The sequence below is a fragment of the Prunus mume genome, linkage group LG8, assembly GCF_029339155.1.
Source record: "Prunus mume cultivar Tortuosa linkage group LG8, ASM2933915v1, whole genome shotgun sequence".
In the NCBI taxonomy this organism is placed as follows: Eukaryota; Viridiplantae; Streptophyta; class Magnoliopsida; order Rosales; family Rosaceae; genus Prunus; species Prunus mume.
This window is the reverse complement of record NC_142705.1, coordinates 7864740-7979304: the sequence shown is the minus strand read 5'-3', so window position 1 is coordinate 7979304 and position 114565 is coordinate 7864740. Positions and strand designations below refer to the sequence as shown.

Genomic DNA, 114565 nt, shown 5'->3' with positions numbered 1-114565 from the left:
GTTGCTTTATTTTCAATTCACACCTTTTAGCTATTGCTTTTGCTTTGCTTCTTCCTTTTGGTTTGAGAAAGTTGTCGAGAGGAATTTCTTATTCTTTTGCAATCATCGCTAGGCCTATCTCAATCACTGTATAATTAATGAGTCCCACCAGAATGCTGGTTGCATTATATGGATGCAGTTCATGTGACCCATTAGTTGGGGAAGGGAACAAATTAAATAGGTCATGCATAATGTAATCTTCCAAAAGTTGGATTCAAATCGAAGGCAATAATTAGGCAAGTGTATTTCTTAAGACTGCATGGGCCAATTAAATGGCACCTCAACCTAAAAAATAATGTGAAAAATAAGATGAAGTTAGGTCCGACTCACATACATATGAATGCGATAGAAGTTTATATTTGCGATGAGTTCAATACTTAATTATTATTAGTCTTATGGTATTTGTCCTCCCGATATTAGAAGAAACTTCTTCCAATTCATCAACCTAAGTTCTCTGAATTCATTTGCGACGAGTTTCAAAATTTAATCAAAGGCCACTATTGAAGAGTATAGCATCTTGCTATTATTAATTAGAAGTAGATAGATGATTGATTATGGGACGTAAAAGTGACGATTTTTTATAGTATAAAACAGGAAAAAGAATATAGGATGGAGAGAACATATTGAATCGAACGGAGATAAAGAATTGACAATTTGTGGAAAAAGGAGGTCCTTTCTTTATATTTTTTTACCATCCTTTGAACGACTCGAACTTCATATGAAAAGTTCATCTATTTAAATCATTATTGTTTTGTGGACAGGCATCGGGGGATCGATTCGTTCATCATCACTTTCTCAAATTGCATGGGAAATGCTTATTTGAGTAGTATATTTAAATGGTGGCCATCATGCGGATCTGCTTGTATTTTAAACCCTCCAAGGATGTTTACAGCTATAGATTATTAATTTATAGATAGTAATTGAGTCATTAGCAATTATATTACAAGTCACTTGTGATGAGGAAGGGGAAGAAACATTAAAATATGTAAGGCCAAGTCACTACACCATTTTTTATATATAGATTAACTATAAACATTGACTAAAAAGTAATTAATTAACTATAAAGAAAATCATATCCTTGGCATTTTACTCACATACCCTATCTAATCATATGTATTTGATTGGGATCATGAAGTGACTAGGTTATGGCATGGAGGCCAGCGTCTATAACTATCATGCTTACTCTAATTCCTTATTTTTTTTTTTTTTTACAGATTCGTAAACTAAACGTAGAAATATCACAAGAGATTTGCAACATTTGTGTTTATTGTTTGCAAAAGCCCTTTGTGCGGCTATGTTATAGACACATGTGTGAATTGAAATTGTGGACACTTTTCCATAGAAATGAAGAGAGAGAGAGAGAGAGAAAAAAAAATAAAAATCGTGTCAATATCATGAGACTAATACTTTGCTCCTCGCTACCCCCTTCTTATTCCTCTTTGCCATCTACTTTACGACAAAACTCACAAATAGTGAACCATACTTGTTGATGCTTGCACCACCCAATCAGAGTGCACCAAAATTCTTGGGGCCATCCTTCCTCAAGGGTGTTTATTTTGGATTTGGAGGACGCCCTTTTGGTTTTGTTTTTTTTGTTTTTTTGTTTTTTTATTTTTTGTTTTTGAAAAGATCTTATATTCAAAGCACAAGAAATCCTAAACAAGAGGCCCACGCCCATACATAGGACGCACTTTTGTATGTCTCCTTTTTCTTCTCGATCGCACCGAAGGCATCAGGATAATGTGGGCAATCAGATTTTATTTCTTGGGAAGAAGAAAAGAATGGGTCATTGAAGAATTGGTGGTATAGGCCACTAACTACCCTTGATGTCTAAGTCAGATTCAACCTCAAATGAGGGTTGAAAAGTATTGTACTTAAATTTAGAGGTGTTCCGACCAAAAAAATAAGTTTAGAGGTGTTGGCAAGTCCTTACTTAGTTAAGATTTTAGTTATTTACCCATTTATCTAGTCCTATTATAATTGAGATTTATTTCCTATTGTAATTTATATTTATTTTATATTGTAATTTGGATTTATTTCCTATTTTATTTAGGGTTGTACTTATTTATAAATACCTCAATATTGAAGAAGAATAAAAATATGAGCATATATGAGGGGTGCAAGTGAAGTTACTTTTTTTAAGTGAAAAGTACTCTCTTTTTAGAGCATTTCCAGCAAGGGGCCCAAGGGGAGGGCTAGGGGGGGCAAGCCCAAAATGGTGTTTCCAGCAACAAAATTTTGTCAGGGCAAAGAGTGGGACCCAACAAACTGGGCTAACCCAGTATTTATTTGCTATTGTAATTTGGATTTATTTCCTATTTTATTTAGGGTTGTACTTCTTTATAAATACCTCAATATTGGAGAAGAATAAAAATAGGGAGTTTCACTAAAACACCCAAAATGGGGGCTGAAATTATAAAAAAACCCAACACCTAAAACACTTTATAAACACACAAAAAACCTATCATTACACAAACTCAAAACCCATTTATAAACACACCCAAAAAATATATAATTGTTGATTTTGGGTGTGTTTCTATGTTTAAATAGTGTTTGGGTTTTTTTATAAATACATGTCTAGAATTGGGTTTATTTATAAATTTGTAATAAAAATATGAGCATATATAGTGAAGTTACTTTCTTTAGGTGAAAAGTAATCCTTTTTTAAAGCATTTCCAGCAAGAGGCCCAAGGGGAAGGCTAAGGGGGTCAAGCCCAAAATGGTGTTTCTAGCAACAAAATTTTGTCAGGGCAAGGAGTGGGACCCAACGTTAAAAAAATTTTGCACGCCCGCTACAGTGCCCCAACGGCTCTCTTCCACGTGGCTGGCTCTGGGCTCTCGGATCCCCTTTTTCCAACAATCCAACAGTAGCCAATTTTTTCCCATTAAAAAAAATTATGGATTTTTTTTCTCTATACCTTATTTCCATTTTCAACATTTAAGTAAATATCTTTGCCTTTTTACTTTCATTTATTTTTATATTACTCCATTTACTTAAGTTTACAATGTAAATAAGGAAGTACCCCATATTTGGATTCAAATAAAAATACTAAAAAATCAAATTCCCACCAAATCAAAATATGAAAAATCGATTTTAGTACAAAATACGATTTAGGAAATGATGGCTCATTAAGTCAATATATACTTCATATTAAAATCCCATAAAATCAAGTTTTCTTATTTGATGTGTAAGGAATAAAAGCTGCCAAAAATTATCTTGAGAAAATGATTATTCCGAAAAATCATTTTTCATACTTGGTCAATATTACACCTCCGCTAAAAAAATTCTGGGTCCGCCAATGTCTATAAATACCAACCAATACTCACTTTTAACACCAGATCCTCACACTTTTTTTTTCTATAAATACCAACCAATACAACTAATAAAATAAAATCTTATCCGAAAATATTATTCGATATGAATAGTATTGACATGTATGAACCCAAAAATCTTATCCGAAAATATTATCCAAATTAATTGTTTAAGTAAAAAAAGTTGTGAAAAAAAACAAAAAAATGAATAGTATTTTTCATGGCAAGCCTAAACTGCTGGAAACACACTTTCTGGGGGGCTAGGGCAGCCATTATTCACGTGAATAGTAGCTGCCCTAGGACTCCCATTGTCATGGTAAGGGGCTAACTGGTGGAAATGCTCTTATATGGGGAGTGAAGGCCCTTACTTTCGTCGTTTTTCGATGTGGGATTGTTGGGCCTTTGATGCCGTGTCAACTTGAGATTGAGTGGTTGTTGAGGTTGTGGCATATGTTACCTCTTGGGATCACCATGTGCCCTGGGGTGCATATTCGCGGACCTTGCCCCTAATGCATGGGCCCTTTTAAAGGCGATGTGCATGGGTCCATTCGTGGGTGGGGTCTTGGCGTTCGATCGTTATGTGGGCCTAGGCAGCCTTCTTCAAGGAGGTTGGCTTCAATTGCCTCGATAGGATCCAATCACTTCTTTAAGTGATCAGGGCCTGATTTTAATTTGGATCTTCGGCAATAGGCTCTAGTGACACTTTTGGTACAACAATATTAAATCGCCTTTATTTTTGTATGATTGTAGACGCAAAACTAATTGCACCTATAGAATCAAACTTGCCACCATAAAGACCAATTTTAATTATAAATTTCTTACTCAATTACATTAAACTTAGGTCACTCTAGAAAAGACTAACAACTAAGACGACCCTACAAATTATGAATTCGCATTTCACATAATTGTTTACTTGTTGATCCTTGCTGTGACATCACTACAAAATGTCACCAAATAATGGTGATTGTTGCCACTTATTTTTGTAGAGCATGTGAATACCTTGGTCCTAACGAACCACTTCAATTAAGTATTTATTTTTATTTTTTTTAATTCTACGGGGCCAACACATCAATTATAAAGTTACGCAACCACAATAGGATTAATCACAACCATGTATCGAGCTCATTACAAATATATATCATCATTGTACTCATGTGAGTCGAATATGAGATATCCTTCACCAAATTTAGGATAATTATCAGACTAAGGGTATGTTTGGTTTAAGGGTTAGAAGTTTAGGAATGAGTATGGAATTGCGTTCCTAAGTTTGATAAGTGCACTAATGAAATATCTAACTCATGGATATGAACTTTCATGCAAGGGAGAAGTGAACACCCTTGGCTCTCCTTGGGAATTTTTCTCCCCCTATATGGAAAAGCATTTCATGCACTTTTTTGGACTAAATTACCCATATTATAATTTTTAAATATCGCCTTTTATTAATAATTTTAAATAAAAAGAAGGGTGTTGTTGGAAAACTCAACAATTTTCCATTCATAACCAAAGATGGAAATGAGATAAAGTTGTATTTTCTGATCCTCATTTCCCAACTTTCACAAATATGGAAATGGGCATGTGTCATTCTCATCTCCTTGGATTAGATACGAGAGTTTCATTCCTAAGAATAATTTTTTTTTGGGTGAGATTAAGAAGTTCATTTCGTGAACCAAACAGACCTTAGGGGCTAGTTATTTATTTATTTTTCATATTAATGTTATGAACTTTTTCAAAACCAACGGATTTTGAGTCCCCTACTTCACTATAAGAAATTTAATTACTAAAGTTTCTTTTCATCATTTCTGGTAATGTATCACCAATCTGATGCTAGTCGAACTTAGGACGTGTTCAGCTTTGGATGTTACACAAAGCCAACATGCTAGCAAACAACTAGTTTTTTTTGTACTTTTTTGGTGTTTATGGAATTGGTTGCATATTTCTAATCTCGGTTATAGATTGCATTCATTAGATGTGTTATTAGATTTAGTATGTAACATACATGAAATTCAATGGTCGAGATTAGAAATATGTAACTAATTCTTAACATAAAATACTTATTAAAGAATCCTCATAGTTTATTATAAGAAACATTGTATTTCAATTAAACGCATTGACAAGGTGATCTTGAATATTTCATGCTTATAATACTTCAAACCTAAAACTAAATTATACAACTTATTTGGGTGACATGAAGTGTGTGGGAATTGTGTGCTCCAATAATGTCATGAAGAAAGAGTATTACATAAGAGAAATATCTTTCGTTTAAAAGTTGATATGTATGATTTACTATCTAAAATTAGTTAGTAGTCTGCGTAAGATTATGTTTGAGGAACCACCATATATTATAATTTTGTAATTCTTCCTGATTGCTTAATAAAATGTTGTCTTTCATAAAAATAAAGAAAAAAGGTTTGGTTTGACATAACTCTTTGACATCATATAAACACCTTAATTATTTAATTTTTAATTGTTTTTGGCCTAAAACAAAGACCTTAATTTGGACTTATGTTAAAAAGTACAGTAAAACCACCGACTGAAGTTGAAAACAAGAAAAACCCTTCTCTCTCTCTCTCTCTCTCTCTCTCTCTCTCTCTCTCTCTCTCAGTGAAAAAAACATGGGCGCTTGTGCTTCCACTCCGACGCGGACAAGAAATGGAAGCAGAGGAGGACCGGCAGGATCAGATTTGATCAGACGGGCGACAAGCAGCATAGTGATCCACGTGGACGGTCGGATGCAGGAGTTGAAGCTACCAACGCAAGCCAAGCACATAACGTCGCAGAATCCCAATCATTTCCTTTGCAACTCCGAGACCATGTCTGTCGGGACGTGCGTGCCCCACGTGCCTGAAGAGGAGGAGCTCCAACCGGGCCAAATTTACTTCCTGTTGCCACTCTCTGAAGCCCAGAAGCCGCTCTCTCTCCCGGACCTCTGCGCTCTGGCAATCAAGGCCGCCTCCGCATTAGGCAAAGATGGTGCTCGCCTAACTCCCAAGCTCAATATTCATTGAACTTGGTTTTCTTTTTTCTTTTTGGTATGATATTTTTTTTGGTGTTTTTTTTTAATCAAAATCAAATTGAGTGATATATAGTCAAACACATTTAAATGTTAGCAATGTGAAGCTTGAGATCGATTTTTTTTTAATTATTTTAAATTTAAAAAAGTGATATTCTAATTATTCTAATATACGAGTAGATGATACAATTCGAATAAAAAAAGAGATGGACACATTGCCATAGCTAACTACAATAAACGCATTTGAATGTTAACGATGTGAAAATTGATCGGCCTAAGAGGACGAACACACCTTCGTGGCTAACTTGTTTAACCCACATTGCTAGCTTGAACCTTTTTTTTATCTTTGGTTGTCAAAATGATTAGGACTGAGGTAGGTTTTATTTGGTGTGGGTAAATGGTAACGCTTTGACCAAAAAAACATGGTACGGCTTTGACCCAAAAGAAATGGTAGGCTTTGACCAACATGTAGGCCGAAGCCCCAGTTCAACAATCATTCGAGCCTAGTTCTTTGATGAAGCCCAATACCTATTAGGCCAGTCGCAATTTACGCATACTAAAAGCGTCACAGGGTGCGTGCAAAAAGGTTGTCTTCTAGTTCATATTGCCAAGCTATGTATGCACGTGACTAGCCTCTGGGGCTGACCTCAATGGTCCTAGGCCAGAGGTCCTTATCAAAGATAAAAGTCAACGAGGTCACGTGCACTGTTGTGGGAAATTTTAGTACGTTGTTTTGGTCAATCAAGGAGGCACAACGCCACGCTGGCTCTTATTTACCTACAATTGAATCGAAACCATCGACCAACTCCGCCGCTGGAATTCTGGGATGATGAACGAACGACACACAACAATATTTTATGACTTTAGCTAAAAAGGAAATGCTCAATTATATTTCAAACCATTAGATTTGTTAAATATATTTCAATACACTATTCGGTACGGAATACTCTCAATAAAAACATTGACGACGATTGTTTTATTACAATTTTAATCGATTAACAACTTAAGCTACAAGTTTTAAAGTGACTATAATTAAGTATAACATTACATTTTCTATCGATAAATTCAGAGAAAATGTCACGTGTTACTAACGTGTAAGCTTGATATAAATCGTTTGTTCCGACAACTTAAAAGAAAAAAGATATAAATCGTCTGATCGGTCCCTGACAACTTAAGTTTCTGAAATTACTGGCAGTCTAACAAGGTAGGAGAGTTTTCTTTATAAGTGGTCTACAGTTAGCTCTCGTTCCCCACTTCTTTGATGGTTTGCAGACCCACAGGTGAGAGAGTGTATAAATACAATGATTAACTACTAATTACCAGCACATCAATTATCACTCATGTATGATATGACTTCACATAGAGTCAAACTTGCTGCTTTTAACATTACTCACACAAGAAGGGCAAACCAGTAACTTCACTTCATTCCTTTTACTGACACAGAGGCCTCTATAAATAATTGGACACGATTTAACCAGATCAAGATCAAAATGGCCCATGCCTTGCTTCTTGTGCTAGCAGTGGCTCTAGCCACCGTCAGCTCAGCCCATGTTGCAGCCGCTCAGCTCAGCCCAGCCACCCCTCCTCTCTCAAATGCAGCCACAGAATACCTCAAAGCTCACAACCAAGCCAGAGCTGCAGTCGGCGTTGAGCCTCTCAAGTGGAGTGAGTCTCTGGCCAATGCCACAAGCAGACTTGTGAGGTACCAAAGAGACAACAAAGCCTGCAACTTTGCTAACCTCACCAGTGGCAAGTATGGAGGCAATCAGCTGTGGGCAAGTGGCCAGTCAGTCACACCAACCATGGTTGTGGACACGTGGCTCAAGGAGAAGGACTTCTACAACCACACTGACAACTCTTGTGTACCAAATCATAGTTGTGGTGTGTATACCCAGGTAGTGTGGAGGAAGTCTGTGGAGTTGGGCTGTGCACAGGCCACCTGTGTGAAGGATCAGAGCAGTTTGAGCATTTGTTTTTATAACCCTCCTGGGAATGTTATTGGGGAAAGCCCCTACTAGAGAAGTTTTCAAGTTTGGGATCTATGATCTTGAGGGGTTAATTAATAATGTGTTGTTGCACTTGGGTGTTGTTTATATGCAAATTAGGCAAAAGTATTGTCTGAGAGGCTCTTTTGCTGCTAAATAACAGTATGCTTAGTCGATATTCTAAACTTCTCTAATTTACAAGGATTAGAAATCGAACTCGGTTACAAGAAGGCGAGCACACTATCTTGATCAACTGAACTAGCCCGTGTCTATCTATGCTTATGGCTCAGATCTCTTTTTCTTGTGTTGTGATTTGTTTTGTTTTCTTGGTTACAGATTACAGCTGCACTGGTTCATTCAATATCAATAAATCATGGGTTTGTGATTTATGTAATTATATTTTAAGAAAAATAAGTTGGGAGATCCAAGATATAAATGATGCAGAACCCAAATTGGAATAGGCTGATTCTTGTGATCCAAAAATGGGTAAGCTATGCTGTACTTAACATAAGAATTAACGATCCACCGACACAGAAAAATTGTGAATGAACACGTGAGTCTCACACTGACACACGCATGAAATGCGAGTAAAGATGTAATGTTTTTGCCAAATGTTATCTATGTTAATTAATCTATTTTAACATTAATAATGATGGTTCAAGGGAAAACATTACAGCAATTGCAGATATATTTACAACGCTAAATGCGCCATTTCAATTCGTTCACAGAAAGATTACAGCAATTGCAGACTTTGCAGAGCCTGATACAGACAGTGCAGATACAAAATACTGCAGGTTACACAATTCTATTCTCCAGCCCTCACTTTTTTTTTCCCCCTTTTGCCTCTTTTTCTGGTTCATATTCTACTTTGTACAGAAGATATGCATGAAAATTGAAATCCTTCTAACAATAAAAAGCCTAGGAACAATGTATATTACTGTATGTATCACCCCATACAAACGTTTCACTTCACCAGTTCTTTAGAAATTAGATACCGAAAAGTGAAATTGTGGGGAATCCACTCAATGCTCTTACGAGATTTCACAAGCTGGCATTTCTTGACGCTCTTCCTCAAAGATTCAGGCACTGATTGTTGGATCATCTCCAAAACACCAACCGGACACAAACCTGCACTCTTCGCAAATGCCTCAACAATCTTGGGCAGAAGAATTTTGTGGTCCTTGCGCACGCCAAAGGTAGCTCGAATGTACTCATCTTTTGCAGCTTCCAGTTCCTGAAATACTCTCTTGGGTGTGTATACACGAACCTGAGAAAGATCACGGAAAGGTTCACACAATTTCTCTCATTTAAAAACATAAAAGCTAAGACAAAGCATATCAAGGAATTGTTGATTTTTCTATCCTTTTTTCCAAGGGATAAATTCGTTTTGGTTATTTTCTCAGTATTAACCAGATAGAAGGGTGACTGCTAAAAGCTAAAACGTACTTCTGCCTTCCATTGTGGCAGTGGGATGCAATGCAACTAGGAGTTCAATACAGGATAGAATACATTCAAATATGCTGGGATATTCCAAAAGCAGTATAGATTTATGAGTAATGTTAGAAATACACACAAAAAAAGGGGTAATGAAGTACCGCAGGATCAGAATGGCTTCCTGAACAAAGTGCAAAGTGAAGAAGGGGTTCTGGATGGTCGATGGCATATGCTTGCCGTTCATCCCCAGTCTTGAATTTGTTCCTTGGAGTAAGCAACAAGCGAAGCCACTGCAAACACAGATAACCTTTATAAGTTTGAATCACAAGAGATGTTAAGTTAGATAAACTCTTGGGAAATTAGAATAAAGCGTTTTTTAGAGTTTCAGAGTGTGTATAAATATGTGTCCTAGGATCCACCTGTCCTGGGCGAGACATTCGGCATTCAAGGATAGAGCTCTGCATTGTGTCTGCACTGATTGTGTGGCCCCCGATGTTATATGCAGCCTGGAAGTAAAAGAAACCAAGTAAACAAATACCCTTACTAAACTTTTCCTTTAAGTAATGCCCGTGAGAGACTATTCTTACCTTTAAAAGTAAAAACACCCTCTTTACATTGTTTTGTGGAATCCCATAAGCCAAATATGCCTATCAGAAACAGATTATTCATTAGAATCCAGTAGAAACCAACCAAAGATGACCACAATGTGAAATAGGTATACCACAGGTAGTGAACATTACATGCATCACCAACGTATTGTGTACATTAATCCAGAAGGCTAATTTCTCATCATTTTTCAACTTTCTTGGGTCTACTTCCTCTAGACGACAGATAAGTGACCTGTAACAAGATAACTCTGTAAGCATAACTTTAATTGCAAGAAAACATAAAATTTAATTCAAATTGTTGACATAAAGGCTCACCTAAAATGTTGTAGCAAGTGCTCTATATCGCCTAATTTTTTACTATCTCTATAAATCCATGGCACTTCAACCATTGTGCTGTATGGCCCGCTAAACTCTTTAAGTCCTTCAACATGAAAAGGATTATCCAATCGTACATCAAAAGATGAATTATTCCTGAACGTTGGACTCCACATTTCACTCTGATCTCGTGGAGAAAATGCACTTGTTGATGACAAAGATGAATTGGGGGATGAAAGGCCATTATTTGTCAAGGGTGGTTCTGCAAGCTTGCAATATATAGTGGACATGCACTTGATCATGTCCTCCGAAAGCCTATTAGGTGTTTCTGGAATATGATCAGCAATGCGTGTACCAAGATGCTCTGCCAGACTAATTACATTTGATGAAGTATTCTGAGCATACTGGTAAAACAATTGAAAGACACAATCAGATAAGGCCGTCAAATTGCCATGCATAGCATGAAAAAATGGTTAAACCAGGGTGTGCCATGATCTGTGGATGAGCATCTTTAGGGGAACAAACTTTTATCAGAAAACGGTAAAAACAATGCACATAAATTACCTCCATCATGGATAACGGTTGCGAATGACATGAACGCAAAGCTTTCGACAAACACTCTTCTGGAGGAGAAGTTCTAGATAAGAATGCAGAACGTTGCGAAAGTGAGGAGTGGCAACGGTGAACACCAGAATCGAATAGATTTTCTTCTCCTCCAATTCCATTAGTTCCCTTCCATGAATTTTCAAGTGACTGACCACCAGATTGAACTGCTAAATTTTCCCTCTTCGATGGCATTTCAGGTTCAGAAACTTCCAGGTACCTGCTTCTTGGGGTTGTTAGAGTTGGTTTTAGTTGTTCATCCTTCTTAGATGGGGAAACAGAGGACAATTGTCCATCAAATGCTTTCCGATACAAAGAGAGAAGGTATTGTTCTAAATGAACAACTTCCAATTCCAATACTGCAATCTCCTTAATCAATTCTGTGGCTGGCTGGAGTCATATAAAAGCAGTGTCAAAATGTAAGTAACAAAAATTACAGAAACAAATAGTGGTGAAACAGTCTGCAAAAGCAAATCAACACCAATGTCAAGCTCAGCACCAGATTTGCATTACAATTCTATGGCCAAGGCATTCAAAAAACAATTTTTATTAGGGAAGAAATTGAGCGCTGAAGTTAGTCACTGCTCGCAAATACAATAGATAAAAGCAAACATCTACTGTATACTCTGGTGGTATCAAACTAAGGCTACTTAAGACACTAAATTTAGGAAAAATGTGTAGGAACAATCGTAAATACCTCCACAACAAGTGCGATTATTTAGAACTTAAACGTAGAAATATATGTTTTAATAGGGTATAATACAGTGCATGCAATAGAAACTGATATAGAAATATAGCATGTACATTTTTTATAGCGATGCAAGTAGCCTGTTGAATATTTCCTATACATTAAAGAAAGAAAATTTGAATATGAAGACAGAAAGGAGCTACCTGAGGCATAGCAATTTCATTTGTGTTGTGAAGGATAGAAGATCTATAACCCAATGCTTTTTCTAAAGCATGGCGGACATTGAATTGATCTTGTAATCTTTTCTCAAGCTGTAGAATCTGTGTTCAAAACAGTAATAAGAAAAGATAAAGCTGGAGCTTGCTTGCACAAAATGGGTTGGGTTTAAACATCCAAAATCTCTTGAACCTATATATAAAGATATATAAGTTTGGAATACCTCTTGCTTTAAAGAGCTGTGCACTTCCACAGTAGGAGATTGTTTCTTCTTGGTTGTAGCGCGGCCCTTGAATTGCCCCATATCCTGGTTTTAGATCCAATCCCCAAGTCAGTATGTAAAATTACTTTTCGACACTAAAGTTCTGAGTTCAGTGTGTGAATCATCAACATAATCATCAGTCTTGTATCCAACTTGGCTTAACAGAGCTTAATTCCTACCTATGGCAATGGGTATTATAAATCAAAGACATAAGTACTAACTGAAATGTCCTAAAACTTTATTTTAACTTTATAACACATGTATAATTAAGATTAAAAATCTAGAAAAGAAAAGAAAAATAGAGGGGCCAAAATGTTAACGTTCAGGCTGGCACTATGCTTAAGATCTTAAATTAAGACTTATTATAAGATAATGATTATGGAATAAAATTGGTGAAAGGGCAAAATGGAGTAGTTATCTTACCAGCTTTACTCGGTCTGATGCTTCATACAAACTATACAAATCATCTTCCTCCACTCCTCTCTTCTCTGGAAAGCTGGCAATGCATAAGCGTGAACAAAAATACTTAATAGATATTGATTGAAGAAGATGACATTTGACGTCTTTCATTCCATATCTAGGACACTTCAAACATGATTTGTCGTCCATTTACAAGCCAAATCTCAAGGCGTTCTTTTCAAATAAGAAGAAGAAGAACTTTGACATTCAATATCCCTTACTTCTCATATTACAAACTTTAACAGGAAAACGAAGTTGGCAAAGATTTATATGAAAGAATAAATAAACCTTTGGCAGAGAAGAGAAAAAAATTGAATGAAAAAAAGGGAAAATCAAGAGTCTGAATCAATTAATACAAAAAGAATGGAAAGGATAATATCTTAAGTCCCTCATTCCATCAATTCCCCCATATCTTATCACGGTTTTCACTTTCAATACCCTCTATTTCTCATTGAATACAAAGAATCCAGCGGACAAAAAGCTAGGAGAAGAGAAAAACTTCATGGATAACACCTGAATTCAAGGGTCTCAATAAATCAAAGAACTCTCTCAAGTAATACCCCTCTCTTTGGCTAAAAACAATTCAAGCTTCCCTCCATGAAACTAGCAAAGTGGAAACAGGCCAAAATGGAGGTTAGTAGACATTGTCAGTGTTGTTACTTGAGGAAAAAAGTGTATAGCTGGGAATGCTCAGGTTCCCATTTGTCCCATAACTCATCTCAGAAGTTTTTCCAGTTCAATAATCACAAGTATAAATACCAAAATCTGGCAGAAATGTGAGAACACTGATTTGCTAACTAAAAAAAGAATTTTAATGAGCTGTCAACAAAAAACGAAGTAATTAGAAAGCTACCTTTTTGAACGCTTGTGTTTTGGGTTCACTCTCAATCCCAGCATTTTACCGTCACCGCTCATCCCAAACCCCATCTCTGCAAACAACGGTAAATTTCAGTGAGGCAAAAACATCTCCAAGAAACAAGAAAACCAAACAGAGAAAGCAGAGGAAAAATAGTTACCATTACACTCCAGAAAAGCCAGCAAGAACCCTGATGGAGTATTTGATAGATGAAAAAAAGAAAAGACCCAGCAGACGAACAGGGACCAAATAGTTCTCAAAGGCCTTTAATTAGACTCCAAAGCTTTAACTTTCCCACTAGCATTTCAGCAAGCAAGAGCTTCCAGGAAGTAGCCACAAAGTGATCACTTGCTTGCTGCTAACAGAGTCTGAAAGTGGCAGAGCTGAAACGGTTCACAAAAAACGACTCAAAAAAGACGACCCTTTTGACCGGTGAGCTTCTCTTTCAAGATACTGAGTGTTAAAATGTTTAGCTTTTGCAAATGGAGGAGCTTTGGCTTTTCGTTAAAAGAAGTAAAACCAGCTCGTGGGCTTTAATGGAAGTAGAAAAGAGGTAGACCCTGAATGTCAAAGGGTCCAAAAGTGGACAATTTTTCTTTCACTCAACCAGAGGAGTGAGACGACGATAAATAGTGGCTCCGAGTCTGGGTCTATGTATAGCGTGCGTGAATAAAGATCATATTTTTAATGTCATAAAAATAACAAACACGAAATTTCCACATTCTCTTCTCTTGTTGTGAAGCAAGTGGGAGTTGGTGACCGCCCCTCCACCCTTGTCCCATACTGTTTGCTCTGCTCTACACATAGGTCTAAGTCTAAGACTAGTATGATATCTAGGGCTGGCTACATATGGAGCATTGCATGCCATTGCTATATATTTACAAATAAAAAAAAATTGATTAATGACAATGCCATTGCTACAAATAGGAGTTTGCAACTAAAATTACATTTCTTGGATAAGAAAAGAGATTACTCGATTTATTTTTTATAATTCGTGAGTAGATTAAATGGTTAAAAGTATTTTAATTCACAATAGATTTCGTATATTAACTTTATAAACAAATCCTCCATGCTATGTAAGAAATTGTGGCGTTGCATAAGTGCATACAACAAACCATACTTCCAATATTGTTAATGTCACATCAAATTGTTTCCTTTTTTACATTCTTTTCCAAAAATCAATTTCACATTGACTTTGTGCATCTAAAACTTGTGTATGCAAGATGGAATATAGCATTACTCTTCGTGAATGGTGATCTGTCAATTCATTACATGGCAACAAGATGATTTATGAGTTCAACCCAAGAGTTGAAGCAAAGTCAGTGGTATGTTGTTTTAGGATGAAGTAGTTCTAAGTCCACATAATTGGAATTGTAGAAATACATAATTTGGGATAATGCTTGTGGATTGAAATTTATCTGAGCCAAGACAGTTGTGAGCAAAAACCAAAAATGGGTTTTGTCCAATAATGACTTGGTCACAAATGTTTTGGTTTTAGAAGAAAAGCAAAGCTTCCCCATCAAAAGGGATGAAAGGTGAGGGATAAAGGAGACATAGGATGCTTGAAAGCAAGAGGATTTGAGAGCTTTCTCTTTGTCTAAATCTCTTTTGAGAAAACAATTGATGCCCAAACTGTCCTTCAGTGTCAAGGGGACTAACGTTTGTCATAGAATCCACCGAATAAAATATGTTTTATATTATATGGGGCTTGACCTTTTCCAATTCCAATGGTCCAATACAAAAGAAAAAAGATGAATGGCAGCGTGGTAAGGTGGCCAGTCTCTCTCTTTTTGTCGTGATATTCACCTAATTGGGGAAAAGAAAAGGAAAAGGCTTCGTTTTTCACTGCAATGAGGTCTTTTTTCGGTCTGAGACTCTCTGAGCAATGAGACAGACGTTTCTTTTCAACGGTAGAAACCTTTTTTAACTGAATTATTTACTGGGTACCTTTTATATTGAGATTGCAGAAACCAGAAGCCTAGTGTAACTTGCTTCCAAAAATAGCCTATTTCAAATATACAAACATGGATTCCGGCAATGCAATGTAGTTGGACTCTCATGTACATTCGAATGAATTATCCTTTTCACGAAGGTAAATCTTAGTACAACTTCAAAGAATAGCCTAGTATATTATGAGACTGAAAATAAGGGCTTAGTCCAAAACCCAAGATATAAGGTAAGAAGGAAAATAAAAAGTTAGGAGCATTTTCAAGAGTTTTGCTTCTATTTATCGTCTATGTGCACATGATGCATCCTTGCATCAATCAATGGTTAGTAGTCACTTTCATGTCTAATTAAATAGTAGCCACAAGCGTGTAGATGACCGAAATTTGTCTCCATCAATATAAATTTTTTAGCACACAAGAAACAACCCCTATCAGTAGGCTCATCAGTTGAAATGAAAACGAGTTATATACAGTGTGCTATGCCTTATTAGGCTTGGTTTATTTAGCATCAGAAATCCTTTTCAATATTATCGCGTAGGGATTCTTCATCTGGGGTTGAGGGTAGAGACAGAAAATATGGTTCCTTTTGGATCCATCTGACATTTTAAGCTCCATTTACTAGGGGTTGAAGCTTTAGGTTCCAATAAATAAACAAATGAAACTTCTATTTTATCTTATTATCAAAATGTTTATACAAGTCAGATGGATGGTTTCACAAAGCCAAAATTATTAGAAAACCAAGAAGAAAAAAAATATATATTATGTATTCAATTGCAGAATAGGAGAATCTTCAAAATTTTCAAATCAAAACTGACAGACATGCTTCATGGAAATTTGGATTTATAAGTTGCATTAATGATATTCTTTAGTCGTGGACCACAAGAAACGACATCCTTGCTACAAGGATCAAAGAGAGTAGGACATAGAGTCCCATGCTACTGAGATCTCTCTCAGAAAGTTGTTAGTTTTCCAAAGAATCCAAACACAAGATTAGGTTAAGACAAGGTTTTGCCATTGATTTTAAATCAATAAAACGTCTGTCATATAGCTTAAAATCAAATTTTAAGAACTTGGGGGACATAAACAACACTAGCTGCAAGCCTGCAACATACACATATCAAGATGCAGAGCAAGAGATGTGCAGCATGAGTGGTAAAAGAAGACAAATTAGAAGTGGATGTAAAATGCATTTGAAATTCAAAAGAAGCTCATAAAATTGGATGGAAACTGCAGCTTCTGAAGCAGGGTGGCTTTGTTTTTTGCTGGTTTCACTATATTTTCCTATTCTTTATATGAAAACGTTAAATAAAATCTAGAACATGTTCTGTTATCAAAACTTCATCATTTTGTTTGTGACCAAACAGATGTTCTCTCACTACTGATTCAAATTTCAATGACCTTGAGCAATTTCTTGACTAATGGGCAAGTTCTGTTTTCATTCAACAATCATTCAACAATCAGTCAATGCCCCACTTTGTGGGGTCTACACTACATATTTACATATAAAGAAGGAACAATGCAATGATTCACATGGGAAAACTATTTGAAATATGGCTTGATTTTTATGCTTGGTCCTTGAAACTGAAGGGAAATAGGTAATCATAAATAAGACTTAACAGAGGTTTTTTTGTGTGTAGAGAAATATGAGGTACCCAAATGTACAGAGCTAAAGATGAAGCAGAATCTGTGCTTCTTGATCTGAGGCTGCTGCTCATGCATCATCTATCACTGAGTGGGGACTGGTCAGTGAGTTGCCTCGAGTTGGCAAAAACTAGATCCACATAAAAAATTGTCCTTCAGCAAATTAGCTTAGATATGAGGGGAGAGAAAGAGACCATTTTGTGTAAAAATGGGGAAGAATTTTTTCTTTTCCTTTTTTTCCTTCTTGTTTTTAGTTTTTGGGTTGAATAAACTCTGTTTTGGGTTGGGGAAGGTGAAGAATCCCACAAGTGGGACAGAAAAGGAGAACTTTCCAAAGACATTTGGACAAGTGAGTCAATGCCAATCATAACCAGCAAAAGGCATCTCTCTTTCTCTCCCTCCTAGTTTTGCCCCTCAACCCCATCTCTCTCTCTCTCTCTCTCTCTCTCTCTGTTAAGGTGGTGGATGGTCCAACACCAAAAGGGTTCGCCTACTTGATCTTAATGCAAATCATTTATGCTTAGAAAAACCCATATCCAATTATACTTTTCAATTTTAACAACATAAAAAATGCTTATAAAAAAAACAATTATATCTTAAAAAAGTTTTGGTCATGAGAACTTTTAAGGTGCCGCTAATAACATAACTACTATTATCTACCACTGGGGTCCAATACCAGCACCACCTTCTGCAACCTCTACATAGCATGGGAGAAAATACATCGATTTCTAATATTTTTGGGCCTCAAAATTTTTGGTTGTGCTAAGTTTTCTACCCAAATGGGCTGGTCCATGCATCATTGATGGGGTCTTCTGTTCCGATAGCCCATAGCTCCATTCACTGGGCTTTTGGTTACAAAAGCTTTTTTTACAACTGTTTTTTTTTCAGCCGTTCTTAGTGTGCCTTTGCAATCAGAAGTCTTATTTAAGGAGAAGGTGACAACAGATGAGGATTTTAGAAAGATTTGATTGACAAGTGAGAATTTTACATGAAATCACAGGCAAGAACAAGACTAGAAAGAAAAATAGAAAAACAGAAAAACAAAAAAAAGGGCATAAACCCAGTGCACCAGCTGGTAATTTTATAAATGCTCTCCAACACGCAGATGAGCAATCGCTTTTAAGGCACATACATGCATTTGCCTCGAACACATTCGCCGCTATTGAAGTCATACCATATGCCATTCTGCACATTTCATGGCAATGGCCTCTCGTTTCGCAACCTTGCTTGGAGACCGGACAAGGAGTTATCACCTCACACTACTTGTGCTTATTGCTCTTATTTGGCTTAGCAGCATGATGACTCTTATGTTTAGTTAGATGCCTTATGCTTAGTCACACGATTCTTCTGCTTTGTTTTATTACCCTCAATTGCCATCGGTCAATCTTTACTAATATACGTCATTCATAAATCAATCGAAAGAATTCTAGTATGCATAGGAATGAACGTTTTCTTGTCAAATTTATGTTGTCACACTGTGATTCTGAACTCTCAACATTGAAGAAATAATCACATTAATTATGGTCATTCGTACTTTAATATGTTTTTAAAAGAACATTTTGCGTGCATACATACGAGCTATATGGTTCATGATTATGCATGCACAAGGCATCATTTTTTGCCACTTTCATTCAGGCGCCACACATCCACATGCTTTTGTATCTTTATTAGGTCTAAGGTCTAAGGGGTAAGGTTGAAAGGTCAAATTAGCATGGGGCAATGGAAGAATACCGGTAATCACCAGAAGGAGAATGAGGAGGAGGGCAAGTGAAAATAAATGCATGGAGCGTGCCATCTTTGATCTTATTACGTATATGGTTGTGTGTGAAGGAAGAGATGGAGCTTTTTGGGATGCAAATGGGTATAATCTTGCAAGGATTTTATGAAGAGTTTGCGGAAGGGATTAAATTAAGAGCTAGGATCCATTGAAAGGATTGGTGGCTATTTAGCTAATGAACGTGTGGCATCACAATTAAGGGGAGAGAGAGTGGCTTTTTTTATATATTTTTCTTTTTTATGAAAAGAGAGTGGCTATTTTAGCTTAATAAACTTGCAATGCTTTTCGACCAAAAAAAAAAACTTTAAACGAGCGCTTCAATCAAGATTTAAAGTATTAAGAACTCAAACAGGGCCTTAGTGATTCGTATTGCCAGTCTCTTGCGCAAAAGCGATCACCCTCTCCATTCACTCAAAGCGATTCAAGCAGCAGAAACTAATCTCTGATGTCGGTAGGTTGAAGCTTGCATTTCATTACCCACATTTGCGTTTAGGGTTTTACATATACAAATGAATTGATTTCTGTTTGAAATGGCTGTACAGATCTTCGAGTACAATGGGAGTGCCTGACCGCAATGGTGGGCAAGAACTGCTACGCCATTGCAAGCGATCGAAGGCTCGGTGTTCAGCTTCAGACAATCGCCACCGGTTTCCAGAGAATTCGTAGAGTTCACGATAAGCTCTTTATCGGCCTCTCTGGTCTCGCCACCGATGCTTAGACCCTGTATGTATATGCCCCTCTCACTTTGTTTAATAGAAAGACATTAACTTTATTTAGTTCTGTGAAATTGGCTTTGTGGGTTGATGATGAAGGTTTCAGAGGCTTTTGTTTCGGCACAAACTGTACCAGCTTCGTGAAGACAGGGACATAAAGCCTGAGACTTTTGCGTCTCTGCTATTCTTTATGAGAAAAGGTTTGAAATTTTCTTGAGCAATTTGATAATGAGGTGCTATTGAATATGTTAGCTTAATCTGAATGTTGAGGTGTGTACAATCATGCCTTTTTGTGATTTAGGTTTGGTCCAAACTTCTGTGTTCTGTCTGTTAGCCTGTAATTGCTGGATTGGGAGATGAAGATAAGCCATTCTTCTGCACTATGGATTCAACTGGAGCCAAGTAGGTTTGTTTTTTCTTTTCCCTTTCTTTTCCGACTTTTTCGCTTTTTTAGAGCTGCTGGGATGGGATCCTAAGGACTTCAAACAAATTTCTTCAACCTTCCTAAGTAGAATACATATGCGTGCTTACTCGTATTTTGATTATATATGTTTATGTGCATCTATCATTTCATATTGGTATTATTTGTCTTCTGTGTATGCAGGGAACCAGCCAAAGATTTTGTTGTTGCTGGCACTGCATCAGAGTCCCTTTCTGGTGCTTGTGAGGCAATGTTCAAGCCTGAGATGGTTTGTTGCTTTGCTCTTTCCACTGGGCAGTCAAGATTTGTTATTTGATGTGCTTACATTTTTTCGTTTTCATTTTAATACACTTTAGATGTTATGGAAAATCAAATAATTAACATTCGAGAACTTGAATCCATGCTGTCACTGGCCATGACTTTTTAAGTCCTTGTTATTATCACACTACTAATAGTAGCAGAGTAAGGGTCCACAGAATAGAAGTCAAGAAAAAACAAGCTGAGGGATCTCCTAAGTTTTAACTTCTTGGTCCTATATTGTCAGCAGCCAAGTGCTACTTGAACTAAACATATATGGAGATAAACAATGGCTTCCTTGCCAGATGTGCTTGAATAATAATTCGCAGGATTTTTTTTCTCTTAACTCATGGTAGAATTTATTACGCGCTAATTAGTTAGACGTAATTGGGTTGGTGATTGCTGCTATTACTTCTAATTCTAAATTTGGTACTCCTGTTTATTTTCTTACTATTTGCAGGAACTGTAATAACAGTATATTTTCTAATTATTTCACCAGGGAACCCGAGGAATTCTTTGAGATTGTTTCTCAAACATTGCTATCATCAGATGATCGAGATTGTCTGAGTGGGTGGGGAGGCCATGTCTATGTTGTGTAAGCTACTTTTTTCTTCTAAGCAATATAACTAACTGTGTTATAACTTATCCATAAAAATAGGTAATGTACAGTGGAGGTGTTCCTCTTGGATGCATCATAAGATTTTAATTTTCTTCTCTTTTTGTTTTTGTTTTTTTTTCGTTTTCACATTCATACTTAGAATTAGGCAGGGCCTAATATTCTAATTTCATTGCTTCCATCGTCTAAGCTGCCAAAGATAGCAACTAGGCTATCTTCATAATATTTCACCCTCATTTTATGCTGGAGGTTATTACCACCATTTAAAATGTGCATTCACATTGCTGCAGAAACACCAACTGAAGTGAAGAAGAGGATCTTGCAGGGCAGAATGGATTGACCTAGCTTCCGGCATTTACGGACTCCTTCTAAATTTCATTCAGGCTGCTGCATTTTCTCCTCTCATGTATATTTATGCAGCTTTGACTTGAATGGGCAGCCATAAGCCTTCTTGGTGACCAAAGGCCCCCTTGTTATGTGGTGGCTAAAGTTTAGTGTAATTTAATCAAGAAGACACAGCGTTGGATAATCTGATTCATACTACACAATTTTGTTTTTTGTTATGAAAAAGACATAACAACCCAAATTTATTTGTTTATGTTTTAAGCTTTGCGTCAGCTCAGCTAGTCTTTCTTTCTTCCTCTAGCTGTTGTGCAGCACTACTTGATGAATTATGCCCTGTTAACTCAAAAAAAGCAAGAACCAGCTTTAGAATAAAGCCATAAAGGGTTCCAAAAAGAATATATAAAAAAAAGCATCGCACAAAAACGAAAAAATATAGTGAAGAAACAACAACCACAACAAGGAGTCAGATGAGGCTTCAGAACTTGTCCTGCTGCAACCAGCTATTTGCAGAAGTTTAAAAGCAAAAACAAGAAATTGAAGAAGAAAGTTCGTACCTGCACTCATATCTATCTTCCACACCAAACAGAGCCGCTGTAGATTGTACCTTCTTTGTAGTGTAGTTAGAGGTCATGTGGGAAGCCGACACAGTTCAATCAATAACAAGTGAACTGCCCGCTTGACTTAACTGAAAACACACACAAAAATTATGATATTAATAATAACATCTGTTTGGATGAAATTATTGTATTGGTATTGGAAATTGAAATACACTTGCCCGCTGTTTGGATGAAGAAAATGATGGAATTTAAATCTCCATCATTTAAATTCATGAGAATTAATAACTTCAATATTTGAATTTATGTATGTTGAATTTTGTAAATGACATAAATTACAATAAAAATGAATTCCTACTCAATTGAAATTACAAAATGACGACTCTTTTGGCGAAAATTAAACTCGAGAATCTAGATCCCATATTTCCATGATTTTTCTCATGCGTCATTTAATAAGTTTCATATTTAAGTTGCCAAACAATGGAAATATCAATTTCTTCTCTTCAATTTCCGACTTTTAGCTAAATCCCAAGTTATTTTCTTCCATCGAAATGGAGGTTTGTAAAATTTATTAAGGTATAGCCTCAATAATTAGATCTTAATTAATTGTAGACGACACGTGTTATAACTTTCATGGACTTTGTGTAACACTACTCGGTGTTGAAGTACACTTTATTGAATAAAATTTAGGTATGAACAAGATTTCAATATTTAGTTTGTTTATGTATGATCTCGTAATGAAGTGGGGTTATCGTGTTGTTAATAATTAACATATTCTCAAATAATAAAAACAATCGATAGTTCATGTGAGCTTTTCTAGTAGTATTTCCCTTTCCAATATTAAAAACATGTTTAAATTTAAATATCCATTACTAAAAAAATAGCGAGTTAGTTAGATCATGCGTTGGCATCACTACATGAATATATGCGTTTTCTCAGATTAAAAGGAAACATAGAATATAAATGCTAATTAGCATCCCTTCTGTCATATGCACGATCCTTGTATAAATCGTGGTTAATTGTACACAACCCAAATTTTCGATTTCCTTCCCTAAAAAAGAGAGACGCACATCGTGTAAACCCGAAAAGGCCCACACACACACACACACACACACCAATATTTCAGGACAAATGAGAGGTCAAAGGGAGAGGAAGACTAAAAAAAAAGGTGGCATTTTAAATAATAAAAAAAGAAGAAAATTCATGAATCCAAATAGACCCACTTGAAATTCTTGATTTTAATCAACGATTGAAGGGTCGAGCAAAGAAAAACACACCGGAATTCGCATCCATCACCTTCACCCATCCAATCTTGGAAACAAAATAAAAACAGAAAATAAAATAAAAAAGGAAGATAAAAACAGAGAGAAAAAAAGAAAAAGATCTGCAAAATTCGAAAACCCAGTCAGATAAGATTGGCAGAGGGACCTCAAAAACCAAGAGGAAATAGTAATAAATAAATTTGTTTTTGGGTTATCTGTGAAGAGAGTAAAAGGAGCAAGCGTGCCACGTTACGAAAAACAGCCCATAGAAGCGCGCTTACCAGACCCCAAAAACCCCGAGTCTCTCTAAAATACCAAATTTTTTTTCTTTTTTTATTTGTTTTTCCTTTTTTAATTCATAAAAGCTCACATATACACACAAAAACTTAGAACAAGGGAAGCCCCAAAACCAAAACTTCCCCCAAACCCACAACCCAGTAGTCTCAGTCGGTCTTCTTTTCCAACCATAATCAAAAGAAAACCAGACCACTTCTTTGTAATTGTACCCCACACCACACGTCTTTGTTTCTCTAATCTCCTTTTCATCTCTCCATAATTCCCTACCATTAAACTACCCATCTATCTATCTTTTGTATTTTCTTTCTTTTTTTCGGTTTTTTAGGCCACGGGGACCTGCACATCTATTATCACTATAGCCAAGATTTGCCAGATTGAGAGAGATAGATAGGTTGTAGCTACCAAAATACCCAAACCCATTATTAAAAAAAAGGGCACAACACCAAAAGGTTCCCACTTGAAAACCCATCACACACATAACCCACAAATTTTTTTCACCCAATCTCACAACCCAATTGGGAAAAGGTGATCTTCGAGCAAAACTCCCCCTTCTTTAAAGGTAAGGTACATTACTCTGCCACTCCTCGCATGTATCTAATCTCTTATCTTCTCTAGTCTCTCTGTAATTTTGGCTGAGGCATGCCATGCCCATCTATGTATGTCACATTTTTTTTTCTTTGTTTCTTTCTTTTCTCTTGCTGTCAATTTTTGCTGACTTATTCTAGCTCACCACCCCAACCCAAGCCAGCCCAAACCCTCTTCTTCTACAATATTTTGACACCACCTTTTTAAACACAAACATGGTAGAAAAATAAAGGCACGAACTTGAACCTTCTTCTTCGTCGAATGTACTTTTTAATTGGTTCTTTTTTTTTTGTTTTTTCTTTAAAGAGCATGTATATGTTATGTTTGGTACATCATTTTTGTTTCATTTTTGATCTGTACCCACTTGTGCATGTTCCCGATCCGTACATGGGGCTGTCTGTTGCGGATTTATCTAGGGTTTTTCATCATAATGTTACCAATTAATGGTAAAGTCTATGGCTTTAACCAATTTTAAGTACTGGGTTTAGTGAATTAGGGTTTGTTCTTGAGATATGGGTCAATTTCACATGCTGAGCTCGTTGGTTGTAATTAAAGTGTGATGCAGCTTCTTTCTGATTGTATTAGGCAAGTTTATGGGCAGTGTTTTGCAGTTTGATTTTGGGTGAGATTATTTTGGAGAAACTCTGGTACTATAGATGTACAGAGATGTAAGGAACCGGGGTTCATTGGTTGTTGATTTTACGTCACATAGTTTTCTATGCAGATTGTTGTGTATTACCGCTTCTGAATTGAGGAGCACCATTATAATACCTTTTAGTTATATTATATCGGTTACCAATTTTTAGTACCTCTTGCTCTGTTTTGATGTGTAAATTTCTAGAAGTAAAAGGTTTTATGTATATTTAATGCAAAGATTGAATCTTTTTCTTGCAAACTTCATTTTAATTATAATAAATGGAATCTGAACGCAGTTTTCTTTTTGTTTCCCTAGAATATACTTCTGCTGGAAAATATATTTTTTAGACAACTGGAGCTTTTTGGATGTGTAATTCTGTTACGATTGTAGAATCATATATTTATTGTGAAAATTTCCTTTCTTTATCTTTTAATCTTAAAGAAGAAGAATATAATACTATGCCATTTTACTAGATATAACAATTAAGTAAATTTTTTTTTTTTTTTTGTGGAAATTAAGAACATGGGATAAGATAGAAAGAAATGCAAAAAAGAAAAAAAAAAGAGTTTGCTAGTTTCTGGAGATTGTTTGCTAGTTGAATGAATTATTATCAAATAAAAAATGAATGCAGGATATGACATCAAACTTAGTTTCCTAATGGAATGTCATGTCAAGATACAGTTAAGTTCAGTTCATTGATTCAACTTTGTTCGGTCTTCTATGCATGGATTGATATATCTGAAAGTTCATGTAATTTCTTTTTAAAACTATAACCGTGAGCCTAAATGGATTAAGCTAGACAGTTGTCTAATATGTGGTTCAAATTGATTGTGAGCTATGTTTTTTCGCAGTTTTGCCTAATATGCGGTTCAAATTGATATGTGGTTCTTTTGCAGTTATAGCATTTGTCATCTAGATGGAAAGCCTAATTTTCGTTATTCTGCCCCTCTACCTCATGCCTCTGCTTAATTTTTTGGTTGATCTCGGTTACATGATTGCTGTCTTTCTTTAAATGCTATCCTGATATGTAACTATTCATTATGTTATATGTGGTTAGTCCAAGTGAGGCCATTGTAGTTTCTCAGCATTGTCTTAGAGGTTTTTCCTCTGATCATATTTGTAGACTTACATATACACATGTATGCACGCATATGCTCATTATGGCTGATGCAGCGTTTTATTTTTCATCAGTTCATAAGAAGTATATTTAAGGTTTTTTGTTTTGAGAGTTGGTATGTTATAGAATACATTCACTTGACTCTTCATCAACTGGACCTTTGTTTGAACAGAGAGGTGGGTGGGCAAATAATCAGTGATAACATATGCATCAGATGGCACCACTATTTTTAGTGTAAGATCATGGAAGTGCTCCCTTGCTCCAGCGTTCAGTGTGTTGGACAATCTGATTGCCCTCAACATAGTTCAGCAACCACTTCTGTCTATGATGGAGAATCCAACTGCCTTGAACATGAGAAGCAAGTGCATGTGCCAGATGGCAGAGTAGATGACTTATTACCAAATGTGGAAGGGCCTCAACTAGTAAGACAAGGTCAAGTTCAAGAGGCAGTTGATGAATTGCATACTTCAGAAGGATGTCAAAATGGAGCTTCATGTCTTGATAGTCAAGCGGAGGGCCAAAAGTCATCCAGTATATCACATGATTTTGACGATGATGACGTCAATGAACAGAATTACTGCACAGAACCTTGCCTAACCTCTGACAATGGTCATCTGATTGTAGATAGCAGGGAAAGTGAATTGCCAAACAACAGAAGGGAAGGAGAGTCGTATCTTTCAGAATCTACATGGCTAGAAAGTGATGAATCTGTGGCATTGTGGGTCAAGGTAACTTGTATTTCTTTCACGTTCAAATCTTTACTTTGTTATCACAACCTAAACCTTTTCTTATGCAATTTCTAGTGTCTGTTGCATATCAATTTGGTTAGCCTCATTGTCTTTACCCATAAGTTTACAGGTTCTAGGATGCCCCCAACTGGCTGTTTGTGCTTTTCCTTCTTTTCCCCCTTAATGTTCAAATATAACATTATTGCAGGCCCACATCCTATCACTTTAGCTTTTGGTTTAGATACTTAAATGTGGTAAAGCGGAAGGTCCTGGGTTCAACTCTTCTTAACTGCGATCTTCCGGTGTTGTGCTCTCTAGAATGTTGGGAATAAAAATTAATTGTTGGCCTTCATCCTAACAATTTGAGCAACTGGGTTGGGAGACTTAAATAAATTAAATTTCTTTTTAGGTTGTATGCATGTATACAAATTGAGGATTTATAGATCCTGATACCCCTTCCCCAATTTTCTTTAACCAAAATAAAAAGAATGAAACTGGTGGAATAAATTAACATCTGCTGATTTTATTTTATTTTGGTGCTTCTCTGTTTTTCCAAGTATAGTGGAGAGGGAAGTGGCAGACAGGAATTCGATGTGCGCGAGCTGACTGCCCCTTATCAACTTTGAGAGCAAAACCAACTCATGACAGGAAAAAATATTTTGTGATATTTTTTCCGCACACAAGGAATTATTCTTGGGCAGACACGCTACTTGTTCGTCCGATCAATGAATTTCCACATCCTATTGCATATAAAACACATAAAGTTGGACTAAAATTGGTAAAAGATTTGACTGTAGCACGTCGGTTTATTATGCAAAAGTTAGCTGTTGGAATGCTGAATGTTGTTGACCAATTTCATACTGAGGTACGTGATTTGATATGAGATTCTCATACTCTCTCTCAAGCTTTCTTTTTCTCTAATTGGAGCGCACAATTTACTGTCTTTAGTATCCTCTTCTGCTTGAATGTCATTTTATTAGAGATATGTCAAACTTGTGTAGGCTTTGATAGAGACTGCTCGTGATGTGGCCGTCTGGAAGGAGTTTGCAATGGAGGCTTCTCGCTGTAATGGCTATTCTGATCTTGGAAATATGCTTCGGAAGCTGCAAAGTGTAAACTGCTATATCTCTTTATTCTTGAATTGTCACAATAGGGACGGAAACTGTTTCTTTTCTTAATTTAAATATGAACCAAGGCATTGTCATTATTTAGTGTTTTGCGTAGATTGTAGAATTGTTGTGTTCTTCCCATGTTAGACAAGCATGATTTCAACCAATCTAATTATATTAAACTAAAACTTGGAACTCCTTTTTTTCCCTAATATTTTGTTCCGAAATAAATAAGTAATTTCCTTTACATTTTTCTTTTCTTCTGATTAGTTATTAAGTAATGCCATTGTTGTTTCCTTTGCAGATGATATCACAGAGCTACATAAATTCTGACTGGCAAGAAAAGTCATATCACCTTTGGGTGCAACAGTGTCAGAATGCGTCTAGCGCTGCAACTGTTGAAGTACTGAAGGAGGTACATGTTAAAATTTGGATGCTCGTTTATAAGCTATGTTCACTGGTTGTGCTGTGGTATAATAAGTTGTCATGCATCAGATAGCCATAGTTTCATGAAAGAACGGGTTATATGTGGTTCTTTAAACCTTATATAAATGCCATATTGTTTCCTTGCATGCTGTATGTTGGTATAGAGTATTTATAACGTGGTAGTAATTCTTTTCCTTTAAACCAGTAGGATTCATTGTAATGGAGTTGAAGCTGCTTCATTCTTCTTGCTTTAGTTATTTTTCGTTAGTTATTTTTCTTTTGAAATAATTTTTAGTCATTTGCTTGAACTTTCGGTTGATTTAATTTCTGGTTTAGGAATTGGTTGAGTCTATTCTCTGGAATGAAGTTCAGTCTCTCCAGAATGCACCATTGCAGCCTACATTGGGTTCTGAGTGGAAAACTTGGAAGCATGAAGTTATGAAATGGTTTTCAACCTCTCATCCCATATCCAATGGTGTAGACTTTCAACAGCAGAGTAGTGACGGTCCCTTGGCCACAAGTCTCCAAACTGGCAGGAAAAGGCCCAAGCTTGAAGTTCGTCGTGCAGAGGCACATGCTTCCCAGGTGGAATCCAGGGGTTCAGATGAGGCTATAGCTATTGAAATTGATTCTGAATTCTTTAATAATCGAGACACTGCAAATGCTTCTACATTAGCATCAGAGCCCTACAAAGAAGAAGATATGAAAGATATAGCTGCACAGACAGACACACCTAGTGATGTTGCTCATAAATGGGATGAAGTCGTAGTTGAAGCTGGAAATTCTGAGTTCAACCGAACCAAAGATGTGGAATTTACACCAGTCAATGAAGTAGCTGCTGTAAAATCTTCTGATCCTGGAAGTAAAAATCGACAGTGCATTGCTTATATTGAATCCAAGGGAAGGCAATGCGTGAGGTGGGCAAATGATGGTGATGTTTACTGTTGTGTGCATTTGTCCTCTCGTTTCATGGGCAACTCTACGAAAGCAGAAGGGTCTCACTCTAGTGATACACCAATGTGTGAAGGAACAACTGTCCTTGGAACTAGATGTAAGCATCGATCTTTATATGGCTCCTCATTTTGTAAGAAGCATAGACCAAAAGATGATATGAAAACCATCTTAAGTTTTCCAGAGAATACACTTAAGAGAAAGTATGAGGAAACCATTCCAAGTTTAGAGACCATAAACTGCAGAGAGATAGTATTGGTCGGAGATGTTGAGAGTCCTCTACAAGTGGATCCTGTCTCAGTCATGGCTGGTGATGCCTCCTATGAAAGAAAGAGCTTATTTGAAAAGTCTGAGTCTCCTGCCAAAGCTTGTAATAGCTCAGGAGAGCTGCGTTGCATAGGCTCTTGTTTGCATGATAACAGCAACCCTTGTCTGGAAAGTCCGAAGAGGCATTCATTATATTGTGAAAAGCACCTCCCAAGTTGGCTCAAACGTGCAAGAAATGGTAAGAGTAGGATAATATCAAAAGAAGTGTTTATAGATCTTTTGAAGGATTGTCACTCACAGGAGCAAAAGTTTCAGTTGCATCAAGCATGTGAGCTCTTTTACAAGCTTTTTAAAAGTATACTGTCTTTAAGAAATCCTGTTCCTAAGGATGTTCAATTTCAGTGGGCCCTATCTGAAGCTTCTAAAAATTTTGGTGTTGGGGAAATATTCACAAAGTTGGTTTGCAGTGAGAAGGAGAGACTCAGAAGAATTTGGGGATTCAATACTGATGAAGATACAGGTGCTTTGTCCTCTGTCATGGAAGAACAAGCTCTGTTGCCATGGGCTGTGGATGACAACCATGACAGTGAAAAAGCCATTAAGTGCAAAGTTTGTTCTCAAGAGTATGTGGACGACCAAGCACTTGGAACTCACTGGATGGACAATCATAAAAAGGAAGCACAATGGCTGTTTAGAGGTTATGCATGTGCCATCTGCCTGGATTCTTTTACTAATAAGAAAGTATTGGAAGCTCATGTTCAGGAGAGACACCGCGTACAATTTGTTGAACAATGCATGCTTCTCCAGTGTATTCCTTGTAGAAGCCATTTTGGGAACACAGAGCAGTTATGGTTGCATGTGCTTGCGGTTCATACTGATGATTTCAGGCTCTCTGAAGCTTCTCAACCTATTCTGTCTGCTGGTGATGATTCTCCAAGGAAGCTTGAGTTGTGCAATTCAGCTTCTGTGGAGAATAACTCTGAGAATTTAAGTGGTTCCCGAAAGTTTGTTTGCAGGTTTTGTGGGTTGAAGTTTGATTTACTTCCCGATCTTGGTCGTCACCATCAAGCTGCTCACATGGGGCCAAGTTTAGTCAGTTCTCGGCCTTCAAAGAGGGGGATACGGTATTATGCTTATAGGTTAAAATCTGGGAGACTTAGCCGTCCTAGATTAAAAAAAAGTTTGGCAGCAGCATCATATAGGATCAGGAATAGAGCAAATGCTACTATGAAGAAGCGAATTCAAGCTTCGAAGGCACTTGGTGCAGGTGGAATAAATATACAGCGTCATGCAACTGAGGGAGCAAGTCTTTGTAGATTAGCGGAATCACATTGTTCAGCAGTAGCCAGAATTTTGTTTTCTGAGATGCAGAAAACAAAACGCAGGCCCAGCAACCTAGACATTTTATCTGTTGCTCGCTCTGCTTGCTGCAAGATCAGTCTTAAGGCCTTTCTGGAGGGAAAATATGGAGTATTGCCAGAACATTTGTATCTGAAGGCAGCCAAGCTTTGCAGTGAGCATAATATTCAGGTAGGTTGGCATCAAGATGGCTTTATTTGCCCTAAAGGATGCAATGCTTTCAAGGAATGCTTGCTGTCTCCCTTGATGCCTCTTCCAATTGGTATTGTTGGGCACAAATTTCCAGCTTCATCAGATCCTCTTGACGATAAGTGGGAGATGGATGAAAGCCACTATATTATTGATGCCCATCACTTGAGCCAAATTTCCTTCCAGAAGGCTCTTGTCTTGTGTAATGATGTAAGCTTTGGACAGGAATTGGTTCCGGTGGTCTGTGTAGCAGATGAAGGTCACTTGGATTCTTATAATGCTCTTGCACATAGTTCTAATGACCAAAATGCTGGGCATTCCATGCCTTGGGAGAGCTTTACCTATATCATGAAGCCATTGGTTCATCAATCCCTTGGACTTGATACAGAGGTATCTTTCTTTTGGCTATTTCAATGTTTGGTCTAATATCATCTTATCACTGACCTTGATATCAGTATTGCATGTATGACACATGTTTAATATGCATCACTCTCGCTTGACTACCATAAATTGTAAAGAAGGTGCAAATTGTGGTTTCCTACCTCATAGATATTGGAATTTTATTTTACTTTTATTCTATTCCTTTAGCTGTTTTATCTCCATATTTCTTTGTCTCTTCTCTCTCTCTCTCTCTCTCTCTCTCTCTCTCTCTCACACACACACACACACACACATGCATGCACACACCCACTAACACACACAGACATTATCATGATACATTAATCATGACCCTAAAAGGGTTTAAATGAATGGATTCAACACATTATTGATTTTGCATATTCTTCCTCCGTTTTTTAGTTTACTTTTAATATTGTTTTTTTTTCCTCTTCCTTTTCATTGCAGAGTGTGCAATTGGGGTGTGTATGCCCACATTCAACATGCTGTCCAGAAACGTGTGATCATGTGTACCTTTTTGATAATGACTATGATGATGCAAAAGACATCTTTGGGAAACCCATGCGTGGCAGGTTCCCATATGATGGGAAAGGTCGAATTATCTTGGAGGTAATGCTAATCAAAATCTAACATTAATCACCAATCCCATCTCTCTTATTTTGGTATTTTCTCTTGAAGTTGTCTTTGATCACAAATGACGGTGGTATGCTCTTCACTGTTGGAAGTCTTGAACTTTTATTTCATTTTGTAGATGGTTAATGGTTTGTTTTCTGGATTGATACTGTCATTTCTACTCTGTCAAGCAATATATGTCCTGTTGTTGATCCTGTCACAGACAGGCATATAGAAATGCATTACTTTGATCTGACTGTATAGATCATTTTATTCTCTCTCTCTCTCTCTCTCTCTCTCTCTCTCTCTATATATATATATATATATACACACACACACACACACATATACAGAGAGCTTCCATTGTGGGATCCCTCAATTAAGCTTATTTGAGGGATACCCCTTTTAGGGTAAACTCCGGATTGTATTTCACTAATCCAAACCGTCTATTTTGTAGATACTCATTGAAAGATCATCTCTACAAAAAATCACTTGAATCCGATATCATTTGACCATTCAATTGAGTTATTAAAATTTTAGTACTTTCTTGAAGCACCGGGTTCATTGATTTTGTAAGACACAATTGGATGTCGAAATGGTTTCCGATTTGTTTAATTTTTTGTAAGGATGATCTATGAATGAAGACCTAAAAAATAGATGGTTTGGATCATTGGAAAAAAAATTGTAGGGTATCTTAAAGGGCGTCCCTCAAATAAAATTATTTGAGGGATCCCTCAATAGAAGGGGACTGGGGAGATGGTGGCATTGAGCTGTCCCACAAAGAGATGCAAGTCTTTATCTAAGAAGCAAGAAGGGCTCCATTAATATGCTTGAATTGCACATAATTTTCTTTCTCCTGTTTCTCGTTGGTAAGGACCATAAGGTTGATTTGTTGCTTTATTTCTCATGAAACTCTGCAGGAAGGGTACCTCGTTTATGAATGCAATCAGATGTGCAGCTGTAATAGAACCTGTCCTAATAGGGTTTTGCAGAATGGAGTAAGAGTGAAATTGGAAGTCTTCAAAACAGAGAAAAAGGTAGTTCTTTTTTCCCTACAGATAGAAATGATAGATAAAAGGCAAATTTTAATATTTGATTGTTTTCAAGAGTTGTATTGACTTTACTACAAAATTGCAGGGGTGGGCAGTCAGGGCAGGTGAAGCAATCCTGCGTGGCACATTTGTTTGTGAGTACATTGGTGAAGTTCTGGATGAGCATGAGGCAAATGATAGGCGCAACAGGTTTCAGTTTTGCTATGATCGATGCAGGTTGTTCTGACTTTATTTGAGTTTTCATGCTATATTTTAAATTGCCCCTTACGAATTATCAGGTATGGAAAAGACGGTTGCGGCTATTTATATGAAGTTGATGCTCATATTAATGATATGAGCAGATTGGTAGAAGGACAAGTCAATTATGTAATTGACTCCACTAACTACGGAAATGTTTCAAGATTCATCAATCATAGGTAATGTAAGACTTAGTGATTTATTTATTTTAAATCCTTTCCCGTGAAGGAGGTCTTTTAAGTTACTTTGCAATTTATGCAATTTTGTAATACAATGAATCTAATAGCAGGCTGAGTTCTATCCCAATTACTACCAATTCTTTAAGTTGTTCATACTACTTTAGTAAAAGAAATCCCATAGAAGAAAGCGTTAGCAAAACAACTTTCTGTTCCTTAATTCGGGAGACCAAGCTCAACTAGACTCGGCCCAAGCTCAATTTGGGTCCTGAGTTCAGGTTCAAATAGACTCAACCCAAGCTCAAATTTCCACTTGGGTTTGAGTTGAGCCTGTTTAGGGTTGAACGTCAATCTTTATAGGAACTTGAGAGACCCATGAGGTCGGGGAGCTTTCCTCCCTCCTCTCTATGATCAAGAATACCCCTCTCACATTCTAGACCTGAGTTCTGACGGCAGAATTTAGCCACTTGCGTCCTCAGGTGTTCCTGTATTTCTTTGTTTGTTGTGAGTTTCTGCTTATTGGGTGACACAGGTTCTGTGAAGATTCTGTGTCTTAGCATTGTTTTTTGTGGGGTGATTTGGATGTGAAGGAACGGCGTAAACTCTCAGGGTAAGGTTGGGGAGTTTGGCTGGGCTATGGGATAGAGTTGGGTCTGGGCTTCAGTTTCTTCTACATACAGTGATTGCCGTTTCTTTCTTTTAAACTTGGATTGCAAAGTTCTGGGGTTAAAGAACGAGGCCCACCTTGCATCTCATATGCTTTTACTTTGAGACTGTACCTTCTGTTTATTTGCCCCAATGTGCTTGTTCTGGAAACATTATATTCCCTTGACAGAACAGTGGAAAACTTTCTGTCTGGCCAAGTGGTGGATGAAACTTTGTTGACTTGATTCTGATTTCTGTGCTGTTTTTATTTATTAGGCTTGTTTGAGTATCTTGTGATCTACTCCTGAAATATGTTATTCTTTTGTAGCTGCTCGCCTAATCTTGTTAATCACCAAGTTCTTGTGGAAAGCATGGATAGTCAGCGTGCACATATTGGTCTCTATGCAAATCGAGATGTAAGCACTTTCTCTTTTCTTCTCCTTGCTTGATCTTCTTTGTGCATGAGACATGAGATGTGGGGTTGAAAATTAAGTTCCTAAGATAATTTACCCTGTTGAAATGATTAGAAAGTTTTTACATGGTTTGTTGCTTAGTTATCCTTACTAGTGATCCACTCATTGGCCAAGACATATTGGAAGTTCATCCTTCCCTGTTTTTTGATATATTTGTGGCACTTGATCTACAATTGACGATGGCACTCTGCAACTAAGTATGGTGTGCTTACAGTGAACAATGCTATTCTTGATATCTCATTCTACCATATATGAGCAGATAGCTTTGGGGGAAGAACTAACATATGACTATCGGTATAAACTGCTTCCTGGAGAAGGATATCCATGCCATTGTGGAGCTTCCACATGCCGGGGCCGGCTTTATTAAACCTTGAATGAACACTGTACTCTTGCTCGCACTTCAATAATGGGAAGGCAGATTGTCAAGTGAAAATAATCTCTGCATTGGTCAATGGTGAGTTCTCGGTAAGATCCAACTGTTTGATTACATAATGAGGATCTTGGATCTTGCTGGAAAGCCAAGTCATGAAGTGGCACAAGGGTTTGTTCAGCTCTGAATCCGCTGCAAGACTGTATGTTTTGTTCCTCAGGTAGATTGTACCTATGCCTTTTTAGTGTTTTTCGAAGAATCGAGGATGACAAGTTTCAAATTTGTTGATCCTGTAGCCGCTCGGGATTAGCAAACTGTAGATGGTTTTTTTGCTGGTAGTAGTTCTTAGGCCGTGTAGTGTGATGGAATGCTTAAATAGCCAATCTTATATGTCTTCTTATTTTTTGGAAGTATGGTTTTTCGTTGTTCAAGGATCCCAGCATTGTCCATTATACTTGCTCCCAATGTGCTGATATAAGAATATGAGCTGATAAAATTTTAAATTTTGAAAGTAATTCCTTTAGAATGATTAGAAAATTATATATAATTACAGCAGCGACTTTTCTCTTGTAAGCATGGCTAATCCAATTTCCAATGAAGAAAACACAGATAATGTGCCAAACTGTGCTTTTAGGCTTAGATTTGATACAAGGATTAGCAACCTCTCTTTAAACAGTGCCTTCGAATACAACAAACAGATAAAATCATGGCATACTTGTTCTTTTGTACAATGCCGGATAAGATCACAATCAAAGATTCCATTTTGTTTCAGGCTTCATGCGTTATTCTGTTGTATCAGATTCAGAACTTCAGTTCTCCTTTTTGGACCACAAAGAAGACAAAGGGAAGCCCATAACTGAACCCAACCAAGATTGCCATTCCTGTTAAATTACAATTTTCGCCGGTCATTATCTTATCATTAAAAACAAGGGAGTTTCATTAAAACACCCAAAATGAGGGTTGAAATTATAAAAAAACCCAAGCACTATTTAAACATATAAACACACCCAAAACTCATCATTACACACACTCAAAACCCATTTATAAACACACCCAAAAAGTTGACTTTGGGGTTGATTTTGGGTGTGTTTCTATGTTTAAATAGTACTTGGGTTTTTTTATACATACATGTCTAGAATTGGGTTTATTTATAAATTTGTATAAAAACAATTAATAGTCACATTTTAAACTCAAAGTCAAAGACAACTCTTTTTATTTCTCTTTTAATATAAATGAGAGTCTAAACTACGAGAATATGAGGTTTTTTAGGCACACACTATCAAGGTGTCATGAGATTCGAACGTGAGACCACTTATTTGTAAGTCAATGCTCTTTTTCACTAGGCTAGAATCTTGTTCGCAAAGCACAACACTTTAAGTAGAATGAACAATTTGATGGAAATTCCTAATAATAAAGAGAAAAATGAAGCAGGTAAAGTTGGCTCACCATATTCAACAAATCTTGGAAATTTGCTCTGCTGTTTATGTGGGGGAGCTTCTAATGAAGATGCTGTCAACTGCAAAATCATGGAGATTATAACCAACCCACTTCCTATTTTCTCCCTAATAACTCTCTCACTTAAATCCAGGGACCAGAACCCAGACACACCATCCACCAAGGTGCTTTCAGCTATGACCCTGATAAACAAAAATATCCCAAGCCATAGTGTCCCCTCGGCAACATGCTTAATTGCTTTGGATGAAATAGCCCAATTCACCAGATTAACAACACAAGCACCACCATAGAGAGAGAACCAGAAGTACCAATCTAAAAAAAGAACGAAAGAAAGAAAGAAATTGAGAAATAAAGTTTGCTTGGAATTTTATAAACAGTGCAATAAGAAAAGGGCAGCAAGATTACAGTACCAGGGTCATTTAACTGCACAGATGCAGAGTAAGCAAACAGTGATGCCATGAGTAGAGAACACAAAGTGTTCAGCTTGGTGGGTGTAGCCATTTTTCCTTTTTCTTCTTCAGTTTTTGTGTTCTTTCAGATCTTCAAAGGAAGATAATTACTTGCTGGTTTTCAGACATAGCTAGGATCATTGAACTAATAACAGTCAACGCCTTCAATAAGTTCATATTTCCTCCTCTCAATATTTTAAATGTTATTCATCTAATTTTACTCCTGCAGTTATGATTCATGTGATCATTTGTTAATTTATTGATTGTCAAAATGGTTTTAACTATTCATTATGAAATAATTTTCTGGTCCAGTTTCTAAGATATAATTGTAATTCTGTTATCATTATCATTATAATCATCATCAGCATATAAACTTATTAGGTATTATTAGGTGAGACTCTCACCTCCTTCTCCTAAACACAGCTTACTTGCTAGCTTGATCAATTTAGTCAATTTACAGTAAGACTGATCAAACCTACCACATGAGAAGCAATTCCATGGTGGGCCCAGCTTACAGCAAAGCCATCTTCCATGGAATTTCTTTTTGGTACAACTGTATGATGAAAACGTGCTCTCTTTCTTTCCATTCTAGCTGCCATCATTTCTGATCTCCATTATTGCATGTTACAAGTCACAACAGTTGACACACTCTCATAGCCTTTTCCTTTTCATCAAGCACAAAACCTAAAAGAAATAAAAGGGTCAAAATTAAGTCAAAAGATTTTCAATACTATGCAGATATTCCTTGCCAATTCTTTCTTATGTGAAATTTTGCCACTTGATCTATATCCCCTCTCTTTGTCAAAAGCAAAGAACAAAAGCAAATTAGGTACATTCTTATGGAACATAAAGAAAAAAGGGTACATTCCCATGGGGCACATTTGAATTATGGTCCTTCATTAATATCCATAAATGCATACAATATCAATGGGTTTTTGTTCAAGAATAAAAGTTGGGTTTTGTTTACAAAAGGCAAATCAAACCATAGATTTGGTAAGAGGTTATAATTGTAAGTATGCAACTTATGCATACATTAATATATGGTCCTGTTATGTGATGGCAACGTGGACTATTGAATTTGACTTCAGAATTTGATTTTGTAAGCAACCTATATTATATATTATAAGTTTGTGAAAAAAAAATATATATATATATATATATACACTTCTAGACGTTATTATTATGCGGACACATGTATTTTTAATTATCCATTCATGCTTTCTTTCATATTTACAATCGTATCTATACGGTAATTACTAGTTACGTTCGGACATCTGATAAGAGAAGAAATGTATATATTATACGCTCAAGCTCTTATACAATTGTGTGAATTATTGCCATGTATCAATAAACCTTGTGTATTTGTGTTGGAATTCTCTTTCTGGAATTAATATTTGCCAAACTTGGGTTTCCGAGGTTTCACAAATCCATTTTTGATTAATACATGCAAAGGTCATGTGGGGCAGTTCAATCTCCATCAACTCAAAACCCCATTGTGATACACAATCTCTTTTTATTGATTTTATTCTTTCTTCCTTTTTTCTTTATCTTTTTTTTTTGTGTGGAAAAATGTGTAATATATTTGCATATCATTTTCAATAAATGTTGAGCTATAAGTTTTAATTAAAATACTTTTCAAATCTATGAATTTTGTTGTTGTTTTGTTATCTTTAAGATCAACAGACCTTGTGATGCTTGAGAAAATATAATTGGAAGATTGGACGCATCCATCATTTTCATTCCCGCCAAACTTTATCCACCACCGCTACCTGTAACACTCAGCCATCCAATTACGCAAAAATGTCTTTCTTTCACCTCTTGTCCCTAAACTCAATTTCGCGACATAGCAAGACCCACTTCAGAGGATAGCGATGCTCCTGACAAGACATAAGACTAATGTTTGGATTACCACTTGTTAAAAGCTTTAATATGTTCAACAGAAAAATTCGTCTTAGTGTAAGAATAAATGTTCTTAATCACGTGAATTAATCAAAACAAGACTTGAGGTATAATGGTATCGATTAAATAAACATATAAATTCTTTATTTAAACATATACAAAATAAAAAACAATAACTTTTATTAAAGTTACCTAAGAATCTTTTACAAAATAGTCTGAACTACTGTCAGATTGTCAATACACATTCAATCATTTAACAAAACAGACTAGAAATTGCTATATTTCTTCTGTATCTATCTTTTTTAAAGCCTAGAAAATCTAGCAACGTTCCAACAACGCCAGCACAAGGAACATAATAAAGAACACAGAAAAAGTTCCAGCCAAAGAAAGAGAACAGAGAAAAAGAACCGAAAAAATAATAGAAAACTGAGGAGAGACAAGTGTAAGGCGTGCCTGCTCGAGTCTGTTTGATACTGAGAAAGTGTTTTCCAGATAGAGTAGAGAGAGAATATTTTGCAGAGGCAAAAGACATGTAAATTCTGAAGCTAACATACAGATAATCATCATCAAAAGCATAGGACCATTTTTTTTTTCTCGATCAAGTAGCATAGGAGCATAGGTAGACAGAAACTGGTGAAGTAGAAAAACACAACCCATGAGCCATGAGCAATCAATCTCTGTAGTTTTCCACTTTTTCTTCTTTTTCTTTTTGTTTTTCTTTCTATTTTTTACCTTCTTTTTGGGTCATGTGGGCTTTCTTTGCTTTACTAATTAAAGGGTCACTAGCACTAATGATTCTTCCCTGCAAGTCTCTGTTCACTGGTTCCCTTGATGCCTGACACCGAGAGCTCACATTCAATCATTTTAGGGGCACTCGTGGGCTTAAAAAATAAGAGATTGGAGATAAATATTCAGAGGCCTCTCGGATTACCCAGTTCTTGGTGAGTCTTTTTGCTGTTTTGTGTTTTAAGGTTCATGCAATTGGGCACAAAAAGGACCCAACTATTTTTTGTTAATTTGCGGCTTCTGTGGGTTTTTGTCTTGGAGTTGATCTATGATTTCTATGCTTTTGAACGCCCTTTGTGCCTATACAAATATAAGTTGTTCAGTTCAGTCTCTTTAAGACTCTGTTATTTACCTTTCTGCAATTCTTCTTACAAAGATTACATCTTTTCCTATTTTCAGTGAAATTACTAGCTGGGTTGGTGCTTTGAGTATCACATTCCTTCAATTTTCACTAAATTGAAAGTCTTGTTGTGAAGTAAGTGAATTCTCAGTTTAGGGTTCTTAGGATCAACCTCAAAATCACGCCTTTGCGCCTTTCATGCTTATGAGTTTATATTGTTATCAGACTCTTTTGAAGCGGTAAAGAGTTTTGGTTCCAAAGATTTGTATTGGGATCCACAGCAATGCGCTAACTGCAATTTCTGTAAATTCTTGTGAAATATGGCTGAAATTAGACTTACAAGGGTAGAACAAGGCCAAACCAAGATTAGAAATGTCCCAATTGCCGTGACACCAGAAGGTTTCTGGTGTTGCCCTTCTCCTGTTGTGTTTCAAAAGACCCTCAAAGCTCAAAATTCCCTACACAAACCCAAGCCCTCATCACCCCCACCACCACCACCCAAGACAACAGCTCAGAGGAAACAAACACCACTTAGTGAAAAAAAGCTAGCCTTTACCCCATCAAGATCAGGGAGTATTAATGATGGTCAACGAGCTTTTGGTCCTGAGGCGCCTGATGCACCCACGGTGAGTGCATCTCTGGTTCCCGAGAGAGTCCCGAGGCCCAAAGTTGAAAATTTGCCAAGGAAAGTTGCAATTGAGTTTGGTGAACCTGGAACTAGTGATATGAAGGTGGTTCTACTTGGAAAGCAAGGATTTTGTGTTAAGTTGAGCGTTCACAAGAATGTTCTAGTGGAGCATAGCAACTTTTTTGCCGACAAGCTTTCTGAACAACAATCTGGTTCATCCTGTCTTGAAATCGAAGAATGTGATGATGTTGAAATATATGTTGAAACCGTTGGATTGATGTATTGCAAAGACATGAGGCAACGGCTGATGAAACAGAGTGTCTCTCGTGTACTCCGTATTCTGAAGGTAATCAGCATAACTGTGTAATGTATGAGTTATCTCATATCTCTGCGGATTGCAATTATGCTGTTTTTGTTGTGGGTTATGCTTTAATGCCAAAACTATGAATCATTTAATTTAGTCTTTCTTCAACTGCTGTTTCAGTATTATGATATATTTTGCATTTGTTATACTTTTCATGCTTTTATGAGTATTAGAGTAGTTCAGACATTACACTTTTAGAGCCTCTAGCCTTTGAATGGAATGGCCAAATCCCTCCTGTTTTGGACGTACATTTGTTACAAATTCTTGTGTTGGTTAGGTTGTTCATTGCATAGCATGTACGCGACTGACTTGTAGTTGATATAAGCTACAATAGTGTAGCTTATTGTTTAACGATTGTAGAAGACTTTCTCTCATGTTATTGTGCTTCCACATTATCTGATTCATTTATTTATAGTGATGCACTTTTCTGTGTTATTATTTATTATTATTATTATTTTGGTTCAATTTGGCATGCTAGTAGCTCTTCTCTTTATGAAAATATCCTTATGACTCACAAATAGACTGAAAAAAAGTAGGAAAGAATATGGAGATACACTTATTAGATTTTAAGGTTTGGAACATCTTTACTACTTTCCCTTTTTTCATTAATCTCATTGATAGGGGTTGAACTCCTCAATGTTTAGGAGTGTGCATTATGCTCAATTTCAAGTCATTTTAGCCGATGGCCAGTATCAATATGCAGTGTATTTTAAGTTTTTTTCTCTTATGCTGATGTAGATTGATCCTGACCATCAGATTTAATTGAATGGTTATGATGACTTGAAATCCGGTTTGAATGCAGATAAGTAGAATCCCATAGATATAGTCATTGAATAGGCTTTCTATTTCTTGTCAGCCTACCTGTATTTTCTTTTTCTTCTTGGGCCCTGTTATACTTCTATAGTTCATAAATTGATCTTAGATATATCAAACCTTAACCTGAATCTGGGTGGCACCTTTTTTCAGATTGCAGAACTTCTTGCCTTCAACTCGTGCATGCAGTCATGTTTAGAATATTTGGAAGCAGTCCCATGGGTTGGGGATGAAGAAGAAGAAAAAGTAGTCTCCTCAGTCTTGCGACTCCAGAGTGAGGGTATTGGGGTCACTCCAGTATTGAAACGAGTCTCCTCTGACATTTCTAAACCCCCTAAGGACACACTTTCCCACATAATTGAACTTGTTCTCGCAAGCAATGAGGAGAGAGGCAGGCGTGAAATGAAATCCGTTGTGCTGAAGCTCCTTAAGGAGAACAACAGTGCCTCAAGCTCTACAGGTTCAGCTGATGTCTGCCATGAAACACTGTATAACTCATGCAGAAACTGTTTGAACTTGCTTTTGTCCCTGTTCAAGCAGGCTACAGAACCAGTGTGTGCTGATAAACCGGTAGACAACAAAGAACCTGTGGTGAAGCAAATAGCTTTGGCTTCTGATAACCTCTCATGGTTGCTTGAGATTTTGGCTGACAAACAAGCAGCAGACGAATTTGGAGTAATGTGGGCTAGCCAGCAAGAATTGGCATCCTTGCATACAAAGCTGCCTATTGTGTCTCGTTACCATGTTAGCTGTATTACGGCAAGGCTGTTTGTTGGCATTGGTAGAGGGGAGCTGCTGCCATCTAAGGATACCCGCCAACTGTTGTTACAAACCTGGTTACAGCCATTGATCAATGACTACAATTGGCTGCAACATGGGTGCCGGTCATTTGACCGGAAGGTTGTGGAAGAAGGAATTGGTAGGACAATCCTCACTCTGCCTCTAGAGGACCAGCAAAGTATTTTGCTGTCTTGGTTGGGCAGTTTTCTGAAGGCTGGTGATAGCTGCCCAAATCTTCAGAGGGCCTTTGAAGTTTGGTGGCGGAGAACTTTCGTTAGACCCTATGTGGAAGGGCAAGGCAGTTCACTTCAGTCAGATAGCTCAATGACATCATAGTAGATCTTAAGAGTAAAGAGTTACAATAACCAGTGAGAGTAATGTTTGTATCTAAATTTAGCGTTGTGTTCCATAGTATGTGGGAGAACATAGGCTTGAAAGATTTCTCATTTTCTTAAGGCTAACGTGACAGATTTCTGTGAAGTCAAAAGAGTACTGGTGAACTTCTGAGAAATTTCTCTGCTTTTAAGTGATGTAAGAAACTGCTTTTGTATTTTGATGATGTCTTGTGGGTTGGTTGTTTCTTGTGGAAATTCTTGAAAAGGAGAGTTGATTGAACTTGTTGCCTCATGTGAGCCTACTAGCTTCAGAGTGGATCAGCCAAAAGCTCTTTGCCCCTCATCATGATCATATAACATAATGTTCACCAAAGGCTTTAGTTTATCTATAATTTTAAAATCTGGTGAATTATATTTAGTACATCGTATGATCGACTCACCTTTTCTACATTTCAGCTTTTATGTCATTAATTTTATTTGAATTTAATTTTATGATAGTTTCTTAATTCTTGGATATTTATTTGTTTTGTAAAAAATTGGTAAATGCAACATGCTCTTTATTTCACATGACATGGATTGGATTGAATCTCAAACTCTACAAATCCAACGAAATTCTACAGTGAGGGTGTCATATATGGACTCTTCATGTGGCTAATATGAAGGTAGAACGACTCCTACAATCCAATCAGCACTGAGTTTTGCTAAAATTAAATGGTTTCAAATCGATGAACATTATACTATTACTTTCAATTCAACCAAGATTTGTAACACCTCAACTTGTTCCAAGATGTTGTATGGAACTTATAAGTGGGCTTGGGTATAGGCCTGGTTGAGAAGCCTAGTTAGTCCCAAATATCAGCCCATGCCAATGATTGCCCCATTTTTCACCAATAGGCAAGAGTCCACTAACTTAATCTGACTTGCATGAGCAGTTCTTGTGTGTCTGCCGTACACAGCCGAACAAAATCAGGGGGTTTCGTTACTTTGTCTGTGTAATCGTATGGGTGACATGATCCGGCAGTCGGATCCAAGAATTTCTCTTACATAAAATGAGCAAAGTTCCATATTTAGATTGCATTAAATTGCTAAATTATAAATTTATGATAGGTGATGGATGGCCATTAGAAGTTAGAATTACTTTTTGGCTTGATGTAACGCAAATAGTTCTTACATGCATGTGTCAAGCTTTAATGCATAGGTTTATGGTTTAGATATTGTTTCTTGTCATTATGGTTCGGGTGCACATGCAGTTACAGGATGTGCACGTTCTGTTTGCCCTTGAGGGTTGTGAATAGCTCTCACTCGGCCCCCCCTAATTGTGTAATTGATCATGCCCCTACATCACGCGTGCTACTATGATAGTCCTTTGGCTAGCAAACTTGGTCACAATATAGTGCTAAAATGTTTTAGGTTTTTCCTTTTTCACATTCAAGAGAAAGCAAGAACTGAACTTTTTTCATGGATGTGAAGTTCGTGGTCTCATCACTAAAGCTATAAACCGGACATGTTTTGTATTTTCTTTAGTGGTAGTTGTTGTGCAATGAATTTCAATTGCCCCCAGAATTGATTCTTGCATCTAATGCAATAAATTTCAACTAGAGTTCCAATAGAACTTGGGGGCTCCAGTGCTTGTTTTGCAAGTGATCATGAAATTGCATGAAGCATCAAACGTAGTTTACATCAGTTACTATAAATTTATGGAATCAACTTATTACAGACTTAAATTCATCCTCATCTACGTATGACTAGCATACAATTGGTTGGTACTAAAGTGGAAAAGACAGCGCCTCAACTTTCACTACAAGGCTGAGAATGGAAAAAAAACAAAAAAGGTTTCTGAACAAAATTAATTATAAGCGCTTTTTTTTTTTAAATGAAAAAAAAGTTTAGGGGGAGGGGAGGCTATCCCGGATCCTGGCCTAGAGGTTGTGCATTTACCTGCATTTCATTAAATCCAAACCATTCTAATAATCAAATGTCTTAAAACATGACGCGTCATTAAACTTGAAGGTGTTTGTCTTTTTTACAAAGCTCATGCGTTAAACCGGTAACATTAGTTTTTGAGCGTTGTCCTTCAGTGTTGAAACCGTGATCGATGAGGAGCAAATACGTACCATCAACGAATAACCATTCACAATTATCCAGATGCTTGTTTCTTTGGTTTTAGTGAAGCCACTGATGGTGTTAAGTCATTGATTCCAAAACATTAGGTTGTCATAAGCCAAGGTAGAGCAGACAAACCTAATATAATCAAAACAAGCTTGATTATACGACATTTGTCAAATTGGTATATGTAATATCCATATATAAGTGGTTATGATTCTATGAACAAAATACAATGATAATCGAATCTCTGCATATAGGAGGGTGCGAACCACAACCATTAAAAATTGAAGGCCCCATATAGCAAGGCAGTTACCCAAAACCATTCAAAATTGAAGATCCCATATCAGGGCAGTACAGAAGCACAAAATTTCAGGGGGCAAGAGAGAAAGAAACATGCTCAAACTGGCATTAACGTGCATGAGTTTTGGGAAAAAGACAATAACACCAAGTTAATGACATGTCATGTTTTAAGATGATAGATTATTAGAATGGTTTGGATATAATAAAATGCGGGTAAATACATCATCTCTAAATGTAGAGGTTTGGGATCTATGGTACCCCATCCCATGAATAGGGCATAACAAGGCCTCTTTGAGGATTTACAAATGGGGTCTTGTAAGCGCTTTTTCAAATGAAGGTAACAATGTGAAGATTTTGAATCATAGTATGATTTTGAACAGTAGTTATTACATTTGTGGATAGGTATTTAACTTTTCTCATTAGCATGGATGTGGTTTTATCTAGTGTGACAAAAGGAAAAACAAAAAACAAAAAACTCAATTTTAAGTTTAAGCTAAACTTGTTGATTAGAGCCAAGTCCTCAATTAACAGCTTGGAGAAATTATTGCTAGCTAAACGTTCACACTGAAAAATTACTCGAATTCAAACGAGTTCTTTTGCCATCTGGATTCAAGCTGGAAGAAGAAATTAGATTCGTTTCCTTATCTTCTAGTTGTAACCACATAAGAAAAAGGCCATTATTGCACCATAACAATGGCATGCAGTGGTCCAAAACACTGGTGGATCAGGATTGAATGTTCTCCTGTGATTTTCGTATCATCTGTACAGGACCGTGTGGTGGAGATGAGGGCCTTCCAGGCCACCATATCATTCACATTTAAAACCAACACCCATCCACAACCATAATGTCTGTAGCCATGAAAGTTGCAGCCCTCCTCCTGCTTAATATCATAAATGGTTTATCACATTAAATCAAAAGCTCACTCAAGCTACCAAATATTTTCCGTCCCATAAAAAAAAAATGCTACCAAATATTTTTCATGGTCTTTCCATATATACCATCCCATGTGGGCTGGGTAGCATAAAATTTCAAGTCGCCATCATTAAATCTTTACCAAAATTAGTTTGATTCATAATAACGTTCTCTTAGCAGATTTATGTTGTTAGCCGATTAAAATCTCATGTATAGTCCAAATTTACAGTCTCACAACCTAAACATACAACGCAAATCAAACTTAATCATGTGTCCCATTTCTCTATTTCCCAATGAGGGGCACTGATCACATCCTAGTTTTTGGTTGGTGGCATTAATATCCAAAGGGGGGAGGGGGGCAGCTCTCTATATGCTAGAGGGTTAGGTCCACCCATTGATGTCCTGCAAACTGCAGTATTTGCAGCTGTACTCATATGTGGAAGCGAAAATGGGGCCTTTAATTAATTGAGAAAAGAAGAAAAAAAATTAAGAGCCTGTATAGAAGTTTCGTCTGTTTGTTTCACATTCAAATTGTAATTTATGTGGCCAAACAAGACAAAGAAACAATTCTGAAGTTGATGCAAACCCTATTAATTAATGAGTGCTAGTATAGTTGAAGTGGTAGGCCTTTAAGCTTATCCCTCTCTCTCTCTCTCTCTCTCTGCTGTCGGTCCAGGTGTTCATGAACAATGTCACAGACTCACAGGCGACGAGGACCCCTACCAGAAAGCAACCTTTATGTTTATGCTCATGAGTCATGCATGCATTCAACGAAGTAAAAATAAAAATAAAAAACTTTTAAATTTTATGAATAGACTTTCATCCAGAATATTCATCAGACTTTTTCATAGTTCTATTATTAATTAAGACCCGATTCCTAAGTTTAGATTTCAGACCTCTCATAGGATTAAGTCACCCTTCAGGTACTAGAATCACTGCTTGAGGCTTAATGTGTAGGTATACATACAAGACACAGTTCATATATAAATATATATATATATATAGTGATGTGGTTGATTTAGAGAACTAATAATCTTGCTAGTAAATTAAGGTGAAGAGGTGATCTTATTTGTTGCGAAGGTGGAATTTACAGTGAGATAGCGACTGATGTTAACATTTCTCTTCCTAATTACTTCTACTAAGACATCGACACTGATGAGTTCCTTAATATGAGGTTTTTCCCCTCTGTTGTCATATCATATAATGATAAGGAGGCATCATGTATATAAATTTCATTCTTGTTGTGAAGCTTTCTCACGTAAAGTCATATAATTACCTTCACTGGATTAGACACTTGATCGTTGCAGTACAACAACTTAGGAAATCCAACTGAAGGACGTATTGTTTTCAGTTTTGTTTTCTCAAAGAAAAAGCAACACATTAGGTGGAAAGTACTTGTTGCTTTGCAAAATCTTGTTTGGGACTTAAGCAACCATTTTCTGGTGCTTGTTATAAGGTAAATAACGCAACCTACCAATCTATCACATCTACGAGCACCTTTTGGAGACAAAAATATTGACAAGCTGCTGCAATATAAGACAATGTTGCACTATCCGCCACCAAAGAAGACAATTTGCTAGCTTTGTAAGCTAGGTTGTGGGTTGCAAACTAATTTCCTACTCTAAACCATTCTTCATAAACAAAACCAAAGCATCATTGAACACTTACCATATTCTACATATCTTAGGATGACCATATTAGGTTTTGAAAATCTTCTGAACCAACAAACAAATCGAGCACTTTGTACGCCATATACAACATTGATTTTCAATGTTTAGTTGACAGATTATCTTGTTGCTCTGCATGTATTAATTCATGTGTGTGTTATAAAAATGTTTACTTCCATTGCTATTCTACTTACGGAACATATTGTTTGGTAAAAGATGGTTCGGTATCATATGGTAGAGTGTCGATACATGGTCGTGAATATGTCGATACTCCAATTGATATTGTAACATCGACAATGATGATCCTATAAAATCTATCTTGCTAAAACATGATTAAGATAATGACAATTAAGATAGACAATGATGATCCTATAAAATCTATCTCAAATACGTTGTAATGTCGACGTTTACAAACAAGATTACACAATCCTTCATCGACCAAACTCGTAGCCAATCTACTCTGAAAATTGAAATTCAACACCTCCCACCATTATATTGCATGACAATATGTTCAGAAACTTAATGTTCACTTTCTTTCCAATCATATAGACCAATTCAAGCGTCAATAATATCTCTATGTCCATGCTGAGAAGGGGAACTAGCTAGATAAAGGAAAAGCACAAGTAATATTCTAGGCAAGAAATCCCTCTAAAAGGGAAATCAATCAAGGAAAGCGTCCTCAAGTACTTCAACTTCACACCTTGTCAAGGTGACAATATATATTGCCATGCATGTACAGTTTCTACCATGTGATTTAATAACAGCATTTCTATTTTTAGCTAAGCATAACATGTATAAATCAATCATAAATATATAGTTTTCCCTCTTTCAATACTCAATCATGGATTCATGGTGTGTGTGTGTGTGAGAGAGAGAGAGAGAGAGAGAGAGAGAGAGAGAGAGAGTAGGGCTTTCTCATTAATATTGTTTAAAATAATAACATATAGGATCACATATAATAAGTCTCCCTCATTACCCAATTAAGATGAATATAAGTGCAAAACAGTCTCCCCCTCCTCTCTCAAAACATGAATTTCATGATATATTATTCTAGTAAATGCCTCCGATTAAGGTATAAGACCTAATTAAAGCACATAGAATTTGAAAATACAAAAATTCCAACAACAAAAAAAAAGAACCATCTACTATACAATTACAACAGAACCCCCCATACAACTAGCTAACGTAATGCTACTTTTGTCTCACCATGTATCTTTCTTCATAGAATGGAAGGAGATATATATATATATAAGTAACGAAAAGAAAAAAGGATAAAGAAACTAATTTAAAATGTTTTTTTTTTTGTTTTTGTTTTTTGTAATAACTACTATAGAAGTTTGATTAATTAATTAATTAAGAGGCTAATTAACAGCCCCCGAAGTCTCTAATAGAGAAAGAAGAAGGATTCTTCTCGGGCATATTGTTTCCACCACCAGCATGGCGAAGCCCTAGAGTGAGTGACACGTCACCAGCTGCCGTGGTGGTCCCAAAGCTTATAAGCGTAGTAGAAGACCCAATATTACTACTACTTTGATGATCATGAGCTGCAATATGTGCATTACCCGAGGTGGTCCCGTAATCCGCTGCCACCATGCTGCCTCGGCGACGTGTGTCCTCGGAAGCCAGCCTATCATTTGCAGTGGTGGATGTGGTGGCGAAACATTGCGATGCAGGCAGCGCCACCGCGCTTGCGGTGGTGGTGGCCATCATGGGCTGTTGCAAGTGGTGCTGCAGCTGCTGCTGCTGCCTATTGATTGTGATGAGTGAAGGGTCGTTTTCGGAGGCATTGATTTCGGATCTTTTGCCTGTTGGCGAATTTGTTGTCGTTGGTGTTGTTGTTGACGTCGTTGTCGTTGTTGTTGTGGCAGCTGTCGTTGTAGGCGTTGGAGTTTGTGCATTGAGGCCACTACTATTTTGGTTTTGGTTGTTACGTTCTCTCTGATCTTGATGATGATGATCAGCTGCTGCTGCTGCTGCACCCCCAACTTCTTCATTGGTTTCTTGCTGGTACATCTCTTCCACCATGGGTTTCCACAATCGAACCCTAGCATTAATGAACCAATTTGAGACCTGCAGCATTCAAAATCAAAATCAAAAAAATCACATAGGGATATCAATGTCATAAATGCAATTGATCTCTCAATTTCAGAACAATTATAACATGGTCTACCCAAGTCAGTAAATATAATAATATTATATATATGCATTTTCGTAATAATTGTCAACATATAATTTTTGTCCAACAGTTTGACAAGAGAACATTGTCCATAAAATTTTATTGCACATAAAATATATAATAGAAGGGAGGTAAATAATTAATTTTTGACTTCTCATGCAAACAATGAAATGTATGCTGACAAAACAAAAATCAATGCAAACGACACGATAGTAACATAACTCAAAGGTTATACGTTTAATGACATAAGTTGGAAGACCATGTAAAGACATTTTGACAAGGATGATAATAATTAATTAATAATATGAATAGCTTTTGATATGACTTCAAGTACGGAAAATTTATGATGTCTTCAACTCATGGCTCTTATTCACTGTATGGTGAGGTAGGAAGGAAGGTGTCATTTGATAAGAGAGAGAGAGAGAGAGAGAGAGAGAGAGCAAAGCTGCAAACTATCATGTCTCATCTGATATGTACTTGGCATGGCACAGGTCTTTTATTTTGTGTGTGGGGTTGCTATTCACTGTTATCAGAATTTATGTCAAGGAGTTAAAGAATCCAAAGTAAAAGAAGAAAAAAAGGAGCAGAGAAAACACATTGTCTTTCTTCAGCAGAAAAGTTTATAAACCCAGAGAAATAAAATCCAAGCCCATGTAAGTTCTTCTGAACCTACTGCTGGTCCCTTCCCTCCCATCTAGCCTTTCTACCCGTAACTTCTTTCTTCTTCATTAACACAACAGAACAGTCTATATGTACATATAGCCTTTTAAATTAATGCACATATGCATATAGCCAAAAACATGTAATATAATGAATGAGAGAGAGAGAGAGAGAGAGAGAGAGAGAGAGAGAGACAATCTATGCATGCAACCTAATTACCTGATTTCTCGATAGACCAGTCTGTCGTGCCAACAGATGCTTATCAGCATCGCTTGGGTACCTGAGAAAGAGACCAGAAGAGAAAATGACATCAGAGTCCTCGCCTGAACCGTATAAAGACATACGTCTAAGCTTTCTGTACCCCTAAGCCTACATAGGTTCGAGAAACTTTCTCCTTTTGCTCTCTGCATGAGCGTGAGAATCAAAGAGAAGATATAAATAATATCAATCCCGATCGATCACTACCTATCAGAGCTGCCAGACTAGGACTGTACAAATCTCTCTCTCTCTCTCTCTCTCTCGGCTTGATACAAGAAAATGTGTTTTCAAAGAGAGAGGGAGAAAAGAGATATCATGCTTTAATTAATTAATGCATTCTTTTTCCACAGCTATTGGCTGACCACACAACATCCCAAGAACACTGCATATTACGAACCCTTTTAAGCAGTAATCATAAGGGACTAGTGTATACAGTATACGTCAAGTAAGTAATAAAGTGCATGGCTACTTAGCTATCATGCATGAGAGACTAACATTATTTAGACTTATAAATCACAAAGTTATGCTTTCTTGCTACACTTATATTGTCGCATAGAGTTTTATGTTGTGCCTCAGACAGTCTAGAAAGAGAACATTTCGTATATACGTAAAGAAACTTTCCTAATTAGTAAGTTAAAAGTCATTTTCATAATTATATACTGATGAAAGGACATGAAGCTAAAAGAGAGTAGTAAGAGGCAACGCACGGGTGAAGAAAATGCTCAAAAAGCCAGGCCCTCAAGATGTTGACAGAGCGTTCGGGCAAGCCTCGTTGGGGCCTCCAAGCTTCTTGTTCCATCATGCCCATTTGATGAAATGCTCTTTGCTGCCTTAGGCTTTGCTCTAGCATCTTCAACCTTGGAGTTTCTCCTTTTGTTATTCCTGAGGTCCCCGCACCATCTTTTTCTCCCAGTAGCTCACAGCTGTGCTTCAACTGTGCCGTTATCGCATCCTTTAGGCACCGGAAATGCCGCGACATGGCCTTCTGAGCTAGGGCTGTGTACGGCACCGCCGCCCCGAAACCCATCACCAGATCGAATGCGTTCACCACCATTTGCATTTGCTCACAGTAGTGGTTGTACCTACGGTCCACCTGCAACCATGCACATATATTAAATGCAATGTTTAAGTTTAGCTCCACATGTTTAAATCTAGTGTTACTATAGCTAGTCACGTTCTCTTAATAATAAAAAATTTAGTGGCAAAGTAACGTTAATGTGATGATTAAATTGTGTATGGCGTGTGACATAATCTGAGGATTAATTTTAATGGTTAATTAATTACTCTTCCTCCTCTCGACTAACAAAAAAGAGTTGTGACTAAAGAAGGCAACATGTTGATAACTAAAGCAACCTTAGAAGCAGATAAGAAGTCCAGATCATGTTGGATTAGAGAAGGTAGTTACAAGTAACAAAAGAAAACGATCAGATTCAGAAGGTGACTAAAACAAGAAAGGTTGAGTAAGAGAAAATTAAAACATAAGAAATATGAGTGCTACAGTCGTATGACTCGTAAGGTAGGAGAAAGAAAAACCAGTACGGAGAGAGAGAGAGAGAGTCTTCTTCTTTCAGAATATTAAAAGCCTCGAAAAAACTTGAGAAGGGTTGTGTTGATATTAAAAGGGAACAGAATAAATGCATAAATCAAAGGGGTGTGGTACAGTGTAATGATTGTTAATGGCATCTCTATTTATACATATATATATATATGTGTATATATATATTCTAACCCAATACAGCCAAAAGCTTGTGTGCATAAACAAAAAAACAAAAAGAGGGAGAGAAAATGGAAAGGAAAAAAAGAAAACAGGCCACAGGTCAACTAGGATATAATATCAATGGCTTCCCTGAACATAATATGTGAAGCTAATTATAAAAATGTATGATTGAATGATTGATTGATTGCTGTGGTCATACTCGGCCCGATTGCTTATTTTTGGGCACATAGTGGTAGCTTTTTCACGTTTTTCCCGACCTTAAACATGAAAACCAAAATGCACTATAAGCTTAACACTCCACCACCACCACCATTCGATCGCAACCCAATCAATGAAATAAAATATCATTTTTAATAAATTAGTGTTTAAATCAAAGGATAGCTAGCTACCAGCTCGATCCTATATGAAACGGAAAACCCTATTACACCAGCCGGCTCTTTCCCTGTTTTACCTTCCTATGTTTTAAAATTTTGGAAAATAAAAAAAATTAAATATCATTGTGAGTGGCCGGAATTTTCTGTGTTTGTCCCGGTGACTTGGGAGATAAAAATAATGGGGTCTTTAATAAAGAAGCAAAAGAACATAGGCCTTTGACCCTTGAAGGAGAGAGAGAGAGAGAGAGAGAGAGAGAGAGAGAGAGATTACATGCCTCATCAAGCATGGACAATAGTTTGACCTTCCTTCTTTGGTGTTCAATCCTATCAGCGGCTGACAAAGGAGGCACATCCTTTGATGAAGATGAAGAGGCACCACCACCACCACCACTGCCAGCTGGATTGGAACTAGGGTTTGTGGAGTTATGCCTACCACCAGTCCCACCAAACTTGTTCTTCTTGAGCTGACCCCTCCCTACACTGCAAAACTCTTCCAACAGTTCTTGGGCTGCCTTCACATACTTGGAATTCCTCAACACATTCACAACTCCAAATGATGAGGCTGATCCTGATGATGACCCAAACCCAACATGTCCTCCCACAACCCCTCCTTGCTGCAAACTGTGCAATGCCTGCTGTTGCTGCTGCTGGCTTTGATGATGTTGATGATGATGATGATGAGCTCCTAAATTCTTGTACTGATTGGTTGAGCCTTGATGATCTCCTTGACTGTTGTAATATAGTAACCCACCTGCACTATCTGATCCCATCCTGAATTCCTCAGCTTTGGCTGCCTCCAAGTGCTGCAATGAAGTTGATAGAGATAATGAAAGGCCTTGGCCTTCCACAACCCCTCCAATTTCACCGGCACCGCCGGTGGGATTGCCTCCATCATGTCCATGATGACTCTCAGGAACCCATGTGAATTGACCAAAAGGCCCCTCCTCCTCCAGATGGAGTAGCAAAGCCTTGGAGTGAGTTGGTAGTGGATGATGGGTTTGGAAGCAACATGTGGAGGGTGGAAGAAGTTGTGTGAGCTGGAGGAGAAGGCGATCTTGGTTGTGATGGGTTCATAAGAAAAAGCTGCATGGCTGCCGCTGAGTCCGCATTAATTGTTGAAATCTGATGCTGCTGTTGATGATGATGCTGAATACTGTCGCGGCTATTGTGATTTTTTGAATCTCCCAATGCTCCCAATCCACCCCCCACCACTCTGCTTCCGTACCACTCGGCCGCACCAGACACAGGCTCCTGCTGCTGCCGAGCCATCCGATAGGCCTGAGCCATCGGATGCTCCAGCAGTTCGGAGGCCCCAGCAGGGCCGCCACCTGGAGGGTAATTGAACATCTCGGACAACATGCCCGCGGTTTCATACACCGGAAGGCCTCCGGATTCTTCTTCGTCTAGGCCAACCAATGGTGGAGGGGGCGGGGTTTCGAAGCCTTGCACCCTCAGCTTTTCTCTCCGGATCTGTTGCGCCAAGTGGTGTTGCTGCTGCTGTTGCTGCTCTTGGTGGGTAGTCATAGCCGATCTCTCAAAGCCATTGGAGAAGGTGAAGATGCCTTGGTGGTGATAGTCTTGGGACATAGAATTAGGAGAATTGGAGTAGCTTTCTGAATCAATAATTGAGTGGTGGTGATGACCTTTTGATGATGAGCTTGAGAAGATTGATGGTGGTGTTGGAAGAAGTGGCGGTACGGTTGCTATGCCCATATCATCAAGCTGCTCTTGATCTTCTTCCTCATCATATCTCTCCTTCACCTTGTGTTGCCTTTGAACCCGCTTCCTTCTCTTCCACACCAATTACTGTTCAATTCAGCATGGATCGATCAGAGACAAGCAAAAAACAAACAATACCCATCATGGAGAGTACCTTGAGTACTCTCATCCATCAAGCTGATTAGTTATAGCAATAAGAGAAGAATTAATAAAAACAAAATAGAGAGAGAAAGAGAGAGAGAGAATGATGAAATGGGTAGCTAGCTATAGTCTAGTATACTAGGACTCTCTGTTGGTGGTGTGCTTTTTTAATTTTTGTTTTCTCTTTTCATCTATACTTTTATCATTTTCAGCTTTGTTCATCATCATCATCTACTATATATATATATATATATATATTAATATAAATATATATATATATACCTCTTGGAGTTGCAGAGTATGAAAGGATGTAAAGCTCTCAGACATCGTTTTCCCTCTTCTGTGGTATTGAAAGCTTCTTGAATTCCTTTCTTTCTCTCTCTCTTTCTCTCACTCACTCTGTGTTGTCCCTCTTTCTGTCGTCTCTGTCTTTCTCTTTCTCTCCTTTTCTTTCTCTTTTTTTGCTCTTTGCAGTGAGTGTTTTTGCAATCACCTTCACCCTTCTGCAAACGAAACAAGTTTACTAATATAAAATGAAAATGGTGGCTTCTTTTGGGTTTTTGGGCACTCACTAATATCTCTCTCAAACCAAACAAACAAACGCAGCAGCTATAAGCTTTCAAGAGAGAGAAAGAAAAAGAAAGAGAGAGAGAGAGAAAGAGAAGCGGTCGCTTTTGCCATTCTTCTTCTCTGATTAAGCTCCTCTTTTCCACACCATTATTTATTATTATTTTTTATATTTTTAATTAAATGCTTCTATTCGCCAAAACTTTTTAAATTTTAAAAATGAATATTATTACATATCAAACAAATTTGGAAAAAGGGAAGGAGCTTAATTTATTAAACTTTTGCTCCAAATGACCCCAATGCCCTCACCTAGAGTGCAAAGATTGAGGGTATTTTCGTCCATTAAAAAGGATAAAGTCATGCGTGTATGGCATGCGTGTGAAGTGAAGGTGCATTTTAAAGTGTAGTTGTCCCGGTTAGTCTTGACTTGAGTGTTAGTGAATTTACCAAAATGCCCTTTTTGAACGTCGGCTACTATGGTCATTTGATGGGGAGTTCTTTTGGAAACCAACGCAAACTGCGGAATAAAATAAAGATAAGGTGAGTACAAAGTCATCTCAATGATCCAAACTACCACCATCCTCTGATATGTCCAAATGACCATGATACCCATGCCAATCATTATGTTGCGTAGGCAAAAAAGGTTGAGTTGGTAGGAGCATTTTGGTCATTTGGGAGATAGCCCAATGCATATTAATAATCCAACCATAGTAAGATAGGCGAAGAGATAGATGGGACACAAGAAGCCCAAGAGGAAGAACGATTTATTAAATAGCGAAAGCGTACACGCAAAGGGTGGCTCGCACGTGCCAAAGGTTGGGCTCAAGGGAAGTTGGGTAATTTGGGTCTGAAAATCACACTTAACTGCTTTGTGGGATTGGCAATGTCAAGATGGCAAATTCCATTCACTCTTTCTGCTTTATCCTTTTCATGTCTCGTATATGTTATGTTGTTAGACTGTTAATCTACAAGATACCGAAGTTACTGTTTCTAAAAACGTCCATTCATACCCTAGATCAATACACCATGCAAACTCCATTCACTCTTTCTTCCTTTTCCCTCACCTAAAAGAATTTGTCGAGCAATTTTTTTATTTTTAAATTTGCAGGTTCAAGAAACGAACGACCCCATAGAATAGAATATTTGATGGTTGTCGTATGCGGTGTCCTTGTTTAGGCATGTATTCAATGACATAAAATAAAACTGTTTGATGGAGAGAGATGTCTTAGGGTCATTTTGAAGATGTTTGCATGTTGTTGCTGCTGCAAATAGCAACTTAGCAAAGCATGCGCTTTGAATTTGGCATGTGAGGATGCTTTTCGTCTGATGTTGCCATCCAAAAACGTGTGTATTTTCGATCGGCTAATAGTTTTTTTTTCCTTTCTTTCTTTCACTGACCAAATCCTTATTATTTAAATACCAAATACCAAATCCAATATCTTTGTTTCCTTTAACCTGGGAGTTCTGTTCCCAATGCTTTCCCATGCATCTGATTAATCACTTCATGCTAAAGGTGATAAGTACACTTGTGCCCCAGAGGCCCAAAAGCTAATGACACAGCTTCCTAATTTTTCTTATTCTTTTTCAATATAGGTAATTAAATTTTTATTTCCAAAAATGAAATTCAAGCAGTTTGACATATTATACTGATCAAATTGACTATCTAGATTAATTACTTATAATTATATATTTAGATGGATGGTTTGATATCACAACTTGAATCGTCTAGTTAGAGAATATTTTCCTATTACTTATGCTTTCACAATTAAAAAAAATTACAATAAGAATAAATGTAATAGTGTATATATTGTAGCATGCACATATAGCACCACAGGTATCATTTTATCAATATACTTTTGAAAGTGTTTCTTCAAGTATTTAATTGGGGAACTTTAGAATTTGGTAATAAGGTATTGGAATCAAATCAACTAGTTCTTCTAGTTTATTCTTAATTTTGAGGGTATTTGATTACGGATTTAACCATAGAATTCCTAAAAATTTTAATTTCACATGTGTTAAGTAAACGCAAGAGAAATAAGGAATTAATTGAAATCATTCTGACACCCATATATTAGTAAACACATGAGAATAATGAATTGGAACACTACCAAAAAAAAAAAAAGTGACAACAATCACCATTATTTGGTGACATTTGGTGACTAATGCTTAGTCACCAAAAATGTCCTTTTTGGGTGGCTTACCTTTTTTCTTTTTTTTTGTAGTGGAATAATTCTGATACCCATTACTAATAAGTAAACGTGTTATAAAAAGTGTTTTATGATCCATAAACACTTTCCGGGCAAACACTGCAAAAAGCTCTTTTTATTGTTATAAATCGTAACCTCCTTTTAGAAACAGTCCTAAACATGCCTCATATGCTCCGTATAAGTCCTCTCACGTAAATACAAAGACATTATCCTCTAATGCCAGGAATTGAAGTAAGAAGTACATCCTACCTTCTTCATTCATTGTGCTTTTACTTCATTTTGGAAAAAAAAAAAAAAAAGAAGAAGAAGAAGAAGAAGAACATAGATTTTGAATATCAATGTTGTTTATACATGTACTACAACAATATATAATTTATGTGAGAGTAAGAGTAATCCTCCAAAATTAATATTTTATCATTCCTTATCATTTTCACTAAAAATTACTTCAATCCGATATCATTTGACCACTCAATTAAATTATTGAAATTTTAGTATTTTCTTGAAGCACCATGTTCATTGATTTTGAATGATACAATTAGATGTCTAAATGGTTTCCGATTTGTCCAATTTTTTTTGTAAGGATTATCTACGAATGAAAACCAAAAAAATAGATGGTTTGGATCGTTGGAAAAAAATTCGTAGGGTACCCTAAAGCGTATCCCTCAAATAAAATTATTTTAGGGATCCCTCAATAGAAGGGTACTAAAATTATTTCCCTAATTTTTCTTTTCTTGTAAAAGCTCATGAATATCCAATCAAGTACGAGCATCCACTGACTTTATATAGTACCGTGAAGTTTTTATATGGCCTCAAATACTAGCAAGAATTCACTGGTGATGACCCAAATTGTGGGATTGTATCATTAATTATAAATAAATTGGGAGAGTTTTCACCTCTCCTTGTGAGAGTTTTATTTGAATTGGTATGACTTTGTTTTTCCAAGTTTTATTTAGTTTTTATTATTCTGAGTTTGCTCTCCCAGTTGGGATGCCTATCCTAGAGTTTCTTCGATCATGCGTGATCGTTAGTGGAGGAGCCCTACATTGTCTTAATTTTGATGTTAAATCACTCTGTTATTGTAATGGCCCTTTGTGGCTAGTTTGCATTAGCCATTTATGACTAGTGGCTTTTTTGGCTGAATTATGAATGAAATTCCAAAATTTCTCGAAGACAAGTTAGTCCCAAATTGATTTTAGTTTTTAATTAATCTTCCCTTCCTCTATTTTGTTGCTTATTCCTTCAAATGCAAGTTGCTTGTGTTGGAAATTCTAACATTGTTCTCTGAATTTCTTAATTACTACAAAATTTAGACTGCTTATAATTTACACCATTTAGAAAAAGATTACTTTCCCAACTGCAAACCGGATTGATAATTGACAGCCCAACCAGGACCAGCTTCTTCTCCCATCTGTCTTCTTTCGGGGTGATGTCACGTGAATCCATCTCCTTCCTCTAGCTCATGCTCACACGCTTGATTTAACATTAATAAAAAAAAAGACACCCCAACAAGTCATTCATCAAGCTGGTCACGTGCCAAAGTCGGCTATGCACGTGTACTTTCATATTTACTCGTACATGTTTAATGTTTGTTTGCCAATTGCACCACTTCTGTCCTCTCTTTGCTTTGTTCTCTTAAAGTTCACGTTCATGTGGTAAAGGGTAAGAGGAAGACGGGTTTGGTTTTGGCTCTGGCTTTGTTTTTGGATTTTGTTCTTGCTTTACAAGAAAACCAATATCAGTGAAAAAACATCTAGGCCATCCAACTATACCATTGAATCCGGAAAGAGTTTGTTGAAAATTGAAAAGAAAAAGGAAGAATGCCATGTTCGAATGGCAAGACTCTTGTGATCAACATAAGCAAGCGGATCCGTTACTACAATTAATTAGGGCAACTAATTAGTGACAAATATCGTGTATATACGGAAAAAAAAATGTGTTTGTTTGGTTTTGCAGCAAGACTTCGATTTTATTTTAAGCAACATAGTGTCAATTAAAGATTCTAGGTCGCCCAACAACCATTCGAAATCGAAAATTATTTAGTGATTAACAAGCGTATCTTTCTCTTACCTCCTTTACTTGGTTTGATTTCTAGCTTTTGTTTGTGGCTGGATGGGCACCCTTCCTTTTCCTTGTGTGATTTGGGCCCTTGTTCTATGTTTTCTTTGATCTTTCTGTAAAGTAATGCACTGATAGATTCAGTTTCGATAAATAAATAAAAAACACAACAAGTGTATATATAAGGGAATAAAAAAGTTATAAAACTAGGGCATCCGCTACCGAATTAGCTAGCTATAAGAAATGCTACTACAATTTATCTTGGCAATTAATCATCCTCTGCAAGAGAATTGTAAATGTAATTTGGATTTGACTTTAGTATGGTTTCGATTTTATTTCAAGCAACTACCTAACAACCTATACTCCCGTTTTCCACAACAAGCACTCACTAACATGACAACATCAGGCACCTAAGAAGATTTTCATGATGGAGAAAAGCCAGCATCAATTGATGGATCTCCTCCAGCTACACTCTACCAGCTCCTCCAATTAAACCTTGGAACTACTAAATAGTACGGGGCCAAAAATTAGGTGATGTGTGCCTCCTCACTCACTTCAAGCACCTCCCCACAAGTTCATCATGCAAGCATCTCTAGCTAGCTCATTTTGCACATTTATTTTTGATGTTCATGAAAAGATTGATAGGTTCTTCACTTACACAAGTTGATCATCTATGCTCACATCTCTAGCTAGCTCGTTTTTGCCGCATTCTTAATTCTCTGCGACATTTCAATGTATGATTTAGGCAAGGTGTTGTAAACACCTAGTAGTGTTCATTCAGATTTTTTTTTTTCGGTCGAGAATTTGGATTTGTTTCATAACAACATTAACTTACTTCTATTGTGCACCATGATAATAAGTTAAAATTCTTTTTTGATACAAGTGATATTTTATTTAATTAATTAATTCTTTTTTGAACATCACTACCTTATAATTAGGTGACACCGTTTTGATATATCATCTTGCAAATCACATGTATAACGAGGGTACAAATTGAATTACTCGGCCATATGATTAGGTAGTTTCAAGTTAATTAATTAAATTACTCACCAACAAGTCCCAGCCTTTCCTAATCCTACTACATTTTGCCCTAATAGGATATTAGACATAATCCAATCCATGTTGTTTTTAGACCAACAAACATTTAACTAGAATTATAAATTCCTATCCAAATACATAATCTAACCCACCAAACCGGTTGCCGCAATGGAATTAAAAAGGTGTGATGAAGAGGTAGTGCTTTGCAAAATGTTGTTGGTATATATATATATATATCACTGTAAGGGTAGGGCAAATCAATTGGTTCACCATTACTGCGCGTGTACGTGTTTCTGAGCACACAATAGCATATATATATATATGAATTATTATGTTAAAAATACATTGTAGCACTTATTACACATAAACCATCCTCATCATAATACCGACGGTGCGTGCTAATATGTGTACATGTTTTATTGCTAATTCCAAACTTATCAATCAAAGATAGCAACAATCTATATGAATATATGTTAAAATTAGTTTTCGAAATTAATTGTTTCTCCTCATTGTGTGTACCCGTTCGCAGCAACCGGAAAGTGTCACTATTTTCTGGAAAAAGTTATCATCCGTCGTCACCTTTTTACATATATCATTGCAAATTGCAAATTCAGATTGCGACATGGCAGCCTACTACTAGTAGATGTTTCAGATCTGATATCATAAATAAATACTGCTACAACTAATTTTCAGGCTAATCTTATGGATAATAATGGCTACCATATATAGATAATAGATCCAAATCCTCTACAGATGAAAGTACTGTTCATCTTGTACTTGTATGATTAAGTATGATATGATGGCATTTCGGCTAACAAAATGTGTTTGGTCCACATCTTTCAGCATTTTGTGTCGCACCAATTTATTTCCCGACCTAACTTGTGAGCTTTTAAGGATTGAGTACTAGTTTCAATTGAGAGAGCTAAAATGCTAATCGGAAAGTTAATATGACGGCAACCGAACATTTGGGTCTACCCCATTATGTTATGTCGTCTATTTATTTAATCACAGTTAAATGATGATCATGTGGTGGAGTAGACATAATGGGTAGTAAACGTCATATTAACATACTAATCAATTAATGTTTGAGTACTTGTGACATAATTCTAGGTATCGCCCACTTCATGTAGCCCTAAGGTTTGATGTATGTGAGATATTGCACTTGAAACTGCAATTCCAAAGACCAAAATGAATATAAAATAGCTTGTTGCTTGCATATAAGAGGTAATAAATACATTTGTGTGCCCCCCTATATTATTAGAATTTAATTTTCTGAGTCTATATATAGTGAGTATTATTATTTACGCTGTGGCCCGGCAACTTTTTACAAAACCATCCCAATCACAGCACAGACAGCGTATGTTAATATGTCTACTGCTTTAATAGCTCAGTTTCGAAACTTAACAATCAAAGATAGCAACTCCACTGCCAAAAGCTTTCTCTCTCGTTGGCTCATTTTGCAGCAACTCAAAAATGTCACTATTTTTTTGGAAAAATATATTAATTATCATGTATGGATCACTTTTTAATGTTATTATAAAAGGCACATATTAGTGGCTAATAGCTAACAACCACAGTTATTTATGTCCGTTGTGTTATTAGACAATAGGGGTCCATTTTTGAATGGAGGGATTCCAAATCTAGGAATTTTGATGATATCATGAGGTTAAATTGGTTGTTTAAACTATTATAATCATGTATACTAAGATTTGAGTTAGAGGGAAAATGAAGAAAAGAAACGGATTTCAAAACCGTTCTACATGCACTAACATCTAGTTTCAAATCTTAGCATACATAGATTGTAGTCGTCTAATCTTCTAGTTTTACCTTGTAATGTCATCTAAATCCTTAGAATTGAAATCCCTCCATCCAAATATGGGAATTTATAAAAAATAACCTAAATTTATTCCCCACTTTCAAAAATGTCAGTTTTTATAAAATGTTTCAAATATAGCTAAAAATTCACCTAAATAGACACAAATGCCCTTAAAAATTAAAACTCACATAAACTTAAAAAGAAATATCATGCTAATGGAAAAATAAAAGGCCCGAGAATCAACATCTACAAAGAGATCCCGTGTTGTCAAGGTCCACAATCTCTCTAGGAGGGTCTATACTTTAGCTTGAACTATAGCTTTGTTGATAAAACAAGTTGTTCACCTTCCTTCTCAGGTGACGTTATTTCTCTTGAAAATGGCTAACTATTGAATCTATGTGCAAAGACGTCGAGATAGGATAAATGAAAAGATATGTTATCAAAGTATTGAATCTATGTGCAAAGACTTCAGGAATACACCCACTGTCTTTGTGAGAGTTTACATTGTTGTGTTTATCGCAGCAACCAGAGAGAAAATATCCATAAATAGGACTAAGAAACTTAAAAACTTATATTAGAGACACTAGTATTCAATAATTATGTTTTGAATATTCAACTCATTGAAAAACTCTTTCTTTCGCACATAAAGGTCATATAATCAAATTTGTACAAAACATCGTCATTGCATGAAATGAGGAGTGTCTCTATGGGAGTTGATTAGGAACTTAATAATCATACCAATGGGCAACACGTCTGTGTAGCCTCAATACTACCTAATTCAATTTACAATGATCCAGGCATACCCAAATTGGAAATATTTTATTCATCCAAATCGAAAAAGAAATACAATTAATAAGTTCTTTATCTTCAAATCCAATCCAACAAACAAAATTAATAAGTTGAATAAACTATTTCAAGTGGCCAATAGAAAACCATGGAATTAAAAGAAAGATGAAAGGAGAGAGAGAAAGAAAAGCAAACCTGATATTACAGATCGGTAAGTTGAATTATGGAGTGTTTGAATTGCTTCAAACCAAGGCTACAGACGTGGGTGCTCAACAGTAGTTCAACCAAAGGCTACAAACGTGCATACGAATCCAAATTTTGTGTGTAGTTTTGCTTTTTAGGTTTATGTTGGTTTTAATTTTTAAGGGTATTTGTGTCTATTTATATGAGTTTTTAGCTATATTTGAAAGATTTTATAAAAACTGACATTTTTGAAAGTGTAGGGATAAATTTTGGCTATTTTTTTATAAATTCTCTCCAAATATAGGCTAATAGTACTTTTAACCACCTCATATGATAGAACTAATATAAGTGATTATTAATGTTTTTTTCTTGTACTGAGTATATGATGTCACACATGGAGACGGGACCCAAAACATCACAATAAATTTTGATAAAAATAAAATATTACTGACTTTGATAAGTTTCCAGGAAATATTTGAATCAAGAAGCATTTTTACCAATAATTTCATTTGTGGGGTAACAAAGTCTATGATGCCAAAGAGAAAAACTGTACCTGTTGGGCAAGAAAAGTGTAAATTACTGTTGCAGGCACCGAGAGGAGAATAAGAGTTACAGGAGGAAAAGGAAAGATGGTAAAGAAAGTAGTGCTGAGGTGATTGATGTACGAGGAAGCGTCAACGCCAATTTCTAACTGTCTCTTTTGCCCAATGGACTCAGTATATAAAAAGACTATTAGCTAGAGAGAGAGATTGGAAAAGGAAATATTATTGATCCAAAGCAAAATACAATACTAACCTCAACCCTCAACTCTCCTTTATTTTTTCCTCTAGCTGGAGAGATAGAAAGAGATGGACACTAAAAATAAAAGGAAGTGTATGATAGCAAATAACGATTGACTATTCATAATTGATGGTCCCTCGATTCTCTTTGTCCCTTTTGATGGCAATCAAATTATTCCTTTCTTTTTTTAGGATGCTTTCCCCCTTTTTCTTTCTTTCTTTTGAACGCACTTGCAACTACAAAAGGGCTAGTTTTGAGGCTGACCACAGGGCTCTCGAGGTTATGTGATTAATCACTTTTAATCCTTGCACCATCACTTTGCAGCCATCTTTGTACTTAGATTATTGGACTTTTAACGGGCTAGAATTTTAATATATATATCTAATATTCTGTTAGCGCACTTCCATGTTATATGGGTACTTTTTGAGATGTGCGATATATGAATATATGCACATCTTTATCTTTTTACCGGTTTTTAAGAGTAAACTTAAGTTCTACTAATAAATTTAACGGTGTAATATCAGAACAGGTGTATCATAATCATAAGTCGCATTCGTGTCTTTAAATGAAGGGGGGAAGCTGAATGTTGGATCGAGTGTCTTCAACTCGCGTTCTCCACTTAGTAATAATTTATTAAGGTCTAGGATGAGGCTCCATATGTGACATCTACCTCTTTAAAATATAAAAATTGAAGTTACTAATGAATTGACAATCCATTTATTTCAAACTAACTGCACTTTGACATACATGGATGGTCATTTCACGTGTAACTTAGATTTAGAGGTGTAGGGTAAAATTGGTAACCTTAGCTCTCACATTTCATATCTTTTTTCTTCTTTTTCTTGGTAGGAAGTTAATTAGGGATACAATATTGGTACTTTTCATTACGTGATGTCAACTAGGACCAAGTTGCAGGTACATATGAGTGATGCAAATTGATTATTGATGCCTGTCCAACTTAAACAATCAATACCATATAAAACTGCTACATTCTTTTAGAATTAGATGCCACGCCACTCTTTCTTTAAATGAACCAAACAGCCAGCAAATTAAAAATAAAAATATATTTCCATGACTATAATTGAATTGAAAAGGTCACAAGCTAGCTCTAGCCAGGCAGCTAGGACACTGGTACACTGCTATATCATCTGGTTCAGATTTCTACAGTTGTCTTATATATATATATATATATAGGTAGGACAATGACATACTGAAATCACCCTGCAATCTGCATCCAAGGAAATGGTGGCCTCGCTTTCTGGAACCTTCATTAATCATGCTGTAATTAAACAGATATACATAGGCTGTTTGAAGGTTGAAAACAGTGGATTTATTAGCAAATTCAAGAAATCAGCCATTGAAAACAGTGAAAACGTTGGATTTTTATATTTTACCAGAAGCTACAGAAGTCTGTGATGATAGAGCTCCAGGCTATTGTGATTTATAATGGACCCTACGTACAAATCGTGTCACAGCTTTGTTCATATTCTGGTTTCTCACATACATCACTGACACTGAGACCGAAAACACGTAGCCCTTTATTGCAGCATACTGTGATTTATATTTGACACTGTAAAATGTCCAGCATATCTACTGATATTTGATCCATAATTGGATAGGGATATTTGCCAACCCTATTATTATGAGAACCGAGGAAACTTACATATAACGAGAGTGTATAACATCTGCTTATATTATGATCTGAAAAAATTATTTGGTGCCACAATTAGGCAGCGGGGTGCTAGAAATCTCCATGAAACGTGTGATGTGAAATAGTTCATGGACTGAGCCACGACAAAAGTTGGATGAAGGCCACACAGACAGAAGCTTAAGCAAGTTGACGTACACCACTCAAAGATACCAATCGTATCCAAATGAAGATGACAGATATGTGTGAAACGGGCTATTCTCAACTAATCACAGACTATCATGTAAAAAATTATTACACATGACATGCCGTGTTTCACATAAGTATAGGAACTTCATGCCATCTTGAGGCATCTATGTTGACAACCAAAAACCTACTAATTTTTGCATTTATTATAGTCTAATCAAATTCGAGTTGTACCCGAGCTGCTTGTTTGTTCATTTTCAATCAAAAACTAAATTTTTTGAAATTGGAGTTTTAAAAAAGGGGGCAACCCTTACCTAATGATGTTATGCCCCAACCAACATTTTCCTTAATTCCTTAAACCCTTGGACATTTTTGCTTAAAAATTAAGCCTCGTGACCCACTCACTCCACCAAACCACGGCATTACTATTTTTAATGTTTCTGTTGTTTCTCCCATTGGCCCAATAAGTTGAATCAATTAACATTAAAACGTATATTAAGATTAGATTAGTGTCGAAAGCTGTCTATTTCAGGGTGTCATTCATGTCAGACGTAAGTTTTTGAAGATTTGGGGTTGTTTTAGAGAAAGAAACAAGCAAATAGTGTAAATTTAGAGAGAGAAAAAGATGAGCAACATAAGAAATGCTATTAAATTGTTGATCATCACCTTTTTATAGTCCTAAAATTTTCCAAGCTATTAAATATTATTGATGAATGGATATGATTGTAGACTGAGTAAAACAATTGAATTAAAACCTTAATTGAAGGATGAACAGATGGGGACACATTTTGAGCACTCTTATTTTTCTACTTTCCTAGTCACTAGAGATAGGAAACCTATAATATATAGTCCATAATAAAATATATGCTTCACTCCTTTTTGGCAAAGGCAAGAGGCTCCAATTGAATGAAACAAAGGTGAGCTTGGATGTCACCATATTCTAGATCCTCTCTCTCTCTCTCTCTCTCTCTCTCTCTCTATATATATATATATATATATATCCCACGGCATTATAATGTACATGTTTGTATAAGAAATTCATCTTCTTATAGTTTAGACTATCACTTGAAATATTTGTGTTCATTTTAATAGGCCCTATATAGTGGGAAAAAGCGATGAGATAGCTCATTAATTCTGGAGTGTTGACTAGAGATAATAGATGAAACTAAGCAAGATTAGCAAAAGCTAATCAAACAATTAGTATATGGGGTATTTCAGAATCTTGATGGGTTGGTGGTTGTTTTTTGTGTTCTTCTTGGGACTTGAGAAGAAAACAGCAAAAGTCCTTCTCAAGTGGGTCACTTCACAAAGGGACCAACATTCTCATGGTATGTTGCTCAAATTAGCCTCCCTCCACCCTTTTCAAGATCATAGTAATTTTACTATCTCCCTAGCTTTTTTTAATCGTCTTTACTTTTCTGTTCCATTCATTCCTTCACTCACAATGTCACATGCATGTGATTGAAATTTCAAAGACAAAACATAAAGATGATGAAAATAGAGATTTAAAATAAAAAGGGAAAAGGAAAAGACAGAAAAGTAATAAAATTTATGGGTGGCAAGGCAACAGCCTTGGGCTTGGATGAGGGCTTTTGGGCGTCATGGCTTTGCTTGGCCCCATTTAGAAAACGACCTGAAATTATTGAGAGAGAGAGAGAGCAGCGACAGTCCACACTGTAGACAGACCGTAGCAAATCACATTTTTAAAAGCATATATTATTATAGTGATCTGAAAATATTTATAAATAAATAAATAATGAAAATGCCTGCCCTTTGCCGCATGATTTTTGAAAGGCCATATATATGGGTATGTGTACATGTATCTCTAAAGGTGGTCCTCTTAATAATGTGCGTACCCATGGGTGGACAAAGGGGTCCACGTGGCAAGGCAGGCAAGGGGTGGCCGAGGCCACGTGGGAGCAGTGGTCCAAGGAGTTTGAAATATGACACGTGGTGCAAAAAGATAGGTGGCTGTAAGGGGGGATAGAGCATGGATGTGAGAGAGTGTGTTATTTAAAATATTTTTTAAAAATCAAAAAAATTTATATTTTTTATTTTTATTTTTATGTGTAAACGTGGGTAGAAACTGGAGATGGGGCGTGGACTTGCCGGGTCAGTCTTGCTTTGGTTCAAGGCTAAATAGAGACTACAAATACTTTTCTTTTTTTTTCTTTTTTTTCATTTTTTGGATGGACATCAGGACAGAAATTGACCAATTTGGGGATGGGAGATATGTGCACATTTCTCAATCATGCAATCAGAAATATAATCTCCAGCTATTTTGTAAGTTTTGGTCCTAGTTCTGATGTGAAACTTTTGGACGAGGGGAATTACACATTAACAACTTCAATTCACCGAAATTAATCGAAATTAAAGTTCTAACAAAGGGATTTCAATTTTACTTTTGTGGGTTCGTTCGTCATGTTGACTTTTTTTTAATCACAAAAGAGAAGGAATTAAACAAACGCATAAATATCACTAAACCAATAGCTAATTGATTTGTGTTAAGTTTGGGTGTCATATTTTTTATCTGTTTTATTATTCTTGACAAAAGAAGGCATTGGGCTTTTTTGGTTAAGTTCATTTTGTCTCATATCTGATGGCCTTTGTCTTGAGTCAAGAATCCAACCCAACAAAAGATATGTACGGCCGTTTCCTTGAACTAGAACACATTTGAAAGACCAATTAGGGTTAGGGTTTAGGTAAATTGGGCCCTTCAACACAAATGACATAACAAGCCCATGTCTGCCAGAGTCTTGCTACTTCTTAATCAGAGAGTTAACTCAATTTTAATGGAAAAAAAACATTACATTTGAGAATAACAGTGTAAAAAGCATTACGTATACAAATGACAATCTCATTTTCTATTGAACTTAAACCACTCTTTTTTTTCTTTTTTCTCTTGAAAACAACAACGGTAACCACTCTTTTATCTTCGAAAACGACGACGTTTTTTCAATTTTCTTGTTGAAAGGGTAGCTTCCGATGAATATCCGTCTTGAAGAACGGTAGTCAAAATCATGACGAGGGGTAGACAAGTGAGAAGGCAAAGATGCAGAATGAGCGATCTTCCTCTCCCTATTAATATCCACCACACTTAAACTTCTAAAAAGTGCTTTGTCTGCTTCAGGGCACGGGTAGATTTTCCCAAAGCTTATATTTGCAGGGTTGATTTGGGCAGCGTCTATGCACCTGGTACTTTTACTGCGACTAAAGCTCTTCTTGAAGCTCATTCTAGCTGCTGCTACTTCCATATTCTCTTCTTTCAACTCTCCCATTGTGATTTGTGCAAGCAAATATTTTCTGCGCCTTTTTTGTTTTGAGTTGCTTTGAGTTCGCTATCCTTTATATAGATAGATGTGGTTGCCTAATTTGAGTAGGAAACGACTAGGAATTCCATTCACTTTAGGATTTAGGTTATTAAACGGCAACCCAACTTTCCTTTTCCTACAAGGAATTGAAGTAAAATGAAAAAGAATGTAACAAAACATTCAAATTTTCGGGTCAACGTTATATGGGAACTTTTCAAAAGAACCAAATATACCATACAAGCCTTACAAAACTTAAAAATTACAGCGCTATCATAATAATTGTTTTCTAAAAATCATAACGCAAGTTTAATAATGATGTTTCACATATCATTCAAACTAAACAAATAATACAGCTTGTCTTTTGGGGTTTTTTTCTTCAATTTATATGTTTTAATGTTTTTATATAAAATCAATGCATGGAATTTCTCGCTTGAACACTCATGTACCATTTAATTTCTGAACTTGTAAAAAAGCGAGAAGTATATAAGTCGTTTCCAATGGATTGATTGAACTTTCAATATGGATGGCACAATAGATTAGGGCTTGATAATTCAATTCAAGGGTTTTGGAATTGAATCTTTTGGGCTAGGCCCAACAGCCAATACTCTCCAATTCGAACACCCATAATTGACAACATATATTTTCGTCTTTGTTTTAGTTTCCATTGTTTGAAAAGAAGAAATGAGCTAATTTTCCAACTTTTCTTTTTTTCACTTACACTCTCTTTTATTTTTTTTATAAATACTTTTTATATCAATTTTGTTCTTTTTTATTCTTTCTCTTTCCTATTCTACTCTTACAATACATTAATATCTTTTTACTTCACTTTTATATTTAATTTTCCAACTTACACTCCATTTTTAATCTAGTAAGAAACTAACATTGTATATTTGTCTAGGCAAAATTACATGGTCCAACTGCAAAAACTCACGCCCCATGAATAGATCTTGCAGTCATAGGTTTTTTTTTTTTTTTTTTATAAATACTTTTTATATCAAACTACACATTTTTACATTTTCTTTTTCAAGGTTCTTCTCCCTCTTCTTCCTCTCTTCTCCGTCATAACCATTCACAAAACATATATTGAATGAAAAAAATTTGATGAACTTGTGGACATGAATTGAGTTCTCAGAATTTCATAAAATGAAATTGACTTTTAGACTATGAGTTTCAAATGCACATTAATGAAGTTCTCTTTGTTTCATATAAGATCATTTTATAGCTTCATTTTGTTTGGGTATCGTCTTAGAAAGTACAAACAACCAGGGATTCAAGAGAAAGAAAAAATTAAAAAAAATGGAAAAGAATTCTTCTCAGATAAATAATTCGGCATTCCAAGTCTATGGGGGAATCCAAAAGTCTGGGTCATGTTTACTCTCATTGATAGAATAAGAAAGAGAAAGAACAAAAAATAATAATAATTAAAAAGTATTAAAAAGTAAAAGAAAGTGTAAATGTATAAAATGGGAATGGGAAAGTCAGCTCCCAAAGAAGAAAGAATAAATAATAATCTTCCTATGAGAATGGAGTGTGAATTTGAGGGTAGTGAAGATGGTGATGCTGACAATGACATTAGTGGTACAGACGGGAATAATATGGGAGTGACACTAGTAGTGACAACACATGACGATGATGACAATAGTTGTGGGGCAATGCTTGCCTCCTTTTTGAAAATAGATATTTATTTTTCTTGTAAATTAAGAGTTGATATATATAAAAAAATAATTTATTATAAACATTACAAGAAAAATTTATACACACTTGTCAAACTTTGTTCAATAAGAAAGTAGTCATACTTTCAAGGAAGGATGCAAGTATTTTCTATAGTTAGAATCCTAGTTAGTAAAATACGAAACGGGAAAAGTAAGAATAAAATACTTACGTGTTTTATTTGGCAAAATTTTAACAAGATACAACTAAAAAGTTCGGCAACTATCTAATATTTTCAATATATTTTATTTTATTAGTAGTAAATAATATGTGAAAAATACAGATATAATATGTGAATTTTGTTTGTATTATTCAAAATTTTGTAAAAAACACGTGTATTAAACATGAAAAATATGTACGTGCGTATATTGTATGTTTGCTTTTTTTAAAAACGTATATTTTACCGAGTCTTTAATTCGTGTATGGAAAATAAAAATATTATTAAAAAATATGTACATATGTGTACATAATATGAGTATTAATTAAACGAAAAAATGCTAACTAGGGTTATGATAATGAGAGTCATCATACATCCTTAACATAATAGTACAAGACAAATTTACATGTCATATTGCTTTATCACTTATCACGGGGTGTGTGGAAGTTTCTCTTTAATACTATGATGATTACAATATTCAATAGATGATGGTAAGCGTTTTCAACTTATTGAACACTATAACAAACTTTTGTTCATGAAATTTAAACTCATGACCTACTTTAAGATAAATACCATTAAAACTAGCTAGGAGTTGCATAATATTTGATGGGTATTGGTTGATCTTAACCAGTGTTAGGTGATATTGAGCAGAAAGACAAGTGAGAGAGAGAGAGAGAGAGAGAGAGAGAGAGAGAGAGCACAAAGAAAATAAACGGAAGTAGGTGAAAAAGAAATATGGTGGATTTTTATATTCAAGGCTATCCTACAGCCTACAGCAGTAGAATTAAAAACGGATCAGAAAACGCCACACATACTTTGTTTCTTTGTAATAGTTGGGAAATATTAAAGATCAATGGTGCTTCTAGCAAGCAACAAAGTTCGGTAAATTGGCGCTGAGATGAATAGTGATTCTTGTGGGCCATGTCATCACTTGGCATTAGGTTAATTAATCAGTCATATTTGGCTCCTCCAGTCTGGTACACCTACTAGAGAGAGAGCTTAAAAACTCAAATCTAATATGGATCCACAACTTTTTCTTCTCGTGCTTCTAATCGACTAACTTCTCAAAAAATTATATCATATATATTTTTATACAAGCGATATTAGAGAATGCGGAATTCAAACACAGAACATCAAGTACAAAAATAAACCCCTTACAAAATTATGTTATATTTTTAACTCAAGTGCAGGTAGTTCCATATTGAACTTCAATATTATTTGTTTTAAAATTAACTTCTTGTTTTGGTACCCTTACCTTTTCTTTATTAGTCACAACCACTATGTCTAAGCTTCTAGGCTTCTAAAGATTAAATTTTCAATCAGCCAGCCTACAATTAACCCTGGACAACATCAATCAGTTTCTTATGCATAGTTTGAAATGTGTGTTATTTTATTGTAAATTGTTAATCAATCCTAATCAATCCATGAATGGCGTACTAATTAACACTCATGGCTCTAAAAGTGGAGAAGACATGTTATTTACTTGCATGCCATGTTCTTCTGTCACTGTGCATGGTCTTCCTTAATCTGAGCTCCATTGCATGGAGGTCATGGCTTATCATCACCAGAGTATTAAAATATTTAAATCCCTTGTCAGTGCAGATGCCAAGACAGCTACGAAATTATATTTGACACATCAGGATCTAAAACTTACTAAAAACAGAAAAGTAATATTGTAACCTGATTATTGTAGCTGGTAAATGTTTTTATACCAGAATTTGGAAAAAAAAAATGTTTTAATACCAGAATTGCTAGTTGATTATTGACGTCGAAAATCATGGAACAATCGAGATTAGTTGGGTGAGCCCACAAGAATGACATGTGATGAAAGAAAATTGGATTTATTTGGTTACTCACAGCACAGGGACTGAAAATTCCATCACAATTTTCCGTCATAAAGTGGTGCATGTATGAAAACTTAAATTATAAGCTATAAAATAAAAAACTGTTTTGCTTCAGACACATACAACCACCAAATTATATATATAATTTTTTAAAAATTAAAATTAATCATGCAACATGGTGAAGCCATGAAACAAGGGGGGAAAAAAATCTTTAAAGATGTCAAGGCATTGAAATGGAAAGTGATCTAATTCTAGAAAGTAAGCATCATGAACAATAAATGAAAACAAAATTGCAAGTAACTGCCAATAAATTTCATTCATTTTAAAAGGGTATTTGATTATCAATCAAAGTTTGGTAAAAGGTCTTTGAATTAATGAATGAAATTTCTATATGAAAATTGGGAGGGCAGATGAGATGAGCATGTGGCAAAAAGCCAGTTGGAGTTTAAGAGCTTAAGAAGCAATAGCAATGGCTCTGGGGCTCACTTGGGTAAGCCATAAGATTGAGAGAGTACAATATTTTCATTTCACTTTCACAATCCACTGGGTCACTAGGAGGACCAAATGGAGGATCAAACATCACCCTCGACTCTTTGTCAACCAGAAAGGTTTATGGGGTTTTTGACATTTAGTGGAGTGTGGTGGAAAATTGGTAGTGGACCCACATGGGAGAAAGAAAAGCACAAAGCTTTGAGCTTCAATTCAATTTTCTTCTATACAAAACCTTCACAATTGGGTCTGGGTACCGATTCCTTCTATCTTCAGAATCTGTCTTTTTTGGTGGGCTTTAAGGAAAGGTAGAGATTAAAGTACCCTCTGATCAAAGCCCCCCAAAAGCTTCAGCCTTCAACTGTTTCCAATTTTCTATTTACCCTTTTGAAAATTGGACCTGAGTTTTGAGTAGGATTCAAGTACCCTTCCCATCACACTTGGTCTCTTTTTTTCTCTTTTATCTTTTTACTAAAATGGTTATATGACTCTGTTCAAAGAAAGGTTGAGTGATTTGCAGGGCTGAAAGCTATTGAAGGGTATGGTGGGGAATATCATTTTGGGTCCTCTTAGTCTCCTATGGTGTCTATGCGTCTTGGGAATTGGGAACTTTATCTGATCGGGGATTCATCATATTCTACTGTCTTTGCAGATTCTTAATCTGTTTCAGGTAGAGTTTCTGAGGCTTTATTATATTGCTGTTGTTACCTCTCTCTTTCTTCATTTTACTTTCAACATCTTATTGATAAACCATCAAGTTGGAATGCTCCACCTGTTTTAATTTTTTTTCTTTATTTTTGCTGTGGGTGGTCGGAGTGTGTTCTGATATAAATATGTGGCCTGATGATATTGAATTATTGGTTGCTGCATGATATTGGGTTTTGGGAAAGGAAGCTCTTTGGGGATATTTGCATCTGGGGTGGGTGATACAGAGTTTTCTTTATTTCTAGCTGTTAATTTTTTCAGTCAATATAGGTAAATAAAGTTGTTCACATTGGATTGAGTTTATTGGAATAGGGTAAATTAATTTGTTTCAAGTCTGTTGAATGGTTATGTGGTTTCTCCTCTATGCTGTAATGAACTTTCTGAGAATGTATGACAGCATGCTACAATTTCTCTCTCCTTCTTTCCTGTTTTAACACCTTCTCTTGGTTACTATTTCATGTTTGTCTATTTTTGGTTCACACGGCATGTCCATTGAACTGCTGCCCTTCTCAGGAAGTTGTTCCCAGATTTGAAGTTATGATTTCTCTTTGCCTAAAGGAAAGAATTTTGGGTGCAGGAACAGTTTGCCAGCTCACTGGCAGTTTAACATTTCTTGTTATGGGTTGGCTGACTAAGATTCTCAAAGGTTCTAGCTATAAAGGGCACTCTCATCGGAAATATGGGCATGATAGAACGTGGGACGAACCTCGTGATTCAGTGGTAATTACTCTTTTGACTTTTACAAAATTCCTTCTATTCCTCCTGCACATTGAATGACATGGTGGACTAGTTTTATGCTCGCTAGATTGATATCTACCCATCACAAAGTTAATTTATATAAATAGCCGTGATAGTTCAAAGCCTGAAGGTTTGTGCATGCTGATCTTGCTAGCATTTTTTGTTTTATTCTAGTATGCTAACTCTATGTTATTCGGAACATGGAATGCAGGAAGAGGATGTAGATATTGCTATTGCATTGTCCCTTTCAGAACTAGATCAAAAAGGAAAAAGTGTAATCGGTAAGTTTCACCAATGTGCAAAGACTAATTGGTATTTGCATATGTTGGTAAGTTTCACCGATGTGCATAAACTTGCTGAATAACTTGGAATTGCCCCTGTTTTCATGTATTAATAGCTAGCTACTAGTGCTAAACATGAGATATTGTGCAAAATGCTTTAGGTGTGCAAATGCTTCTTGAAAACCGTAATGAACTCTGACAAATTTCCATTAAGCATAGAGTGTAAGTTGTGTATAACTCCACTAAAGGGGCACAATCATAATTTTTTGGGTGTTGTCTTGGGTTTGATTTATAAGTCACATATTATCCATTTGCCTATATATTTTTCAGAAGATGAATCTGAATCGGAGGATGATGAACAATCTGCTAAATTTGAATCAGACAGTGATGAACAACCTACCAAAGTTCAGTCAGACGATGATGAGAAACCTGCCAAAGTTCAGTCAGACGATGATGAAAAACCTTCCAAATTTCAATATGAGGAAGATGAACAAAGTGCTGAAGTTCAATTGGAGGAAGATGAACAACTTGCAAAGGCTCTTCAAGAAAGTTTGAACATGGGTTCTCCACCTCGAGATGATAATGGCAGTATATTTCAACCTTTTCCATTCTTCATGCCAGCTGGGTACAGGTGAATGCTGTCACTTTGCTATCTCTTGAATCTAGTCGAGTAAACTAACAACTGCAACATGCCAATTCCTATTATCTGTAAGTTCTTAATAAGTTTGGAAATGATTAGACGTTGTTCAATAGTGAACGATACGGTTCTAAAGAAAAAGAACAAGTGAATTTTGGATTTCCTATTGGGAGCTAGCCTAGCTCTGTAGCTCACATGCTTAATTAGATATATTAAGCCATCTGATGACTTTTCAACCTATTTAGTGTGAATCAAAACAAAGTGTACAAAATGGTAACTTATGTGAGCATCAGAAAAATAAGTTGATATATATTCATCTTTGCTATACACGTCTCTTCAGTAACCAGAGTGCATAAGAATTTTTTTGGAGTTTTATTATAATTATTACAAATTGGACAGTTACATAAAACAAAGCCTCTTGAGAGTTGACTCTTGCATTTCGTGTAATCCTGTAGCTGTATTTCACAGATGCCAATTAAACCTTATGAGTTTTACTGAAAAATTGTTGTTTGTAGTAGGATATGTGCTGGCTGCAAGTTGGAGATTGGCCATGGGCGATATTTGAGTTGCATGGGTACTGTTTGGCATCCAGAATGTTTTCGTTGCCGTGCATGCAATCTTCCAATTACTGATTATGAGGTGAAAATCCAGTCTTGTCCAGTAAGATTTTTCTTTGGAATTGCCTGACAAAGTACTTGAATGCACAGCTGAGTTGCCTTTTAAAAAAAAATTATGGGAACAATACCATGAGTGTTATGTAAATATCATCTAATTTTTGGATCTCCTATCTGTGACAGTATTCTATGTCTGGGAATCACCCTTACCACAAATCCTGCTATAAGGAGCAGCATCACCCAAGATGTGATGTTTGTAAGAATTTTGTAAGTGTCTCTTCTTATTGAGTTCTTTAATGCTATAAGCATTTCCATTTTGGTAATTAAAATACTTGTATTTAGTTGATGATGTTACCAGAGACGTTACCAGAAGGGGAACTTAGTGATCAATGTGCAGGCTAATAGGACATCCAGGAGCGGTTAATGAGTGTAGGAGTCCAGTTTAATGGCGCCGTTAGGAAATGATCATATAATGCTGGCTGATTATAAAACTGCTCAGAGTTAGCAGGCTCCTGTCTGATAAGCTATAATTATTTGTGGATCTGTATTATGGAATATAAAAAAAAACTGTTCAAGGGTGCTTTGTTTTCTGTTTCTTCTATCATTTTTCTTTTGGTGTGAAAGTTTCAAATCAGTTCATCGTTTCGTTTCGTGAATGCCCTTGTTGATGGTTCTTTCTACTGGCTGGACTGGTTTAAGGCAACACATATGCATTTGTTGAACAATTTATCTTTTTGATAAATATTTGTTGAACAATTTTGTATTAGTTTTCTCTATGTTTCTGGTTCTTTTTCTTTTCCTTCACAAATATCATCATCAAGGTTTCTTACAGACAGTCTACAATTTATGTTAGAAAGAGTGAGGCCTGCCTTTTTAAAATTATTCCTCTGTGCATCATACACATCATTGAGTCTTCTCTTTTGTTCTTTTTGTACAGATCCCAACAAATTCAAATGGTCTTATTGAGTATAGGGCACATCCTTTCTGGCTACAAAAGTACTGCCCCTCTCATGAACGTGATAGGACTCCTCGGTGTTGTAGCTGTGAAAGAATGGAGGTGAGTTCATGAAAACATAACCCCTCCACTTTGTAAGAAGACAACAAATCCTGAAGAAATGGAAAAGGATATAAGATTTACGTCAACCACTGACTGCATCACATTTTTGTAGCTTTTCCAAGAAACATCTGCAGTTCCAAATTTTCATTTTCTGTTGGTTGATGATTTACCTCCTAACCTTGCAGCCAAGGGACGCAAGATATTTGTTACTTGATGATGGTCGGAAGCTATGTCTGGAGTGTCTAGACTCAGCAATTATGGATACACACGAATGCCAACCCCTTTATCTTGAAATACAAGATTTTTACGAAGGTTTAAACATGAAAGTGAAGCAGCAAGTTCCAATGCTCTTGGTTGAGAGACAAGCTCTAAATGAGGCCATGGAGGGAGAAAAGAATGTAATGCTGATGATTTAACATTACAAGCTCTGAAAAACAATGTGTTTTTTCATTTCTTCAATCTAAAGTTGATTTGATCTTTTCCTTTAATGTGGGCAGGGTCATCATCACATGCCAGAGACTAGAGGACTCTGCTTGTCAGAAGAACAGACTGTTACCACTGTAAGAATTTGTTCCCGTCAAATTTTAGCTGTAGAAGTGTCCTCTATATTTATGAAGCTATCAGTTCGTTGGATAAGAATTGATTGTATATCTCTTACTATGTCACAGATTTTACGGAGGCCAAAGATCGGAGCTGGCTACCGGATGATAGACATGGTAACTGAGCCTCATAGGCTGATTCGCCGCTGTGAAGTAACAGCAATTCTCGTATTGTATGGCCTTCCTAGGTAATATTTCGCTGGCTCCCTCTTTGGCCATGGTTATAGATTATGCTTCTAATTGTATGTGACTGAAAATTTGTATAAACACAGGTTGCTGACAGGGTCAATTCTGGCTCATGAGATGATGCATGCATGGCTAAGGCTTAACGGTGTGTGCCTTTCCTGCTTTTATTAACATTTCCTTTTGGTCCCTTGGGTTTACTGATAGAATGTTTTGGCAGGCTATCCGAACCTGAGCCCGGAGGTTGAAGAAGGTATCTGCCAAGTGTTGGCCCATATGTGGCTGGACGCTGAGATGTATTCTACATCCGGTAGTGATGTTGCCTCATCATCTACATCTTCCTCCTCTTCATCCTCTTCTAGTTCAGCGTCATCTAAGAAGGGTAAACGGTCTGACTTTGAGAAGAAGCTTGGTGATTTTTTCAAACACCAAATTGAGTCGGATTCATCAACAGCATATGGAGAAGGATTTAGGATAGGAAATAAAGCAGTGCTCAAGTATGGTCTAAGGAGGACCCTTGATCATATTCGAATGACTGGAATCTTTCCGGTTTGACTTGTAGAGTGATACAAAGAGTTCTTACCATATAAATCCGTACCTTGGCCTTGCGGTATTGATTTTATAGGACAGAAAATCCATATACGTCATAAGGGAGAGAGAGGGAGAGGGAGAGAGAGAGAGAGAGAGAGAGCAATGGAAATGCTCACTTCTATGTGAGTTGTTGTCATCTCCAAACAGTTTGGAAAACATATTAAATCACATTATAGTTATTTCAAGCTGTTCAGAAGAAATTGTAACAAAAAGACCTATCAGCTAATAGATTATACTTTTTGTTTGTAGAAACTTAAGGGGAATTTTTCCACACCGGACCAAAAAAAGAAAGGAGAATTTTTCCGTGGTCCCTAATAAAATCCTAGCCAGGTCTTCTGTAATACTGAGTTTTACAAACTTTGATAGTCTAAATCTAAACTATAAGGGGGAGGAGAATTTTCATACACACATTACTAATGTGTTATGAGGCTTCAAACCCAATACCATTGGTGAGTGAATCAATGCCTTTTTCTATTAGACTCTGTTGGTACAGACCAATACATTAGCTTGTTGGGCTTGAATAAATTTCTTTTTATTAATTTGTTGTTGAATAGCTTGTTTCGCAATTTCCGTTGCCAAAGTAGTCCATCAATAATATTGGAAGATCTGTGATCGATAAACATGGATCAACGGTCAAGATTACAATATCTCAGAGATCTCTCATCCACGGTTGACGTTAACAAAGGGTCACATACCAGTGTACCATCACCGACTGCCCAAACAGAACAACGCTACCAATACATTTTCTCCCGCCGCATGGTGTTTGATGATGGCTTATAACTATATGCACACCAACTGTTCGACGTTTTGACATGCTTTTCAAGCAGCTTTTTCGCAGCACAAACCTGATCAAAATCCTAAACCAGCAGCAAACTCGTCACTATGCTCGCGACCCATTTCCCAACAAGGTCTCCCTCTACCTCCACCGAGCCAAACTCATCGATTCAATTCGTCTTAAGCTCCGAGCCAACACCCCAGACTCACTCGCTCCTCTCTCAGGCGACTGTCTTCTGGACTCTTTTGTGGTCACTCAAGCCCTCCGCTCTGCTCCCTCCTCCGACTCTGCCCTGTCCCTCGTTCAATTTATCGAGCAGAACCCACATTTCGTTCATACCCAGAACACCGTTCATGCCTTGGCCACAGTGCTCGCCAAGTCTCGCCGAGTTGACGAGCTCAAGTTCCTCATTGAAGCAGTCCATGCCGGAAAGTTTCGAAACGTTCGTGTCAGCTTCATGAACCTTATGCAGTGGCAAGCTGCCATTGGAGACCTCGAGGGAGTTATTAGAGTATGGGATGAGTATAGAGTTAGCTCGGAGAAACGTGTGTGTGCCGAGTCTTATAACATTGTGATGCGCCTTTTTGTCCAGATGGGTAAAGACTCTGAGGCCGTTAAGGTTTTTCATATGATGATTGAAGAAGGGGCGATTCCGAATAGTCGAACTTATACGGTGATGATTGAGCACCTTGTGAGTTCTGGGAAGTTGCAGTCTGCAATAGAGGTTTTTAATGTGTTGCCATTGATGAGGGTGAAGCGGACTTTGAACCAGTATTCAGTTTTGGTAGAGGCATGTGTTGGTGTCAAACAGTTTGATGAAGTTAAGATTTTACTTAATGAAATGCGGGTTGATGGAATATTGCCCGGTCGAGCTATGCGTTTGTCGTTGGAACAAATTCAAGAAGCAGGATTTGTTCAAGAGACTGATGAATTTCTAAGAGAAATGTTGCCCAATGAGGACATCAAGAACATAAGTTATTGTGTTGACAGTCGTGATGAGGATGAGGATCATGATGAGGATGCTACTGATGTTGGTGGAGGTGATGATGTTATTGAGGTTCAGTTAAAACCGTGGTTAGACCCGAGGGCTTTGGCCAATGCCTTGCAAAATTGGAGCCCTGATGAAGTATCAGCATTAGAGAAGGCAAAATTTGTGTGGACAACTAGGTTAGTATGCAAGATTCTTAGGAATTTTAAATCAGCAGAAAAAGCTTGGAATTTTTTCTGTTGGGTTGCTTGTCAGCCAGGTTTTACTCATGATATTTACACAGTACAAAGGATGATGGCCCTTTTGGCACGCGATGGGCTTTCTGAATTGGTTGATCAACTCTTAAACAAAATGAGGATGGAGCAATTGAGATTGCCCTTCTGCACTATCAGATTGATCATTGATTTTTATGGTATCTCAAAGAAAGCTGACGCTGCTCTGAAGGTCTTTCACGATGATAGAAACCTCTGTGGCCCTATATCAAACTTTAATTTGATGCTTCTGTATTCATCTCTCTTACGAACTTTGACTAAGTGTGGGAGGGATTCTGATGCATTGGATGTACTTGAAGAGATGATCTTATGTGGGATTGTTCCCAATATCCAGACATTTTCTGGGTTGATGCATCATTTTGCACTAAATGGGGACATCAAAACTGTGCAGAAACTCTTTGCAATGGTTAGACAAAGTGGAGTCCAGCCTGATGCTTATATGTTCAAAGTACTTATCCAAGCATATTGCAAGTGTGGGAGAGCTGCTCTTGCATGGAGGGTTTTTGAAGACTTGAGGAATTTAAATTTGATGCCTGACTCCGCCACAAAAGAGTTGCTTGTGAAGAGTCTTTGGAAGGAAGGCAAGCGGAGAGAGGCTGCCGCTGTGGAAGAGAGTTGTGAGGAAGTAAGTGACGTCCTTCCACTCACATTGCACGGTCACATATGGACAGTGAGTTCTGCAGATCTTACAAAAGTTTTTTCTATTTACTCCAATAGCTTCACATCAGCTGGTGAATAGAGTTTTAGATGGATTTGGCAATGACCAATGATTTACTTCGTAGCGGAATACTTGAAGTCATACATCTTGAGTTCAGGGCAGTATGTATAACTACAGATACTCTTTTTGATGTTTGTGTTTGTATTGTTATGTAATGGCATTTATTTCTCTTTACATTGGATGTGAATTTCAATCTCATGTCGTTACTCATTGATGAAAAGGTTACCGTATTATTTGCTTGTATTGAAAACGTTAGTACAGCTTTTACATTCAACTACCATGAGCGCCTCTTGGAGCTTGTTATGCGTATCTCTCTAGCAGCCATTGAGCAGCAAATCTCTCGTATTCTGATTGGACGGCGAGTCGCTTGATTTTGGAACTTTTTTTTTTATTGGAAATAATAAACTGTCTGTTGTGATTGTCTTGACTTAAAAGTTTGCTTATCATCAGATTGGTTTTTTCCAACAGGCCAACCTATCACCTATCTAACCGTTTAGGTGCCTCAAAGCAAGCTGCATATGGTTGTTCCTTACCAATCATTTATCAGGTCATATACTTTAGATTATATCATGATATGATGCACGGTTGCTTGTGCCAGGAACAATCAGGATATTCTCTTGATTAATCCAAATTCACGTGGGGCCTTCAAATAGTTTTTGTGATTTTTGAGTCGCTGACCTTATATATAGAAATGGTAGGAGGGACAACTTGCCGTCCAAAGCTGGGTGTTAGTTTTAAACTGATCTGCCTGATTTGAATAGTTCTTAGCAGAAATGAATTTTTAGTACAGGAAACTGAAAACTACTTGAAGCCTGGATGTATTTGGATCTATTTTTGTGTCTTTTACTTATAAAAATGACATCAATGATACTGCGTCTACTATTTTCTATTGACGACCAATGGAAGGAGGAGAGGAAATAAGACTCGTTCAATTCAAAGCTAGAGACACAGGTCGCCTGATATTTGTATAAATTATATATTTTTTTATATGGATTGAAAGCTTTCCCTGCAATGCCCTTCGGCTTTTCCATCGACCTTTAGTAAGATCACGTAAGCAAATATTGCAATAACTGGTTGAGAGCCTGCATAATCATAGCAAGGTCATAGCAATGGCAATCTCCTTCCTCGGCTCCCAACCTCTTTGTATTCTTCTACTGTTCTTCTTCACCACCCAAATTTTAGCTCAACCAGCACCATCCAACTCGAGCACAAGCTTTTCATGCTCGGTAGATGCACCTCCTTCGTGCGACACGTATGTGTCATACCTTGCCCAGCCTCAGTTTTTGAGTCTCGGAAATATTTCTGATCTATTTGGGGTCAGTTCTTTATCAATTACCAAGGCCAGTAATCTAGTCTCTGAGCAGATCAGATTGATTGCAGGCCAACTCTTACTCGTACCGATCACCTGCGGTTGCACTGGAAACAGTTATTTTTCGAACATCACCTATGAGATCAAGAAAGGAGATAACTACTATTTAGTTTCAATAAATTCATTTGAGAATCTCACCAATTGGCATGCAGTGCTAGATATGAACCCCACTCTGGATCCAACGTTCTTGCAGATTGGTGTCAAAGTAACCTTTCCTTTGTTCTGTAAATGCCCATCAAAGATGTATTCGGATAATGGAGTTAAGCACCTCATCACTTACGTATGGCAACCCAACGATGACACCTTTCGGGTGAGTTCCAAGTTCAATGTGTCACCACTTGATATCGTAACTGCAAACGACTACCGGAACTTCACCGCTGCTGTGGGCCTTCCGGTGGTGATCCCGGTGTCAAAATTGCCTGCTCTAGCTCAACCGAAACCCCCTCACGGAAGAAACATATTCAAGCAGCGGTGGTGGCTCATTCTAGTCATAAGCTTGGGAGGTGTTCTAGCTGTTTCATCCCTTCTTGCAATGTTCGTGGTCTATAGTCGTCGTCTACATAAGAGAAGGAAGGCCTTGAATGGTACTGGATCATCTCTGGAGAGCGCTGAATGGTTCAATATGAAAGAAGGAAAAAGTGATGAAAAATTAGAGCTCAAGTTCATACAGGACAAGCTTCTTCCTGGAGTTTCAAGCTATCTAGGAAAGCCAATCATGTATGAAATCAAAACAATTATGGAGGCAACCATGAATCTCAACGAGCACCGCAGGATTGGAGGGTCTGTATACAGAGCCATAATTGATGGGCAGGTCTTAGCTGTAAAGAACACCAAGGAAGATGTCACAGAGGAACTAAATATTCTGCAGAAGGTAAATCATGCAAATCTGGTGAAATTAATGGGCATCTCGTCTGAAGCAGACCGGTTTCGCTTCTTGGTTTATGAATATGCCGAAAATGGCTCACTTGATAAGTGGTTGTACCCCAAATCTTCATCCACTTCAACTTCTTTAGCTTTGCTTACATGGAATCAGAGACTAAGCATAGCTCTGGATGTTGCAAATGGCCTGCAATACATGCACGAACACACGCAACCTAGCATTGTTCACATGGATATCAGGACAAGTAACATACTTCTCGACTCAAAATTCAAGGCCAAGATAGCAAATTTCTCCATGGCTAGAGCAGCTGCAAACAATGTTACCCCCAATGTGGACGTCTTCGCTTTCGGGGTTGTTCTGTTGGCCTTGCTTTCAGGAAAGAAAGGCATGGAGACAAAGGAAAATGGAGAGGTTCTCATGTTGTGGAAGGATGTTAGGTGGGTTTTGGAAGCTGAAGAGAAAAAAGTGGAGAGGTTAAGAAAATGGATGGATCCAAATTTGGATAGTTTCTATCCCATTGATGGTGCTTTGAGCTTGACAGCCTTGGCAAGGGCCTGCACACAGGAGAAGTCTTCAGCTAGACCAAGCATGGCAGAAGTTGTGTTCAACCTCTCTGTGCTCACTCATTCGTCTTCCGAAGAAAGGTCTTGGGCTTCTGCTTTGGAAGCAGAAGAAGTTCTTCAAACTATCAATCCGATCACTGCCCGTTGATTCAGTGATAAGGAAGCTACAAACTTTTAGTCCAATTAGATTTGTATTTACATATTCATAATCATGTACTGAAAAATAATCTGCAGTTTTCCCTTTTGTGCTGAATGATGGAATTGAGTGTATATTTTTCAGCTAATTTCAAGCTTTGCTCGTTGTTGATGAGATTCAGTGTATAGCTTTCTTTCTATATGCAAATATCATATTATGGAAGCACACTAGTTAAGATTGTTGTTTATGAACTACACACTATTAACTAATTTGTTAAATACATAATCTAGCAACAAAAGCCTATATTTTTCTGGAACCTTTAATTATTTACGCACAATAATTCTGCTTGAAATATAATGGAAGTATGAAAGTACTTCAGCCATGCCATAGCAGGCCTCAAGTACTTCAACAAGTGCTTTTACTTCGGGAATTGAGGAAAATGAACTTCAGTTAGCTACGTAGCATGAGAATTTTAACATAAAAGATGTATTTGGGTTTTGGTATGAACTGATTTTAACAGACAAAGAAGAATTTCAGATGAAATAGGCCAAAAATGGCGAATCACAGCCTACAAAAATGATTTAAACTAGAGGAACTTGCAAATAAATATATTTGAGAAATACCTGTGTAGATACATGTATGGACTCACTCTGCATTGTATTTGCAAAATAAAAGACTGCCTAATTTTCAAAGTTTTAATTCTTAAGTCATCTATACAAAAACCAACCAAAATTGAACAATTTTATGGTCATTTGATTAAAAATTAGTCATTATAATATTTTTTGAAAAAATTGTGTTTGTCTATATGTTTCATCAAAACTACACACATTAATAGTTTACGATTTGTATAATTTTTCTCGAAGAAGACGTATGAATGAAGACTCCAAAAATAAATGGTTTGCATAATTGAATTTGAAATACAATATAAAACGAACACCACAAATAAACTTGTTTAAACTAAATGTTCATTTTTCAACATCTTTTTTTTTTTTGTTGAAAAAATTCAATGCGTCATGACCCATGGGCTACTCAATAGTAGCATTGAATTTTGACCAAATTAGACAAATGGACAGGGTGATTTTCCCACTTAGACTTTTGATCATGGGCTTTGATGTCCAATCAATTTTCATTCCACCTAATCCCATGGGCTACTCAAACATTAGTTTGGGAGCATATTTTGTGGAAATTTCAATTTCAATTTTATTTTATTTTTCAGTTGTTGGGTTTGTATTCTCTGATGGGTAATCAAATTTGGGTTCACGTGCATGTCGTTTCCGGTTGGCATGGAATTTAGATGGAGGCGAAACTTTTATGAACTGCAGTTTAACAGACACGTCTGTTCTGCAACATTAGAAATGAATATTTTCTGTCTCTCTCACACACACACACACATATATATATATAAACTTGTTCTTATGAGTGAGATGAAATTTGTATTGATGTCTAGTTTCAAATTAACTGTCCAAATTTTCAACCAAATTTTTTTATCTGTTTTTCAAATTAGAGTTGTTGATATAAGTTTATATAAATTAGAGTTTGTATAAGAATGCAATTAATGGTCTACTTTAATATATTTTTTAAAATAATATATGTTACTTTTACTTGGTAGATAAAATATTGGAGGAAATTAAAGGCTATATTTAAGATTGTTTATAGTGAAAATTGAATAATCATTGACCTCTGTAAATGGGGTTAACAAGATGTCTAGAAATCCAAATGAATTCATCTAAGAGTCTATGTGTCTAATGAATTTGGAGATTTTGTGGAGAGAATTTGAATTTCTTTTTGCGGTGTCGCACAAAGGGACAAGAGAGGTCAGGAGACCTTGTGATAGCCAAACTTGTGGATGTGAAGGTCCTCAAGCGACCCCATAGTGTTCGACAAAAGGCTTTTCCGTTGCTATTGCATTCGAGGTTTCTTTTTCAATTTTTTTAAATGATCTGGCTAAAACAACGTCATTTTGAGCTGGGCTTTAAAAAATATAATAAAAAGATTATGAGCTTCAGCTGATCTAACGGTGAACAACATGGGCTTCAGCTTATATGCAAAGACAACTAGAAGATGTGAGTAGTTCAACAATGGAATAAAAATAACAAATCTTCTCTTTTTTGGAAAATAGAAAATGCTAAAAAAACAATTATCAAACCTTCATAATCAAATGTAGTCTTCTTCTTTGCATATTCCACACTGAAACAACGTTACTCAGTTAATAAAAATCTTATTATTAAAATTAAATCAAATTTAGATATTTGAATTACTAGTTCTACGGAAATTGTTTATGGTTTTATCAACGGATATCAATCTCATTTTCATCATGAGTATTATCTTTCTATTTGTAATGTTATTTTCAAAGATTTCTTCCTACCAAATTAGAACATGTTTTACTCAAAATATGCCCACATTGTTGGGGATTAAAAGGTCTTCCCAATTTTGAGTTGAACCATGCAAACTTTTTCGTGACAACAATGGGGAACTACATTAAATTTATTTCAATTTTACCTTCATTTCAGTGATTGTTTTAAATTCAATATGTAATATCAATTTTATGAGAAAAAAAAAATGGTAGTTTAATGTGACCATAGGGATTACTCAATTATATTTGTACTTACCCCATAAAACTTTTATGCAAGGTTAGAAGAGTTTCTTTCAACAAATTTTTAACGTTTTAAAGGGTTGTTTTCATTTTCAGAGAACAAAAATGAGGCAAAAACACGTTCGGTGGCCCAAAAATAGAAAACACTAAGAATGTTTTCATAAAATGAAAACAAGTTCATGTGTACTTGTAGAAAACAGAAAAAAGTTGTTTTCATTATCATGGGAAACGTTTTCATAAAAATAACTCACATATTATTATTCCAAATTGTACTACCATACAAATTTTTATTGTTTTTGTTTTCTGAAGATGTTTTCTAATTAATCTACCAGATGCATTTTCATTTCCTGAAAATGCAAATTCGTTTTCTTGTTTTCATTCTTTGAAAATATTTTCCGAAAATGTTACCGAACGGGGCATTTAAAGTGAACATTTTTTTAGAGCAAAAGCAAGATTGCATTCATAAACAAAAAAGAAAAAAACAAAAACAAAAACAAATATCGGCACCTCATTAAAACCTTCCTAGGACATTAAAGTTAGCACTTACATAATTATAGTACTTCTATATCTTTAAAACTTAAATTACAAGAAACTAAAGAAAAAACAATATGCAATTAGTGAGTTCGCTAAGAGCACTTTTAGCGGTTCGAACTACCTGGGTAGGAGGAGGCCCAAGGCCTAGATGCGAGTTTCAATGGGCTTCAGTTGCTTGGGCAATTGGTGGGTCCCATGTAACTGGGTAGGCCCAAAAGCAAACGAGCTAGAGCTCGTGCTTGGGCTTGGGCTAACTGACGTCAAACGTGAAAAAAAATTTTAAAAATCGAAAAGAAATCTGAAAATTTTCAAAAAAATTCAGAAACATTTTTTTATACATACCTAACAATTTTATTATTATTAATTCATACATATAAATTATTTAAGTATAAAAATAAATTATTATTTTTAAAAAGTTAAAGTGAATAGTATTTTCCTCTGCCATGAATGAAAAAACACAATAAGATTTTAAGTACTATAATCATTGTCATTTTTCATGACAAATAGGTGAAAGTGCTCTAAGAGCACAAGTTGTCCCATTGTTAATAGTACTATTGCATTGTCTTTGTCAAGCAGCTATGGTCAACAAGCCAGAGCCATATGATATTGAGAATAATAATATAGGGTAGTGAAGTGATCATGACATCAGTACTTGAATTTTCTTACTATTATGTGAATATTTTTGTTTTTTTATTATATTAATTTAGATTCCTATCAAATGCAAGACCCACCAAAATATAGGCTGCAACCATTGGTGCATGTCAATAATCACCCAGAAAACTCAAATAACTTCTTGTCATTTTCAAGTTCAACCATTGTGGTTCTTCTTTCCAGTTAGCTACAGTACTTTTGACAGCCAAGAGCCTCTTGCCCTTTGGTAAAAGCATCTCCAAGGGAGATGTCAAATACCAAACATCAAATTTAAATTTGATGGTGATGTGGCAATTGACATTTACATACTTTTACACTTCACCCGATATGTCAAATAAATAATTATTGTAACAGTCAAATCATTTAAGATAAAAAATTAAAAAAAATAAAAATGAAAAATAATAAATGAAAGTAATAGTCACCTGTCTTTAAAAAATAATAAAATATTCATTTGACATCTTGCTTTTGAGATGTCAAAAATAACATCTCAACATCTAGCCTTCATTCCACATCAGCTTTGACATATCGGTTGGAGTGATGTGAGATGTTATTTCTAGCTATTAAATATCTATGTGGCACGTTTGACACATCGGTTGGAGATGCTCTAATATTATGAAGCCAAGAACTGCATTTGTTTATAGATATTGACCAACTGAGTTTACCAGTTTGTGTAAATAATTGCCAAGACTGAAGCTACTTGCCAGGCATTTTCCATTCTGGATTCTTTTCATGTATTAAACTAATCACTTGTGATTAATGACTAATCCTTTGCTGTCTGTTTCAAAAACAATTCACTACATATTGTCTGTTTTCAATGACTAGGTATCTTAGGCAAGTTTCCAATAAAGGGTATTTATGCATAGTAATTTGAAGAGTAATTTTTTCTTTTTGGTTCTGGGATTTATTATTAGTTCAAGATGTAGTATATGACACACACAAGGTGAGTTTAATTTCTATCATTCTATAAATAGTCTAGATATCTCTTCTTCTGATTGGATTTTTGGCTCTCTTGCTGGTCTTTACTCGTAGATCAGTATTAAAGAAATGGAAGAAATCTTTCAAGGTCAGGAATTATGATCCTGATCAGGCCACTCAGGAGAAGTTACTTTCTGGGATTTCACAGTATGTAGGGAGGGCAATTATGTATGACAAAGAAATGATTATGGAGGCAACCAATGACCTTGATGAACTCTGTAAAATTGGGGATTCAATGTACAATAAAGACGTCAAAGAAAAGCTGACTATCCTGCAGAAAGTAAAGCATGTGAATCTGGTGAATTTGATGGGAATTTCGTATGATGCAGATGGGGATCGCTTCTTGGTTTATGAAAATGCTGAGAATGGATCACTTGAAAATTGGATGTTCCCTGACTCTGAAGCTTCTTCAGACTCTCTGGCCTTCCTCTCTTGGAGTCAGAGAATTCACATAGCACTTGACTTTGCCAACGGCCTGAGCTACATGCATGATCACACTCAACGAAGCATTGTTCACTGGGATGTCAGAGAAAGAAATATTTTCGTAGACTCCAACTTCAAGGCCAAGTTAGCAAATTTCTCAACAGCTAGACCTGTTACAAACTCATCGATGCCAAAAGTGGATGTTTTCGCATTTGGGGTTTTGCTGTTGGAGTTGCTTTCAGGAAAGAGGGCCATTGAAACAGAAGAAAATGGTGAAGTGGTTATGTTGTACAAAGATTTAAGGGAGGTGTTGAAGGTTGAAGAGAAGAACGTTGAAAGGTTACAAAAATGGATAGATCCAAAATTGGAGAACTGTTATCCTCTTGATGGTGCGCTGAGTTTGGCAGCCCTTGCCACGACATGCACACAAGAAAATGCTCAGGCAAGGCCAAGTTTGGCTGAAGTCGTTTTGAACCTCTCTGTACTAGCTCAGTCATCCCCTAAGACAATGCATAAATTTTCAACTTCAAAGTTTAAAACAGATAGCATTGTGGAAGTAGTCATTCCAGTCGAAACTCGCTGATTTAGGCTGGGAGCAAGTACTATGATTTATAAGTCATCTCTAGACTTTGAGGTACTTAATATCTTTGGGTGTTTCTATTCTTTCAATAATTTATGTAAAGGTTTTCTGTCTTTTCTTTTTCTTTTATTTTCTCAACTTTTGATGGAAATAGGAGGTTGTTGTTTTAACTTAATGGCAATAATAGTTGTCAACAAAAAAAAATTTCATGTCGTGCAATGGTTACACATACATGATACAGAAGAACAGTACTTGTGTGATACATACTTTTGCTACTCGACTATTGTTTTACAAAAATATTTTGCTTTTTCTGTATCCAATTGTATTTTTATCAAGGATGAGAGTACTTGATGGATTCTTGGTCTGCTTTCTGGCTCTTCAGCCAAGCAGGCTAGACTTAGCTTTATCATTCGTACTGCAAACTCCATGCAATGCTCCGCATTTAAATTAGGGTCCATTAGCCTATCAGGGTGAGCTTCTGCATTTCCTCCTGCCATTAACGAAAATATTGCTTCTGCATTTCCTCCTCCCATTGTTGTAAATACTGCTTCTGAAAGAAGCACTTCTACACCATCCTGCAAGAACACAGCTTCTTTTCCTGTTACCAATTCCAACAGAACAACCCCAAAGGCATATACATCAATTGCAGGTGTCACCAATCCATGTTCTATATATTCCGGTGCCAAATAACCTTTTGATACCTGGGCATACCATGTAGATGAATTCCTATTTGCTTCCTTCTCTGCTGATCGTGCGAGACTGAAATTTGCTATCTTTGCCCGTAAATCTTCGTTGAGCAAAACATTGGTGCTGCTAATACCCTTGTGCACATAAGCAGGATAGATGAAGTTGTGCAGATAGTGGAGCCCATCGGCAATGTCCAAAGCAATCTGAACCCTATGATTCCAACTCGGAACTTCTGGACAACTTTCTTTCTTGAGCCAATCTCTTAAGGAACCATTCTCCATGAACTCATACACAAGATAGAAATCCTCACAATGTTCACATGCACCGAAAAGGCTGATCAGATTGAAGTGGTTGATCTTTTTCAGTAATTTCACCTCCTCAGTTGCATCTTTGCTCATCTGTTTTATGGCTAGTACTTTTCCATCAAAAAACCCACGATAGACAGAGCCACCTAAGCAGTTCTTGTTGCTGAAACCCTCTGTAGCACCTTTCAATTCTTCGTATTCGAAGACTTTCAACCCAACATCAACTTCTTCAGCAATGGTAACAAAGAAACTTTCACGCAAGACCCATTTCTTTTTTCCTTCTATATTATTTTGAGAAACCCTTTTCTGGTGATAAAGAAACACCCCAAAGATAGCCAAACAAAGAATTAGCACAAGAATTCCAATTCCAATCCAAACATATGCTTTCTTTGACCTTCTGTTTCTATGAATCGGAGTAACTGGAAGAGAAAGGCGTGGTGGTGGCCCTGGTGGGTAGTGAATAATGGTTTGAGAGCTTGAAGGCTCCACTGACAGTGGAACTAGAATTGGTGTTAATGCATACAATAGAGGGTCATCTTCTGTAAACCCATTTGCATAAGCCACACTCTTGGCACTTACATTAAATCTCTCACTAACTACAGGGACAGAGTCGCCCCAGCTGACCAAGTAAGTCAACAGAAATTTTGTACCATTGAAAGTTTGATTGCTTGTGGGACAAGCACATCTAAGTGGTACCTGTAACTCAAAACCAGGTTGCAAGCTTAATGCACTATAATTGTTTTCGTGCATCAGAGCATTACACGTAGACATACTCTGATATGTATCAGTTGCTATCGTATAGTAGGTGTCATCAATACTGGGAATAAGATAAGAGGCTTTAGCCTCATAGTACTCACCTGAACAAGAACAGACTACAGGAACAATCACCTCTTTGTTTTGAGGCAGCACAAGTGTATGATCTGAGATGTTGTTGATTCGGGCAAGCTCAGATTTGTCTGAAGCGGTAAGGTTTGATATGGCAGAGACTGAATTGTAAGGGGGTTGAGATTGAAAAATCAAGAAAGCCTTGCAGGATTTCTTTTCACCATTGCAGGTGTAAAGAAAAGTTGGGAGTGATCCTCTGTCATCACTGTCAGCACAATCAAGAGCTGAGTTTTCTGCATAACTTTGTTGAGCTTTGAGTTTTGGAGTGAATAGCAGCAAAAGTAAGAACCTGAGTAGGGAGCAATCCATGATCAAGTTTCTTTCTGTGAGAGGACTTTTGGCAGAGGAGAAACTTCAAGTCTTGAAGAAGTCTTTGGCAATATAATTTCTGCAACATCAGCATTACCGCGTACATATTGTTTTGAATAATAGGTTTTTGTAGTTAAGTTGACTAACTAGGCTTATCAGGTGGGAATTTTCCCAGAAAAACCAACCCAGGTTGGGGCCCAAGTTTAACTTATATTTGATTTTAATCTTATTTAAAGAAGCAATGCTTCATTTACTAAGGGAGTTTAGGGTAGGACTATAGGGGGAATCAATGCTTTGTAGCACTCTTGACTTGGCCAACTCTATTTGATTAAAAAAAACCCCTTCTAGAAATAATTCTCTAATAAGAGAAATGAATGCCGTAGACCTGGTTGTTTAACAAAAAAAAATACCTATGGTAAGGTCTTTAACTTAAGCTTCAAGGTATAACCAATTCCATAATTCATATAGTCTGCAAGAAACTGATCATTTTTCTTGATCAAAAAGTTCCTGTCACTCCTTCCTTTATCTCTTCTAGAATATTTACCCCAGGTTTTGTCTTTATATGATTACTGCTGCATACCCATAAGCCATGATCAACTTCTTATGCCTCAATAATTAATTATTTTGTTATTAATAGATAATTCTGCACATAGGACATTGTTTAATGGACTATAACCAGATGTATAATGCAACAAATTACCTTATTTCTTTAGAATAATGAGGAACAAGAAGTATCGGACGAATCTTAACTGCTGTATTTCTAAAAGAACAAAACTAACAGTAAATTACAATACAATCTAAGTTGACTAAACTAAGTACTTGATTGAGATCCTGTCCTAGTTTCTCTACCATCAAGAAATCCCTCTGTACCTTGGTCGCCTGAGATGTTGCTTGACAATTCCCAACTGAGTGAATTGCTCATAGTTCTTGAGAGAAACTGTACCATCTCCTCCATTGCCGGGCGAGCTGCGGGGTTTTTATTTAAGCAACCATGGATCAATCTGATCACAAAAAGAGCAAGTTCTGGAGGATAACTCCCTTGCATAGAAGGATCAATGAAGTGCCTCAAACTCTGATGGCCATCTTCGTCGTTCAGCACAGAGTTTAATACATCAGACAATTGTCTATTTTCCTCATAAAGCACAGCAACCTCTTTTCCAGTGAGTATTTCTAGCATGAGAGCCCCAAATGCATAGACATCAAGCTTTGTGGAGATCAAACCATTCTCCATGTACTCAGGAGCCATGTATCCTATTGTTCCAACAATGTGATTTGTCAAAGGAACCTCACCTTCCGGCGCTTCAGTTGACCTTGCCAGACCTAGGCTTGCAATCTTGCCTCTGAAGTCACTGTCAAGAAGAATGTTACTGCTCTTTATATCCTTGTGGACATGGGGAGGAGTGGTGAAGCTGTGGAGATAATTAAGCCCTGAGGCCACATCCAACAGAATCTGTATTCTTTGTGTCCAATTCAGAAATTTCCCCTCATTGTTGCTGTAATAGATCCAATCACTCAAGGGTCCATTGACAGCATACTCATAGATAAGATACCAATGTCCATCATGAAAGCAAACTCCTGACAGGCAAATGAGATTAGAATGGCTGGTTTTGTTTAGTAAATTTATCTCTGTGGACACATCTCCATTCATTTTTTTGATGGCTGCCAAATCCCCATTGAAGTTTCCACGATACACAGACCCCTTAATCAAATAAGTGGAGTTAAAGTCATCTGTTGCGCGTTGCAGTTCCTCAAATTTGTAAACTTTGAGGGATTGAACTATGCCAGATAGAGCCTCTAAGAAGTCCTGAGATCCTTTTTCCTCCTTTTTCTCTAGTGGTTTCTCAAGTGCCTCAAAGCTCTCCGAGACAATAATTGAATTGACATCCTTCGTACCTCTGCTTCTGCGAAAGAATGTGCAGAAGATAATGATGCCTATGACCAACACAAAAGCACCTCCTCCAAGAGCCCCAACAAAGGCATAAACCCATTTTTTCGTTGAGTTATTAGAGGAAGTTGAAGGTGGCGCCGGAGGTGATGGTGATGATGAGGGTGGCTCTATGGTCTGAGAACTAGATGGAGGGTTTTGCAAAGGAACTAAAAGTGTGGTGAAGGGATAAATGGTAGAGACTTGCTCAGAAAGCCCATTAGCTTCAAGAGTTCTTCCGGTATCCGAATCAAATCTAGCACTAATCTTTGAAACATAATCCCCTTGAGCGATTATGTAAGTCAAAAGATACTTGGTCCCCACATCGGTTTGGTTCTTTGTGGGACAAGCACATCTAAGAGGAACACTAAGTCTAGTACCAGAATACAACTCTTTTGTAGTGAGATTAGTATTCTGGTTCATCATAGCTTGACATGTTGAGAGGCCTTGCAAAGTGTTATTTGCAATTACAAAATACGTATCACCGTGCACAACAACATGAGATGTGTTTAGCTGATAGAAATCACCTGAGCAGGAGCATGTGATTGGAACAATCACCAACTTGTTCGTTTCAAATGTTGCAGTCTCGGAAACCGAATTTATCTCCGCAATCTGAGACGGGTCAGAAGCCAACATAGCAGAGATTGCAGAAACACTGTTGTAAGGAGGCTGGGATCTGAATGTGAGGTAAGTTTGGCAACTTTTGTTCACTCCATTGCAGCTGTACCCAAGAACAGATTTTGAGTAAGTGTTTGTGTTGTAACAATCTGTAAACGCCTGGCCCTCATAAGGCTGCTGAGCAACAATCAAAGAACTGCAACAGAAAGTGGTGAGAATGATGGCAGAGAAGATGAGAGAGAGGAAACTCATTTTTCTTGGAATTGAAAGGTGTGCTCTGGCAAGGAAAAAAGGTTGAGACTATAGTTGGAATATATTCCAATGTTTTTGTGGGTCCCTTGAAACGGACGTTTCTACCATGAAATTTCCTGGTAATTATTTTTGTGTTGAATTATTGGCACTAACTTATACCAAGCAGGGTGGATTGAAGAAGATTGTCTAGTTGATTTTTTCTTAATAGTTGTCTTGGTTGACCAGCCTCCCCATTATCAGGGTTCAACTTGTATAAACAAAACATGATATCTATATCAGAAAGAATACATGATCTGTAATCGGAGTTTATCTTCAATTAATAAAAAGATTTTTCTGTTCTTATTAACGAGGTTGGGTTTGTATTACAATACTAATCTTCGACACGTATCGGTATTGATTAAGAGATCCTTAAGTCATCTACAAAAGGTTTGGTCTTGAAGTTGAACCAATAAGATCAGTTTCGCAATTTTATAAACCTCAAGTTTACAGTCATGTCTTTAAGACTGCATTACCCTGTCAAATAAGCTTATTATATTGTAGGCTAGATAAACAATTCGAGCAGTCCCCCCCTTTTTTTTTATCAAGGTAATTCATTCCATTAAAATGAAAAGGATTACATAGTTTCAAGCAGTCCCGTTGAGGAGAAGATGCTGCATGCAACGGAGTGCATACCCTTTTTTCTCTCTATCACTCTCCGCACGTGATAAGCCACAAGAGGAGAGAGATAGAGAGATTGGGGTACACACCTCGGTATAGGCAAGTTTTTCTCCCCTGTGAAGTTTGAAATCAGAAGTTTTTCAACTAGTGTTGCGTTCGTTAGTCATTTTCCACACCAAACAATGTCAACTGATGGTGCTTGAAGGCTGCTTTAAGTCTCTGACCAACATAAGTTCCAATTACTCACTAGTCCCCCATATTTCTAATCTGAAACATCTGATGCAGAAAGACCCGCAACTCTAACATCCTTTTCAGTGGGATTAGTGATAAATATTTTATGAGGCTCATTAATATATTTCAGTTATTAGAGAGAAACATTAAGAACACCTTTGATTAGCATCAGAGTTCTTGCCCTGTGTCTCAAGAATGCTGCAGCTTATGGCCATTCAATCCAGTTCACCCAACTCCTAGGACAAAATCAAAACAATAGAAACTAAAAATCTTGATTAATATAGGTGGAATCTTCATTAACATCTCTGAGTCCATCACAGGCCAAGAATAATCTAGAATTACATTTCCTGATCTAGAAGGCATGTTTTCTCCTCCTTTTCCTACCAAGTTTCTGAGCATAGATACAATATTGTAAAGAAGAAGAGAAATGCAATACAGAGACAATAAGCAAAACAATGAAAATTACAGCGACAGTTACTAAAACCTCCAATTCCTCGAATCTCTGTTACGAAGAGCAAAACTCCAATCATTAGACAAAAGATGCAGCCCACGATGCTATCGCGCAGTCCGTTTGCCACCAAAGTAGGTGGGACGACAAATAGGAGAAACCGAGAAACTGTGCACGTACATAATCATCAGAAACCGAAATCTAAAATAACAACACAATCTGTAGACATAAGTGCGACTCAAGAGGATATAAAAAAAAGACCTGGAAAAGTTCGAGGAAAGATGAGGTTTGCAGCAACAGCAAGAAAGGAAACCCAACGACCAAATTGTCCCCTGCACACTTTGATGTGTAAGTTTAGTGGACGTGGGCGTAATATATGAAATTAAAAAGGAATTGGCAAGAACCACCTCAAAATTTTGAATAACACCGTCGGGAAGCTCGTAAATAAGAACAGTACAAGAAGGCTACTTTGCATGGCTGATCTCCGCCCTACTCGGTTCAAGATTAACAAAATTCTGTACACAGTATAGGATACGGCAAAAAACCACAGTAAGAGACAGGTTGAAAACAGAGCATCAACACTTGAATAGTGAGAACCAATTCGAATGTAATATATCTAAAGACTCCTGAAGACAAAAGAAGCATGTGGTTCTGCAGTTAGCTACATATGTCACCGAGAAGAGTTGATCTTCATCTTCATCTTCATCTTCATGGAGAGAATATCAAGTCAAACAACCTAGCATACTCGTAAACAAAGCCAAAAACATATGCAATGCCCCAGTAGCATTCACATACAACAAAATTATGTCCTAGCAGTCTTGCCCCAGAGATCTGAAGTTTTGAAATTTGTATAGTGAAACACAGAACAGATTAATGGACAAAAAAAAGAACACAAAACACGGATTGCTGTTCCACAAGTGCTAAAACATCCTTCACAGACCAATCATATCATACTCATAATCATTGATGACAAAACAACAGTGACAACCACGGACATTAGACGAAAACCAAAGCAGTCGTGATTCAGGGACCATTCACAAGAGATCAATAATAAATTTAATTGAAATATAATAGGAAGAAAGGAAATGACTGTGCTTTAGTCATCATTAAGAATTTCACGGCTTGCCAAGATAAATTATTGGAGTTTAAAATGGGGGTTCTCTCATATTGTACTGTTAAACCAATACAGAATACAAAATCAATATAATTTTAAAAAAAAGTTGCAGATGTAGCCATTCTTTCCACCACCATATGCATCCAATCCAAGTAAACCAACCCAAACCAAAAATAAAATAAGAAAGAAGGAAAAAAAAAGGTGAAATTGAATAGTGAAGTGACTAACAAGGCAAAGATGGTTCCACCCCATTGAAAGGTGGCACGAGCCCTACTGGCGCTTGATCCTGCTTCTGCTTCTGCTTCTGCTTCATATGCAACAGTCGCAGCCACCAATTCAGCAAAACCCATCTTCTCCAAATTCCCAGCCTTCAATTCTTTTTCGCTATTATTTCTTCATGGTTTCTTTCTCCACCTCAAGACTACGACTGGGAAGTGGGGGCTGGAATGTAAGGTTGGAATTTTTTTTATTTTTGAGTAGCCCCCCCCATGTGTGTTTCCACCTAACGATAGCTGCACGTGCAGGGCACAGCTGGGGGCCGTGTTTTCGTCTTAGCTTCCTCGTACAGTTGTGCATAAAGCGAAAACAGAGCTTTGATTCCCTTTCAAATGGGCCCTCCCCAAACAATAATGGGTTTTCGCTTTTTGGGCCTCGTGTTTCTTGGCTGGCCCTCATTTTAGAAGCCTTTTAATTCGGTACATTATTTTTCTAGTGAATTAGGGCTCATTTGGGATTACTGTCACTTTTAAAAAGTTATTTCAAAATAATTAACTGTAAAGTAAAGCAGCTCCATATTTGGTAAACAATATTTTTAAAGTGCTGTTAGTACAAAAAGCAGTGTTAAAACCGTTTGGTAAATTTTAATATAAAATTGTTGTAACTGTGAATAATGACTAAAATAGACATGATGTTAAAAGTGTTATGTACTAATCATTTGATGGTAGTGGTAGTGATGGAGTGGAGGTAGTGGTGGTGGTGGTGGTAGTGGCAGCATGGTGGTGATTGTGGTGTTGGTTATGGAGATGGTAGTGGATGTGGAGGTTTTGGAGGAGGAGGAGGTGGTGGTGGTGGTGGTGATGGAGGTGGAGGAGGTGGTGGTTGCGGTGGTGGTGGCGGAGGATGAGGGGGAGAAGGATGTGGTGGTGGTGGTGAAGGTAGTGAATTGGTGGTGCAAGTGGTGGAGTTGGATGTGGAAGTAGAGGTGATATCATTTTTTAAAATGAATGATGGTAGTTTGGGAATTAAAAAAATTCATTAAAAGTTCATCTCTGTTTCTTTTGAAAAGCAACTCTGCTTTTAAAGGCCAACGCTTTAAAATAATTAGAATATTTTATTTTTACCAAACACCTTAAACTGTTTAACTTTAAAGTGAAGCAGGTTTTTTGCCAAAAAAAACAATCCCAAACATGGCCTAAGTGCCATTTGGCATTGCTTATTTGGGAACCATAAGTGATTATTTTGAAATTTTTAAAAACTCAGCATGTTTGGTAAAAGATAAAAAAATCACTTCTTGTAAATAATTGTTGTGAGAGAAAGCAATTAGGGAAAGCAGCTAATGAGCTACTTTTTTTCTTCTTTTTTTTATTATGCAATAATCAGTTTGGAGAGCGCACTGGACTATAATGAAAATTTCAAAATTATGAAAATAACCCCATCTATTTCACGCTCGCGTCTCTCTTCTCCTTCCCATCGCTCTCTTCCACGTTCATCAGAGCTCCCTTTTCACCTTCTCTTCCATTTATCCTTCTTCCTTTAAACCCTAGAAATGTCGATTTCATAGTCACTCATTCTCTGGAGAAACCTAAAAAACAAACCTTGTGATCTACATTTAGATTACTGATTCGGCAATGACAACTGGAAGATAGAATGATTGGAAAGGCGTGAGACAAAGCAGCCATGACTCCTTTTCCCCTTTGTTACTATCTTACTAATGAAGAAAAGGCTTTAAACACTATCGAATGGTAAAGGTTTTTGCATTGAACAAGAAATAATTTGCTTTTCTTAAAGGTAATCCAAAAACCAATATGGACCCCATAATTCAATTATTTAAATGGACAATTCCTTGTTCCTATTTGGTAAGAACCAAATTCTTATTTCTTATTAGAGAAGACTCGAGAGAGTGAAACCCAACCCATTTCATTTCATGCTACAAAGATAACAACAACTTGAGTAAAAAGAAAAAAAAATGATGCTTTTTAATTAAAGGGAGACTTTGGAAAAACAAAAATGAGAGAGAAAGTTTGTAAAATAAGCAAAAATAGACAAAATTACCCTTATTTATTTTTGGATTTCCTAAGGAATCCTTTATATTTGCATGTCTTTGATTTGAAAGTTGAGAAGTTTTTCTGATTTTTTTACAAAGCTTCGGTTTTTTCCAAAAGTGAAATTTTTTTTTTGGCTAAAACCTAAATTTACTTTAATATTAAATGCTCCATTTCAAACCAAAGACCATTCCTCTAAATAATTTTATTATTTAAGTGGAGAATTTTAAACACTTGCAGAGAAGAGTTATTTCACCATAATGTTCTTTTTAGTTATTATACACAGCTCACAACATTTTCACATAAAAATTTACAAAACACTTAAAAACTGATTATTGTACCAACATCACTTTTAACAAAACGCCAAATAGTTTTCTTTCACAGTTGTTTTCTCTCACAAAATCTGATAGCAATTATTTTCACAAGACAAGAACTTCAAACTGGCCCAAAGTGATTTTATGAAGAAGCACATGAGAAGTGCTTCTCCCCAGAATCACTTAAAATCAATTAAAGTGATTATACGGAGAAGCACTTGGTAAATGTTTCTCTCCATAAATAATTCTAGCCTTCCTAAAGTCACTCCCAAATAAGTTCTTAGACTTCAATAATGTTTATTTTTATCTAAGTGTGAATTTGACCTATACATTCGAATAAAAATAAATTCAAAGACGAAAGTACACTTAGACTAGGGTGGACTTTAGCTCCACAACTCCGAAGACAAAGTTAGCCATTCATCAACACATAATAGACCATAAAAAGAATTATAGCTCACTTTTGTGAAATTCATACTTTCGTCCTTAAATAATCCTAATTTGTAACCGAAAGAAAACTAAACTCAATCAAGCATCTTGATTCGTAATCTAACAACATAAGAATCAAACAATCTGACAAATTTCTAGGGCTTGGTTCTTATCCCTTGGGCTGCTTCAAAACTTCGAACCGACCTATGAAGTCATTTTGACATCAATTGTGCCTCACGTATGTTGGATACCATTTGCAAAGGTTCATAGACTGGTCATCATCTAGTAGGTTTACTTTAAATTGAGACCTTTACGTATTATCTTCTCTTCCTTTTTCCCTTTTTTAATAGTATAAATAAAAGTCTAAATTATAGGAATAATGATTTCTTATACACACATACAACCAAGATGTCATAGGGATGACTACGTGTTATTTTCTTAAGTAACCAATAATTAAGACTAAATAATATAATACTTCTCTAATAATTAATATCGTAGAATAAGGATATGTAGCATTTAGTTCCTCCACTTGATTTTTGACACGACTAATCTTATTGAATTTTCTAAGCCATAAACCTAATTCAAATTGTGCTGTGGCATGCATCTCCACCTTCCACTTTGAACTTAAGAAGAAGAGAGGAAGATAATATATATGGAAACGAAATTGGACATGATTTAGAGGAAGAAGAAATTTGTTTACTGTGGAGGTTTTAAATTTTAATTTCACACAGTTTTGAGTGCACTGTGATGCTTATGATTGTCACGGATTGACTCTACTTTCCTGGTAGCTAGCTTCAACAATTATGTCACAAAAAGAAAACTAAAGGTTGTTTTCTGGTCTATAAAGCTTATATCTCAATTTTCTTTTCCTCAGATCCTCATAACTTTGCTTCAGCTTTAAGCATTTTACAGATGGCATCATGGGGCTCTTCAAATCTGAATATATGCTCCTTCTAAATTTGCAATATATACATATATCAATGTTGCAACAAAAGCTCAAGCTTCCTTGAAAACAAAGCAAACCCACATCACGCTTTGTCTGCAAGTATCATTGAAAACTTTACAACTACCTTCGTCCTGCTCATGTAAGAAATTTATGAGCCAATTTAAGTTTATTAATGAATTTCAGATTTAATATATTGAAACTAAATATGATATTAACTAGTCATCTTTCCTACCTTGGAATTTGTCCTATGTGGTTTTTCTAGGAATATGGATTAACGTGTCTATCAAAGTGTGGATCTAATAGACTTTTTAATGGGTTTTAGATTATAAAGGCTAGATCCATACTCTCAATTAGTGATTTTGTTTACGTATGTATAGTGTCTTAAATGTGTGTATGTTTCTTCGCGATTCAGGTTTACAGTTTCTCTTGAGCTCTCATTATGTTTGTGCTCAACTCAAACTCTTACCACTGAAAAAATGGCAAATTTAAGTTTAAGTATTGCAACATGAATATAGAAATGTTCCAACTCCATAAAGAAGGACCATGATAGAACCACACAACACATCCATGCACATACATATTTACGACTAACTAGACATTATTAAATCATCAACCATGAACTTAATTAAGTTAAGCCATCATTCGATGAAACTCATTAAAATCAACCACCCCATTGCCATCAGTATCAAAAACTTGAATCATGGTGACACACTCATGATATGACTTGCTGTCACCAAGCCTATGCAGCATCCTCTGCAAGCTTCTGGGGGTTATGACCCCCTTCTCCAATTCAAACATCTCGAAGGCCTTCTTCAAGTCCTCGTCGTCTCCTCCTCCTCTGCCCATCAGCTGCAGAAAGTCTTCAAAGTCTAACAGGCTGTCTCCATCTGCATCAAGGTCTTTGATCACAGCCTCAGCCTCCTCATGCGACATGTACTCACCTATGGACCCAAAATAGGCTCTGAGCTCGGAGGCTGATATTTTGCCATCGCCATCTCCATCGAAATAGCGAAAAACTTCTCTAAGCTCATCTTCCCTGCTTGTCCATCGTGGACTGATTGGCCCAACTGGAGCACTGGTCGGGGACAGAGGAGATTTAGGGCTAGATTTGGATGATCTTCGACCGGGGAAGCTGAGCTTGAGACTTTTGTTAGAGAACCATCTGGAGGGTTTGGAGATTGCCCTACTGTCAGTTGCTGTTGCCATTGGTGGAGAGAAATTATTAGAGCTAGAGAGTTGGTGTTTTCTGTTCAAGTGTGTCACGTCTTATATAGGCAGAAAAAAGAAAAATGAGAGGTTTGATTTATTTGAGCATAATTGAAGCTTTTGAAGTTTTGGGAGCTGCAGTGAAATTGCAGGGCGGTGAGGACAGGAATACGCTTACAGAGACTTTTTAGGTGGAGAGGACTTAAGGGAGGAAGGTGCATGGAAACTTCCTAAGGTCCCAACAAGAATTGATTGGTCACTGACATTTGGATGGTTCCCATACGCTTTAATTTCCATGGGGCCTATGAAACTGGCGACTCAAGTTATACCAAAAACAAACAAAACAAAAAATGTTTTATGTTGGTAAAATTCTTCACTCTTGGCCTTAATTTCAGTGTTAGTAAGGTTGATGGAGTTTTCAATTGGATGTATAGCTTTTGACCTTAAAGTCGACATAAGGTACCTTAAAGTTGTTATGTTCCACATAGTATAAACATAAATTTGTGATATTTGTATATGATCAATACTTGTTGTAGCTTTACTCAAAGCAAAGCTAAGTTTGATCCTAGACTCATGTGTAGCTTTATGTAAGAAAAATACTTCCCTACCCCGGCTTCATTGGTCCCTTTTTTTCTGTCTCCCTGCTCACGTGCAATAGGAGCAATGAAATCAGAGCATGCAAGTTTCTCTTACGAAGACTATATCGTATTACCACAAAATAAGAAACTTGACTTAGTTTAAGATTTTGGACCCAATTCAACACAAAACAATATATATATATATATTAATTTATTTGTGTGAGTACAAAATTTGATTAGAGGTTAATTAGACAAAAAAAAATATTATACTTTAAATTAATTTAATTTAAGGGGAGTTAGACTCGAATTTGAGTATAAGGGATCATTGTCAGACTAACTGGCACTAACACACAATTAGATAAAAAGTTTGTTTAGGCTATGCTCCACAGCCCACTTCTCTCTAACTCCTCGATCTCTTTGTTTGAACTATTTTCTTGTGTCTCCAAAATTCTCTGAGTTAGTCCTCTATCATTGTAGCAGGTAAGACTGTTTTTGGTAAATAATATAAAAATAAGAAAATCAAGTATCTCTCCGATTATGGATTCCAAGGAAGAAATTGATAGAATGTGTGTGAGGTGGGTGGGTCTGGCAGTTGTGATGTGATTAATTATGGTAAATTGAGAAAATGGTGCTAATGAAAATGATGTTTTGGACCTAACAATTTTGTAGGCCAAACGAAACAAGGAAAGAATAATACCACAAGACTGGTCGAGCTTATGACATTACACCAAAATTATTTTGTGTAAACAGAGACTTAATTGGGGTCTGTTTTGACCTTCAGATGATTTCAATAGTCAGAAAACTAGTATTGGCCTAAATTTGTTAGAATTTCACAATCAATTCAACCCATGAGCCAATCTAAGACAAGTCCATCAACATTGAGACAGAAAAGATTACCTTCATTGTCAATCCATTGCCATATATTTGAGCCATATATGCCTCCAATAACGGAAGCTAGCTGAACAATATCTCTTTCATTGTCAATCGGTTGTCTTAATGAATGCCCAAAAAACAAATGTACATGTGGGTTTTTGATGCGTTTGTGGACTCGAAGATCATGGCCTGGCCTTCTGCAAGGCTCTGGATGTCCAGCCCATGGGCCTTACCCAAATTAACCTTGAAGAATCAGTTCCCATGGCCCTTACCCATTTCGAAGTTTGCAATTTAATACACGAGTTTATGCATGAGCATGGGTTTATGCTAATTACTTGATGTAGACTGAACACAATGTCATATTTCTTAATCATACACAGCGAAACCCTTTGCCGTCTTAACCTCGAATTAATTTAATTAATTCATACCTGTCGTATTCAAGCAGCACCAGTTGCCGCAATGCTACAAGAGACCATTTCCTACAAAATCAAACCCAAGTTGCCCAAGTAAAAACGCCCTACTACATACATCCTTTTCAACTTGTTCGCTCTCTCCATATATAATTATATGGTTCAATTCATTTTACCTTAAAATTTCAGACACGCCTCCTTTAAAAAAAAACCTCAAACGTTATCGATTCTGACCAACAAAAGAAAAAAAACATAGTGGGGAAATGAAGATAAGGACGAAGTGACATTGACACACGTGTGCGATATGCTTAATAGCCAAGTTGCAGCGAACCGTCTCCGTGTGTTTTGTCGTTTTGCTTTCGTGTAAAGGGATCAAATTTTAAACGGTTGTTATTCTCATCTTCTCCTCCACAGCTGTTTTCCTTTTTCTTTTCTTTTTGCCTTCCTTTTGTTATCTTCTTCTCTGTGCGGATTCGGAAGACTACTATTTTGTTTATGAAATGGAAAACCAAATGATGAAAAATAAAAGGAAAAGCTGTTTCCAACTTTATTGCCATTGGTGACACACTGCAAAGGGACCCGGACTTGTCAGAATTAACATCCGTGCCCCTCCATCTCCACGTCATAAAATTTATCGTACGAACCAGATTAATTTTAGATGTTTGCTCTTAGGTGAAGCATGGATGAACCTGGATGAGTATGGAAGCCAGGTTCGGGTGAATTACTGGCGATTTTAGAAAACCTTGCTGCTGTTGGTTTGTTTTTTTCTGTATTATATATATGCATTTGAATTTGGTCTTCATGGTGGGTTTGGTTCACAATGCTTGTTATTTCGTGGCCGCCCTAGCTGCTTCAAAATTCAAATGCATGCATGTGTAATGTGTTGCTGCTGCAGTCAATTAAACAGACGCGACGGCTTGTCATGAAAATCGTTGATTTGTTTGATACATGTAAATGATTAAACGATGTCGAATAGTTGGATTGATTCTTCGAAAAAATAATCTTTAAATGGTAATTTAGGATATAAAAATTTATGATTATATGACTTATGTATATTAAGAAGAAAGTTGAGGTTTCATCTCGAAATTAATTGACAATGGAGAAAGTAGTTAAATTCCTTATAAACTCATATTAGATCCATTAACTTTTCAATGTATGAAAAACACGGGAAAGTGAGAGAGAGAGAGAGAGAGAAAACAAATATTTTAAACAAAAAATTAAACCATCGATTTAATGTGTGACTAGACCAGTACTTGAATAATATGCTTCCATCTCGCAAAGCCATCGTCCAATCATCTGCTTTTATACGCGTTACGTGATATAATAACAATATAAGTTAATTTATTTCCTTTTATACCATAAACTATATATATCGTAATTGTAAAGTAGCTGCAACTTGCAAGGAAGAGGAGTAGGAAATTCAAGATCTTTATTTGATACCACGATACGAATGGGTGCAACGACAAGATCACAGCTTGGCTTAATAAATAAAACCCGAGCATGAATATTAGATTCCTATTGCATGACTTCATCTTTAAAGCATATTAGATTAAAGAAGAAAACAAATAATATATGAATCTTGGATCATGCAATAGCACCCAATTTGTAATCAGATGTTTCCATGCAAGAGGGGAAATAAAAAAAGAAGAGAGAGAGAGATGAAGGAAAAGAAAAGAAGGTAGAAATAAAACAATCATTTTCATTGTTGTTTTACCCAAATGCTAGCCATGTGCACTTAATCTATTTCGTTTTTGTCCATGTATTAACATAAAAAATAACAAAATTGATGGTATAACCATTTGTTCTAATGAAAATAAAGTTAAAGGACCATTAAAATAATTTTGGAAATTGAAAGACTAAAATATAAATTGGGTCAAAATTTAAAAACTATGAAACCTAAAAACCTAAAAATATATATTAGTAGAGACCCGTAAGCGGTGAAACGAAAAAGAGAAAACAAAATATAAATATCAAGTGATCCTTTATTTAAGAATGTTGACATGTTCATGACATCTTTGTCCCCATCTGCATTATTAAACTTTATTAGTATTGAGTTATGCTGAACCCCAAAATCATGTCGGCTACATAGCTAGCAATGCAAGCATGAGGGAAGGCATATGCATGAAAAAGATTCGCATTGATCAAGTTGGTCATCCATTGAGCTTAATCCAAATTACTAAAGATAATGTAAGAGACTTGTAAATTAATTGGTTAATAGTATTTATCTATATTCACTCGAGATCCTAAGTTTGATTTCTTCTTTTTATTAAAAATAACTCGACTCATGAGATTGTATGAAGATAGCGTGACTCAAAGATTCTTAATTTCTTTGGGGAAAAAAATTATAATTGCTCCATAGAGAAACAAAATTAAGGAGTTGAATATATGACTTCCCTAATTAAATCCCTAATATTATTCTTGTTATTGAAACTTTTAGATTATTGTTAGTTAGAAACACAAGGAAAAAGTCATTGATTTACATATGAAGACGGTTTTCAGAAAGCAATATTACTAAATGTTCTTGTCCATTTGAAGCATGCACTTAAAAAGAAGGGAAGCGCTTGGGATCATCTAGAAACACTTTCTCAGTGTGAACTTTTTCAGTATACTTTCTTCTTATTTATTAATATTAATTGTTGCTAGGAGATGAAAAAAGCATCATGGTGAAGAATATGCTTCCCACACATTGCCCTCCACGTGTAGATAAATACGTTTTCTTTTTTCCTTGAACAAACAGACACAGAAACTTCTGAGAGATACTAGGCGTACCACATGTTTAGCTTTGGCCCGTTTACAATATTTACAAGTCGACCCAAGAAAAGACAAGAATAGAGACATACTCTAGGCCTATATGATTCAGTACTTCTGTGTTTTTGTGTCATTTTACTTCTCTACTCTCTCCCTCTCTCTCTCTCTCTGCGCTCTTCCTAACAACCACCTTCAGAAGCTGAAAGACCACGAACAAAACTCAACAGCCAGGTAGAGGTAGAGAGAGAGAATGCCACTCTCTTACTGTGTAGCAGAGAACAAACCCTGTGATCGTTGGGTGGAGAAATATTTCAAGGATTGCCTTTGCAATCTCAACGATGACATCTCCTTTGCTTTCGGGCTGGTCAGCTTAGTCTGTTGGGGAGTCGCTGAAATCCCTCAAATCATCACCAACTTTCACACCAAGTCCAGCCATGGAGTCTCTCTTGCTTTCCTTCTCACTTGGGTTGCCGGGTTCGTTTCCCTTACCAACTAGCTCTTCCTTTAGTAGTATTTCTCTTCTCGTTGTTGAAAGATAACCCAATTTCGAATCTCTCCTTTAGTAACTTTTTTATTTATTTATCTTTCTTGTTGTTCTGTGTCTTTTGGGTTCATGTAGGGATGTGTTTAATCTGATGGGTTGTCTTCTGGAACCAGCAACGGTGAGTTAAGCCATACTGCCATAGTTTCTTTGTTCGTTAGCCCGGTGGTCCAGAGAACCATCAGAGTGTGTGGTTGGCTCTGGTTAAACCACTATCTTTATATTTCTATGATCATGGCTGGTCTCCATCTTTATATATTGTCAGAATTTTTCTTTTTTTAGGGCCAACTTTCTCAGTGTTCTAATCTTATGCCATTTTTGGATGCAGTTGCCCACCCAGTTGTACACAGCTCTGGTAATTGCACCTTTCTAATTTTGGGTTATGTTTCTATGTTGCACCAAAATGGATTAAATTATTAAACACTAGCTAGTTCTCTTTGTAATATTGCATCCTGTTACAAGAAATGATAGCACTACAATATATGACACTTTAAATCTACTCCTACTACAGGAGTAACTATAGTTTAGTACGGTTACATGTTATAATTTGTTCATGCGTTATAATATGAGTGGATGACGTGGTTAATATTTCTCCTTTTTAGAAAATAACATTAACAAATATCCATTTATACTATAACGTGTGGACAATGGGACCTATATTTGTTTTGTTTGGTAACTCTGTCCATAATCTGCCCGTCAATTAGGGGAGTGACTAGGCATGAAGGTAGGGTCATTAATTAATCAATTTAATTTTGTGATTAATTAATCACTTTGGTTACTTTAATTTTATGATTAATTTATCATATGCAACACTTTTTTGGTCCTTGTTGTTTATATAAACAGCTCTACACAACAAGCACTATTGTATTAGTGTTGCAGAGCGTGTACTATGACTACATCTATACATGGTGTAAATGTGGAAAAGTCACAGCTACCCAAGAGGTACAAACTTTCATTTTCTTCGATCTATGAATTATTTAGAGAATAATTAATTGTTATTATATGTGTAATTAAGAGTAAACTATTGCTAGATAATACGTGAGGCTAATTAGTGATCAATTTAATGTATGTTTTACCCCAACTTGTATAGGTTGATGAAGAGAATAAGAGACCATTGAATCCAAAGTTGGCTGATTCAGGCATTCCAATACCAAGTGCTTCACCCAAACCCACTCCACGAAAAGAGTTCTACTATACGTACGTACTCCTTCTCCTACAAACTGCTACGTAGTTTTTTTTTTTTTTTGGGGTACCATTATAGCAAGATGTAATTTTCATATTAATTTCTTATGACAAATCATCTTAACTTGGTCATGATGATAAAACGAGTTCTCGTTAATTTTCACAGGTCAGCAAGATCGTTGGCGGGCAGTGGTACGCCACCGTTTCGGACCTACATGAGGGCAGCTAAAAGTGGTCCTTCTACAATGGCACTATATAGTGACTCATCTTCTGAGGACGAGTCAGCTCCAGTTACATCCAAGACATCTGTTACCCAGCCTAGGCCAATCCCAAGATCGGTAAGCCATAACAACTACCAAACCTTGATCACTATCTACTTTAACAATTGTTCTAATTAAGGTTTGGAATATGTGCAACATCAGTCCACCCTTAAATTCTACCTCTTTCTTTGTCATATACCGTTAATTTTATAATGAATGGAGAATTCAACCTTTTACTTTGTCATATCCCGCTAATTTTATAATGAATAGAGAACTGTCATATTGTGTGTCATATCATTTAGTAACGAAAAGTTAAGAGAATAAGGATTCTTGTAATATATATACTATTTATTTTCAAAATCATATGTAATTAATAACTAATCAAAAGTGTTTCCTTTACTAAGTCCTTTTATAATTTTCACCGTGCAATTCCAGGTAGCTGGTTATGGAACATTTCTGGCGACATCGCTTAACCTGCCATCACAAACAAAGGCTTTGACACAAGTATACATAGGAATTACCGGGAGGAAACTCTTGCAGGTTTGATTGGTGACTAATTAATCACATATATGTATATTAATTAAAGTACTAATTAGGGTTAATACTAGGGTACCCCATATATGCAGGAACACTCAATGGAGCATAGTGCCTTTGGGCAATGGTTGGGGTGGCTAATGGCTGCTATATACATGGGCGGTCGACTCCCTCAGATTTGGTTAAATGTATGTACCTACTTGTTTTGTTTATATCCTCTTATTATAATTTAGGATAATTTATACCATTGTTAGATAAAATCTTCTTTGATTCGTAGCCGTCAAATCATCAGATAGGAAGAAATAACATATTAGTATATTTTAATCAGTCATATCTCTGTCACTTTCAAAGTTTAATTTATAATTCCCTGTTTACGATTTCGTTTGGAGGTTTCTAACTTAGTTACTGTGTGATTTTCATTGGCCAGATTAAAAGAGGAACTGTGGAGGTAATGATTTTATCCCTTGCTTTGCTTTCAAATCATATAATATATTTAGTGTATAATAATCTGGACTTGTAACAGAATTTTATAACCTTTACTTTTATACATGCAGGGTTTGAATCCTCTAATGTTCGTCTTTGCACTCGTCGCAAACGTCACTTATGTCGGAAGGTTACAAAAATCTCTATACTTCACCGTCTTTCGATCTATTTGTGCTGTCGAATGCTTGTCTAGCTTGATCCAATTTTCTCAGGCTTCTTATTAACTTGTTTGAATATTGCAGCATAGTTGTAAGAACCACAGAATGGGACAGCATCAAAGCCAACATGCCATGGTTGCTCGATGCGGTAGTTTGCGTGGGACTCGACTTATTTGTATCCTTTTTCTTACTAGGTTTACCGATCACTTTGTGTGAGGTTGTCATCAATAATATGACCCAAGGCTTTACTGTGACGCCTTAACAAACATAACAACAGATAATATTGCAGTACGTATATTACAAATATTTGAGGAAGAGGACCACGAGAGGTGGAGAAAACTACACATACTACAAGGAAGCAAACAAAGCTGTGGTTTCTTGAATGCGCATTGCAAGGATGCATGTATGCTGCTGCAAAATCAAAATCTAGGGACCCCAATGTTGACCTTGTGCATCTCCTTTTGCTAATATTAATGCTCGGCTTTGCTGGTCCTGTTCGAGTCGAATGATCATAATTTGTATTTCAACTGTTTTTAGATTCTTTTTTTTTTTTTTTTATTTTTATGAACTCATGAGTTAGGTATAGTGAGAAGTACCGAGAGCCATTAGTCAATGTCAAGGCGTGGATTAATAGTACAAGATTATATATATGTGGCTGTGGTCTTAGATTGATGATTGCTCTGTTTCTTTCCCGTGGAAAATCCATTTTCTTCACCTTTTTTTCTTCTTTTTCCGAGGTGATCTTATAAGAGATTTGACAAAGGGAAAGCAATAGTAGTTCTAAAATGTTTGGTGGGTGCTACCAATGGAAGTCTGTGTTTGTGCTGGTTCAACTTTATATCCTATTATCCGGAAAAGATCAACTTTATATCCGATTTTGGTTTTGTCCATTCGGATAGTTGGAATTTGATTAGGCAGATGTACATTAATTTCTCTGGTGTAATCTTGTATGTATTGGAAAGACAATTGAACCTCTTATCATGCGCTTGGTGATTAGACCCATTACGCACGTTGGAGCTTTACCGTAAAACTATACTAAATTCGATGATACGAGTGAATTTTATTAATAAATATAAAAAATAAAAATACACGTGTACAAAATAACACTATATTTCTAAAATGTAACCCACAAAACCATCAAATTCAACAAAATTCTTAAAATCAAGGCCCTAATTTAAACTCTAGAATATTCAATTTCAAATTAAAACTAAAATTAAAGATGCATACGTGTATTTAGGAGAAACCCAAGAGGAGGGAATAAGAGAATAGAGAGAATCTCTATACATAAAGATAAAGGTAGAGAATGGTAAAACATTCAAAATACCAGAAAATGCTATTGGTCAATGCAAACATTAAGAATTCAAATTATTAATTAAATGAGGATAATATAATAAATTCACATTTTTTCATATTTAAAAAATTAAAATTAAAAGAAAAATAAGATAATGAATCATATTTTTATGGAACGCACCAATAATCTTTTTTAATTCTAAAATAAAATAAATTTATTTTTTTTGAAAAAATCTCTCACAAGAGCGGAAGCGCTTTTGAAGAGGCTAATTAGAAGAATGGAAGAAGAGATAGAGAAAGGAGAGATACGAAGACTCAGTTGGGCAAAAGACATGTAAGGTTTCTTTTATTTGTTTTAATTTGGGCCGGGCTACTAAAGATACTTAGGTTTTTGTTTTGGAAATTTTGGGGCGTTAGCCCAGCCTACCCTCCAAGCATATCTACACCAAAATGGGTTGGTTTGGTTTGGTCTTTTGTTTGGGTGTTCATTGATAACAATTAAGAGAATACAACGATATCATCTGATACAATTGGCTCCAGCCATAGGAGGAACCTCTTCAATCCAAGTTGCAATATAATTACAATTAAGTGCATGCTTTACGAGAATATGAGCTACTTGATTGCACCCTCTTGGGCTGAAAGAAACAGTAACATCATCAAATTGTTGCAGATTCCTCTTAATATCATCAATGAGATGCCCATCTGATGCCAATGAATTTTCCTCACCATTCTTTCAGTCATTTACCACTGCTTGTGAATCATACTCAACTAGTATTTGTTTAATTGCTTATGAAGAGAATGGGCCAATTTGGTTCAGCTAATCCACGGTGTTACATTAGTTCCTTTTGCAGCGAGGCGAAATCAGAACACGCTCATCCTCGTAGCTTCTGAGGGTCATAATCATCATTAAGCCCATTCAGCTTTTGTATGGACCATCCAGTGGATCGTGAGCTGACCCTAACAAGGTGGATCATGGGTTGACCCCGACCTGTAAGTGGGTTCGGCCCCATGATGAACCTTGCCAATGTGTCCAATTGGGCTCAAATCTTAATCTTGATTTCGTTTTCAACCCACAACCCACAACCCTCAACCCCATTCTTCTTAGCCCTTCTCTATAAGCTTTCCTATAATCTTTAACCTAACCTCTCAATTTCCATCAATTTATTTTAGTATCTCTCGTTTACATGAATGTCATCTTAAGGACTAAGTCATGTTATGTTCTCAAAGGGGCTGATCAGATGGTTTTGGGTTGCTTATAAGTTAGATTATCAATGAAGGAAAAATAAAAAAGGTCTTATTAGCTACATGGTAGACATAACAATCCAAGAGTATATTCAAATTATATATGAACTCCTCCATGAATGATTGGATATAAGATTAGGTCTTTGGTGTGCTCCCACGTGGTCCTGAGTTCAAGAACTTCAAGCCCCCATAGTACCCGTAGTGTGAGTTTCCCTCTTCCCCCTTCATAACGATGGCAACAACAAAAATTAATAATTTTGGTGCTTCATGTGACGGGTAGTTATGTAGTCTATGTTTCATGTGTTCAAATGCATATATAGAAGCTTAAAAATTCATCCATGTTCTGTCAAACCATCCAATGTTGATTAATATCTACTCAATCTATAGTCTTTCACTATCTGCACCTGACAATAATTGACATTGTAATTCGCATAAACTTCCCACGTTAGGTTGTGGTTTTATATGCAGAGAGATTTTAAAAAAAGCCTTTGATAAGCCGACTAAACTTGAGAATCTACAACATTTAATTAATGTATAGTTAATTAGTTTAATTATATATAACAATATGATTCAAACTGAATAATTAAACATTATTAGTTAATCCCAATAAAGTTAGTCCCGTGCATGGCTGCATCTCCAAGAAGAGATATGAAAGCCTAAAATCCCGCAGCCGGAGAAACTGGAGGCACACTTGGTTCTCCTTCCAGGCTAATTTAATTTCTCCTTCACAGGGGCCTTAGATTGCTCCCTGAATCAAGAACATGCCCACGTCTTCATCATCACATCGTTTGCTTGATTCACTCACGTGAGAATGATGTAATAATATTCTACTTCTACTATTACGTAAGTCTGAGTTTATTAATTTAGCAGTGTTATTTCTCATTCCTATATTAAAAGAAATCTCAAGTTCGAATCACTTTATCTTTCGCTTAGAAAGAGTTATAATTATTTGGGTGTCTCAAACTGAAACCAAGTTGACCTCCTTCCAAATATCCAAAAAAGTGGCAGAGTCACTGACAAAATTCTATCTCCAAAACCTTCTTTTCTTCTTCAAAAGTAAGTAGTTTTGAATCAATAATGTTGCAAGGACGAACAAAAACAAGAGGAGAAAAGTAAATCTCCTTTACTTTATATACATATACTGGTTCACTTCCACAGTATGAACCTGACCTGGCGTTA

The 114565-nt window shown here is 36.5% G+C and overlaps 15 protein-coding genes and 1 pseudogene across 26 annotated transcripts; 9 read left to right on the top strand and 7 right to left on the bottom strand.

The window, feature by feature from the left end:
• The first annotated feature begins 7836 nt into the window (after window positions 1–7836).
• Window positions 7837–8522, top strand: LOC103340017 (CAP (Cysteine-rich secretory proteins, Antigen 5, and Pathogenesis-related 1 protein) superfamily protein). The gene has a single exon (XM_008243379.2). The coding sequence runs from the start codon at window positions 7852–7854 to the stop codon at window positions 8377–8379; it is 528 nt and encodes a 175-aa protein (XP_008241601.1). The 5' UTR covers window positions 7837–7851; the 3' UTR covers window positions 8380–8522.
• A 494-nt stretch (window positions 8523–9016) lies between these two features.
• Window positions 9017–14415, bottom strand: LOC103340018 (Itga6 (Protein of unknown function, DUF547)). Its single transcript, XM_016796147.2, has 12 exons — window positions 13948–14415; window positions 13785–13860; window positions 12896–12968; window positions 12434–12517; window positions 12198–12314; window positions 11268–11696; window positions 10704–11107; window positions 10521–10620; window positions 10368–10427; window positions 10200–10286; window positions 9942–10070; window positions 9017–9613 (listed from the first exon to the last, which is right to left on the bottom strand). The coding sequence occupies exons 2-12, from the start codon at window positions 13856–13858 to the stop codon at window positions 9311–9313; spliced, it is 1860 nt and encodes a 619-aa protein (XP_016651633.2). The 5' UTR covers window positions 13859–13860; window positions 13948–14415; the 3' UTR covers window positions 9017–9310.
• A 5045-nt stretch (window positions 14416–19460) lies between these two features.
• Window positions 19461–21729, top strand: LOC103340019 (proteasome subunit beta type-3-A-like; annotated as a pseudogene). The gene is made up of 7 exons (XR_016122987.1): window positions 19461–19602; window positions 19694–19874; window positions 19964–20064; window positions 20166–20266; window positions 20469–20553; window positions 21082–21177; window positions 21489–21729. The product of XR_016122987.1 is annotated as a proteasome subunit beta type-3-A-like (transcript).
• Window positions 21730–23734: 2005 nt separating this feature from the next.
• Window positions 23735–35416, top strand: SUVR5 (histone-lysine N-methyltransferase SUVR5). 6 transcript variants are annotated; one of them, XM_008243383.3, is made up of 12 exons: window positions 23735–24215; window positions 26168–26723; window positions 27286–27588; window positions 27725–27835; window positions 28137–28247; window positions 28595–31414; window positions 31868–32029; window positions 32953–33069; window positions 33170–33273; window positions 33363–33500; window positions 34471–34558; window positions 34875–35416. In XM_008243383.3, exons 2-12 carry the CDS (start codon window positions 26238–26240, stop codon window positions 34980–34982), a joined length of 4548 nt encoding a protein of 1515 aa, XP_008241605.2. In that variant the 5' UTR covers window positions 23735–24215; window positions 26168–26237; the 3' UTR covers window positions 34983–35416. The 6 variants fall into 6 exon arrangements, with proteins under 6 accessions (XP_008241605.2, XP_088899768.1, XP_008241606.2 ...); XM_089043642.1 differs by having other exon boundaries at window positions 23735–24220; XM_008243384.3 differs by lacking the exon at window positions 23735–24215 and adding an exon at window positions 24220–24312.
• Window positions 35417–35595: 179 nt separating this feature from the next.
• LOC103340020 (transmembrane family 220 helix protein) lies at window positions 35596–37103 on the bottom strand. The gene is made up of 3 exons (XM_008243382.3): window positions 36851–37103; window positions 36432–36752; window positions 35596–35866 (listed from the first exon to the last, which is right to left on the bottom strand). Exons 1-3 carry the CDS (start codon window positions 36939–36941, stop codon window positions 35787–35789), a joined length of 492 nt encoding a protein of 163 aa, XP_008241604.1. The 5' UTR covers window positions 36942–37103; the 3' UTR covers window positions 35596–35786.
• Window positions 37104–39077: 1974 nt separating this feature from the next.
• On the top strand, window positions 39078–43114 carry LOC103340256 (BTB/POZ domain protein). Of its 3 annotated transcripts, XM_089043645.1 has the most exons (4): window positions 39078–39729; window positions 39974–40049; window positions 40140–40888; window positions 41873–43114. In XM_089043645.1, the coding sequence occupies exons 3-4, from the start codon at window positions 40235–40237 to the stop codon at window positions 42833–42835; spliced, it is 1617 nt and encodes a 538-aa protein (XP_088899771.1). In that variant the 5' UTR covers window positions 39078–39729; window positions 39974–40049; window positions 40140–40234; the 3' UTR covers window positions 42836–43114. The 3 variants fall into 3 exon arrangements, with proteins under 3 accessions (XP_088899771.1, XP_088899770.1, XP_088899772.1); XM_089043644.1 differs by having other exon boundaries at window positions 39974–40888; XM_089043646.1 differs by lacking the exon at window positions 39078–39729 and having other exon boundaries at window positions 39742–40049.
• Window positions 43115–48868: 5754 nt separating this feature from the next.
• BLH4 (BEL1-like homeodomain 4) lies at window positions 48869–55289 on the bottom strand. The gene is given in 6 exon segments (XM_008243385.2): window positions 48869–49890; window positions 50876–50936; window positions 51622–52007; window positions 53281–53943; window positions 53945–54811; window positions 55148–55289. Coding segments are annotated over 5 exon segments (2589 nt in total). The 5' UTR covers window positions 54719–54811; window positions 55148–55289; the 3' UTR covers window positions 48869–49185.
• Window positions 55290–73780: 18491 nt separating this feature from the next.
• Window positions 73781–79299, top strand: LOC103340023 (protein DA1-related 1-like). Of its 4 annotated transcripts, none has more exons than XM_008243387.3 (12): window positions 73781–74312; window positions 74925–75067; window positions 75297–75366; window positions 75697–75997; window positions 76522–76642; window positions 76801–76884; window positions 77555–77674; window positions 77860–78072; window positions 78172–78234; window positions 78343–78461; window positions 78546–78604; window positions 78677–79299. In XM_008243387.3, exons 2-12 carry the CDS (start codon window positions 74966–74968, stop codon window positions 79009–79011), a joined length of 1587 nt encoding a protein of 528 aa, XP_008241609.2. In that variant the 5' UTR covers window positions 73781–74312; window positions 74925–74965; the 3' UTR covers window positions 79012–79299. The 4 variants fall into 4 exon arrangements, with proteins under 4 accessions (XP_008241609.2, XP_008241608.2, XP_088898766.1 ...); XM_008243386.3 differs by having other exon boundaries at window positions 73787–74312; window positions 76519–76642; XM_089042640.1 differs by having other exon boundaries at window positions 73860–74312; window positions 74931–75067.
• A 137-nt stretch (window positions 79300–79436) lies between these two features.
• LOC103340024 (Tetratricopeptide repeat (TPR)-like superfamily protein) lies at window positions 79437–82050 on the top strand. The gene has a single exon (XM_008243388.2). It carries the CDS (start codon window positions 79860–79862, stop codon window positions 81819–81821), a length of 1962 nt encoding a protein of 653 aa, XP_008241610.2. The 5' UTR covers window positions 79437–79859; the 3' UTR covers window positions 81822–82050.
• Window positions 82051–82909: 859 nt separating this feature from the next.
• LOC103340257 (serine/threonine receptor-like kinase NFP) lies at window positions 82910–84830 on the top strand. Its single transcript, XM_008243652.3, has one exon. It carries the CDS (start codon window positions 82910–82912, stop codon window positions 84758–84760), a length of 1851 nt encoding a protein of 616 aa, XP_008241874.2. The 3' UTR covers window positions 84761–84830.
• A 4510-nt stretch (window positions 84831–89340) lies between these two features.
• On the top strand, window positions 89341–90694 carry LOC103340258 (serine/threonine receptor-like kinase NFP). The gene is made up of 2 exons (XM_089043263.1): window positions 89341–89388; window positions 89503–90694. Exons 1-2 carry the CDS (start codon window positions 89341–89343, stop codon window positions 90505–90507), a joined length of 1053 nt encoding a protein of 350 aa, XP_088899389.1. The 3' UTR covers window positions 90508–90694.
• Window positions 90695–90741: 47 nt separating this feature from the next.
• On the bottom strand, window positions 90742–93235 carry LOC103340026 (lysM domain receptor-like kinase 4). Its single transcript, XM_008243389.3, has one exon. It carries the CDS (start codon window positions 92688–92690, stop codon window positions 90777–90779), a length of 1914 nt encoding a protein of 637 aa, XP_008241611.3. The 5' UTR covers window positions 92691–93235; the 3' UTR covers window positions 90742–90776.
• Window positions 93236–93372: 137 nt separating this feature from the next.
• LOC103340027 (lysM domain receptor-like kinase 4) lies at window positions 93373–96480 on the bottom strand. Its single transcript, XM_008243390.2, has one exon. It carries the CDS (start codon window positions 95482–95484, stop codon window positions 93502–93504), a length of 1983 nt encoding a protein of 660 aa, XP_008241612.2. The 5' UTR covers window positions 95485–96480; the 3' UTR covers window positions 93373–93501.
• A 146-nt stretch (window positions 96481–96626) lies between these two features.
• On the bottom strand, window positions 96627–98407 carry LOC103340028 (cold-regulated 413 plasma membrane protein 4-like). Its single transcript, XM_008243391.2, has 4 exons — window positions 98163–98407; window positions 97228–97335; window positions 97082–97152; window positions 96627–96988 (listed from the first exon to the last, which is right to left on the bottom strand). Exons 1-4 carry the CDS (start codon window positions 98282–98284, stop codon window positions 96753–96755), a joined length of 537 nt encoding a protein of 178 aa, XP_008241613.1. The 5' UTR covers window positions 98285–98407; the 3' UTR covers window positions 96627–96752.
• A 3984-nt stretch (window positions 98408–102391) lies between these two features.
• Window positions 102392–103250, bottom strand: LOC103340029 (putative calcium-binding protein CML41). The gene has a single exon (XM_008243393.3). The coding sequence runs from the start codon at window positions 103085–103087 to the stop codon at window positions 102512–102514; it is 576 nt and encodes a 191-aa protein (XP_008241615.2). The 5' UTR covers window positions 103088–103250; the 3' UTR covers window positions 102392–102511.
• Window positions 103251–107799: 4549 nt separating this feature from the next.
• On the top strand, window positions 107800–111526 carry LOC103340030 (PQ-loop repeat family protein / transmembrane family protein). The gene is made up of 12 exons (XM_008243394.3): window positions 107800–108170; window positions 108316–108358; window positions 108566–108592; window positions 109081–109179; window positions 109328–109434; window positions 109586–109757; window positions 110115–110219; window positions 110306–110401; window positions 110641–110661; window positions 110768–110826; window positions 110939–111029; window positions 111132–111526. The coding sequence occupies exons 1-12, from the start codon at window positions 107947–107949 to the stop codon at window positions 111234–111236; spliced, it is 1149 nt and encodes a 382-aa protein (XP_008241616.2). The 5' UTR covers window positions 107800–107946; the 3' UTR covers window positions 111237–111526.
• The last annotated feature ends 3039 nt before the right edge of the window (window positions 111527–114565 follow it).

Excerpts from the sequence above, each read along its gene's own strand:
- LOC103340017 (XM_008243379.2), top strand. The coding sequence starts at position 7,852 with ATGGCCCATGCCTTGCTTCTTGTGCTAGCAGTGGCTCTAGCCACCGTC.
- LOC103340018 (XM_016796147.2), bottom strand. The coding sequence starts at position 13,858 with ATGGGGTTTGGGATGAGCGGTGACGGTAAAATGCTGGGATTGAGAGTG. Across the intron at positions 12,518-12,895 it reads CATCAGACCGAGTAAAGCTG|GATATGGGGCAATTCAAGGG; the intron begins GTAAGATAACTA and ends ATCTAAAACCAG. Across the intron at positions 11,108-11,267 it reads AACCGTTATCCATGATGGAG|TATGCTCAGAATACTTCATC; the intron begins GTAATTTATGTG and ends TTGTTTTACCAG.
- SUVR5 (XM_008243383.3), top strand. The coding sequence starts at position 26,238 with ATGGAAGTGCTCCCTTGCTCCAGCGTTCAGTGTGTTGGACAATCTGAT. Across the intron at positions 26,724-27,285 it reads CTGTGGCATTGTGGGTCAAG|TGGAGAGGGAAGTGGCAGAC; the intron begins GTAACTTGTATT and ends TTCCAAGTATAG. Across the intron at positions 33,501-34,470 it reads TCAAGATTCATCAATCATAG|CTGCTCGCCTAATCTTGTTA; the intron begins GTAATGTAAGAC and ends ATTCTTTTGTAG.
- LOC103340020 (XM_008243382.3), bottom strand. The coding sequence starts at position 36,941 with ATGGCTACACCCACCAAGCTGAACACTTTGTGTTCTCTACTCATGGCA. Across the intron at positions 36,753-36,850 it reads TGTGCAGTTAAATGACCCTG|ATTGGTACTTCTGGTTCTCT; the intron begins GTACTGTAATCT and ends TTCTTTTTTTAG. Across the intron at positions 35,867-36,431 it reads TCCAAGATTTGTTGAATATG|GAATGGCAATCTTGGTTGGG; the intron begins GTGAGCCAACTT and ends GTAATTTAACAG.
- LOC103340256 (XM_089043645.1), top strand. The coding sequence starts at position 40,235 with ATGGCTGAAATTAGACTTACAAGGGTAGAACAAGGCCAAACCAAGATT. Across the intron at positions 40,889-41,872 it reads GTGTACTCCGTATTCTGAAG|ATTGCAGAACTTCTTGCCTT; the intron begins GTAATCAGCATA and ends ACCTTTTTTCAG.
- LOC103340023 (XM_008243386.3), top strand. The coding sequence starts at position 74,966 with ATGGGTTGGCTGACTAAGATTCTCAAAGGTTCTAGCTATAAAGGGCAC. Across the intron at positions 75,068-75,296 it reads ACGAACCTCGTGATTCAGTG|GAAGAGGATGTAGATATTGC; the intron begins GTAATTACTCTT and ends CATGGAATGCAG. Across the intron at positions 76,885-77,554 it reads GTGATGTTTGTAAGAATTTT|ATCCCAACAAATTCAAATGG; the intron begins GTAAGTGTCTCT and ends CTTTTTGTACAG.
- LOC103340024 (XM_008243388.2), top strand. The coding sequence starts at position 79,860 with ATGCTTTTCAAGCAGCTTTTTCGCAGCACAAACCTGATCAAAATCCTA.
- LOC103340257 (XM_008243652.3), top strand. The coding sequence starts at position 82,910 with ATGGCAATCTCCTTCCTCGGCTCCCAACCTCTTTGTATTCTTCTACTG.
- LOC103340258 (XM_089043263.1), top strand. The coding sequence starts at position 89,341 with ATGACTAGGTATCTTAGGCAAGTTTCCAATAAAGGGTATTTATGCATA. Across the intron at positions 89,389-89,502 it reads ATAAAGGGTATTTATGCATA|ATATCTCTTCTTCTGATTGG; the intron begins GTAATTTGAAGA and ends TAAATAGTCTAG.
- LOC103340026 (XM_008243389.3), bottom strand. The coding sequence starts at position 92,690 with ATGGATTGCTCCCTACTCAGGTTCTTACTTTTGCTGCTATTCACTCCA.
- LOC103340027 (XM_008243390.2), bottom strand. The coding sequence starts at position 95,484 with ATGAGTTTCCTCTCTCTCATCTTCTCTGCCATCATTCTCACCACTTTC.
- LOC103340028 (XM_008243391.2), bottom strand. The coding sequence starts at position 98,284 with ATGGGTTTTGCTGAATTGGTGGCTGCGACTGTTGCATATGAAGCAGAA. Across the intron at positions 97,336-98,162 it reads GGTGGAACCATCTTTGCCTT|AATTTTGTTAATCTTGAACC; the intron begins GTTAGTCACTTC and ends TACTGTGTACAG. Across the intron at positions 97,153-97,227 it reads GTGTTATTCAAAATTTTGAG|GGGACAATTTGGTCGTTGGG; the intron begins GTGGTTCTTGCC and ends CAAAGTGTGCAG.
- LOC103340029 (XM_008243393.3), bottom strand. The coding sequence starts at position 103,087 with ATGGCAACAGCAACTGACAGTAGGGCAATCTCCAAACCCTCCAGATGG.
- LOC103340030 (XM_008243394.3), top strand. The coding sequence starts at position 107,947 with ATGCCACTCTCTTACTGTGTAGCAGAGAACAAACCCTGTGATCGTTGG. Across the intron at positions 108,359-108,565 it reads GTCTTCTGGAACCAGCAACG|TTGCCCACCCAGTTGTACAC; the intron begins GTGAGTTAAGCC and ends TTTTGGATGCAG. Across the intron at positions 110,827-110,938 it reads AACGTCACTTATGTCGGAAG|CATAGTTGTAAGAACCACAG; the intron begins GTTACAAAAATC and ends TGAATATTGCAG.